General features: G+C 35.4%; 1 protein-coding gene across 1 annotated transcript; it reads right to left on the bottom strand.

The window, feature by feature from the left end:
• Positions 1-38269: 38269 nt before the first annotated feature.
• LOC149547616 (uncharacterized) lies at positions 38270-92677 on the bottom strand. Its single transcript, XM_089791721.1, has 12 exons — positions 90954-92677; positions 86350-86841; positions 85958-86086; positions 74183-74231; positions 58352-58442; positions 58086-58164; positions 51155-51202; positions 50957-51025; positions 50357-50442; positions 48530-48623; positions 39295-39364; positions 38270-39109 (listed from the first exon to the last, which is right to left on the bottom strand). Exons 1-12 carry the CDS (start codon positions 92115-92117, stop codon positions 38463-38465), a joined length of 3018 nt encoding a protein of 1005 aa, XP_089647847.1. The 5' UTR covers positions 92118-92677; the 3' UTR covers positions 38270-38462.
• Positions 92678-144179: the final 51502 nt, after the last annotated feature.

Below are 144179 nucleotides of genomic sequence, written 5' to 3'. Positions count from 1 at the left end.
AGCATGGCTCCTGCAATAAATAAGCTTAAATTAATGGATGTACAGAGTACTAATCAAGGAAATATGATAGTATGAACTCTACAAGGTACCTCAAGTACAAAAATCTCCAAGGCAATGAAACACTTCTCATTCATGAATAAGACAAGACAAGCTAGTTCATTCCATGACTATATAGATATCAAAAAACTCTATGAGGAAGATCTCAGGAAGAGCCATGTCTAAAAATAGAGGATAGATGAAGTGGAAGCCAAAGCTCAAGGGTTAGAGGCAGAATTTGCATCTTTGAAAGAGAAACTACCTAATGCATAACAGAATAGGGTACAAGGCATCCAAGAGCAACAAGCCATGGTCACAATGGAGATGTCCACCTAAATTGCAGAGATGGAGGTAGTGGAAATAGAGCCAAGAAGGATTAGCATTGATGCTTCATCTCCATAGCAAGGTGGTGAGGTAAGGACAAGTCTCCTAAAAAGTATGATAGGTCATAAAGTGGAGACTCTGAAGAAGATTTCTCAATAGGCTCATGCTTTTATATTTCTTTACAAGATGTTGAACATATTTACAATGAAGCACTTGCATGGCTAACACCTACTTTTAATCTTTTGGGGCCATATTTTAAATTTCTAGAGAGGATGATCATGTTAATGGAAAAGAAGCTAGATTTACCAAATAAGATCATAACAGTAAGGAAGGTGTGGAGATAGTGAAAGAATTAATAGGTTTCTTTACTGGTAAGTTACAGACTATACAAGGCAAAATGACAATCATGTCACAAGGGATTGAACCTTGCATGCCACCAATTTTGGATGCTAATAGTAAATTGAAAGACTGGTAGGAGTGGTCAGATTCTTTTGATTCAATGCTAACACAAGAAGGCACAGCATCCATTTTTGAAGATGATAGTGATATCCATTTTAATAATTTGATTGATTCATTGTTCAAAGTTGAAATAGACTTGAATAATTTTTCATTAGAATCAAGGGCCATAATAGATGCCAAGTGGACTAAAGCAACAAAAGACTTGGATGAAGTTAAAGCAACTAAATGGCCCACAAAAAGAGATATATATATCTAGAAGGCAGTTGGAAGGATCAAGGCTCTATCGGTGGGAAGTAGTTGAAGGTTTACGTAATTGAAGAAAGTAGAAGACAAAAGGAATTAATTTGAAGACTCCTACAGTAAGTGTCACCTACCAATTTCATAATTACTTTCCTATTTTTGTTTGAATGCAGAGAATGTTTTAAATTTAACATTTCAGACATATCTAGCCTTTCATTTTTCTAGTAAGATTTTGATGTGTGTCCTCCCATTTGAACCTTATTTCAATCCTTCTATATAAGGATTTCCAAGATGTAGAGTGAGGTCTGAAGTTTGTAGAATTTTTAGTGTTTATGGTATTCACAGTCAATCTAATTTTTTGAGTCAATTATATGGTGTATTCAATCTTTTGCAAATCTAGGAATACATTGAATCTTGAATGATAGATTTTGTCATGTCTTGAGTTATATTTTGAGATTCATACCAATACTGTATTGTTTTCAAAGAAGATTAAAACAAAGGAAAGTTTTTCATATCTTTGTCTCTAATTTTTGTCTCCATTTTCATATATCTAAAATTTTGGGATTGAAATGAACAAAGTTCTTTCATTTTAATGCATCTTGGATGGGTTGTATATATTTTCATTTATTGCTTTTAATTCAAGGAGTTAAGTAAATGCTTTCAAGAATTGATAAGGTTTCTAGGTATATGGGAGGGATATCATAAGAATGAAATTATGGGTTAATTGCTAACAAATTTAATTGCAAGTTAATTAAATAGGTCGAGGGTTACTAATTTGACTCTGTATAGCAATGGATAAGGCATTGATCAATTAATTCAGTTGCAACTTCGTATGTTCGTATGATTGCACAATACATATATCAATCAAAATCAATTTTCCATTTATGTAATGAAGAATCAACTTGTTAGTCATTACTTATTTGTAATAGCTTTCCTCTAAGTTATAGCTAGCTATTGCAATCAAGGATTTTTTTTGCAAGTCCAAGAAGAATATTGACCATTATCTGCTATAAGGGATAGATCTAAAAGAAGAATATTAGTGAGAAAATACTTGAAGAAGAAAATCATAGAAGAAAAACCATCATAAAATAAGTCATATCCAAATCCCTAAGGTGCACCCACCTTGGCCCTAGCAAGCATAAGTGTAGAGAGTCTTTGTACTTTGTTGAATTCGGTCCAGATCTGAGTTAATCTTACTAAATATGAGATGTAGCTAGTCCTTAAGTTTGTTTTTATCCCTTACATCCTAGCATTGGGTTTAGATCAACCTAGTAGTTTTAATACACCAACATTGTTGATGTGAACCAAACCTTATACAGATCCATGATTGAAAAATTACAATATGTTGTTCATAGAAGACTAGATATTGTATTGGCAGTTGGGATAGTTGCTAGATTTTAAGAAAATCCAAAGGAAAATCGCATGATGGAATTGAAATTGATAATGAGATATTTGAAAGGTACATAAGACTATGGATTGTATCACAAAATAAGTGATAGATTTGAACTGAAGGTACTCACTAACTCGGATTGGACAGGAAATATCAATGATAGAAAAAAAAATCTAGTGGAGGTGCATTTTTTTCAAGAAAGAAGTTGGTGTCATGGACAAGCAAGAAACAGAATTATATTTCCCAATCAACAGCTGAAACTAAGTATGTGGTAGCTACAGTGAACTATTCAAACATTATGTGGTTAAAGCAATTACTAAAAGGTGTGAAAGAAGAAATTATAAATACAATAGTTAGTTGTTGTGATAACACAAGTGCCATTAATATCAAAGAATCCAATGATACATACTAAGATAAAGCACATTGCTATCAAGTATAACTACTTGAGGGAACTAGTGCAAGACAAAGAAGTGAAGCTAGAATATGTGCACACCAAAGAACACATTGCTAACATATTCAAAAAAGCCTTACCCAAATATGCTCATGAATATCTTAGTGGTAAATTAGGGGTGATTCCCCTAGGCAAAGCTACTTAAGGAGGAAAGGTGCATTGCACCAAATGTGTTAATCAGAATATCTTACACATTGATGCAATACTGCTCTACTTTGGGAAATGCCTAAGGTAGATAGTCAAGTACAACATAATAGATTAGTCATAGATAGATGACAGAAATCAGCCAGACATGCAAATCTATAGAATTCAGATCTATGAAGCAATTAAAGCTAAGAAATATTAGTATATTTGTCATTGTTATCAAAGAGGGAGAGATATACAGTAAAAGAGGGAGAGAAAGCCATAGAAGAGCGAAGAAAATATAGTAGAAGCAATATACCAAAGAGGGAGACTTAACCAAATAGACTTGACCACATTAAGGAGTGATAGAGAAAGGAGAAACTATTATCTCAGAGGGAGAAAATCTTTTTGGATTGTATGGTAACCAAGTGCGATACATTTGATACATTGAGATATTGTTAATATTGAGATGTAGAGACATTTGCATCAATGACAAACAGGGAGATTGTTCATTGCAACAATTGTTTTTTTGTCATTGATGTCAAATCTATTGATAAGACATATTGCTACCTAATCTAAATGTCATATCAATTTTATTGATGAAGAGGATTTGAGAAATTTCTCACAACGATAGCACCTAGAGGAAAGGTTGAATTATGAGAAGTAAGCTACAATGGGCATTTGATTAGTTAGACTTTGATGAGACAAAGTGATTATTTATATCATGAAAAGATTAAGCCAAGCTGAGTAATAGAGTAAATGGTTAAGGAATTTTGAGTGATGCTAGTGTCAACCGATCCATAGTAAGTGCCGAGAAAATCTAGTATTGATCGAGCATCAGTATTAATCAAGCAAGATAGTTGATGTTGAGCCAGAAAGTTTTACAGTGATCGAATGTTAAGTGATAACCAAGTGTTAGAACTTAGTAATTTCCAAGTAACACTGTCAAAGATGAATTTGAGGAAATCATGATTCTCAACCAACTTAATTGATTTCTTGGGAGATGTAAACCATGTTGAAGATAAGATTGATGAGTTGGATCATTAAATTCAAGCAAAGGATTAGTTAAATACCTAATAGACTAATTCCAAAGAAGTTTCTAGAGAAAGATCAAGAAGATGGATAGATGCAATGAATCATGTTGAACCTAATCGTAAACCCTTAGATATACAGAGATCCTGGAAAATGGTAAAGCAAGAATTTCCTATATAAAGAGGTAAAGAGGGAAATGAGAGAGTACATGTGTAAGTGTGAGTGTGGTGCGTATGAGAGAGAGGCATACAAAGAAAGGTAGATCAAATACACACAAGTGTGAAAGTGAATGTGAAACTAAAGGAGATTTCTTATGCAAATGTTGTTGATATTGATAAGTGAAATCTAAGCAAGAAGGCTTAAATTTTGTTGAAGGGGAAGACCAATTTCTTGAATGATTTTTGAGCAAATCAAGAACAAAGATGACAGTGAAGAGCTTATCAATGAATCGGCACCTGAACCGAATAGAGATCTGAACTTGCCAAGTGAGTTGTAATTATATAGAGTGAAACCCTATTGTTTTCTTTATAATCATTATAAATAGTTTTTATTGAAATAATTTTAAGAGAGGTTGACCTAATAGTTATTTGAAGGACTTAATAGTCTATGTAAATCCTTTCACAAAATGACATTGTAAACGGAATGATCAAAGTCCTTTGACAAGGCCACTCCTAATAGGGTGATTAAATCCTTTAACTAGGTCACATTTAATAGTGTGTATTGTAACCTTTAACAAGGATGGCTCTTAACAGAGGTCACTTTGAAAGAGTGAAAAAGTCGTGATATGTTGCTGGTGGTTTTTCCCAAATTGGGTTTCCATGTAAAATCCTTGTGTCAAACTTGGGTTGCATGTTTTATATATTTTATGTTTTATATTCAACAAAGTATGATATGTTTGAGACAGTAATTTTATCATTACAATAGAGACCAAGTAACATTAGTATAGCAGAACAATAAGAGTTTAATATTTAATTGTTCAAATGGTCCTTAAGGACTTTGAGTAACTAATTCAACCCCCCCCCCCCAACAAAAAAAAAAATATTCTAATCATTTCTAACATAAGTGAGGGTAGCTAGGAGGTGCCTCTTTTGTAAGTCCTTCCTTGTGTCATGTGATATCAGAGAAATTTTCTTTCATGAAAAATTTTGGGATTATGTAAAACTTTGTTGAAGAATGCTTGTTGGGTGGCAGAACTAGTTTCTAACCAATGACTTGTAGAAGGTCATGATTCTTGCAGGAACTATTATCAAAATGATTTGAGGTAAAGGAAGTTTAGACAATACTATTATGGATATATTAAGAAATATTGTAGCTAGACTTGAAGTTGTTGAAATAGCCCGGCAAAGAGAAGTGCATCCTGAAGATGTTAGTGATGAAGAAGAAGAAGCAATAGCATCAAATCTTGAACCTGAGGTAGACCAAGATGAAGTAAGACTTCTGAGAGCTTTGGATAGAGAACATTCTAGACCTATTTTTGAACTTTCTACATATAGTGGAAGACTTTATAATGATGCTTTGTTGGATTGGATCTCTAAGATTGAGAAATATTTTTTTTATGAAATTATTCTTGGGGATAGTAAGGTGATGATAGAAGCTACAAAGTTTAAGGGACATGCATCTCTTTGGTTGGAACACTTGCAGAATGATAGGTAGAGAAAATGAAAGAAAAATATTGAGACTTCGCTAAAGATGGTTGGTAAGCTAAAAAAAAATTCCTCCTTGTTGATTATCAAGTTAAGTTGTATAGAAGAATGCAAAAATTGAGATAGAAAGATATGACTATGAAGGATGATACTGAAGAATTCTATAAGTTAGATATTAGATCCATTGAAGTTCATGAAAGATCAACCCCACATCTCCCAAGAATCACCTGTTACAGAAGAGAGAAGAAAAGGCTATGGAGGCAAAAATTGCCAAATCCATAGATGAGACATTCTTGATGAACAAAAAGATAAATTTCTATTATCAACAATTAATTAGTCTCAATTCTCAATTATGTATGCTTACAATGAGAGATTGTCCTTATAAACGAGATTGAAACCCTAAAAAGGTTAAAACTAGGTTGCATCATAATAATTAATAAAACTAATTAATTATTAGATGCCTAAAGTTTAGCTTAAGTAGACTAGAGTTAATTAAAAAATATCTAATTACTCTAACACCCCTCCTTAAGATAAACTTACGGAGTACCTAAGAACCTAGAAACTACTACTGAAAGTAGATTTGGGTCTTGACAACAAGGCCTGATGAGGTACCCAAGCACAACCAAATCTCTAAAAAGAGGAGAAATAGAGAAAACCACATGGGGAAAACCCTACTCCAAAAAGAGATGGAAAACATGTTGAAAGAAACTAGTGAAGGACTAAAGAACCCTCCAAACTAGGGAATGTTCTAAATTATAGGAACAAAATATGATCATGAAGAACACCACTAAAGCATGTAGAATCTACAAAGCTCTGTCAAAAGTAACTATTGATCTACAAACATACAATGAGGATTTACAAACATACAATGAAATATGCACTATGTTAGGAGATTTATACAAAGATTGCTAAGTCTACCTTGTTAAAGGATTTACAAAAATCATTCACCTGTTAGGATGAAACAGTGGATCTACTTACAACTTGATTGTTGATTAGATCCTTGAAGTACAGATCACCTCTTGTGACTAATGAATCTTTACTGCTCCTTGTAGACCTTGTTGAATACTCTGCTCTGTTGCTGATTCACTTTTTTTACATGTTCATTCCTTAAAAACATCTTTATATCTATTGCAAATGATATAATACATTACATATATACCATTCCAATAATTAGAATTGCAAGGTCGGCCAAAACACAAGTGAACAAAATATTACTGAGTCGGCCAAAGAGTAGAAAACTTGGGTTCTTCAAGCGGACTTGGTAACCTTCTGATACTTAGCATCCACTACATTACTCAGCATCATCATGCACTCGGTAGAAGTAGAAGCTCGGACCATAGTAATCACACAACGTAGCTTGGAACTCGGTAACCATTGGAGACTTGGTAGATATAGTATCACTTGGTAAAAACTAAATCCTTTGTTTACCTTGCTTTCACTTGGTCAACACTATACTTTCATCACTTAGTAAACATTGGCTTCCATCACACAAACTAATGACTCGATAGACACTGTGAAGTTTGGTGAACACTGTAAACTCGATAGATACTGTTGGGCTGCACACTCACTCGGTAGCTTCATGAATGCTCGGTATGAACTGCTAGACAGCACACTCACTCGGTAGATTCAGGAATGCTCGATATGAACTACTTAAGTAATGAACCTACAAGGTAACCACTGAATGCTCGATATACACTGTAGATTGAGTGATGAACTCAATAATCATTCAGAATTGAATAAGTATTTTCACTAATGATAAAGACAATATAATGCCAATAACATGTTAATCATTGTGAATGTTTAAGTTCTATTAAAGATAACATACATTGCATCTACCAAGTTATAGCATTTTTCTATATAGCTACTGAGTGATAGCAGTAACTAGTTTTATAAGGCATCTAAGGGATCTGTGGATTTGTGGTAACTGATTCACAACTCCCCCCCCCCAATCAGTTACTCCATCTATATTTCCAATAGTGGTGAGCATAGATGGGAGTAGGCACAAACACTCAAGGCCTAAAGATAGCACTGGCTAAATAGCCAAAAATATGCACCTGTTCGATTGTCATGTCACATGTTCCATTTTCCTCCTTGTATGTAACCATTTGATCATGCATACATGCATTTCGGTACACTCGTTCGCACACATCTGACATGCTATTAATATGACAGAAACCAAGCTTACTGTTTATAATTTTAGGTTTTACTATTATTTAATTTTCATTTAATATTTAATTTAACCTGGTGAGAAAAATGTTTAAGATAACAATTTTATGTTTTATATTTATAAATATTTAATATGTGTTTTTTTCTTTTTTAAAGAGGGGTAAACGCTTTGACCTGGAGCTATGAACCAATGAGGCCACAAACGGGGGACCTCATCCCCATTAGATTTGAACCTTGATGGCAAGGATAACAACGCAACAACTTAACCATCACAACATGCCACTATTGGCATAAATATTTAATATGTTGATTTTATAATATGTTATACAATTTTTTATAATATATAATTTTATTTTTCATATTTCATTTCTTAATTTTATTTTACACAATTAATCATTCGATATTTTTCATTTTTGAAAATTAATTATTTACATTTTTAATTTTTAGTTTTAGATTATTATTTTATCTTGAAAAACTATAAGAAGAATTATTATTTTTTAAACTTTTCAATGATTTTATTTTGATATATAAAAGAAATACATTGCAGGCTTCATAGATTTTACTAAAGTAACAAGAAAATATACATATGAAAACGTAAGACACTTGTTTATGTAACAAATAAATCATTAAAATGGTTTTAAAAAATAAGTAATATACAATTAAAAATTTGAATTTAAAATATTAAAGAATTTTTTTTTAAAATTATCAATACTTTAAAAAAAAATATTAATCTTGTTATGATTTAAAGTTTCATTATTTTATCTTAAAAATAAATTTTGTATATATCATATTTACTAAAGAAGTGAAAGACTATGATAAAATATTTGTTTAAGAAATCATTGAAATAGTAAAAAAATATTAATATACAAATTTGAATTTATTAATTTTTTTAATTATAAATATTAAAAAAAGATTAATCTTGTTATGAGTTTAAGTTTCATTATTTTATCTTAAATTTTAAATTTGTTTATATCATATTTACTAAGAAACTAAGTAAACAAGAAGTGAAAGTTTAAAATATAAGAATATTAACAAGTTGTTAGTATCAATATCTATATATAAGAACATGATTCTTAATCTTTCCCCTTTCAATTTACAAACATAGATATTATAATGGACTTTCTTTAGAAACTTTTTTAATAAATGTGAAATTTAAATCTCAAAATAAAATAAATCTATTGTAAATGTGTGTTGTAAATGTAAAATTTATCTATAATTTTTTTTTTTAAATACTATTATAAAATAATGAATTTTAAAATAAAATGTTGGTATGAAAATGAGAATAAAAAATAAATGCAAATACTAGATCTTTAAAATTTAAAATGTCAAAAAAAAATTAAAACTTTGATATAAAAATATATATTATTAAAAATTATATAACTATTATAAAATTAAGAAATTAAAAAAAATTATAAATAAACAATAGAAAAATATTAATTAAATATGAAATAAAAACTAAACAATATTTTTATTGATTTATTTTTGTTTTAAAAAACTTTTATAATTTTAACATGATTTAATTTTAGTAAAGTAAAATTTTAAAAATGATATGCATGCGTGAGAGTAATTTTCCTCCTCTCATGTAACCAATTGACCATTGATTTGATTTTCAAGGTTATAATATAAATCATTTTGTTTTAAAATACCGGTATCGGTAATATATTTTATATTTATATTTAGCTTTGATTTGCTATTGATGACATATTCGATTAGACTGTCAGTTCTACAAAACAAGTGGAGCACCAAATAGAAAGGGGCTGCCAAATTATCAGCATGGCAAAAAAAACATGCCTCCATACTCAGAAGATCTTTCCCCATTTCTCACAAAAACCACCGCTCCAAGCGAGAACAATTTCTACCGATGGAAATCTCTTCGTGTTCGCCAACACCCACTCAATCCTTCTCATTTCCACATTCCATTCAATCTCCAAGAACCATGCATCATCCAAGGGAAAAAGGCCTGCATAGTCTAAATGGGTAGCGCATGTTACAAAAAATTGCCTTCACCATTACAACAAAGCCCAAAGCTGACAGAGGGGCCACAGAGATCAAATCCCAGGTACATCTCTGTGAGGCTCGAGGTGGATAGAGTAGTCTGATCCAATAAAGACCCTACTTCTAAAAATTCCATGCATTTTTATGAAAAATAAATAACGCAAAAAATTGTTGCCTTGATTTGCATGTCCTGGTCGAAACAACATGGGTGCAAAAAATTTTGCCTTGGATTTCAACAGTGTTCAAACAAGACATGTTTTATATGGAAATGGAGATTTTTGAGCACTCTAAGCTCAACGGTAATGTCTGTTTGGGCTCACAGTGCTCCAAAAAATAGTGACCCCCCAGATCCAGTAAAAAAAATACTGAAAGATTAAATTTGAAAACCAATGTCAAATCTCTCAAGAACAAAATAGGAGCATGAAGATTGGAGCTTTGATTTCCAAATCCATAGATGAGACATTCTTGATGAGCAAAAAGATAAATGGCTATTATCAACAATGAATTGATCTCAATTCTCAATTATGTTTGCAATAAGAGATTGTCCTTATAAAGGAGATTGAAACCCTAAAAAGGTCTAACATAGGTTGCATCATAATAATTAATATAATTAATTAATTATCAGATGTCTAAAGTTTAGCTTAAGTAGACTAGAGTTAATTAGAAAATATCTAATTACTCTAACAAGATTTAGACATATTGATCATGAGGTTGAGGAAGTTGATAGATACTTGAATGGTTTGAGGACTTATATAAAAGTTGAAATCAATTTTATAAAGATGGAAAGTGTTGTCCAGGAAGCTTATTTTTATGCTTTTAAGGTTGAAGAAAATTGGCAAAGAAACAAGAGAATAGACATAGAAAAATAGGTGAAAGGCTTCAGTGCAGTAGAGGAAGATCTTATGAAGAGAGTTGCAGGTTTTATAACACATCTAGTGACTAGGGAAATCTAAATTGTAGGAATGGTGTTAGTTACTCTAGGAATGAGGTAATAATATTGGTTACTCTAGGGATGATGGTAGTGGAAGGAGAAAAGATAGAGCTTGGTTTAAGGGAACTTCTTTTAAATGTGGTGAAGAAGGGTGATCTATAAACTCCTTGTTATGAATCAATTTCAATCTTAGGATTCACTAGGATACATATTTAATAAAGATTGTAACTAAAATTGCTTGTGAACTGAGCAAATAATACTTAAAAATGCATAAAATAACTAAGTGGGGAAAACATGCATCAGAAAGAACAAGAGACAAAGTATTTGATTTCGGAGTTCACCAAACTTTGGCCATGAATCTGGATCTGCAAACTCACAAGATTGATGTCATTATTATGATGTAAAAACTCTCACATCACCATGGTCTTCCATGGAGTTACAATCTTCTTTCTTCTTCCACATTGCGATGATAGGAACTTGCTAGCAACATGTTCATACCTAGCTCCTTTGCCACTTTTTACAATACTAAGAAATAAATTTGCAACTCTATCCCACACAAGGATCATAGGCATCAAGCCTTTACAACTGACTTGAAAGTCATGAAAAATCTCACAAAGAAGCCACTGAGTTTTTATCTTTCTATTTTTTCTCACAAGAGACCACTTAGCTCATCAACTCTCAATAACTTTCATTCCAAACCCTTTGTTAAGAAACAATAGACTCTCCAAGAGTTTTTACAAAGAATGAGAAACACAAGAATTTTCTCCAAGCTCCTCTTCGAAAAACTACAAAGACTATCCAAAGTCTCCCTTCCAAGCTCATTGTCTTTAAGAGGGAAAATACCCCCTTTTATACAAAATATTTTCCTTATTTAGTTTAAAACCAAATAACCATCATATCCACTAAATTAATCCTTTTCCGAATTAAAACCTTTAAAATATGGTTCTCATTAAACTAAGAACCTTATAATAACCATGAAGATTTTGGAATTATGTAGTTTTAACATTCTATGCCATTGAGGATTCTTAACTTATTTTTCTAACAATCAAATAGAATGTTGCCCGATATCTATTCCAAGAATCTTGGGTGCCTTAGTGGCATGGAGGGAAAAGAGCATGTGGTTGGTTGAAGATTCAAATCACATGGCCTTTTCCTTTTTCTTATCAGCCACAAAAGTATCAAAAACAAAATACAGCCATATTAGCCAACATAATTACGTTTGGTGCAACGGTAGTAGGAATGAATAACAAATGGAAGGTTGAGTGTTTCACACCCAACATCACCAAAATTTTGTCCAACTAACTTCAATTTTGTGCCACATCATGCTGACATCATCACTAATCACTTGGTCATCTTTTGAGCAAAGAACTTCATTTTTCCATAACTTTTGAGATTTGAAACCCATTGTTGACCACTTTCAAGATGGTCAAATTTTTACCCTTTTTCTAAACCCCTATTTCACCTATTTCACCAATCATATCTCAAGCAAACTAACACGCTTCAAGTTGTGTTAGGAATGTTTCATCATGCTCAATGCATTGATACCAATTTTGGGAGATTCTAAGTGGGTTGATTCTTGAGGTCTTAAAGATCCACCTAGATCAAAGGGCATAGAGATTTTGAATGTACATTTTTTTATAAGAAAATCAAAAGTAGTAGCTTAAATGCTTTGATTCAAGAAGATTATATTTTAATATACATAATGAACCTAAGAAAGGAGAAAGTCTAATGATGAGAAGAACCTTTTGGAATGAGTGGTTTGATAATGAACCTATTTTCAAGAAAAGTCTCTTTAAGACCATATGTAGAATTGTGGACAAATGTTGCAAGGTGATCATTGGACATTCTGAGTTGGTTGAATTTTGAGGTCTTCAAGATCCACCTCGATCAAAGGGCATAGAGATTTTGAATGTACATTTATTGATAAGAAAATCAGAAATAGTAGCATTAATGCTTTGATTCAGGAAGATTATATTGATATACACAATGAACCTAAGAAAGGAGAAAGTTTGATGATGAGAAGAACTTTATGGAATGAGCAGTTTGATAATGAACCTATTTTCAGGAAAAGTCTCTTTAAGACCATATGTAGAATTTTGGACAAATGTTGCAAGGTGATCATTAACAGTGACAGTTCTAAGAATTTGGTATCTGAAGAATTGGTGACTACATTGAAATTGTAGAGGTTGGAGCACCCTACCCCTTATCATATTGTTTGGATCAAGGATGGTCATAAATTGTCGGCAAGTGAATAGTGCCTTGTGAAGTTTAAGATTGGGAATCACTTTGATGAATTTTTGTGTGCTATCATGCTAATGGATTATTTTCACATAGTTTTGGGAAGACCTCAAATTTATGAGGAAAGTCAGTGTACTTTTGTGAGAGTTTATTTGGTTAAAGAAAATTAGCTTGTAAAAGATATGAAGAAATGGAATGTTTTCTTTGCTTTCATTCCTAGGAAAACTAAGAAACAAGATGAACTTGAGCATGCACCTGAGGTTAGATCTTTGTTGGTCAAATTTCAAGATATTATTTCTAATAATGTTCCTGATGAATTACCCCCTTATGAGAAGTATAAGTCATTGAATGGATTTGATACCTAGAGCTAGTTTACCTAATTAAACACCATATAGACTAACACCTGCAAAGAATAAAGAATTGAATAGACAAGTACAAGAATTTCTTGACAAATATTTGATTAGAGAAAGTTTGAGTCTATGTGCAAGACCTATTGTATTAGCAACTAAGTGGAATAGAGAATGGAGAATTGTAATGTCCTCACTAATTAGGATAAGAATACCTGCAAAACCAATGTTAGAATCTATAAAATAATAAATTATATTTCACTATTCTACCCTTTATCCTAATCCTAACCTTAAGTCATCTTCATATCAAGATTGATAAGCTTCTTGAGGACCTTTAGGTCCCTGGTTACTTCTCCATCTTCTATAAATTGCTCTCTTTAAGGTTCTTCGTGGAAGAGACATTCTCTATCCAAGGCCCTTGTCACATATGCATATGTTAACATCTATGGAATATTTTGGCCTTATAACCATAATAAGATCACTCTCTTCCTAATGGGACTCTTGATGTTAAGTTATTAAGATCACTTTGTTCCTGAAAGGACTCTTGATCTAAAAAATTAATCATTTTCCTAGTACATCATATTTATACATTTAATTTGCATATAAGTAAAGATTATTCACAGAATAAACATTCATGCATTCCTTAATAAAACAGTCATACCTTCATTAATAAAATATTCACGCCTTCCTTAATAAAAAATTTATATCTTCAATATAATATTCCCCCCTTAACAAGTTATTCATAAACACTCATTCAAACCCTCCTTCGCAACTACTAACATACGTACTTCAAACTTCTTGCTTTACTTGGCTAGTGGGACACGGTCTTTATGACTTGGATACACCAATCAACTTCTATGGTTTAAATCAATTTTTGACTCCCAAAATATAAGATGTCCCTTACTTGCATCTTAGGCTCAATAAATATGTGACTTGGGCACCACAAGCGATGTGACTCGTGGAAAGCCCGACAGTTCGCATAGTTCATGTCTTATATGTCAATTTTGAAATTTTAATTGGTTTGTTTATGCTTCATTTATTATTATTTATATTGGTGTTCGAACTCCTTCCTAAATCTAATAACATGTGGCTATGCATTGCTTGGTAACCACAATTGGGTTGTGGTAAATCGCATTCTCATAGTCAATGATAATAATGGAAGAGTGATATCATCATTCTAAATATTATGAAGTGAGATTATATTAAAATGAGAAAGTATCAACATTTTAATGTTATGGAATGAAGTATTATTTAAGAATATAAATAAAATCTAATTCTTACATAAGACTACATTGATGAATAAATTGTATTAATTTAATAAACGAATAAGGAATGAAAAATTATTTGCATGTCATTGATAATGAGAACATATTGGTCTAGTGTCATTATTTAATACATGACTTAATCAAGGTTCATTACAGTCCTTCTATCTTGAATTTTTTTGAACTCTTCATCCAAGGGGGGTAACTCTTCACATGGAGTTACTTTTTTCCCTAAAATCTTTTTGAGATGGGAAACATGGAATACATTATGTATCTTACTATCTTTGGGAAGTTCAAGTCATATGCCACCTCTCCAACTTTTCAACCCTCCTAAGTACTTTATATGGTCTATAGAATCCTGACTTTAGTTTCTATACACCATTTTGCTTAATTGATGATTGTTAGTATGGTTACAATTGTAAAAATATTAAATTCCCAATTGTGAAAACCCTTTCTGTTCATTTCTTATTTGCATATATTTTTAGTTGATTATGTGCTTGATATAAATTTTCCTTTAAGGTTTCTATGATGGCCATACTTTATTTTACAAAATCTTGTGCACATGGTATTGAACTATCTTGGGTGATTAGATTCCTAAAAGGTCTAGCTTCATATCCATTGAGTTCCTTAAATGGGCTCATTTGTATTGACATGTGGTTAGCAGTATTATAGTAATACTCTCCTAAGTGCAACCACCTAATACATGCATTTTGTTGCCATGTAACGTAGTTCGTTAGATATCCTTCCAATCACTTATTGACTACTTTTGTATGTTCATAAATCTAAGAATGATAATTGTGTTAGAAGTCAAGGTTGTACTTGCTAAGTGGGAGAGTTCTTGCCTTAGAAACTTGTTATCTCTATCACACAATATTTTGAGGTAGCCCATGGACTTAAAAACCTTCTTTAAAGAATAATGTTGCTACTTGGTGTACCTTGTATTCTGTAGAGATGGAAAAAAAGTGTGCATACTTGGTAAGTATATCTATGACCACAAATATGTTATCTTTTCCTTGGATCTTTGAAAGCCTTTTTATGAAATCCATTGATATGCTTTCTCATTTTTTGCTTGGAATCGGTGATGTGTGTAGTAACCTTACAAGGTGTTTCAATTCTACCTTATTTTGTTGACAAGTCATCAAGATATACTTTAAGAAAAATCCCCTTTGGGAAAGGTGCAAAGACTTGGCAAAAGGTTGAAAGCACCTAACAAAAAAAAATTATCAATTTACAAAGAAAGAATAATAATCTCCATTGGCAAATTATTTATAGTCTCTCGAACAATATACAAAATTCGGAAGAATTGTGTTATTTTTAAAAAATCACAAAAATATATGCATTGGTGAATAAAAATTATTTTCTGCTAAAATATTAATTTCTTGATAACTATTTTATGATTACTATCACTAATGAGAACCCAAGGAGTCAGGGCCTCTTACTGGAACGTATGCAAGGATGGGAAATTATTATCTTGCTTTGAGGGGTACAAAAAATCCATGGGATGAATTATTTTCAATGGTTCTAAAATTAAGTGTGATTAAAACAACCAAGAATTTAGAGACACTAACTAAATCACGAAATTTAGAATTTTTCAATAGCTAAAAGTAGAAAAAAATTGCACTTATTGTTGGTAGCGAGGATATTGTAATAGCTTTTATAAATGATCCCTCCCTACTATCTCTTGTGTGGCATGCCCAAAATTAGGACGTTTATATGATTAAATATCATTATCTTATCTTATGAAGATGCCAATCACTAATCAAGGATAGAAAAAAAGAGGTGAAATGAAATTTATATCGGTTGATTCTGAAATCCAAGAGGCAAAATGTGCGGACAACTCCGATGCAAAATGGAAAATTATTGGCAAAATGGGCCGACTAAAGGGAATTAAAATTAAATACATTGGGAAAACTACCCATACACACTCAAATCTAATGGATTAAGCGATGGCATACATGGCGTCAGTTAGAATAACCAAGTCGGCTTCGTGAAAGGTGAATAGTGCTACCAAAGAAGTCAAATATGAATCCATGCTTGGCAATTGAAAGGAGTAATGACCCACTAATCCTAATAATGTTAGGCGATTGGGCCACGATGTAATGGCTCAAAAATTGCCAAAATCAACACTAAGAAATATAAATATTCGCTAAATAATAAATATTCACCACTAAAAAATACCCTACAAGTCATACATTCTCGTACAAATTTTAGTACATCCTTCTTTAACCCCTTCCAAAAGTATTTCTCTCTAATGTACTTGTAGGTTTTGTAGAATCCTTAATGACCTACTAGTGGGTTGTCATGATAATCCTTTAATTTTTTGCCTTTAATTTTTTATTATGGAGTTAAGTATACTCATTCTTTGTAGAGGATTATGTCATCCTAGACTTTAAAATCTTTATTGGATACTTTTCCTTTTAATATTTCTTGTGCTTGGGGATCCTTGGCATATTCTGCTATGATGTCTCATTTCCAATCCTTGGAGATTCTTGTAATATATTAATATGGGGTCTTCTTGAGAGAGCATTAGCAACCTCATTATTAACTCCTTCAGTATATTCTATATCAAAATCGTAGGCTTGGATTTGGCTAACCCACTTTTGTTGTCTATCTTTAAGATCTTTTTTATTTACGAAGAATCTTAAGCTATTATGATTCATCGTCACAATGAGTCTTCCACAAAAGTATTGTTAGAACTTTTCTAAGGCATGCATGATAGATAACATTTCCTTATCATATATTGAGTAATGTTTTTTTGCCTATGTGACCTTACGAATTTCAAAGGCTATTGGGTGTCTATCTTTCATGAGTACTGCTATGACTCGTCCTGATGCATCATATTGTAGTTTAGAAGATTTGGTGAAATCTAGAATAGCTATAATAGGACAAGAACACGTGGTTTCTCTAAGTTTTTCAAAATCTTGTTGGGATATATCATTCCATGAAAAGTTTCCTTTCTTAGTTAAACATGTAAGAGGGGGTGCTATTTTAGAGAACCCTTTTACAAAACATCTTTGGTAGCTATGTAAATTGACAAACCCCCAGAGTTAGGTTAGGTTTTTGGGTCTTGGTCATTCCTTGATAGCTTTAATTTTTTCCTCGTATACACTTACCCCTTTTGCACTGGTTTTGTGTCCTAAGTATATAATCTCCTCTGACCCAAATTCACATTTTGAAATTTTGGCATATAATGATTCTATTTCTAAAATTCTTAAAACCTCTTCAATATCTCACATATGTTCTTCCCATATTTTATTGTAAATAAGTATATCATCAAAGAATTTGAGTATAAATTTCCTTAGTTCTTGAAAGATGTGGTTCATACATTGGAAAGTTGTTGGTGCATTAGTGATGCCAAATGGAAGAACTAGAAATTCAAAATGTCCATAGTAACATCTGAAGGTAGATTTTGGAATATCTTCCTTCCTCATTCTTATGTGGTGCTATCTGGATCACAGATCAATTTTTGAAAAGTAGAATTCTCTATGTCATTCATCCATTAATTCATCAATCCTTGGATAGGATACCTATTTGTATGTCTCCTTATTTAGTTTTTTGTCGTCAATGCACATGCTCATGGTGTCATCTTTCTTTTTTACCAATACTATAGAAGAAGAAAATGGACTACTACTAGGTTGGATATGTCCCATTTCCAATAACTCTTGAATTGTCTTTTCTATTTCTTCTTTGAATTTCCTGGGGTGTCGATATGGAGTAGTTATCATCAGTTTCGCCCCTTCTTCTAACTCTATAGAATGTTCAAAACCTCTTTGGTGGGATCTACCTAGGGGAAATTATCAAAGATCTTTTTGTATCTTTTCAATATTGGTTTGATATCTACATGAATGATTTTTCCTTGAGGGTTAGATTTATCCATTACCATACATTGTGTGACCAATTCACCTTGGTCATGGTTGAGTATTTTGGCCATTTTCTTATAAGAGACTACCTTTGGGGAAGAATCCAGTAAGCCCATAAGTGTAATTTATTTTCCTTAATGTTTGAAGCATATTTCTGAATTAGGACTACCCATTATGAATCGCCCTAAGGAGTTTATCCATGGTATTCCTAGTATAATATCATTTTGGATATTGGTTACACAAAATTTCAGCTTTAATGTGTGACCTCCTACATTGATTTCCAACTAAGGTTAGAGTAGTGTCATGATCTATGGAACCATTCCCAAAGGCCACTTCTCCCTTAAATTCTTCATTTTTTAGCTTCCTTCTTATTACTATGTCTTCCAATGAAGTCATGTGTAGCTCCTAAATTGATGCAAGAGCATCCAGAGGTATAAGGGCAATCCTGTGTCACCCAAAAAAATGTACTTAGACTTAGTTTCTATTTTATGTCTTTACATTTTTGGATACCCATTTGGCTCAAATAAAGGTTCCAACTCTCATAGTTCAACTATCAGTGCATTTGAAAATCCCGAAAAAATAGGAGCATGCAATTTGGCCATCATTTTAGTGACCTAGAAGGTGTGACTTGGCCAGATGAATGTAATCAAGATTTAGAGCATTCTAGAAAAAGAATCAGGTCAAAAGGCCCCACGGTTTGAAAGTTATTGCAATTTTTCGAGTTTTAGAGACCCCCTAAGAATGCTTCAAAGTCAGGTTTGGGGCATTAAATGACCTTGAAAAGGGTCGAAAAATGGGGGACGAGCAAAGCTTGTCCATAGGGCTATAGAGCGCTTCGAGAGCTTTCCGAAAATGTAAACGGTTCGTCAATCGGAGTTACGGTTCAAAAGTTATGCCTCCCAGAAGTTCGGCTACCGTTTCTGGATTCTTCTAGAATTGCACCGACTTCTAATGCAGCTTCCGAAACCTTCTATTTTGTCGGTGGATGCCTGCTAGCACTTTCTAGAATGTACTCCTAGTTCTTAACCCTCCGGGGTCTATTTAAGGAGATTTCTGGCATTGTAAAAGGCAGTTCGGATTGGAGCTTGAGAGGAGGTGCTAAAAGGAGAAATATTCTCCAGATTTGTGCTATTGTAAGCCTGCAGGGCATGTTTTGAAGTTTATTTTCTTTGCACTATTTGTACTGGCATATTTTCTCAGTTAACATAATTCCCCTTTCTACTGTGTCTATTCTGGTTGTTGGGTTGTGTCCCCATCAAGTGGTATTAGAGTGGGTTTTCCTGAGTGTGTAGACAGAGCGCCGACTGTGAGGCAGTTTGCACCAGGACTGTGTGGTTGTGGGTTCGAGTTAGAAGATGCCTCCACGAAGAGAGCGTGGTGGAAGGGCCAGAGCTGTTGATCCTGAGGAGGTTAGAGCCCTCCAGAGACAGGTACAAGCATTGCAAGAGGAGCTTCGTAGAGGAGCAAATATTGCCGCAGATGACAATAGTGAGGATGACAATGAAGAGGAAGTAATGGAAGTTGACGGGGAAGTTCTGAATCCTGTAGAGGAAAGGCTTTTTAGGGCCATTTCTAGGTTTGGGAAAAGACCTACAATTGAAGTGGGTATATTTTCGAGAAATTTGAAACCAGATGAGTTGATCGATTGGATCAATGAACTGGACGAATACTTTGAGTATGAGGATATAAGGGACCCAGATAGGGTTAAGTTTGCAAAGGCCAAACTAAAAGGCCATACCAAAATCTGGTGGCAAGAGGTTCAACTGGAAAGACTTAGAAGAGGAAAGGAGAAGATCACGAGATGGGATCGCATGGTGGACAAATTGAAGAAGCAGTTCATTCCTGTGGACTACGAGCTTGATCTATTTAAGAAGATGCATGGGTTAAAGCAAGCAGGAAGATCAGTCCAAGAATATACAGAGGAGTTTTATCGACTCCTGATTAGAGCGGGGCATGCAGAAGCAAATAAGGAGAAGGTTGTTCGTTATATCAGTGGGTTACGACCTAGCATCCAGGAGGAATTAAGTCTGGTAAGAATGACCAGCGTTGAAGAAGCATGCCAGTTTGCCCTACGAGTTGAAGAGAAGCTGAGTAAAAGGTTTGAAGGAAGACAAAGAGGGCGCGGTCAAGGAGGAAGGGGAAGCGGTAGATCATCTGGAGGCCGCAATGAAACTCAAAAGAAAAATGAAGATGAGGGTACTAGCAGGAACCAGAGGAATGAGGGTTTCAATCGCTCCCGTGATCAAGATTTTGGAAATCAAAGAGGAAGAGGTAGAGGATGTGGGCAAGGAAGAGGAGGCTTCCGTGGTACCTGTTTCCATTGCAATGAAGAAGGTCATCGTGCCTTTGAATGCCCTCAACGACAAGGAAGGACAGATAGGAGAGCTGAGGGCCAAGCTAGGGTTGCTCATGTGGATGAGGATGCACAATCATCACATTCAGAGGATGCAGAAAGAGGAGAGACCTTGGTAAATGAAAGAGTCCTACTAAGTGGTGAAAATGAACCAGGACAACGGAGGATCTTGTTCCGTACCAGATGCAAGTGTGAGGATAAATGTTGTGATGTGATCATTGATGGTGGTAGCACTGATAACTTGGTATCCGAAGAGATGGTCTCTAAGCTGAAGCTCAAGAGGGAGAAACATCCCCAGCCCTATCGGATTTCTTGGGTAAAAGATGATCATAAGGTCCTGGTAAGTGAACAATGTTTAGTAAAATTCAAAATTGGGAGTTACCATGATGAAGTTCTTTGTGATGTTATTTCGATGGATGTTTGCCATCTATTGTTGGGTAGACCATGGCAGTTTGATAGACATGCAATACATGATGGACATGCAAACACATACTCTCTGACAAAGGATGGAGTTCGCCACAAATTGAAGCCCATGAAAAAGGAAGGTGAAAAGGTATGTAGCGGTGCTAGGATTTGTCTTGTTGATGGAAGGAAGTTTTTAGATGGCATGAAACATCAGCGTATGTGCTATGCTTTGATTCCTAGGAAAGATAAAGAAGGTAGTAGTGAAATACCATGTGAAGTTTCAGATTTACTAGGGGAATTTGGAGATATTATCTCTGATAATGTTCCAGATGGATTGCCACCAGTAAGGAAAATCAGCCATCAAATAGATCTGATTCTAGGAGCTAGTTTTCCTAACAAGGCTGCTCACAGGATGACCCCTACTGAAACAGAGGAGCTAAATAGACAGGTTCAGGAGCTGTTGAGGAAGGGCTTGATTCGAGAGAGCCTGAGTCCATGTGCAGTACCTACAGTACTTGCACCAAAGAAGGATGGAGAGTGGAGGATGTGTACAGATTCTCGAGCTATAAATAGGATAACCATCAAGTACCGGTTTCCTTTGCCAAGGATGGATGATCTTATGGACTGCTTGAGTGGAGCTCAGTACTTCACAAAGATAGATCTGAAGAGTGGCTATCATCAGATACGGATTCGAGAAGGAGATGAGTGGAAAACAGCCTTCAAGACCAAGGAGGGTCTTTATGAGTGGTTAGTCATGCCCTTTGGATTGACGAACGCCCCAAGCACCTTCATGCGGCTCATGAATGAGGTACTTAAGAAGTTCTTGGGAAAATTTGTTATTGTCTATTTGGATGATATTTTAATTTTCAGCAAGACTTTGGAAGAACATTTACTGCATATTCGTAGTGTCCTTGAAAGGCTAAGGGAAGAGAAATTGTTAATTAATCTAAAGAAGTGTGTCTTTGCAAAAAGGGAGTTAGTCTATTTGGGATTTTTTATATCACCTGAAGGTCTCAAAATGGATCCAGAGAAGGTAAAAGCCATCTTGGAATGGCCTACTCCAAGGTCTGCTACTGAGGTAAGATCATTTCATGGTCTGGTTAGTTTTTACAGGAAGTTTATTAAGAATTTCAGTGGCATATGTGCACCCCTAACTGATACAATAAGAGGGGATAGAAAAGAGTTCAAATGGACTACAGCAGCTGCGAGAAGTTTTGAATTGCTGAAGAAGAAGGTGACTGAACAGCCTGTGTTGGCACTTCCAGATTTCAGAAAAGTATTCCAGGTGGACTGTGATGCTAGTGGTAGCGCTATTGGGGCTGTATTAAGCCAAGAAGGTAAGCCTATTGCATATTTTAGTGAAAAATTGAATGATGCAAAGAAGAAGTATTCTGTTTATGATCAAGAGTTCTATGCGATAGTTCAGGCCTTAAAGAAATGGAGGCATTATTTGTTGCCAAAGGAATTTGTTTTGTATACTGATCATCAGGCATTACAGTACCTAAATAGCCAAGGTAAATTGAATCAGAGGCATATGAAGTGGGTAGAATTCTTGCAGAGTTATACATTTGTGTTAAAGCATAGAAGTGGAAAATCTAACAAGGTTGCAGATGCATTAAGTAGGAGATAGTTGTTGCTTACAACAATGCAGGTTGAAGTAGTTGGGTTTGATGAACTCAAGAATTTGTACCCCGAGGATCCTGATTTTGCTGAAGCATGGAGATCTTGTAAAGAACCTGTTGCTGTAGATAGAACCAAGTGGTTAGACTATTTGATTCAGGATGGCATGTTGTTCAAAGGTAGTCAATTATGCATTCCAAGGAGTTCCATGAGGGAAAATCTGATTAAGGAGAAACACAGTGGAGGGATGGCAGGACATTTTGGTCGGGATAAGACCATTGCCATTCTTAGAGAACATTATTTTTGGCCTCAAATTACACAGGATGTGAAGAAGTTTGTACAGAGTTGCCAGGTTTGTCAAGTTGCCAAGGGGTTTAGTCAAAATACTGGCCTATATCAGCCATTGCCTGTTCCATCAAGGCCATGGGAGGACATAAGTATGGATTTTGTTCTTGGATTGCCAAGGACACAAAGGGGTAATGACTCAGTATTCGTGGTGGTTGATAGGTTCTCTAAAATGGCACATTTCATTCCATGCCATAAAACTCATGATGCTGTCCATATTGCAGACTTGTTTTTCAAAGAGGTGGTAAGACTACATGGTCTTCCAAGGAGTATAGTTTCTGACCGAGATACTAAATTTGTGGGGTATTTCTGGAGGACATTATGGAAGAAGTTGAGAACAGACTTGAAATTTAGTTCCACGCATCACCCACAGACTGATGGCCAAATAGAAGTGGTAAATAGAAGTCTGGGCAATTTGCTGAGATGTTTAGTTGGAGATAAGCCCAAAGGATGGGATTTGATTATACCACAGGCAGAGTTTGCTTATAATAACTCTGTAAATAGGAGTACTGGAAAATCACCATTTCAAATTGTATATGGGAATAGCCCAAGGACTGCACCAGAATTGAGGAAGATAGAACAAGGGGAGAGAACAAGTGCTGAAGCTGAGGAATTTGCTGAACACATCAAGCGTCTACATGAGGAGGTTCAAGCACACATTATCAAGATGAATCAAGAGTATAAAGCTAGGGCTGATGCAAGGAGAAGACATAAGGAATTCCAAGTAGGGGATCTAGTCATGGTGCACTTACGAAAAGAAAGATTTCCAGTTGGTACTTACAACAAGCTGAAAATGAAGAAATTTGGTCCCTGCAAAATTTTGAAGAAACATAACTCAGGAAATGCATATGAGGTTGAGCTGCCAGATGGTATTCACATTTCTCCCATTTTCAACATTGCAGATTTGACAGAGTATCATGATGATGGTACTGATGAGGAGCTGGTTTTAGAGCCATGTCCAATTCCTGCTTCTAAGAAGGAGGAGATAGAAGACATTCTAGATCATCGTGTGGGTAGGAGTACCAGAAACAGGCAGTATGAAGAGTATTTGGTAAAATGGAAAGGACGGCCGATCGAGGACTCAACTTGGATTTCAGCAGCTGAGGTTTCCCATTTGGGATTTCCTCTACCATCTATTAAGTGACAGGGTCACTTTTCAATCTACCCTGGGTGTCTGATGCAGGAGCATCCAGAGGTATAAGGGCAATCCTGTGTCACCCAAAAAAATGTACTTAGACTTAGTTTCTGTTTTATGTCTTTACATTTTTGGATACCCATTTGGCTCAAATAAAGGTTCCAACTCTCATAGTTCAACTATCAGTGCATTTGAAAATCTCGAAAAAATAGGAGCATGCAATTTGGCCATCATTTTAGTGACCTAGAAGGTGTGACTTGGCCAGATGAATGTAATCGAGATTTAGAGCATTCCAGAAAAAGAATCAGGTCAAAAGGCCCCACGGTTTGAAAGTTATTGCAGTTTTTCAAGTTTTAGAGACCCCCTAAGAATGCTTCAAAGTCAGGTTTGGGGCATTAAATGACCTCGAAAAGGGTCAAAAAATGGGGGACGAGCGAAGCTTGTCCATAGGGCTATAGAGCGCTTCGAGAGCTTTCCGAAAATGTAAACGGTTCATCAATCGGAGTTACGGTTCAAAAGTTATGCCTCCTGAAAGTTCGGCTATCGTTTCTGGATTCTTCTAGAATTGCACCGACTTCTAATGCAGCTTTCGGAACCTTCTATTTTGTCGGTGGATGCTTACTAGCACTTTCTAGAATGTACTCCTAGTTCTTAACCCTCCGGGGTCTATTTAACGAGATTTCTGGCATTGTAAAAGGCAGTTCGGATTGGAGCTTGAGAGGAGGTGCTAAAAGGAGAAATATTCTCCAGATTTGTGCTATTGTAAGCCTACAGGGCATGTTTTGAAGTTTATTTTCTTTGCACTATTTGTACTGGCATATTTTCTCAGTTAACATAATTCCCCTTTCTACTGTGTCTATTCTGGTTGTTGGGTTGTGTCCCCATCATAAATCCACTAAGGCTATTTTTTTTTTTCCTCTAAGTGTCCCCTTTATCTGAAAAGTTCTATTCTCATTCTCTTGTGTAATAACATCTATTACCCCATGCTCTCGCTCCTTAGTATTTGATTTCTTTCTGGATATATTTTCTTATATATTATTCATTTGCCCTCTTTTGTATTGATGGTACGGCTCCATGTTGTCTTATATGCATAGGTTCTTTTAGTACAACTCTTATCTTTTCAGACAATGATGTTCTTTGCTCCATGGTTCTTTACATATAGCAAGGTCTTCCCTGATCCCCTCGAGGTCTTTCATTTTGGTGAGATGTTTTATATATAAGATATTTTGACAAATGTTTAGGTGTATTAATCTCAACTTTTTAGGTTTTCCAATGGCTTCTTCTAAGTTATGGGGTTCAAGAGGTTTTTCTTATCTCTTAATAGGATCCTTAATTCCTTCCATAAACATATGGGTGAGCCTTTTTTGAGGAAGATCAAGAATCAGAATAGATAATTTTAGGAATTTACATGAATATTCTCCTACGGTTTCTATTATTTTAGGTGGGTTAATTCTTGGAAATGTCATTCAAAATCTTCATCATCAAATCTATTAATAAGCCTTTGTGTGAATTCATTATAAGTGGCAATATTTTTATATGGCCTAGTCTTTTCCGACCACAATGTCACCAATCATGAGTTGGTCCTCTTAAATAAAGTATAGAAAATTTGATGGAACCTTCTTTTGTCATGGGGCTAAAAGATAGATGTGTATCCAATTTGTGAACCGATGATTGAGCAGTTCCTTCCCTTGATTCATCAAAGCATGATAGTAATATCATTTTAATCTCTATTTCAAGATCTTTACTTACAAAGATCTCATTTTTACTTTCTAATAGTTTGCTTTCATAGTATTCCTTAAATGGAATAATGTTCCCAACTTGTTGGTCCAATCTTGCATATATTTGTGTGATTTCTTCCACATTATTCGACGTTGATTCCTCTTCTTCTATAATTGGTTCCCCTCTAGTAAGGAACGAGGGAAGAGTTCCTCGAAAAGATGAATCTTCTATTGAAGCTACATTGTCTGGTGATTAGAATGGGTCTCCCTTCCCAAAATGGGATTGGTTCTTATAGTTTGATTATTATTGCCCAATTTTTGTATAGCTTCGAGGATCATTTTGTTTGTGCTCTTGAATCTTTGGTTAGTTTTCTCCATGAAATTTTTCAATTCTTGTGTTAGTTGTTTGACCATTTTTCTAATCTATTGACGATTTTGTATGGAATAGAAATTACAGGATGGTAGGATTATGCTATGATACCACTATGATGTCCCCACTAATTACTATAAGAAAACCTGCAAAACCAATGTTATAATTTTTAAAATCATAAATTATATTTCACTATTCTACCCTCTATCCTAACCCTAACCTTAAATACATCTCCATATCGAGATTAATAACCCTCTTGAGGACCCTCACGTCCGTGGTTACTTCTACGTCTTCTATGAAGTGATCCCTTTAAGGTCCTTCTTGGAAGAGACATACTATATCCAAGGCCCTTGTCACATATGCATATGTTAACATCCACAAAATATTTCAGCCTTACAATTTAATAAGGTCACTCTCTTCCTAAGGGACTCTCTTGGTCATAAGTTGTTAAGATCACTCTCTTCCTAAAAGGACTCTCTTGATCTTAACAATTAATCATTTTCCTAGTACATCATATTTATACATTTACTTTGCATATAAGTAAATGTTATTCACAAAATAAAAATTCATGCGTTAATAAAACATGCATACCTTCCTTAATAAAACATTCATATCTTAAATATAATACCCCCCCTTAATAATTTATTCATAAATACTCATTCAAACCTTCTTTGGCAACTACTAACATATATACCTCAAACTACTCGTAGTACTTGACTGATGGGACATAGCTTTTATGACTTGGACGCATCAATCAACTTATGCAGTATAAATCATTGTTTGAGTCCCAAAACATATGATGCCCCTTACATCTTAGGTGCAATAAATATATGGCTTGAAAAGCGAGGTGACTCATGGAAAGCCTGACAATTTGCACAGTTCATGTTTTATCTGTCAGTTTGCAATTTCAATTGGTTCATTCATGATTCATTTATTATTTATATTGGTGTTTGAACTCCTTCCTAAATCTAATGACATGTGAGTATGCCTTGCTTAGTAACCGCACTTGGGTTGTGGTAAATCACATTCTCACGATCAAAGATAATAAAGGAGTGACATCATCATTCTAACATTATGAAGTTAGATTATATTTAAAGGAGAAAGTAGCAACATTTTAATGTTATGGAATGAAATATTATTTAAGAATACAATTTAAATCTAATTCTTTCATAGGACTGAATTGGTGAATAAATTATATTAATTTAATTATGAATTAGGAATGAGAAATTATTTACATATGATTGATATGAGAACATATTGGTCTAGTGCCATTATTTAATACATAACTTAATAGATGACTCAATCAAGGTTTATTGCAAGCATGTGCACAAATTCTAGAGCTATAATCAAGATATCTGTAAAGTATAAATTTCCTTTGCTTGGGATGGACGACATCATTTATAGTGGAGCAAAGTATTTTACAAAGATTGATTTGAAAAGTGTCTATCATCAAATTAGAATCAGAGAAGGTGATGAATGGAAGACTACTTTTAAGACTAATGAAGTTAGATAGAAGGAAAATGCAAGGATTTGGCTATGTAAGCTTGAGCTCTTAAGCTTGCTAATTTTAATTTTAATTTATATGGTTGCAACTAGGTAGGTCTTATGCTTGGCTATGTAAGCTCGATCTAGACAAATAGTGATGCGAGGAGGGACAGAATAAACTAGGGCCAAAGGCACACCCAGTTACCCAGACCACCCTACAAGAGACAACACAACAGAAACACAAAACAAAGAACAACCAATGGATGGAGAAGTGAAACTCTTTTATTGATTCTTCAAATATTCAACATACATGCTCAGCTATGAGGCCTTCTAGGTTACAGCTAGATACAAAAATCAATTACAATACTCAATGATCCCACTTTGTATTTTACATTCCCACTACCCTCGGTCTCTCTAAAACTTAGTCGAAGACCTCCTTAAATACTTGTGTGAGCACAAGTCGACCTATCACAAAACTAAACTTTACATTAATTTATACATCGCCATAAGTCAATTTACAACCAATATTAACTACCTATACCAAATTTAAATGCAAGAAAAGTCATCCCAAACTGGAACCAGACATAGACTACTCAGCGAATGAAGACTCTACAAAATATTGGCACTCGAGATCCACATGAACTCGGCATCCAAAGGAATCACTCGGCATCTACTACGAACTCGGCATCCTCCAACACTTGGCAACCAAACAAAATGACTCGGCACCCAAAGGAACTCAGCAAACAAAAGAAATGACTCAGTATCCAAAGGAACTTGGCAACCAAAGAAATCACTTAGCAACCAAAGGAATAACTCAGCATCCACTAAGAACTCGACATCAACTGAAAACTAGTGCTCGGCAATATCTAAAAGAATGAACAAAAGCTGCAAGATTACAAGGCCACCCAGGATGCTCTTGCATCAAACAACCAGGGTTGGAAAAAATGATTCTCCTAAATCATTCAAGTGTCAAAGCCTAAGTTGAATTCAACTTAGATTGAGAAATCCATATAGCATCTTCAATTGGTCTATTCTTCCATTTCACCAAATACTCATAGTAATCTTTTCCTCTTGTGCTCTTACCAACTCTTTGATTCAATATATGTTCAACCTCTTCAATCTGCTTCTTAGGATAATCATCAGGTACAGCAACTTCATCATCTGACTCATGATACTTATATAAATCAGCAACATTGAATATAGGAGATATATCCATGTCATCAAGTCTCAACTTCATAAGCATTACCACTATCAAACTTCTTCAAGATTTTACAAGTTTCAAACTTTTTCATCTTCAGCTTACTATATGTTCCAACAAGAAATCTTCATTTCTTCAAATGAACCATCACCTCATCACCAACCTCAAAAACATGATGTCTTCTAGATTTATCAACATTCTCTTTATACTTCTGATTACTTTGTTCCAACCTCAACTTCACTCCCTTATGCAAAGACTCCATAAAATTAGCAAATGCTTCCCCTGCAGCACTTCTCTTTTCTTCACCAACAATATCTCTCAAGTCTGATATACCTATAGGTTGCATTCCAATAACAATCTCAAAAGGTGTCTTCCCTGTACTCCTATTCACAGAATTATTATATGCAAACTCAGCTTGTGCCAATACCATTTTCCAATTACTTGGCTTGTCTCCAACTTGACATCTTAGCAAATTACCCACATTTCTATTCACAACCTCTGTTTGTTCATCTATCTTTGGATGGAATGTAGAACTAAACTTCAACTTAGTACCCATCTTCTTCCACAAAGTCTTCCAAAAATAACCAACAAACTTCAACTCAGTACCCATCTTCTTCCAAAAATAACCAACAAACTTACTATGTTAGAAATAATACTTCTTGGTAGTCCATGCGCTCACAATTTCTTTAAAAAAAAGTTCGGCAACATGCTAAGCATCTAATATCTTCTTACATGGTATGAAATAAGCCATTTTAGAAAATCTATCCACCACAACAAATATAGAATCATACCCCTTCACTGTTTTAGGCAATCCAAGAACAAAATTCACATTGATGTCATTCCAAGGTTTCTTAGGAACAATAATAGGCGTATACAAACCAGTATTCTAACTCACCCCTTTTGCAACTTGACAAACTCCACAACTATTTACAAATTTTTAAGCATCCTTGTACATTTCTGGTCAATAATACTTATCCTTCAACAAGCTCAATGTCTTATCAATTCCAAAATGTCCAACCAACCCACCACTATGTTTTTCCTTAATCAAATTCAACCTCATAGAATCTCTACTAATACACAACTGAATACCTTTGAACAACATACCTTTTTGAATGAAATACGAGTTCATCATACTTACTTATGTGATCTGTTAAATTTGGTGCTCTGCACTCTCTCCATACCTCAGAAAAATCAAGATCAACATCGTACAACTCTCCCATTTCATCAAAAAACCAAGAACTTCAACCTTCATTTCAGTCAACAAGGAACGTCTTTTGCTCAATGCATCAGCAACTCTATTAGTAACTCCACTTTTGTGCTTAATGACAATGTAAAATTATGCAAATGCTCAACCCACTTCATATGTTTTTTATTCAATTTATGTTGACTTCCCAAGTATTGTAAAACTTTATGATCAGTATATAACACAAACTCCTTAGTAATCAAATAATATCTCCACTTCTTCAATGCTTAAACAATAGCATAAAACTCTGGATCATACACAGAATACTTCCTTTTAGCATCATTCAACTTTTCACTAAAGAAAGCAACAGGTTTACCCTCTTGACTTATATGGCTCCTATTGCACTACCACTTGCATCACACTCAACTTGAAATACCTTATTGAAATCAAGTAAAGCCAATACAGGTAACTCAACAACCTTCTGTTTTAAAGTCTCAAAACTCTTATCAGCTCCCTGTGTCCACTTGAATTCCTTTTTATCTCCTCTCATTATCTCAATCATAGCATTACAAATAGAATTGAAATTGCTTATGATTTTTTTGTAAAAACTAGCCAATTCATGAAATGATCTTACCTCACCCACATTCTCAGGTGCAGACCATTCCAATATTGCTTTAACCTTCTCAAGATCCATCTTCAAACCATCAGCTGAAATCACAAATCCTAAATGCACAATCTCCTCTTGCATAAAAGAACACTTCTCCAAATTAATCAGCAACTTTTCATCTTTCAACCTCTGCAATACTTGTCTAATATGCTCAAGATGTTCTTCCTTAGTCTTAGTGAATATCAAAATGTCATCCAAATAAACAATCACAAACCCAAAAATATTTTCAGAACTTCATTTATTAACCTCATGAAAGTACTAGGTGCATTAGTGAAACCAAAAGGCATAACCAACCATTCATACAAACCATCTTTTGTCTTGAAAGCAGTCTTCCATTCATCACCTTCTCTGATTCTGATCTGATGATAGCCACTCTTCAAATCAATCTTGGTAAAGTATTTTGCTCCACTAAATCAATCCATTATGTCATCCATTCTCAACATAGGAAACCTATATTTCATTGTGATCTTGTTAATAGCTCTAGAATCAGTACACATTCTTCATTATCCATTCTTCTTCAGTGTTAACATAGCAGTTACAGCACATGAACTCAAACTTTCTCTGATCAAACCTTTCTGCAACAACTCATGCACTTGTCTGTTAAGTTCTTCATTCTCTATGGGTGTCAATCTATATGGTACTTTGTTTGGAAAACTAGCTCCAGGAATTAGATCCATGCAATGACTTATACTTCTCACTAGCGGTAAACCATTAGGAATATCTTCAGCAACAATATCATTATACTCATTTAATAATTATATAATTTCTTTTCATACGCTACTACCACTATTTGTTGTCACTCAGTCATTACTAGCTTATGTTGCTCAATCATTACTACCAACACTTGGTCCTCTAGGAATTATTGCAAAACAAACTTGATTCTTCTTCACTTCTTTTTCAAATTGTTTTTCATTAATCATGCAAACTTTTATTGCAGTATAATTAACCTCATATGGACTTTCAATCAAAGGCAACAATATTTGTTTCTTCCCACTCACCCAAAGTGTATATTGATTCAATCTTTCATCATGTATAGCATATCTATCATATTTTCAAGGTCTACCCAACAAAATATGACAACAATCCATAGGCATAACATCACACAATACTTCATCAAACTAATGTTCAATCTTGAACTTCACAAAGCATTGTTCACTTACCAGTATCTTATGATCATCTTTGATCCATGAAACATGATAGGGTTTGGGATGCTTCAGCCTCTGCAACTGCAACTTTGTAACCAACTCTTCTGATGCCAAATTTGTAGAATTTCCACTGTCAATGATCACCTTGTAGCATTTTCTAGCCATCGTACATCTAGTCTTGAAAAGACTTCTTCTAAGGACAGGTTCCTCGTCACTTCCCTTGTTACATAGGGTTCTTCTTACCATCAGATTTTCTCCAACCTTAGGTCCACTTCATGAACCCTCATCATCTCTTTGCATCACAACATTTTTGTTACCTTGCCCACTTTTAGAGGATCTACATTCAATGGATTTATGCCCTTCTTTACCACACTTAAAACAATTACCATGAAAACCACCTCTAGAATAAGAATTACCTCTTCCTCGGTAAGAATTAGTACCTCCTCTATAAGAATTACCACCTTTCCATTCAATTTTGTTTATGTCATCATTCTTCCATTCATATTTGCCCTTATCTTGCACAAAATTGTCAAATATGCTACCTTCTCCATAAGATTTACCCCTGCCTCTCTAGAATGTACTACATATGCCTCTTTGTCTTTCTTCATGTTTCTTAGTCAAGATTTCCTCAACTTTCAAGGCATATTGGTATGCTTCTTCCACACTTTCCAATTTCACAAAACTTATTTCATCTTGAATTCCATATCTCAATCCATTTATGTACCTTGCAATTTTCTCAACATCATCATCCACATGTCCAGATCTGATGTCCAATCTATAGAATTCCTCAGTATACTCCTTTACAGTCATGACTCTTTGTCTCAAATTTTGCATTTTTCTTAACAAACTAACTTGGTAATCAGCAAGGAATTTGTTCTTTACCTTGTTCACCATCTTCACCCAAGTTTTGATCTTTTCCTTTCCTCTCCTTTGTCTATCAATTTGCAAATGTTCCCACCATAGTGAGGTATGTTCTTTCAACCTAGTAACTGCAATTTTCACCTTCCTATTATCAGGAGTGTTTTTATACTCAAAGAATTTCTCCATATCATAGATCCAATCCAATGCAGCATTGGTATCCAATTTTCAATCATAAGGAACTACTTCTACAGCAGGCTTTGAATTTTCCCTAGACAACACTCAACAACCTTGCTTCATCTTGATCTTCTTCAGGTTCTAGATTAGGGTTTGGTGCTACTTACATCATCAAGATGGGCTCCTCTCCTTTGGGTTGTCTCCACAGCATCTAATCTGGCTACAATTTGTCTCAATGTATCTAATATTGCATTATCAGTATTTCCTCTACCTCGAACCATCTTTACAAATCAGGTTCCTACGAGATCGTATCCCTCTACAAGTTATAGGTCAAATCCACATATCTGCAACCCTACAACCAAATTTGAATCAGGGTTCTACATGATCCAATCTCCACAAAGACGAACCTCAAGCTCTGATACCACCTGACACAAGGAGGGACGGAATAAACTAAGGCCAAAGGCACACTCGGTCAACCAGACCACCTTGCAAGAGACAACATAGCGGAAACACAAAACAGAGAATAACCAATGGAGGGAGAAGCAAAACACTTTTATTGATTCTTCAAATATTCAACATACATGCCCAACTGTAAGGCCTTCTGGGTTACGGTCAGATACAAAAAACAATTACAATACTCTATGATACCACTTCGCATTCTGCTTCCTACTACACTCAATCTCTCTAAAATTTAGTCCAAGACTTCCTTAAATACTTGTGCAGCCACAAGTCGGCCTATCACAAAACTAAACTTTACATTAATTCATGCATCGCCATAAGTTGGCTTGCGACCAATATTAACTACCTATACCAAATTTAAATGTGAGCAAAGTCGGCCCAAACTGGAACCAGACACAGACTACTCAACGAATGGAACTACAAAATATTGGTAGTCGGCATTGGCATGAACTCAGGAATCACTCAGCAACTACTACGAACTCGGCATACTCCAACACTTCGGCAACCAAAGGAAATGACTCGGTGCCCAAAGGAACTTGGCATCCAAAGGAACTCGACAACCAAAGGAACTCGGCATCCACTAAGAACTCGACAGCAACTGAAAATTGGTGCTCAACAATATCTAACAGAATGAACAAAAGGTGCAAGATTACAAGGTCACCCAGGATTTGGCTATGTAAGCCCAATCTAGACAGACAAACACGCAAGCAGGCAGACTGAGTGAGTGACTAACAGACAGATAGGTAAATAGGCAAGCAAACAAGGTGACTGACTAACAGACTAACAGAGAGACTAGACAGACAGACAGACAGACAGACAGATTTTCGAATATATTCATCAATTTCACATTCATCATACCAATGTAGTATAAAATTATCAATTTTATTCATCAAATATTGATTCATCAATGATAATAAAGCATAGCAATTAGCATCTAATTGAAAATAGCATCATTTTCAATCATCATCTAAGTATACCAATAATAAGTCAACAAATGAGAGAGTGAAAAATATCATAAATCATATCACGAGGCTGCAATTCTCATCTTCCAACAAAATGAAACCATTGAAATGTTAAAGACTTTAAACTTTTAATGTATCAACTATGGTCTTTCAATGATCATATAATCATTTCATCAATGTATCAAGATTTAAAAATCAATGATCATATAATCTCGAGACAAAACACTTAAGCAACATCATAGTCAAAATGAAAACAAAGATACTATGACAACCACCCCTAATCATCCATATCAAAGTCACTATCATTGTCATCCTAAGCCTTAAGGGATGCATCGTCCAGTGGAATGTCAAGCAATCCCTTCAAGCAGCATTCACCTACAACCTATGGTCAATATCCAATGTCCACTGCATTCAATTATAGGTTGTGGTCAATGCGCCCAAAGTTGCTTTCAAAACCAGCATTCATGTGTGCGTAGATAAGATAAGATACTGTTAATGTCCAACAAGAGATCACAACACGAGTTTATGGGACTCGAAGCTTGCAACCAATAAGATAGCACCAAATGGTGCCAATAAAAGAGTAGGCACAAACCTAAAATAGAAGATGAAGAAGAGAACAAGAGTCACCCCAAACAGGATTAGAGTTTAGGGATCCTTCCTCAAAGAGAAGAAGGACAACAATGACTGAGATGGACGGGAGCAACCAGGGGCTTTGTTCTATTGCCGAAGGGGTAGAGAAATGAAAAAGAAAACAATGAACATTAAAAGAAAATTATAACTTCAAAGAATGTAACTTTCATTTTATACTTTATTTTATAATGTTCATGACTTCAAGTATGGGCCGGTAGATGGCTAAAAAATCAAAATTTAAATGTTTTTATGAGTTTAATAATTTTTCGAATAGAAAAGTTTTTTCTTGTCCCCGAGATGCTTAGGAAACGCCAATGTAGTCCCTAGGACAATCAAGGAGTTGATCGTTTCCAAAGTTTTGGGAACGTGTTTCCTATTTTCCTCTCTGCAAAGGGACAGTTGGGAAACATCCCCTGTCATCCCAGAAACCATCCCCTTTTTGAAACTTGGGGCTTAGCTCCAAAAACGCATCTCCAACTAACATAGATCACATCCTCTATTGATTGGTTGGACAATTACCAAAGTAGTATAGAAGTCTACCCAAACAACAATTTGTCGAACTATGAATAGAGATGCACAAAATGCAGAAAATTGTGATGTTGAATTGGTGGGAGAACTACTTTGCACATACCATGCATTATTTGTGGTTTTAGACACTCATGAATTATTACATGAACAAAGATATGTGGAGTACTGTGAATTTGACTTGTGCCAACATCTAAAAAATAAATATCTAGCAACCTTGGGAGAGATTTGGCGAACAAGTAAATACATCAAGTGAGAAGAATATATTTGACAACTCGATGCATCTACTGGCCACCAATGACTTGGTTAAAGTCCACAACTGAAGAATGCTAAAAATGTTGAACAGACCAATTGCATTAAATATTGCAACAAGCATTAAAAGGGAAATTGACAATGCAAGCCTTGATGAACAGATTGAAAAACATGGGCTTCTATGTAGAGTTCTGTTTATCATGCTCACAACCAACATCTGGACACAAGTAGGACTTATTAATGGAGCACTTGGGGAACTAGTTGAAAAAGTTTACAGCCCTAGTACAAAACCACTTGAAATACCATGTATGTTGTTGCATGGTTCAAAGATTACAGTGGCCCCACATGGAATGAAAAAGGCCCAAAAGTATACCAATAGTTCCTGCAACTTTGGAAAGGAATGCAGATACCCCTCACAATGGCATGGACTATAACCATAATACAGATCCCAAGGCCTCACAATGCATAAAGCAACCATTGATATTGGCAAGGTGTAAAAGCAAGATTTAACATTCACAACAATGTCTAGAGTGAAGCTTTTAAATGATGTTTGCATTCAGCTGACTTTGGCTTTCAAAATATACTCCAAAATGCAAAACAATACATATGCAATTGAGGAACAAAGAATAAAGCTCATTTATCACATCTCTCTCTAACAACACAAAGGTAAACATCCCTCTCTCTCTTAATGATTCACTGCTCATCCTGTGCACAATACTTCAACAAATGTCCCCTTTAAACTTGTAAAATTGGTTGGATTTCTATCCTTGCTACTACCTATATAACTAACAAACTTTTTAGATAACTTCTTTTGCAGGCATCCGGTACGATGTGGACTGGCATACACTGAAACAGAACATGTCATTGATTATGATACAAAGAACCTCTCACACACCACTTCTCTGCATGTGCATTATAGTAGACTACTCACAGCTCTACCCCCTATAACAAGTGCCATTTATCTATTACAAAAAAAAAAATTGGAATACACCTTTCAAGTATATCTTCCGTTTGCCATTACCATAGCACCTCATTAGGGTTGCAATTGTTAGTTTATTATAGCATCTAGGGACGCTCGATATACTAAGGATTAAGGGGTCGTAACATGAAGCGTTAGGATGGCTTAGGTCCAAAACATTAAACCTAAAGAAAATAATTTACCGATTAACAGAGCAGAACCTAACACAAGGGGCCGATAATTGGAATCAATGAAAGGTGTTTGGGTATGACTTAGGACAAGGGCAACCTAGGCTTCCCCATCACTGACAAATTATAACGCGTGAGTCGACATGAGAAGCTTAATACAATATGGCTCAACGCTACACAAATTTGTTGCCCTAAGGACTTTTACAGATCATCACAAAGCAAATGTGAGCTCAGAATCATTAAAAAAATTACCTTCCTAACATGCCCTATCATCGTTGTTCATGGTCCACGGTGCTTCATTGGAAATTAACAAGCAGCCTTGCACTTATTGGAATCTAAAAGCATTCACTTGCCGTAGCATGCCACTACATATTTCAGTAATGTATACAACATTCAAAAGGAAGGAGAAAGTCTATAGTACTGTAGCATTTCTTTCCACTGGCAATGTTGCTCTTCACAAAAAAAAATGCCAACCAAAGCAGCTTTCACCATAGGTCATAAAGATCGTAACAGTACGTGCTACAAGTTGAGTGCTTCGAAAATATCAATTGGGCATCTCTTAATGCTAACATAGACAGACAGAAATCCAATGTGATTTTGTCATATTGAAAGTAGATAAGATTTCCATAAAACTGTGCCATATCTCTGAGCAGCAGCCTCACTATTTATCACTGGAGAAAACTCTAGATTTTAATTTTCAGTTAGACTGAAAGGCTGAAAGGCTGCATCTGTTCAGAATTCCGATGAGAGTGATATTTATAGCATTGCATGAATGTCAAAGCCCCAAAGTGATACACATGCTACTCCAATTACATAGGAAGCTTGGAGACAGACTGTTAACAATATATTTGGTGCCATAGCATACTAAATCCATTTAGAGGAAATCAGGTGTTTTGGTGAGGAAATTTTGTAATTGAATATAAAAAGGAGTACACTTAATTTATTAGTAAAAGACATTCCAGAGCAATGTATGTTACAGAAGAAATTTTTAAATATCAACCCTTTTACCCTGAGAAGGATGAAATCCATTTCTTTCCCAAATAACACAAATATACGTAGCATCACTTATTTTATAGTTATAGAACAAATCATTGGAACCTTTTCTTCATAGCATCACCTTTGTGGACTAGATCATGTCATAGTCCAAAACAAACCGCTGGTCCCATATATTAGAATTATAGGATTGAGAAAAACAGGTCAAATCATGAAGCACTTACAGCAAAAGCTACCAACTAATTGTTAATGCTTGCACCCTTAAACAATAAATTAAGTCCTCACAGTTAAGTATAATATACAGGGACCCACAAACAAGTGGGAATTAGCTATATTCCTTTATGCATTTGACCTCATCTCACTTTGAGGAGTGCCTGGCAAACTTTGTTGCCCTGTGCAGTTCAAGGATCTCGATTGAGATATTACTTGATTTGGAGGCTGAAAATTAATCTGTTTTGTAATTCCTTGATCATACATTTGCTGGCTCATGTGGTTTAGATTTGGAGATTGGCAACCTAATATTTGGGATTGAATTTGACCAGGGCCTGATGACTGTAAATGACTCAAATGCTGTGCTTGCAAAGACGGGTGTGCCTGTGCCGTGTATTGAGACAGAACTTGGTTGTTTGTGTGCGGCTGCCCCTGACTACCAGTATCTACATGTGAACCAGATGGAGGTTGCATTTGATTAGCTGCGTGTGTTTGTAGCAGGCTTGTATTTCGTGCCTCAAACTGATTTCTTATTTGTGCATGCATTTGATTCATGACTGAAGGTGGCTTTGACAATGAAGGGTCATTCCCTTGGAGAATAGACGATGATGCTTGGTTTAAAGAGATCCCTTGCCCTGCTGGCAAAGACAATCTTGGTGACAATGCATATGGAGAATTTGGATTGCCTTGACCTTGAGTTAACTGATTCATTACTTGCTGTTGAAGAAAACCTTCTGATTGCAGCTTCCTCCTTGTTGGAAATTTGTTCAAGCTTTCTGCATAAGTTCATTTCAAATCAAAATAAGTATCAAGGTACAAAATATGTGGTATGGGAATCAAACATGCAGTATAGTTGATAGGTTGCTAAATTACTATTACCGTTAGCTATATTCATCAGGTCAAAAATAAATCTATAAAGTGACAATAGCTTCTTGAACCTATGGTTTCTCTTATTGCTTACCAATTGGCCCATAGTGAGTCTTGTTCTCAAAAGAGATCAAGTCTTTCATACTATTCACCACTTCTGCTATCTGTCACCATCAGCAACAACTAATATTTAATATAATGCAATTATGACACTAAAAACTAGAGTATAATGTGAATAAAAAATCTTTTCTATAAAGAATGATGTGAAACTTAGTCCTAATAAAGCATTTAACAAGACGTGTCCTGCAGCCACTATAGTAGATAGAAAATGTAATTTGTCCTAATAATCCAAAAGAGTGGAAACGGGAAATAACTATCATGATTTTTTCTAAAAATTAAGCAAATTATCAGCTCCTAAAAACCACCAACAAAGAGAAGAAATAAAGAGAGAAATAAAATTCATATTCAACAATGAAGAAGAAATATCAGACTGCAAGTTAAAAATTCAAAAAGCATTATGACAGTCATTGAGACCAACAATCCCAATTGCCCAACCATAGCATTACATTTAATAGAACCATGAGCGCCATTCTCAGCTCCCAAATAAGAAACTAAGTCCTACTATAAACCAGGACAATGAGATTCTGTCACTTATGAGTGAGCAAATACTCATCCTCTATCATGATGCGAAGTCCCACAAAATGATAACAAAATCCTTCAAGTGAAACTCCAAAGGGGCAAACAAATCTTTCAGCAACAGACAAATCAAAACAGCTAAATGAAAATCTCACACAACATACTAGCCCACTACAACAAAGATTTAAGAAAAATTATTTCATACTCAATGGAGAGTGGATAATATTAATAATTATGCAAATTATTTGGCTGTGCCTATAAAATAAGTGCTGATTTTGGATGATCTTATGTTGGCAACAGATTTTGTTTCCTTTTCTGTAATGGTGAAGGCAAATTGATTTTAAAGAAAGACATTTGTCAATTGGAAAGAGAGCCCAATCACCGGACAAGAATTTGATACTTCGTAATTTAACCTAGTTACCGGATTCGCAGCTCCTGGCCTCAAACTGGACTTGGGTTCATATCCATTTCAGATCCACGAATCAGTCCGCGTTTGACCTATGGATCCGAGCAGATTTGTGGTCCACAAATCCGCACGGACCCGCAGGGAAAACTCTTATGCCCATAAAAACATTTAGAAAATGGTTTTCTTAGGGGTTTTTGGCAACCTAACCCTAAAACGCCCCTATTTACTTGATATATAATTCATTTTAGGCTCGTTTGATGTCACAATTAGCTCTCTCATTCTTACAAGTTTGAAAGGAAAAGATTGAATACTGAGGAGATTGATTGTGGAGTGCTAAATTCTTGCTTGAAGGTTGATTTGAGTGTTGAAGGTATGTATTTGAACCATTTGCTTTAGTTTTTTCTTCATTGTTTCAAGTTTTTCTAAATTTTCAAATTTATTCCATGTTCTCTACAAGTTTTGAAAAAGAAAAAAAAAAAATTGTTATAGATTGCAAGTGCAAGAATGAGTAGCCAAAGCTCAACGGGTGGGAAGGGTTCTCAACAAGTTAAAATTGATAAAGGGTCTCCTAAATGGAGACACTACAAGAATTGCACATTGTAGTGGAGGTGGACGTTTCATTTGGAAATGTAATTTTTGCCCTATACAATATAGAAGCTCCTACTCTAGAGTTAAACTTCATTTCTTGAGCCCTGGGGTTAAAGGTATTAATGTGTGTAGGGCCTGATAAGAAAGGGTTGACAGCTGGGCAAATAGCATCATTTTTAAAAGAACAAGAAAATGCTGATAAGATAGTTTCAAAAGGGAAAATGTTCTTTTAGTGGGAACAAAACACTACTCTAGAGTTAAACTTCATTTCTTGAGCCCTGGGGGTAAAGGTATTAATGTGTGTAGGGCCTGATAAGAAAGGGTTGACAGCTGGGCAAATAGCAGCATTTTTAAAAGAACAAGAAAATGCTGATAAGATAGTTTCAAAAGGGAAAATGTTCTTTTAGTGGGAACAAAACACTAACACCACACACTCGCCAAGCCTCTACACATCCTTACTTGCCTATACATACGGAGGATGATGAAGATGTACAGGAAGCACAAATCCACACCCACAAGAGAGGCACATTAGATAAGGCTTTTCAAAAACGTTGCCTCTTTGCAAATAGTGTTCCATTTAACTTAATTAGATCACCTTATTGAAGGGAGATGGTGGAGGGAATAAATATTGTACTATGAGGAAAAATTGTAGACTCAACTCAAACCCATAAGAGATTTATTAGGTTCAAACAGGTGTGTCTATTATCTCAGATGGATGGAAAGATTGTAAAAACTGCCCTTTGATTGTTGTGTCTACCAAAGGGGCAATGTTTTTGAAGGTAGTTGATTGTGAGGGAGAAGTGAAAGATACTGATTTTATTTCTCGCATTCTCATTGATTCCATAGTCACAGTGGGTAATGATAATGATGTCCAAGTTGTTATGGACAATGCAAAAGTTTGTAGGGTTGTGCATTGGTAGAGACTAGATATGATCACATTTTTTGGACATCGTGTACTGTCCATTCTCTCAATTTGGTGGTACAAGCAATTGGCACCCAAATAGAATGGGTGAAGCAAACATATGAAGAGAGTGAGGAGATTCAAATGTTTGTGACAAACCACCATATGTCACAAGCAATTTTCATAAGTTGAATTGAAGTTATTGAAGGTAAATTTTAAAATTTGATTTGACTAGTTTACTTTATGAAATATCAATTTATGAATGTGTTCCTAACTTTCTATTAACATGTTTTTAGGTGGTTGAAACCCACTTTGCATCACACATGATCATCTTTAGACAACTTGTGAGGGTGAGGGAAAGATTGTCACAAATGGTAATTACCAACCAATGGGGTATTTGGAAATAATCCAATACAAGGGCCCAAAATGTTGATGTTTGGTAGCTTCAGTCAGATAAAACTATGGTTATATATAATTATATATTAGATATAATTACATATGAGATATAAGTTGATTAATGAGAAAAATTAATATAATAATGAAAAAAAATATATATATATATATATATAATCAAATTAACTAACAAATATGTCTCATGAAGGGACATGGAAGGGACATGTCTCTTCTTATCCTTTTCTCATTATAAATAAGAGGTCGCTGCCATTTGAAAAACACATACCAAATATTATGGCAGTGCTTAGTACAGTTGCAGCAATCCTCGGCAAATCAACATGGTATCATAGCCATGGTTTCAAATTTCTTCTTTGATGAAGTGTTACCAGAATTTTTCCAATTCTCACGATATATCATGCAGCAGTGGCATGTAATTGTTATTCACGTCTAAGGAAACTGAGTGATTATCTTGTGATTGCCCAAAGTAGATAAAATATAAAATTGATCGACTACATTTGAGGACAATGATTTATCTACTGTGCCCAATTAGACAGCAGTCCAAAGACTAAAATTATAGTTGGAGAAGTCTGGTAACAAACATCTTGGTGAGAGATTCGGAAGCACATTCCTTATTGGCCAGTTTGGGTAACATCCTTGGAACAATCCCAGAAAAGAGGACAGTCAAATATTGTAAGAAAGTGTGTGGAATTCAATGTCGACTGTTGACATGGCGATCATAGGTTAAAACAAGAAATGCATACCAAGCTGAGTAATTGTCGAGCATTAAAACCACAAAAATTGGCGTGGAGATAGATTCACCGTTTTAGATATCGAATAATCATCTAACTTGAGAAGAGGGCATCAAACCATCATTCAGATTACACAGTCGGCAATTTTAGCCATGTTCAAAGAGCACTTTGATTATTATTCTCGGATCCATATCTATAGCATACGTGTTCATACAGATCAAAAGGTTGAAACTGCAGATAACCCATCACGGAGGAAAAAAGAAAACAATGCAAACAGGGAATAAGAAAGAACAGATATTCCTTGGAAGACAGAATTGCTGATTGCCTGAAATGATCAACATGCAGGAAATCCTCTACAGTGCAGAAATATAGAGCACAACCAGAGATTACAAAGGATATATGGACAAGACATCTAGACATTATAGATGTCGTGAACTAGACAAATATAATTCAGTGTAGCTAGAAAACGAAGGTCATTTTTTTTTAAACATTGATTTATCCTGCGCCAAGACAATCAACAACGAAGTTAAAGGGACTGCCACATGATCAAGTCAACAGACATTGCAAGGGGGAAATATTGTTTTGGCCTCGAATATACTTTGAAGGATATATTAGATTATAAATACATTGGTCTATCTTCCCAATCTTCGCGAAGACATTAGTGTCGATATTGAACAACCAAACATGTGATTGGGATAAGGGACAAGAAATAGCATCATACAAAGTCATTCCCTTGTTAGTCCCCAAATAAAGGTATTGGGATTTCCTAGAATATACTTTGAAGGATATATTAGATTATAAATACATTGGTCTACCTTCCCAATCTTCGTGAAGACATTAGTGTCGATATTGAACAACCAAACATGTGATTGGGATGAGGGACAAGAAATAGCATTGTACAAAGTCATTCCCTTGTTAGTGCCCAAATAAAGGTATTGGGATTTCCTAGCTAGAAGATGGATAGACCACGTCGATGGGAAAATTCCAATGGTTGTGTTGACGTGCTAAAAGTGCATCATATGTTTACCTTAAGTGAAGGTATACTAAGAGTGATTAAATATTTTTGGCACTAACCTCCATACATTATTTAAAGTAAATGAATAAATATATTTAGCTCCTTCTATGATATAATGTGGTCAATTATAATAATTCACGAATGGTACTTAGAAATTTATATTCAATATGTTTCTTACTTGAGTTCCTAGAGTGTCAGTATAAAGATGATACTCAACTCTATAAGGAATTGAGGGTATCTTTGTATAAATGGCTATATGAGTAATAAGTAGAACCTATTGTGCTAGTGCAAGAGATGAGTAACCCTCATATAAGTGGCTAGTAGTGCCAATTCGAGAGGTCAATAGAATCTACATAAAAATGGCTAGATAAGAATATAAAAGATAAAGATGAAGTATAGTTATATTTTGACTTCTATTCTTATTTGTATATCTACATGCACTACAAGAATTTTGTGCCTTAAACTTTTCCTCTGAGAATGTTATTACATGGAGATGGAGATTGAGATTCAGAGGGACCCTAACATTTCATTATAGCAACCTTGAAAGAGAGGGAGGAGACAAAGGATATGGTTTAGTCAACCTTTGATAATCTTGACCATATTGAATCAGACGGAGTATTGACTTCATGTAAACTTTTGGTATCGTGAATGGGACTACATGATTTAGTGGGCCTACCACCCATGTACATCATGAGGAAGTGACGACTTCCAAATATGATGTCACTTGTATTTGCATAAGTTATTAAAAGATGACGATCTTACAATAACTTAATTTTCTATTATGATGGATATCTTACGATGTCTATGCAAATCATGATAGATTATACATTGCATGGTAGATGTTTATATGGTAAGCATTATGAGAATGTGTGTGCACATACCTTATAAACTTTTTTTTTGAGTACATGGTGAATGTTATGCAAATTGATGTTCTAGAGGCCATTACACAAAGTATATGGTGAATATCGTACAACTTGATGTTCTAGAGGCCATTGCTCACAGTACTTGGTGAATATCTTGCATCTCATTCTAGAGGCCATTACTCAAAGTATTTGGTGAATATAATATGTTCATATTCTAAAGGTCAATACTCATGATATCAAATATGATATCAAAATAGTGGAAATCTTCTGATCAAAGATTTCCTTAATGTGTCATATTCCTATAGATTGCCAATGGTGTAATATTTGTCTTGCATTTATCCTCCCTAGCTAAGAGGGAGTGTTGATGTTTGGTAGCTTCAGTTTGGTAAAACTATGGTTATATATAGTTATATATAAGATATAATCACATATGACTTATAAGTTTATTATATGAGAGAAATTAATATAGTAATGATATATATATATATATATATATTTTTTTTTTTTTTTTTTTTTTTTTTTTAATTATATTCATTACAGAATGGATGGTATTACATGGATTGTACCTCCATGGGCAAGAATATATGTACCTGCAGCCTCTTGCAATAAAGATCCTATCACAAGTAACTTTTTCAATTTTAATATCCAAGTATTGTTCATTTGTTTTGGCCACTTGCAATGTATTATTTTAACACTTCATTTTGTTTATTTTCTATCTAGGTTGCTAGCTGTTCTGTCGCTGAGACGAATTGGAGTACATACTCCTTTATCCACTTGGTGAAGTGTAACTGATTGGGCTCCAAAAAAAAGCCTTGGTGTTTGTGCACAAGAACTTGCGTCTTCTATCACGTAAGGATCCAAAAGACAAGAAGGGTGCAGAAAGTTTTGGGATGTGGCACCCGAGACTGCTGACTTGGATATGACGATTGATGATCTTGCTAGAGCCACACTACTTGATGCGGCACCCTCTACTGCTGGTGGAACTGCTTATGATTCCAATGAAGAGGATGATGAAATACTTGCAGCCACTGAAGACCCTAATGATCCACATTTTTTAGATAATCCATTTGAAAACACTTTAGTCTTTCATGATTATTGAATCATGTTTCAAAATTATTGAACTATAACTATGTCTAAGTTTTGTGAATTCAATATGATGATTTTCTTGACAATTCATAATGTTTATCTTTGACATTTGACATTGATGTATGGTCAAGTGTCACAGATTCATGGTATGAAATGATCTAGTTTTAGAATTAATTATATTTCTCTTCTTTTTTGAATGTATAATGCATCTATGTATATGTGTATACACACACACACACACACACACACACACTCACGAATCATAATGGGGAAAAAATCCCGAATCCACGAACTGGATTCTTGAACCCGAATCTGTCATCTGTCCCTGAACCCGAACCGACAACTAAGTAATTTAAGCATTCTTGTAATGATTTTAAGCTTCTTCACTAAACATTGATCACAAATAAAGTGTATGGGTTTGTCCATTATTTTATTTCATTCCTCGATAATAGATAACTACCATATCCTCAAGAACTTTTGACAACACAGCAGCTATGATGATGGTGATTGAAAGCTTGAAGCTTTAGCAAGTAATGAGGCATTACCAGTACCCTTTCAACTGCAAAGGATGTCATCCCTATGGAAATGCCTTTAGAAGAATCACATTCTGACAATGGTCTTGAATTCCTCCTACCATGTTGTGTTTCTTCTCCAACATTCATGTCACTTCAGGACAAATATTGCATTGACATTAGCATTACATAGTAACCATCCAAATTAGCCTAACTCACTATCAGTCCCTTTTAATAAAGGGAATATTAAACAACTGTTATGTACTTGATATAATTTTTTATGTCAATCATCATCTACTAATATTACTATATATAAGATGTGATAGTTATATGCCAACTATGGTTATATGCATCTGCAGATGCAGCGTTGAACAGGGTGCAGGTGTATATGCACAAGGATGGCCTGGATCAAGATATCCAGGTACATGCCCCCAAAATTTGGGAAAATTATTACATTTGAATGTTCTAAGATAACTTGATAAATAAAATGTTCACGAGGCTTACCAGAACTTAAACCCAGTTCGTTTCTCTTAATTTTTACATTTTTCTCTTCTAAGATCTATTTTTTATATATCTATTGCAGTTAACTAAGACTTGCACTCTAACCCCTGGTATCAATCTCCTGGGTTGTACTCCAACCCCTGCCATCAATCTCCTAGCTCAGAGACGCATACAAGGACATCTTCAGGCAATAGGGGACTTGAGCTGACATTTCTAAACCTCTCTGAGAATGTCTTTTCAAATCCATGAAATCTCCTATGGGGCTCTGTTGCAAGTAATGGTTTTGTTGAGCATTCAAAAAAGAATGTGTGGTATTCTTAACTCTGCACTTTTCAACTTTCTGGCATCATTTCATCTTCTGTACAGAATTCTAGACGCATAAACAGACATTGCCTATACAAATTAGCATCTAAGAGAAGCATCCAATTGATTTGTTGTTATATTTACTATCCTTTATTGAACAATTATGACCAAGTAAAACTATGACAGAACAAAGAAGAAAATGTGAGACCTTGTGATTTATCATTGGGGAAGAATACAGTACCTTCTTTACTTATTATATGCACAAGAGCCCCAATATTGTAATTGGAATGGAGATAGTCGATGATAAGGTCATTTTTCCTCTTGCAGGAATTCTCTTCCGTAATTTGGATTTTCCATTCGCGTGTTGCTGATTCTTGTTCCTTCTTGTTCAAGTGTTTAGCCATATGCTGCAATTCTTCAATTCTTTTTATTTAATCTGTAATTTGGAACTGTAATGGAATCTCCATCCTAGATAACAGATTACATCAAGTGATTATCTTGACATGTTTACTGGAGAGAGTTTGAATCGAATGGCTTTTGCATCCGCATCCACATCCACATAGCAAGTGAAGCTGTGTTTTGGGTGGGCCCCAATTTCGATCGAACTACAGTTGTAATAAGTGAAGCCTCCAAAATATTTGTACGGCGTGTACATTACAGAGAACATTAATGAAGACTTCTTTTCTTTTATCATATTGTGATGAATTTGTTTCTTTATGTCTTTCATGTCTATACCTGTTTGTAGAAATTTTTCATGTGCTTAAGCAATTAATAACAATTTTTCATGTGCTTAAGTAATTAATAAGTGGTTTTCCATTCATTCATGCAATGAATGTCTAGATTCAAGAAATAGCGAAGTCCAATGGACCGGACAAAGTGTAAATCTGAAGATGTATGAACAAGTTTCAAAGTGTAAATCTGAAGATGTATGAACAAGTTTCAAAGTGTAAATCTAATAGATAATTAGGTGCATTTATTTCATGCTCGGAAGTGAAGCTTGTGTGCCCTTCTACCATCATTTACCCATCAAAGAAAAGTGATGATGAGAAATAGGACAATTTTCCCCAATGACTTCATTATTCATACAATACACAAACAATGGAACTTAATTGTAATAATGTAGCGAAGGGGTACTTTGAATCCAAGTCAAGCCCAAAAAATTTCTACACGACTTGGCTTCATATATTTTGAGTAAATAAAGGATTGTCATGGTTACAGATTTGAAAGTGCAACAAATCAACTTTATAAGGAAAGTAGGATTCGCAAAATATTGCCAATATTAAAAAACTATATTGTATGTTTTACATGGACGTCCAACTATTTGCATTACATGTCTCAGAGACCCATGAAACTCAATGGAGGCATATTTAACGAACCTGCAAGCATCTGACATAACGTTTTGAGAAACCAAGATCATTCACATTAGGGGCCTCCAACTTCGCTTTCAATTGTTTAGCACAAAGAGTGAACCTGTCAAAATAATGAACACAATCATTTACAAGCTAAAATATTATTTTAAAAAAACAATTGGAACTTAATGAATCATGCAAATGTGCTCCACTCACTAAAACGAATTAAGCAGGACAACTGAATAGTTTTGGCAGTTAACATAAAGCATCAAAGCAATCAGAATGTTATCTTGCAAGATAAAATATTAAATTTGAAATTTAATACCTGAAACTCAACTGCTAGTTAGGCCAAAAAGTTGAAAAAGGAAAAACACAACTAGGAAGCAATACTTCTGGATAAGTTTGTAAAGTAAAAGGAATAAGCAACAAACTCATTCCAAATTAATCTTCCCATTGCTGCAGAGGAACAAGGACATTATACAACTCGTTCTAAACTTGTAAGCAAAGTTTGCAAACTATGTGAGCACTCTCGAATATTTTTGCTATGCAAGTTTTCACAAGTTTAACTTGTATTTGTTTCTTGTGTTTGTATATATGTAAAAAAAACTTGAGTAATAAAAATGTCTACACAGGTAAAACACAAATGCATTTGTCACATATTTTAAATTTTTTGCTATAAAACTATGCATTTCTCTTTCGAGATGCCAATTTTCAAATTAATAAATTTTGTAATTGCATTTTACCAAAAACAATGGTTTCTTTAAGAGAGTTTAATTTTTAGTACATTCTAAGTTGCCGAGTTTTTCCCAAGTTTTTGTCTATTTTTACCCCAGTTTCTACCAGGTTGAAATTGTTGGGCTTGCCTAGAACTCTACAAGTCTGAGACTGAACTATACTTGTAACTACCAAATCTTTTAAGTAATAGAATAATAAATATCATGATGTAGTTTGTAAAATATATACATATACACACACTTTAGCTTAAATGGGGTCGAATAGCTTGAATTAATTATGTGCTTGGTCAAGAGGTCAAACTTGAACAATATAATAATATTTAACAATATTTTTAAAAAGCAATCCTATAGAGAAGGTAGGAGTTGGGAGGCAAAACCAGTGTTCCAAGGAAGTGCATCCCTAAAGGCCCCTGCGACATTCTGGACAATCTCCCTGTTTGAGTTTCATCTCAAAGTTTCAAACGCACTTTAAAACAGCCAAAACAAAAACTTTAAAACAATTGAAAAATATTTCAAAACAAATAAATATCTTAAAAAGACCTACAACCACCCTGTGAACCAAATTTGCAATCATCAAAAAAAAAAAAAAAATAGGAGAAGACAAAGGCAAATAGTTTCAGAAATATCAATTGGATAAGTGAATTCTGACCTTGTTGCTCAATATACCTAATATTTCTTCTTTTGACATCTATGCTTAATGATCTATAACAACATCATGGAATCAATGAGTTTTTATTCAATTGGTCTTTAGAATTGCAAACTTTTTATATTATTTTCTCGTATTTCTGATTTCTTTGTATTTTTCAGAATCAGCCTTTAATTTTACATATTAGTTCAGTAGTTGTCCTCTAGCCACCCACAAAATCCATCCTTCATCTATTTACTTGGAAGAGACTCAAAAATACATAAGTGGAATAAATTTATACTCTGTTCTAATAGCGTTATGTTGCATATAATCGTGCAGTGTGCAAAGGCCCATGGTGGTCAGCCAATGCAATTTAAATAGAACAAAAAGAAGATATCAAGCTTAATTTATCCATTTACTTTAGTCAAAGACCATAAAGTTAATAAACAGTTTCTTTTAGTAAGGAAAAGAACATAGCAATCCTTTTCTACTTACGCATTGCACTGGGCTTTCAAATTTTCTGGATCACTGTCAAAACCCTCATGTTCAGTCTCCAATACTAGCTTTGTTAATTGTTGTGCCTGAAGAATAGAAACAAAAGCAACAACTGATATGTATATGCATACATAAGAAAGTATATTGAATGTAAGTAAAGAAAAAAGATAGCATGTTATGATGATTAGAAGCTGCTTAATGTTTAGCATTATAATAATCAGTTTACACTTGAAACAAAAATATATGTCCATTGCAAATACAGTTTAATTGCTAGGTTGGTGCACAGATCTTAATGCTTAAAAGTTTTTTAAAGCTTCAAGTGATCAATCTCCCCCTCTTCTTCCATTATAGCATGTAAAGTTTATTAATTTTCACTGAAAGCGTACCCAATTTGTTTTCTTCTACCCTCACTTGTATATACCACAACTTTTAAAGAAATTGCAAAAATATGTTCGCATTACAGAGAACTTATCATCATATGAGTGCATTCTTGTTTATAAATTGAACTGTAAAGAATTGCCATAATATTTTGTGGCATTACTTAAATACCAGAAGATTTCGTCAGAAAAAGGAATCATGAAATGGCAATGCAAAAAATACCTGCTGAAGGAGATTTTTTCGGGGAACAACTTCATCATGTACTTTAGTACAGAATTCCCAGGACAATATCTAGAAAACACATCCACATTATTGACAAGATATAACAATTAAGTTGGAAAAATTAAAGAAGATTCAAGAAAGTATTAATCCAAATTAAATATAGATGAAACACTTTGTCACAATTTATATAATTACTACCTTCTGGCAATTATTAAATGTGACTCTCAGCTTCCCATAGCGCACCACCTATACATTTTCACAAGGATCAGGGTCTTATTATGGATCAGAAATAAACCAGAATCAAAATGTGCACCTTTTATATGTACATATCTTCAATGTGACTAAGAACATGGTATTGACATGCAAAAGAACTGTGCATGGCTCAAAACAGAATTAATTCACTCTCAGAATAAATAACGCAAGATGTTCAAGACAGTTTAGAAAATTCTCATCCCTTGCAATTTAAAAGAATAAATAACGCAAGATGTTCAAGACAGTTTAGAAAATTCTCATCCCTTGCAATTTAAAAGAAATGATTATATTTCAAAATAAGAAAAAATTTGGCACAATTATTCTTAAATGGATTTTGTTCTTTCCCATTGCTTTGAGGTAAATAAGGTCAAAGAACTTTTCAAATAGCATCTCAATAGCTGGAGGCTTTGGACAAAATGGTAGCAAACGGAAACTAATTGAATTGAAGCTGCTACAAGCAGTAATGAAGCTAGACACAACAAAAGCACAAGGAAAATGTCTGCAACTTTATGATATATATATAATCTGTTGCCAGTGCCAAGCACAGTAGTGTCCTAGACTCCACCCCCATGATCCTAGTACTACCATATCCACTCCCTGGGTCAATGATGCATCTACACTACTCTCCTAGGTTTTTCCAAGTTTACTCATCCTAACAAAACCCCATTAATAACCTCAATTCTATAAAGCTTTTGAATCTAAGTTCACAATTAAATTAGTAGACCATTAACCCTCAGATAGTAGTCCTGATAAAGAACAGAAGCTTTTGAATTCAATATTTAGGCGATCAATCAAAATGCTGTGTCCATCACTTCTCTTGTGTTTAAGGTGTGACGAATCTAATATCCATCTGTTATAGAGAACTTTATAATACTATTTGTTGAGCACTATTATTGTGGCTTTTATCCATATTGTCATTTCTATTGTTATCGCCACTATATAGTAATACAACCACATTGCTGGAGTCGGTCAAATTTCTTGAATCTGACAAAAACTCCTACGCCTCAAACAACTCCCAAAGGAAGAATAAATACACTGGCAAGACCTCTCCCCTTGGGGCTTTACTAGTTCTCTACCAACTGCATCTAAAAATAAGTGTGACAACCTAAGCCTTTGCAACATAATTCTTTATCTTGTAGCATCAAATCCCATTTTGACTTCATCAAATACCAACTGCATCATACTTCATCAAAGAAATGTCTTTATTCTCATTTCATGTGGTTATAAACTAATAAGTTACACACAGCTCGCCTTATTCCTAAGTCTCCTTTCAATTGGTTCCATGCCCTCACATAACTGCCGTTGGTCCACATAGTCACATAGTTATTTTCCATTTTGGAAATGATCATCCATCTCCCAAGCAAGACTGATATGATCCTTCACAACAATTGCAGGGCTCTTTACTCACAAGCCCTCCATCTTAAAATATGAGCTCTTGCAATAGAGGAAGTTATTTGTCCTCATGCTCCTGAATTAGTAATAATGCATTACACTCACCATACAATGCAAACAAATTTGCAATGATTGAATTTGACAAATTATATCAAATGCTTCACATTTGATAGGTAGAAGATACCTTATCTATATTTATTTCCAACTTTGATTAAAAATTATTTGTAAAATGAATTAGCTGATCTACTCCATAACTATTTTTTTGTGCCAATGTACAATTTATAAAATATGGGTGTGCCAATCTATTTGAGCATCATAACGCTTCCATGTTCAGAAAAACAGAATACCCTTCTAGGTTAAAATAAGCAATGCTGGTCTTAGATTTAGTTGTGAAGCCACCCAAGATCAAAATGACTAAAATAAAGCATCACTAGAAAACTTCTTTGGATCAAGACTTGTCAAGTCAATATCAATCTAATAGCCTTTAAATTAATTTTCTGTACTGCAGAATGTTTTCAATTTATCTCAAGCTTCATGCAAACTTGTACATTCTTCAATTTGAAGCATAAAATTGAGAGAAGCAAAACTACAAAGATGTCCAGGAGATTTTGTTTGTTCAAACATCCATTTTATCTTTTCCTCATCATCTGTAGGTTCAGCTACTTTTTCTTCAACATATGGAGTAGACCCAAGTTGCATTGGTTCCATGCACGTCGATGTCAAGTTGCATAATTAGATGGTGTCAAGAAAGTAACCCTATAATGATCCAATTATCTAGGAAAACAAAGGCACGAGAAAACAGATCAAAAAACACACACCAAAAGCAACCCCCTTTTCACTCAATCAAGAATCCCCACACTCATCAAAAAAATGATTTGGCACTTTATAAATCAGTGAGTTTACAAAGCTGGAATTGGTTTCCAGAGTTTTTACAATGCCCAAAATGGACTCAAATGCTGAATGCACGTAAGAATCTCAAAATGAGGACCTCAAAACAATGCCACTATGTATATTGCTCCGAAAAATATCAATTTTTAAAACAAGAATCACCTCGATCTAAGGTCACATGTGAAAGTTACATCCCTTTAAACTTCAAAAATGGTGATTGTCCTTGATGGGAAATGAGTTTATGGAAAAATGAGATCACCTGAGCAAAAACCGATCGAACTCATAAAAGGAAACAAAATTTTACCACAAATCAAAAAAAATGCACTGGAAAATACCTCCATATAACTCAGATATGCCTGTCTGAAGATTAGGGGCAAAATGCAAAACTGCAATTGAGAGGGATCCAAAATTTTGAAATATCAGCTCCACCAAATTCGACCAACTGCCACTAAATCTAGGATATCCGATAAATTTGAAACTACCAACTAAATTTGGCCGATAACCATTGTTGGAAAAACTGCCAAAAATTGCTGCTAAATGGAGATGCCATATACAAGAACAGAGGCTGAGGTGGTCAGCAACAGCAGATGTCTAGTTTTTATATTTAAAATATATATATATTAAGGCCACAAGGGCCAAGTAGCAACACGATATCCACCAAATTTGAAACTATCAACTAAATTTGGCCGATAGCCAATGTTGGAAAAACTGCTAAATGGAGATGCCATATACAAGAACAGAGGCTGAGGTGGGCAGCAACAGCAGATGTCTAAGTTTTTATATTAAAAATATATATATATTTTAAGGCCACAAGGGCCAAGTGGCAACGCGGACACATGTGGAGAATATTTTAAATTTTCATAACCTTTTAGAAAGATTGAGAGGGGGTCAAAGTCCTATGTTAAAAAGAGGCTGAGGTGGGCAGGAATAGCAGATGTCTAAATTTTTATATTTAAAAAATATATATAACGGCCATAAGTAGCAGAGCAGAAGCATGTAGAGAATATTTTAAATTTTTCATAACTTTTTAAAAATATTAAGGGGGGATCGATACACTATGTTAAAAGGGCACGGCTATCCTCCAGACAAAATGCACCTTTGACCAGAGTTCAAAAAATTGAAAACACAAACAATTTTATTGATATTTTCAGCATTTGTTCTTCATAATCTGCATGTTTTGTAATCGAAAACAGCAAAAAAGTTGAAAAAAATCACTGTATTTTTGGAGATCTTTAGAAAAAAAGGTTTGACTGTTGGTGGATTCTGTCTGGAGGATAGTTGGTGCTGTGTTAAAAACGGCAGCTTAAAAATAGGCGTGCACTCTTATTAAAAAAATTGCAGCTATCATAATAGAGATAGTACCAAGTCTGTACAAGCTTCCATAGGATGCCTACACAATGTATTTTTGCTTTTATCTCTTTATGTTTTTTAAAAATACAACTTTTGAAATATGTAAAAGCGGTGTTACGAAGTAAATTTTTTATAAAAAAATTAAATATATAATACAGAAAAATTGAATTCACATTTTTTTGGAAAAATATTTCTTTCGCAAAAATTCTGACATGCCTTGTGGAGGTGGACCACACATCTTGTCTACAGGAAAAATTTTGCCTCATATTTGACAATCAAAAATCAACGAATTGCTAATCAATTTCAATGTTTTGGGGCCTTCCAAAAATGGCACAGTCCATTTGACCTGAAAATGGCCCAAAAGAACAGACATTTTAGATCTGGCTCTGAAATCTCCACTTCAAACCTTCACCAATTTCAACTCTGGAGTACAGTACATTTTAGATGAAGCAAAAGGCAATTCAGACTTTCTCAACTACTCCGATCTCAATGGTGAAATCAGATTTCCTCCAAGGAGCTTTTAAAATACCTGCACTGATAGGCAAAAGACGGGGGACCCCCAAAAACTTGACTTCTTTCAAGTGTTTCTAATTCTCAAGCCTATCACTTTCTAACTGATCTATCAAATTATCATCACTTTTTACAATTCCTAGTCATGCTTGCCCACTCAAGGTGTCAACTGATCTGTGAAGCATGTTACCATGAAATATATAATAATGCCGAATGTGCTGCTTACTACATTCTATGTTGCTAATGCACCAAGAGTGAAAACAGTGATATGCCACCTATAACTTGTAACTCTAACTACAAATGCTGACACAGATCAATCTGCATAGAACATTACAACAAAGTCCATTGTAAATGCCTACATGTTGATTATCACATTGTTTGTTCCAAATAATGACAAGGGTGAAGTGTCATACTCATAAGCTCCCCACAGCATGAATTGAGGTGATCACACAATGTCTCAATCCAACTTGCCAAACTCAAAAATCGCGTGCGGAGGAAATGCTTATCACTCTAGATCATCAAGGGTAATCATTTAGGTTCAGGGAGTAGAATAATGTCACCTAATACCTCATGCAATTTTTCGTAGTAACATGTGGACGCATCCCCCCTTTTTGCCCAAGCACAGGGACAAGGACACACCGGGAACTTGTGAACTCTGTTCCCCCATCCTCAGCAGTGCCACCAGATTCCACCACCTCCGCCAAGGATGGGGCAATGTCCCGGTGTTAACTATTTTCTGATTTGACTGTTTATGCTCAATGTTCGATGTTCAAATTCAATGCAATGTTCAATTATTTGCTATTTTACATCTTTATCTTAAATTGCAATATATCTTCTCATAACTAGCATTTTAAGTACCATATGTATAGTATATACAACCCCCCGGTACCCCATCGCCGTCCCCAAATTAAGGCTCCTCTGTCCCCCTGTCCCGGAATCTTGTTTCCCCGAACTGTCATTCCCATGTCCTAGAATCTTGTGCAACTATGCAATTTTTGAATACTTTGCATAATGGCAGTCATTCTAACAAGCGACAATGTCTACAAAACATTCTTCCCTATGATCCATGAGTTACCACTAGTCAAAGTCAAGCAGACCTTGGCTGATGAAGTGCTATTAGCCTCATTTCTTCACCCAGTTAATCTCTAGTGCTGTGTTTGTCTCCTTCCTGGTGATTGCTAATGTTTCTTCAACTTGGACCAGGTTTATGTTTCTACTTTGTAATTTGTAGCACAAAATTTTGGATAGTCCTTTTCATTGTGATCATCTTCCCAACAACATCCAGATGACAAATCTAAAATGTTAACTTGATAATTGAAGTACCATTTTTAAAGACATGACACAGGGTACAATTAAACAAAATGATAATGGCATTATGTCTATGGCGATCCTGCTAATCTTGTTGGCTTTGATGTTTGTGTTGAACTAATTTCTCCTGCTAATGATGTCTTCACATGACAGATCAATGAAAAGGAAATTGATGTCTATCTTTAAACCATTGCCCTCAAAATGAATATCCTACTCTCTACTTTTCAGACTAACATACAAATACAATAGAAAATATTTTTTCCTTTGCACACTAAGAAGATTATGTTCTCCATATTGCTACAGGATTGCATACCTGAGCAGACAGCATTTGTATTTAAAGCCCAATCAAATTGGACAGGCTAGGCCTCAAAGCTAAGGCATCCCAAATACAAGTCCAGGTGCTCAACCAAGTTATCTGTTATTTGATACACTCAAATTTCAAGTTAAACCTCCCATACGGTTCACTTCAAGTTTGTAAGGTTTACAAATCTAGGTGCTAAAGGCTGTTGGGACAAGTAACATTCTCTGACATTAAGAGAAAACCAAGAAAATATATCAATGATGGAAGCAATTAAATGGACGTAGTAAATGAGAATGCAGGGTTCATGAAAGTCATGTATTAGTCGTCAGAATGAAAATTACATGTATATTGTAACTGTCTATAACAAGTAGACACAAAATATAATGTTAATATCTTTCTTCTAAATAATGACAGCTTGCATCTTATTCTTCGTTTGAGTACCCCATGTTAAATGCTTGCATGCAAAATATGGAAAAAACAAAATTCAAGAAATAAACAGCTCTAATTCCAATCTCATATATTAGACTTCCAGGATTCCATAGGTGAAACAGTCTTGGTTTTGATTTTCATATACAATATCATTTCCTTTTTCTTTTGTGCATTTCAAGTAAACCCTGTTGAGAGAGAAAAAAGAAATGACAAGAATGTCCATAGAATCAAAACCAAATCCTCATTCATTGTTTATCAGTATAACACATCAACTAGCTATCACTTGCCACCTAGAAAATGACAAGAATGTCCATAAAATCAAAACCAAATCCTCATTCATTCGTTATCAGTATAACACATCAACTAGCTATTACTTACCACCTAGAAAATCTACCAAACCTTTAACTAGAGCCTCAGAAGACAGTTTACTCTGTCTATTCAGACTCGGTAATCAATCCACCTCTAATGTAGGATCTAAAAAAGGGCTCATAATGACAAGTGAAAACAAATACATCCAAAGTGGCTGAAGCTTCCCAAACAGATTTCACACCTAGTTTTCTGTAGTTGAACTCTTTCAGCTTTACTTAACCCAAGACACTAATCAGAAGAAAATAGATAGTAACAATCTTGCAGCGACAACACATACAAGGAAAAGGCCTGAAACTAAAAGAGTATCAAATATAATCAACAGGTTCGTACCCGTAGCTCTGGAAATACAGATTCATGAACTGCGCGTGGAAACACCAGTACCTGTTTCCCTGGGGAAACCATGTAGCTCCTGTTATCATCACAAATTACGAAGTCCATTATGCAGCTAAGTCAAGTCATGATTTAAAACAACTGCTTCACAAAAACAAAAAAAAACTAAACACTAAACTTGCCTACTAATTACAAGAGATAGGATAGAACTAATTACACAGTTCTAAATGACAACTATATTGTTACTGAAAGACATTATGACATACTCTTCAGCTGTGTCAAGACATAAGTGCTCATCCAGCAGTCCACTATCATACTTGATCTTGAAAAGTCTTGGTAGCACATCGGTACTATACTCTGGTACAAGAAAATTCCAAAAAAGCTTAAACAACTTGAAACTACAGCTAGAAAATGGTCAGCCTCAAAAAAGAATTCAAATTTAATCACAAGTACCCGCTACAATACAAGCATAGCTGAGTACAAAAATACTTTGAAAAAATGATAATCATAAGCTACAAAGTTGCTCAGAATGTCTCCATACAGCAGAACAAACACAAATAGACATTCCAATAATACATTTGCTCACAGAAAGTCCACAAGAGAACATTGAGAATGCTACTGCTTCCACTTTTATGAATCAAAAACTACATGAAATGACCCAGACTTAACAAAAAGTGGGCCTGGATTAGGATCTAAAAGTTATGGGTCACAGCAACACTTGCCAAAGAATGAATCAGCTAAACTGAAACACGTGCAAATTGAAATTTTCAAGAAAACTAAAATAAAGTTTCCTCATGTAGTGAAAATAATGTCATTGTTAAAACTTTTTGGTAATGAAGTTAAAAATGGATACCGTATAATTGCTCTAATGTCAATTGTATTTATGTTTTTTGGGTATCAAGTTTGTGAGTATTTGGTTAGGAATGAGCATCACCTAGGTCCAATAAGTGATATTTGGACAATTCATGGTTATGAAAGACACTTGGATAATTCATGGTCCAATTATGATATTTGGACAAAATATGGGTCAATGAGTGCATCAGATACTAAGTAGTTGAACCCTGACAAATAAGCATAAATTGGGACGCTGCTGAAAAATACAACCTAATTCTCAGTGGATGAGCTAAAGGGGCTCTCTAATGAATGGCTCATAAGGCACAACACTTGCTAAAGATTTTGCAAATGGGTAGCCAGCCAAGCGGACATTGTCAAAAACAATTGTTGTAGCAGCTCACATGAAACCAGCTCCCATAAGCATGAACAATCACAAGTGCAAAACACTGGGATTCAACAAAAGGTCATCATCCCAAAACCACTCAGTAAAAATGAATCAATCAGTTTAACTCAAAAACTGCATGAATGAGTCCTAATATAACATCACAGCTTGGCACACAAACACAAAATTACCTCCTATTTCGAAAAGGATGAGTTATAGTTTACAAGGTGCAACACTAGATAAAGGTTTTGCAAATGGGATAGAAAGCTAAGTTAGCTTGAGCTTGGGAGGAACTCCATGGTAAAGTGCACTTGAGTCAAAGCAGTGCTAGGACAAGTGTCCTCCAAGGAAGTCCTAATGCTTCATCTATGAGAGCATCAAATAGACACAATGACTGCTAGACACCATTCAAGCTCTTACACAATGATTTTGTGTAAACCATTGCTCATGAGATATGTGTCGACTGATCTGACTCACAAAATACATAATTGAATCCTTATTAAACATCACAATTTGGCACATTGCAAAAAACTAATACCTACTTGTCACTAGATGAGCAAAAAAAGCCCTGCAATGGAAGGTCATAAAGCACAACAATAAACCTTAAGATTTGGCAAATCAGGTAGCAACCTATGTGGAATTTATCTTCCAAGATATAGACTGAAGTAGAACTTGTTACGACCTTTTCACACATCACCCCATTGCAAATGGGAAACATCTGTTTTTTATTTTGTTCACTTGCCTCTTTTTGGGTTTCGTTCTTACCTTAATTACATTGCCTTGACCAACCGGATAACTAGAAGGGGAGACGGAGATGCCTAAATTTGGCAACAGTGGGGGGGGAAGGGGGTGTACAATATGTTATACATGTGGTCCTTAAAACGCTAGTTATGAAAATATGTATAACATAATGATTTGAATACTTAAATATTGCATTGCATATGAAAAAGTATAACACTAAACAATAAATATTAAAATTTTAAATACTTGAATGAGAAAATGGAAGAGTACTAACTTCTATTATATAAATGTTAAATAATAATAGTCATAGATATCAAAAGTGTAGGTATCTCATCATTTTTGGGGGTTGGATAGGGGACGTCCAACCGTCCCCAAGTGGGGTCAGGGGACTTGTTCTCATCTCCTATCCCCTTAGGGGACTTTGAGACGTCCTACCATCTCCACAGAGGAAATTGAGATGTCCCCCCATCTCCGCCAAAATGGCAGCAAACTAGTGGTGCTGCCAGAGTTGTCAGAACAGCATCCCCTATCCTCGTCACAGAGACATTGGGATTTTTTTTTTTTTTTTTTTTTTTGGGGGGTGTGGGGGGGATGCATCCCCGTGTTACACTAGTTCTTAGTAGTTCCGAAATCGGTCTCCTAAAGTTCCCCATGTTCCAAATAAGAAAGCGAGAATTGTGAGTTCAAATGAGAATTGAGTTGAAACCCCTTCCAAAAATAAGCGACTGACATTTTATGTTTTATAGAGTTTCCTATTTTGTAAGAATTTATTGCTTTCTAGGGATGTCTATGTTTAGTAAGTCCCAAAATTGCCCTAATTTCACATGTGAACAACTAGCTACTAATAATAAGTCTTTTTTAGCAAATCATTTCAAGCAACTAATGCACACTAGTTGAAGAGGGTGAAATTAGGTACGCAAAAATGTGATCAAAAAGCATTCCTAAAATAGGCAACCTCCAAAAAAGCCCCGAAAAAGCAGACCAAAAAAAACATTCCTAATAAGACATCCTCCAAAAAAGCATTCATAAAAAAGGCAGCCTTTCAAAAATACACACTTGAAAAAGCATTCTTGACGAAAGGTGGTCTCAGAACAAGCATTCCTAAAAAAGTAGCCTCTAGAAAAGCACTCCCATAAAAAGAAAACCAAAAAGCACCCTAAAAGTAGTCTGAAAAGCATCAAAGCACAAAAAAGCAGCTAAGTGAAAAAGCACAAAAATGGAATTGTTGTGAAATACTGCTCATTTTAACCAAGGTTTGAGCACATTCAAATAACCTATATAGGGGGACATGTTCAATTGCTAGGTGAGCTTCAACGTCGAATGGCAATGCAAGTAAGCCAAGTGGGAAAGCAATGCAAGCAAGTTGAGTTGGGAAAGCAATGCAAATGAGTCTAGTTGGGAAAGCATAAGAAATGGGCAAAAAATTCACTTTAGATGAAGATGCATAGATAACAAACAAAATCCACAAAGCCCAAAGAAAGAAGAAAAGTCTGCATAAATTTATCAAAGTGTTGGGAATCCTCTTTTAGTGGTCCTTCTGTAGTACAGTGCTCAGAGTGCAGATCCAAGGTAGAAAAAGCAAAAAATTGTCCAAGTGCTGGAAATCCTCCTGCAATGTAATGCTCAAATGCACCTTGGGTGTAAATCCAAGGCAGACAAGCAGAAATGTGTCCAAGTGTAGGAAATCTTCCTAAAGTGCAATGCTCAAATGCACCTTGGGTGCAAATCCAAGGTAGACAGAAAAAAAAAGTCTACATGTTGGAAATCCTCCAGTATAAATCATCCTGTCGTGCAGTACTCAAATGCACCTTCGGTGCAAATCCAAGGTAGACAAGACAAAATTTGAAATTTGTCTAAGTGCTGAAAACTTCCTGCGGTGCTGAAATTTGTCTGAGTGTTGAAAATCTTCTGCAGTACCAAAAAACTCCCTGCAGAATTGAAATTTGTAGAAGTGATAAAAACTTCCTGCATTGCTAGAAATTTCCCTGAGCTCTAACATTCTCCTAGATTGCTGAAATTTGTTCAAGTGCTGAAAACCTCTTCCAGTGCTCAAATGTGCCTTGGGCCCAAATCCAAGGTAGCAAAGCCCAATTTTGTCTAAGTGCTAGAAATCCTCTGCAGAGAAGTGCTCAAATATGCCTTGGGTGCAAACCGAAGGTAAGCAAACAGAAACGTGTATCTGTGAAAAGAAATTCCACCCTCTTCGACTATGCACCTAGATTGGAATTTTTGGAGAGAGAAAGAAGGTATGAGAATTTTTAGGAGAGTTTTTTGAAAAGAAAGCGACTTTTTAGAGAGAGAAGGCACGAGAATTTTGATGAGAGAGAGAGTATCTGGAGAAAAGCTTTAGCTTTTAAGAAGGAAAAGGTCCATTTGCAGAGAGAAAAATCTGAGAGATATTCCAAAGAGAAGAGGAAGAACTCAAGTTCAAGGCATTCAATGTTCAAGTATAAATAAAGGAAGAGGCAGCAACTTGAACTTCCTCCCCATTCAAGAAAGATAGAATAAGAATTTTAACTCTAGACATTCAAGAAAAGCATTCAAGTTCCTGAGATCCAATTACAGTATGAAAGACTTCGGCAAGGAAAATTTGGTCAAGAAAGATTCTCTACGTTGAGGAATAGGAATAGATGACATGCTATTTTGGGAAGACAAAAGACACCATTTAATGCATAGTGCGCATTTGCTACCCCACATTACTGGACACGTGTATATCTATTTGTCCACGTGAACCCACTCATTAATTATAGATTCTCTCCTTTCCCTAACCCTAATAAAGGATGAGATGGCAAAATTTGTGTCATTTATCTTGTTTCAATCCCAGCCACCCATTGTAATCTGATACCTATATAAAGGGCTCACCTCATTTGTAAGGGATGGAATTTAACTATTGTTGCTACAAGCTACTGAGATAATAAAGTTGTAATCAAAGTTTGGTGATTTGTTGATGCATGGTCTCTTTGTATTTCCATCCAGATAAAATTGCGCTCAGCATTCTAAGTATTTCCACCTAAAATTGGGGATTATGCCTACCTTGCTTGACATTTCCACCTAAAACTATAAAAGGCACCCTCCTTTGAGGAGCATTTCCACCTAAAAATCATAGTTACACCGCCCTACGAGACAAGGGGAGGGCGGGACAAGGGTACAAGTTTCCGAGGCGAGGGGACAAAGGGGCCTTTATTTGGGGATGATGGGGGGATAGCAGGGGAGGCGTGGGGGGGTGGCAAGGGGAGCAAGGGTGTATAAACTATACATATGGTAATTAAAATGCTAGTTATGAAAAGATAAACTACAATTATACAATATAAGATATAAAGATGTAAAAAACTTAAACATTGAACATTGCATTGAAGTTTTGAACTGGAACATCATGATTCATGATCAAATGACAAAGAATGAACATTGAACATTAGCAAATGAAAGAGTGTCAATTTATATAATTTTAAATTTATAATATATATCAGTCTCAGATATAGAAATGCAAATGTGAATAAAAACGAATAGGAGGCTTTTGAACAAAGGAGGAGGAAGGAATGGGCCCCACATCCCATTATAACAAAAATAGAACCAAAAAAAATTAAAATAATGCCTTTTTTTTTTTTTTATTAAAGCCCCCCATCTTGTTGCCACCTCGTACCCCCGCACCCATAGGGGACACGAAGACGTCTTGTTGTCTTCGGCAGAGGTGGCACTCTGAGTGGCACCGCCCGAGATGACGTCCCCCCATCTCGGGTGCAGTGTGATTTTGGTGGGGGGACGCGTCCCCGTGTTATACTGCTAAAAATTGTAAGCCTACCAGTCCTACATCATGTATTTCCACCTAAAACATGGAAACCCGCCAACCTTTGGAGATCTTTTCCACCTAAGCGTGCAAATCCCATCTCAGGGGAAAAAGGAAGAATTAAAAAAGAAAAAAAATACACCAATACTGGCCAGCCATCATAGAGTTGATTGGGTTGCACGCCTTGGAAGGTAAGCACCTATATAAGAGGAGTTCAAAATATCAGTTAAAACATCACTCATGTGCATTTCAATGGGAAACAAGGGCAGAGATAGAAGCGAAAATCAGTAGTGAGGAGCAGAAGGGTGAATTAGAGCAAAGACAAATCTGATCCAAGCAAATTAAAATCAGAATCAAATGCAAGCAGACCTTGAGGGTGAAATCAAAAATCAGATCAAGTGCAAAAGTGCAATTTCTTAGCAGCAGGTGTAAAATCAGATTAAAAGAGAGAAATTCAGTTCAGACTTGAGACAAATCCCAAGCAAAAGAAGGTGAGTCTATTCAAATGAAGGCAAATTTCCAGAATTATAAGCAGATTCAAGAAGAAACAGGTGAATTTACCTGGCCTAAGGTTTGAAATCAGATCAAAGTGAATTGAGATTACATTAACTATAAATTTCCAGAGTTACTATCATGGAGGCAAAATTCAATTAAAATATAAGGCGATTGAAATCAAGATTGGCACAAATTTTGCAGTCATCTTCATCAAGAAAGTTAGATTCAACCAAAATTAATCAGAGGATCAAATCACTCATACTCTTGCATCATCATTGCAAGAGGGTTTCTAAATCAATTTTCCAGATTGCAAAAATTATAACCCAAATCAAAGGGTCTAAATTCAAAATCTTAAAATAAAAAACCAATTCAACATTCAGAATTCAATCCAACAATAAACAAGATCACTTTGAAGAAGCGTTTTTCATGCAAACCATTTAAAGTTCTTCAAAATCCAACGTGCATTTCATTTTCAATTCATGGCTTTGGTCCAAGATATTGTCTTTTTCTTTTCAAATTTGATGCAAAGATTAAGAATTGAATGAGGGTGATCAAGGCGATGGACAAAAGAACTAGCTCAAAGTATTCAAGTCTTGTAAGGAAATGAACAAAGGATCCAAGGATCCACGAAGGAAGGACATTATAACTTCAGTGATACTATTTCAACATGAAAGATACAACTACAATGTTTAGGAGCTATCAAGGATTGCTTTACTTGAGGGAGATCAAGTCCTCAAGGAAGTGGGCAAAGCAGAGCTCAATTCAAGCTCGAGTAAGGGATATTCTTCACAAGTTAAAGAATGCTATCGTAATCTTTGATTTCCTCCAAGATCAGCATAAGGAAGCATCAATTACTAGATGATGGACGCAACAAACCAAAAGGGAAAGAATATGGAATTCAAATTTGCAAACGATGTTTCAAGACTACAGGAAGATATCAAGACAAGGAAATATTCAAAGAGAACTTCCAAGAACATAGTAGAAGTTTAGGGTATAAGGAAAAGTTTCTACATTAAAAAGATTATGTTGAGTATCAAGAGATATCTCTTCTTTGTGAGACAAGATATGAAAGTTGAGCTGGCATCCGCTCATTTTCAACCAATCTAAGAATTCCATGTCAGCAAGACCAAGGTCATCCAACCATCAGCAAGTGTACATGTGGAAGGCATTTAATCATAGTTACACCGCCCTAGGGGATGAGGGAACAAGTTTTCAAGAAGGGGGAACTGAGGGGCCTTAATTTGGGGATGACAGGGGGATAGCGGGGGGGATAGCAACGGGGACCGGGGGGTTGTATATAGTATACATATGGTACTTAAAATGCTAGTTATGGAAAGATGTATTGCAATATAAGTTGTAAATATGTAAAAGAGTAAATACTTGAAAATTGCATTGAATTGGAACATTGAACATCGAACATAAATAATCAAATCCGCAAATAATTAACACCAAGACGTCTCCCCATCCTTGGTTGAGGTAGTGGAATCTAGTGGCGCTACTGGGAATGGGGGAACAGAGTTCCCAGGTCCCTGGTGTGTGGGACAAGGGGTGGTGGGGCACGCATCCCCATTTACTATGAATTTAATGTAATGGTGCAACATACTTTCTCATTGGTTCATCCTTGAAACAATATTTTAAAAATTTGTAATTTCCTCATCGATGAAATTAATCGTTTGTAAGTGTTAGTTGTAACAACCCTAATTGGTTAACATGTTTGTTGATTCCAAATTGATATGGGCCCTTCATTTGTAAATGGGAGGTCTATAAAAGGCTAGGCTTTCTAATCTGTAAAGTCATTAGAAGTTTAGTCATAGAAGTAGAAGCAAAAGATTTATTTAAAGTTTGAGAATTAATTGAGTATTTGAGTTCCAGCTACATTGAGATAGAATACTTAAGTCTAGAGTTGATTAAGTCCAAGGTTGATTAAATCCAAAGTTGATTAAGTCCCTTGTGTGTATTACAAGCAAAGATCACATCATATTCAAGTTGTATCTAACAAAAAGTTGCTAGTTCACAGCGAAAAAGTGAAAACCTTGGGGTCGCCTTATTTGATCACACATTGTTTAGCATTTGAGGTTTCCTTACTCAGGGGAGAATAGAATACTTGGCATTTTATTTTGTGTTGAGAAGTGCCACAAAAAACTCATCACTAGTTGGCAAATTAGACATTTGGCATGGCGTGGTCTACCTAGTGGGATGCTTGTCCGAGCCCTCCTCATTCATGTCCACTGATGATTAAGACTTCTCCAACAATCAACCATCATAGAGGTTGGAAAGGAATTCACAATAGGATGTCCAAATATCTTTCCATCCAAGCCCAAGAGTAGATTTTCTACCCCCTTGGCCCCAAGTGGCAAGCTCACTGGACATCTATCATCAGGTGGTCTACTGAGATGGTGATCTCATATCTGCTCCCCTCTCTTGCATTTCCTTACTAACCTTGCCGTGATTGATTGGTAGCAATAGACAATATTAAGGTCTGCAATATGGAGTAAGCTCTAAATTGATAGATCTATATATTTAATAGCTGGATACTGTTTGCTCTCTTATGAGTATCATTGTTGCTTTTAAAATGATTGCTTAGTTTTGATTTGTAAGCTGATCTCCCTTTTATAGGTACCAATCTGTTCTATTGTTTTATTTCTTGATTGATTGATATATTATTATATTATGACTCATCTACTCTATATGAGAGCCGATGCTACTTGAATTGTTCTCCTTCATTTTTTTCCTCCATCGTGATATTCTTGCCTTTATGTTCATGTCACTTAAACAAAGACAACTTTTGGATGTTCTCTCCTTAACAGATGGTCACAACCCTTCTTAACCATGCCTCTTCGTAACCAAAAACAGTCACTTCCTTGCTTATTTAGATATCGCTGCTTCAGGTGCCTTAAGTGTTGTTTATTCATTAATCATTGTTTAGCATTATTTCTTTTCCATTATACCAATCATCACTCCTAATCGAATCACAGCTTATACTATTTTGGTAAGTTTTAATCGTTCTCTTGGGTAAACATCATTGTTCATTATTATCCTTAGTTGATCGGTGCATGATTGCTGTCTTATCTGTCTTATAATCTTTGGCTTCCTATAGAAATTGTTAAACCCAATAAATAAGACGATCTTCTTAGTCATCGATATCTTCTCCATCGCAGAACATGACACTGAATATTGATAAAACATTACCATTCAATTTGTATTGATCTATTTGGTTGTTGGGGTGAACAGCTTTCTACAGCAGTTCTATAGCTTTTCAGTGCACAATCTGAGTTAGAATTCTGTTTAAATGTTAATCCCCAGAGTCCAACGAAATAATAACATTTTGGCTTTTGTGCTCATAATAAAAGAAAGGATATTCTTGGTTTGTGAATTATCAATCATCATCCCTCAATGAAATATCAACAATAGTTGCTTTTCTTTAGACATTAGCTCGTCTAAATACTCCTGCCCCAGAGTTCTTGAGCAACACACAAAAAAAAAGTAAGATAAGAGAAATGAAACATGAGATACTATCCGTCATTTATAGAAGGTGAGTCCATTAATAATTCTGACTCTATGAATCTAAACCGCCTCACCGAGTCTGTCAGGTCACTGTGGACAAGTCCAGTCACATGGGTCCCTCCTAGAACCTGTTGATGCGAGTTTTGTGTCACTACATAACATATTAGTAATTGGATGCTTGATACAGAATATCAAATGCACAATTCCTCTCTTGAAAAGTTATCTCTCATGGGACATGAGTATAACTCCAATGTTCCTTACACCGTTGGATACTCGCTCAGTTGTATCAATGTGATTTGCTGGTAATCACGTAGGCGGCCTTATGTTTTCTTGTTTGAGAAAAATTTGGATCTTGGTGAGAAAATGGAGATGGTGGTTCGGTGTGAATGCTAGATGATGTTGATGGCGCGATGATGGCAATGTAGGGTGAATGGCGATGGAAGGTGAGAATGCCGATGTTTTGGTTTACTTCTCTAACTAACCTCTTCTAAGCATGAATTTTGGCTACTCAACTACTCCTACTCCTAAGAATGGAAGGTTAGCAGATGGACGGGGATCGAATCTAATGAAGGCTAACCAACGGCCCTACCTCCATAGATGCAACGCTTCAAAGGAAAGTAAACTAGATCACCACACAAAGCCTCCCAACCAGCCGCTAGGATGCTAGTGGCCTAGTGTTGACCCCTATCAAACATCTACCAAAGCTACCATGCAACTATCCATTTTATTTTACTCTTACTCTAACAACTTGAAATGAAATTGCTTCAACTTGAAAAGAAAATTTAACTATGTGGAAGTAGAAAACATGCAATAACACCCAATGTTCTTAGTCAACATGCAATGAAAAAGAGAGCACTTTGGTATTATTTTCGCAACAATTTCTCCAACCCCCTCTTTACAAATGAGAGCCAATGGCCTTATATAGAGGTCCAAAATACAATGGACGGTAGAGATCAAAACAAGATCGACGATCCAGATTGGATCCAAAACCCTAATTAGGGTTGCCACCCCATCGGCCAATGAGAAGATGCCACCTCATCAATGGACCAATGAAAAAAGTGCAAAAGTGGCAACCAATGAGAAGGCACCAAAATGGTGGCCAATCAGAAACAAACACTTGTCCTATTCTAGAAGAAAGAGAAAGTTGCCACTTGGGCTTACATAAGATGATCTTCTAATATAATTCTTCCTTTTTCTTTTGTTCTTTTAGCTAAGGCAATGAACTTAGCTAGCCTTTCGTTAACTTCTTCCATAGGAGGACAAGGTGTGTGCTTCGCTCGGAGTTCTGCTGACTTTGCCACGCTGTTTGCTGCTTGTAGTATCCTTTCGTGATCCTTCTCATATTCCTTTGCAAACCCAATAAAAGCATTGAGTGAGGAAAGGGTGTTCAGATGTTTCCTTTTGACGGCAGCCTTTCCTAACTCATCCAATCTCGATCCAAATCCTGTCTCACTGACATCCTCCTCTCTAATACCCTCAAAATCAAGCGCCACCCCAATGTCGCTCATCATGGTCGAAATGGAAGTGTCGACGCTTGGGCCGTGTTGTGCAATCTCATCATGAATTTCTTCAAGTGTTCTGAATCTGGTAGTCAATGCGACATACCAAGATTCAACTATGCTCAATCCTCTCTCATCAACCAACCGGGCTCTTTCCAAATATGCCTCCGGTAGCCTAATGAACGCCTGCAGCCTAGGAATAACCAAATCCTTGATGGGAAGAAAATTCTTCCATTCCTCTTCAAATAATCTAAATTTGTTTCTAACAGTCACCAATGACTGGAATGTTGAGATGAAGGAGGGCAAGAAATTTCGCCCATCTTGGATTGTATCATAGATCCAACCCCTTACTTCATGTAACTGAGCTGATACCCCTTCTGAATTGCTCCCACTGTCTTGAGGAAGGGCTGCCTGATGCAGCTGTTGGATTGGCTGGCAATCTCTCCAATATTTGTTTTCGGCCTCCAACTTTACTATCTTTTTGTTTGCCTTCCTCAATCTTTCTCTGATTGATGCTATGCCTTCCTGAACCTCCTCACATTCCATATCATCTGTATTTCTTCCCAAATTATGTTCTACTATTTCGTACTCCTGGGCTGCAATCTCATCCGCTGCCTTATTGATTGTTGGTATAGCAATCTGAACCCTTCGGTGACCATCACTGTCACTTCTGATTACCCTTGCCACCGTATTTGCCATCTGTTTTTGGTTCTCGCTATCATCCTTTTCTATTAGTCCTTGGATATCATCAACTGCGTGAGCCATTACCACCTCGCCTCTCGGCATAAGCATTTGCCTTAACCATAGTGGTGCAGTGCATCTCCCCAAATCCGGATTCGGTTCGACCAACAAAGCATCACCAACGGCCTTAGACGCCTGACTTATCTCTTCAATATCAATCGGCCCCTCTTCTTCTCTACTAGTTTCTGCCATATTTCCTTGCTGGTTCTCCGAGAGAGGGGAGTACTCCGTACTTTCACTGTAGCCACTTGATTCCGAATCAGAGCTCACCTCCACTGCGGCCCCTTTATCACTCGAATTGACCTCTTGGCTTCTAGCCTTAGTTATACTCTCCCTTGACGGCGTTGCCCGCTGTCTCTTGGCTGGAGGTTCCGAACGTTCTTGGCTTTTCTCTACCTCCAAAGCCCTCTTCTTGCTATTTCTCACTGTCTCTGATTGCCGGCCACTTCCTTCACCCTTCTGTCCGATTGATTCTACTAGACCTTCCTTCGGTTTCATCATCTCATAAGTAAGGAGAACCTTTTGTCTTTGTAGCTTTCTCAACTTGGCATTATACCACGACTCGGTATGCAAATCTACTGTCCTTGTGACTGCCTCCAAGGAAGGATCCTGATGATCGTCCCAATCCACTGGATTCAACTCTGTTCCAACTACTGTCTCATAGTCTTCTCTCAACACACTACGATCATCCTCCAATTGATCGGGAATATCAAGGCCTCTCCATCTGATATCTCTCATCATGTTCACCGACAATCTCGAGAAAGCTAGCTTTCTCACGTGAAAATCATCCTTTGCATTGGCCCAAAAGTCCTCTATAGTGGGAACATGCTTAAATTCGCTTCCATGAGATGCCTTGATAAGACCAACAGGGTCGAATCCTTGCCTTGCTCTGTACCATCCTAGATGATACCACTCCAATTCCTTTTCCGCAGCCTCAAAGGTGGCCCGATTTGGGCAACTATCATTGCCAATTATAATTGAGAAGGAAACGCCTGTTTTCCCCTCATTCCTCATTACTCTATCATAGTGCTCAAGCTGCCTAGCCAATTCCATCAAAACTACCTTGTCGGGCGGGTATCTTGGAAGCCTCTTGGGACAAACTGTACTTCCTGCCACTCTAATGTATGTGAATTGCGGGAATTGGATGAACCAACTCCCAAACTTCTTAATCCTTGCTTCTGCTTCTGATGAAAGTCTCTTAGCAGGCGCCCCTTGTAATACCCTTACTGTCTTCATGGCGAATGCATCGCAAAACATCTTGTAATCCTTGTTATTGTGCAAATGAAGCTGCGGATAGCATTCATGCACCAAATATTGCCCCGGCCCATTACCAATCTCTCCTAAGGCCCTAAGTCCCGGACTCTCATACAATCTAGCAATTAAGTAAAACAGATAGGATCCCATGTAGAATTGCCTTTGGTTTTGAACTGTTCTAAGTTGCAACTCTAAATTTTCACTTATGATCCTAGCCCAATAAAATTTTCCTTTTCCCTTTTCAATTTCATCAATGAAGAAGTACATCCAGTTTTCGAATTGCATAGCTTGAGCTAGGCCCATGATCCGGCTGAGAAGAACAATGAGATCGCCATATTCCGGCTTGAAATCTGCCACTGTAAGCCTTGTTGATTTGTTAACTCCTTTCCTTCCTTCGTGTATCCAATTCCGCTTTAGATGTGAGAAGTAGGCCTCTTGGTTACCTTGAAATGATTTGGCCGCCTGATCCACCATTACAACTGTCATGCCCTTGCTCTGGGGAATATTAAATGTCTCTTCAATTGCTTGTTCGCCAATGTTGGCCAACACTCTCTTCCATTCGCCAAAAATGATGGATTTACTGTCTAGATCAAATCTGGATGCACACTCCATAATCAATTCCGGACAAGGCAAAGTAGGAGGAAAAGCTGCTGCATTTACAATTCCGCTCTTGTATATCCTCTTTGCCAAGGGGGATTGTCCTTCCTTTAGTCTGTCCCTCATCCGTATCATGTCCATTGTAGCGATATTAGTATCGGTTATTTTCTTCATTTTCGAGAAGAAGGAAGTTTTGGGCGTCATATCCTCTTTGTCTTTCTTAGCGTTTGCCCGCTTGGGATTCTTACTTGCACTATCATCCTCCATGCTCGTCGCCCTATTACGGGATGGTAGAGTGGTGGACCAAAAGGCAAGAAGAACCAAGTAGTGCAATTCTTAGAAAAGAGCGAAAGAATGGATGTCAGCTTAAGCACTCCTTGCAACTCTAGATGATGACTTTCACCTTAACTAATAATCTTACAGCAACTTTTCGGAACCCGGGATATGACATCAAAGAATTACAAATCCCTTTGCAAATTAGAAAACAAAGCCTCTAAGCTTATCCAACACTTGCCTTCTATGCAAAAATCAAACTTTCATATGTATCTCTTCTCCCAACAAAATTGCCCAAATCTGATATAAAAATTGCAGCGCCTCTAGAAAATCAGAATTTTGTCTTCCACAAATTTCGGCCCTCACAAAATTCGGCTCCCACAAAATTCGGCTAAGCATGAAAAAAAATCTGCCCTTCCACAAAATTCGCCCAAGCAAAGGAGCAAAATCTGTAAAATCTGCCACCTAGGGCACAAATCGCAGCCCACAAAGTGGAGCAAAAATCCCCAAAAACGCAAAAAATCTGGCCCTTAGACAAATCGCCCAACAATGGCAATGGAGAAATTGCCCAAAAATCGCCAAAAAACTGCCTTCCACCAATTTCGCCCAAGTCTGGAAATCTGCCCTTGCTTCAAATTCGCCCAAGCATGAGGAGCAAATGAATTGATGAAAATGAAATGGGAGGGGACTCCCTTTATAGCAGCTTTCACCTTCCTCCCAGGCTGGCCGACTTGGTCCTATAGAGGGAAAAAAAAAAAAAAAAAAAAAAACCAAAATTAAAGCTAAGTTAGTGGCCCACTTTAAATACTTTGCCAAAATTTTAATTTTCTAAAATGAAAACTGCACTTTTAATTTACTAATTAACCACAAATTGCAAAACGAAATTGAATGGTGCCTTGGGGATGCTAAAAATTTCTATTTAATGAGGGTTTGCTAATTAATACATCCTTGAAGTTGAATTTTGGCTAACCAAAAGCCATTTCTTAATATTAATTTACCAATTTCATTAAATACCAAAAGCTTTCAAGGCAAATTTAATCTATTAAAGCCAATTTTTGCAATTTTCCTCTAAATCGATTTTGCTAAATAATTAAAATTTTATGACAAAAAATAAAATTGCCTCTAGAGTAAAAATCGATTTTGCAATTTAACTTCATCTTACAAAATTAAATTCTATTTCACCAAAAAAAAATAAGATTTTCCAAGAACCTAAGTCTAACGAAAAATTTCCTTATTTGAAAATCATTCAAATTTACAATTAAATCCAAATTTTCAAAAGAAATCGTCTAAGTACAAAATTCACAATCTTATCCTGCCAAGTTGAAATCAATTTTGAACTTATTCGGCCTAAGGATAGAACTGATAGCTCTGGAAAATCAAGTTGAAAACGGGTGAAAAATACATCTAACCTTCTCCACTGGCCCTAAAGGCGATTAAAAAGGGGGTCCCCAAGATTTTGGGGCGATGTGTGAAAACCTCACAACAGAACCTGGAACACGCATTCCATTACTACTAATGTCACAAATTGAAATGTCACCATGCCTTACCCAGTCTGCCAGGTCATTGTTGACAAGATCAGTCACATGGGTCCCTCCTAGAACCTTGAACAGACATTCCACTACCACTATTATCACAAAGTAACTGTCACACATTCCCTCATAAACAGAAAAGTGTATTCCTTGATAGAATTTAGATGCATAATACATCCCAAATGCTATCATGTAGAAAAAAAAATTATCATTTAAAATTCAGAAGACCTTGATAGCTGTTCAGATTAAGGAGCAGTTATAGAACCAGATTCTAGCATCTTAGGTCAACCTCAATTAAAGAGAAGTTACTAGAAAACCCTTAGTATAAGTTAAGATAAGAATATTACTCAAGGACAATACAACAAGAAGAAAATACACCATGAAATATTAAGAAACATATTTTGCGAACCATAGAGAATAAGAGAAAGACCCTCTCAGGTGATAAGAGATAATTAGATATATACCAAATCCTCGCCCAGGTTGCACTCCACAGATGTTGCAGAACCAATATTCCTGACATGAAAATATATACAAAAATGTAAGCATATCCCAGTAGACTAATTTGGCATTGCAAGTAATCAAAAGCACATCTTTGTAGATGTATTCCATCATAATACAACATGCAGAAACAATACAAGAAACTTCTAATAATAAATAGCAAGTTACAAATATGTGACAAATGAAGAAATAACTTACAAGTCAACTGCAAAAAAAATTACAAACAGATACAAATAGCTTAAATGAAGTGCACTACTTCTGCGATGATTTGACATGAACAATTATGGAACAGTGGCTTAAAAAAGATGCAAAGCATAAAACATGAGAAAGACAAGCCTGTATGGAAAATATTTACTCATAAAAGTAAGCCTTCAGTTTAAGAGCACTGTAAACTGCATCATTATCAAAAACACTTCAGCTTACCCTTAAACTGGTGTAAATTGCATATAAGAATAGCCTTTGATATTTAAGTAACCACAAATAGGCTGACTGAGTATGCTATCAACTCTCCCATCTATTAGATTGCACCTTAAACCTTTGCAGGGAGGACCACATCTTCTTTTGGGATTCAGTGCACTATTGATTTTCTCAACAATAAACAGGAGGAAGATATATTTGTGAGCTTTGATGTGGTGAGGTCTTTAACTAAGGTGATAATTGGACAAGTTATCAGCGCAATCAGATATTCTACTGGTGAAGAGAAGCTACCTTAGTGGAAGTGGAACATTGCTTGAAGTATATTTTCTTCTCATTCAGTGAGATTATTTATTATCAGAAAAAGGTGTGGTAATGGGTCCTCCACTATCCCCAACAATTGCTAAACCGCTTATGTAAAAAACTTAAGAGAGAATGCCCTTAATTCCTTTGCATTGACACCAAGATGGTGAAAGAGATATGTCAATAATCAAAGCTCGAGTCGGCAACAAGGCCAGATAAATTAGAGAAATTTCATGCTAGTGCCAACACCTATATTGACAGATAAATACTTAGCCAAAAAACCAATTGCTGTTTTTTCTTAAATGTCCCTCTCACAAGTAATGAAGATGTTTCCCTTGCTCATCAAGCTAGCAGCAAAGGGCCATAAAAATCTATATATGCATACCACATTATGTCATCTCCCTGCACACAAAGCAATTCTCAAGCCTTTGTACATGGGCTTTCAGGATTTGCTACAATGTGCATTTGGAACAAGAAGTCTTAAATTTGGTGACTAAGAAGAATGATTAAATGGATCACCATATAGCTAGATGTTGGGGTCTTCCAAAAACAAATAAAAAGTCTCTAGTTGAATTCCTTAGTGATGCTGAGTACATCCCCAGCAAGATTTCAGTGATTGTGGAATTCTATGGCACCAAAAATATTTCTGTAACTAAACAAAATTAGGTATACAAAATGGTACTCTAAGGATTGGTTGTAATTGAAACAGAAAAGTGGGGTCTATCAGTTGAATGCTCTTGTAGTGTATCTTGCATTCAGAAACAATTTACAAACAGGTCCATTTGCACAATGGTTATAGAACATGTTGCCAGCATTCTTGAGAATTTCAACAGAATACCACATTTGCATAGGATGCCAAGGTAATTGCAATGGAGGGCCACTATTTTAAATTATTATGTAATGGCAGCAGTAGAGATTAAAAAGCAGAAATTCAATTTGAATAGGGATGACAAAATCCATTCATCAAAAATATAATTGCCAAATAAATGAACCATCTTTATAATTCACAGTTGGGAAGCCTTCCTGAAACAACTATACTAGATGAAGATAGGCTTACTGCGAATATGATAAAGCTTTCACCTTTTGTTGCTTGAGAGGTTAACTGTTGCCTCCACGGCTTTCCAAGCCCTTCCTTGGCTATGAAACCTATAACCTTTATAACACTCCTATATGTTAGGCATATACAAGTTTTGATTGCTTCTACTCTAAAAATAGAGTAGCTATGTCTTGACATTAATAATTGTAGGAAAATGTTCAATCTCCTTAAAATTGCAATTTGCCTCATTATTTATCTTGGCATTTAATCTTGTCACTATTTTCATTTTCTTCCTCCCATTTTAATTGCTTGAATTCCTCAAATATCTGTCACTACTTTTTGTTAGATAGTAAGTACAGACCCACAAATGTCAAAATCACACCAACTCTTAAGTTTTTATTTGCAATTGAGGCAGGCCTATCTAAAATGTATCCAAGATATGCTTAGCCTTCACATAAACACTTATCAATAGCTAATTGAGGAAAAGAAGCTTAATTAGAGTATTTTAAATTGTAAGTACAAGGCTTGCAGATTCAAGAATAGAATATTCACATTCTCAAATGTGTATACAGCCATATGAATCCCCTACTATTTTCCATTAAGGATTTTTCTATCCTTCTTAACTCCACCTACCATCAATTTTCCACATGTGCTCAAGCCAAGTGAGAGATTAATGCACCAACAAGTATCCCTTTGCCTCATCCCTTTCATCCATGCCAATTTCATTATTTATGTGAATTAAATGCATTTTCTCAATTTATTGCTTGACATTATTGCTCTGCAAAATGCCCATTCACATATCCACTCAACATGTTGCTTACTTTCCTTTGAGTGGAATGGCTTCATACATTTTAGTGAACATGACATGTATCTTACCCTCCTCAGTGGGGTCATCTTCCCATCATTTTTTCAAATATACATCATATCAAGCCTCACCAGCTAAATCATAATTTTTTTAAATCCTATCACATTATGTCAATCAAAACACGGATTACAGTGAATCAGATATGAATCTTGCCCTCCCATTTGTTCATTCAATGTCTCAGTCATAATTTCCAACCATATCTCCTCTCAAAGCTTTCTAAACAAATAGTTTTGCTCTTAAATTCCCCCCAGTGATATTCTTCTCTTCTCACAATACATTTAATTTAAATTCCCAAGCCAATCTTATTCAAACCTTATATCCTCTACCCCTTTGTCCTAAACTTCATAATTCCTATTAATGATTTCGTTGACATGGGAAAGTCATTAAAACTATTGCCGAACCTTTCAAAGTTTTTACAACTAAAATATCTCTAACAAATAATTTCAAACAAAGCCAATGCCAAGAAAACAATTCACCCTATACCTACAAGTAATTTAAACAATGACCCACCTCTATCGTCTTTCCACAAAGTTGCAAAAGATATATGCCACAAGTGAAATTGGCTTACATCCAACTATCCCATTTCACTTATCATTGAAGCGTTGTGAAACAGAGGCCATTCATTTCAATAAATTAATTCCTCTTTTAAAGTCTCAACAAAATTGATAATCAGTAGAACATGCCAAATTAAACTTCACCTACCATGGATGGTAATATCTAAATTGTATCATACATGGATGGTGACATCCAAATTCCACATAACCAAAAAAGAAACACTCACAACCAAATCATTCATCAACCACTATTATAAAAGTGACAACAACAATAAGAACAAACACTTTTAGTATTTACTTATCAACTTAATCAATCTTGTTTTTTTCTAGATAATGATGACAATTTCTCTTTATTTTGGGTAATTATTCTAATTACGCCCCAATGAGAACCTAGCATGGTTCTAAGAGACCACGCTTCTCAGGCAAAGAATGTTGATTACGACCCAATTTTAATACACAACATCACTCCTACCAATACCATGGTTCCACAACACACTTCATAGCCAAGTGTCCAACATATGGTATTATCACTAGGATGCTATACCAACAATGAAATCACCAACCAGTATCCACTAATCATTCTAAGATTTTCAACGTGTGTTATTGTTCATCTTCAAGAAGCATTCATTTGCATAACCTTAATACCATCAAAATGATCCCCTAAGAGACACTAGCTTTTATGTTGGTGGCATGGTTTTTATATGTGGATGATCACCAAGAGAGTCCACATGCAAATGATTCGAAAAATATAAGAACATCCTCATATGATAGTCTACTTCCTAGTTTGACCATCCATTAATAAGTAGTAGCAAGAATTGCTAAGACAATTGAGACATTGGTGCCAATACACTACCATCTATAAGAAAAGACCTTAAAAATTATAGATGAAGTATGTCATTGTGTGTTGATATTCTAAATCAATTTTTAACTATGATCTCACATTTTCACCCCTTTTGTATGTTGGTTTCTTGTGCAATTCTCTCAATCATGCACTTAGTCTACATCTCAGTTGCTTCTAACATGGGTATGCATTCTTTAATCCTCATTTTCCTCTTTTTGTGAACCTATAGTTACTTGGTCCTTTTCAAAGATTATGTCTTCTCTTATATGCATCCATCTTCCTTTCTTAGGTTCCACCTACTCACTTATGCACCTATTTCAATTTGGCAGAAAATTTCTTGTGTAGCCGCATCCATCAAGAATTGCCTAAAGCTTAATGCTAGCTCTAGAATTATCATATTCACTCTTCTATTTTAGATTCTTTTGTATCTACCATTCAATCCACTTGGGATTACCATTCCATTTTTCTATATATTCCACTTGCATCGATGGCATAGTATCCATTAATGTACGGTGTTGTACAATTCTTTTGTCACTTCTAAAGTAAATCAATTTACCTCACTCATGGTCATTACTAATTTCTCCACCATTACATAACTTCAAAATACCCATACACGAATTTACAATTTTTCTCATCTCACCATCTCCCATTTCCCTCCAATCACACTTTAGGCACTAACAAGACAATGTTCTTTAATAAGGTGCAATTTTTTGCGTAGCTAAGTGTCTATATTTAGATTCTCCTAAATCAATTAAGTGCAAACATTCTCAAGTTATCCATGTCATTTGGTTCTTAGGCTTAAAAATCTGCAAGGACGCTTGAAAAAATGAAATCCCAAAAGCCATAAGTACAAATTCAAAATAAAACAACAGAACAACAAAGAGTCAAAGTCATACCTGTATCATATGAAACCTCCACTATATATCTCTACAATGACTTTTAACTTTGATGGGTCACAAGAAATAGTTGAAAGTCCTAAGGAAAAATAGTACCTCTAAATATTATGAGTTATGTTTTCCATCATGGGACATGGTAACCAACACTGCTTGTTGTTAGGATTAGTGAGACAGAAATAACAATTACATGGAAATATAACCAATATCAAAAAATAATAAATTGCACAAAAGAGAACACAATACACAAATATTTTACGTGGTTCACGCAATCCCTGGGATACGTCCACCAAACAAGGAGTCCAATATCCTTATTATCCAATAATTACAACCTTATTATAATCCATTACCCCTTACAACTCAATACTACCGCAAGAAGCTACAATCTCATCATACATCTTAAAATCTCTAACCCTAAGCTATTTTATACAAGATTTATGCCGCTTCCAAAATTAGGGCTAGAATAAGTCGTCCAATAGAAAAATAGCAGCTGACACCTTTTACAATAATAAATTCGGTCAAGCTTTTGGGGGCAATGCACCCTGTTCTACGACAGTGAGTGAACTTGGGGCTCTGCCCAAAGACCCAAAGACCCTACAAGGGACACTGCACCTTGCTCGCATCTTGGGGGTGCTGCCCCAAAACCCCCATAGTAAAACCTCAGGGGAAACCGCACTAAATAAAGTGGGGAAAAACTAACCTCCTGGTCTGATTAGACTCCACATCACAACACTTGTTCACCCAAATCTAATATTACAAAAAGGCTTAAGAATTTATTACGATGTCCTTCATCTTATGACAATATCTTTCGCTTTGTGGTGCCTCACATTTCTGTCCTTTATTCTTAACATAAATTGCTATCATATGAGCAGCTCTCAATCATCTTTATTTTCCTCACTCGTACATCAATTTTAAAACCTTCATCTATGACTACTTGTCTATCTCATATCTCATTCGATGCATGTTGTCACTGCATTGATTATTTTGCACTATTAATCAGCAGTACATTTTTAAGCGTTCATTGAGGCAATTTGCCACAATTTTATATTCTACTTTACTAATGTCCCCTTATCACTCATTCACAAATATATTGAACTACATGTCATTATTAATCTATTGATATTTGCATTGGTTGCTGGGGCATTACTTTGTTCTTTTAAATTGTCTTGAATGACACATTTGCCAAATTCAAACAGGATTCATGCCCCTTTGCACAATTTCTCTAAACGAACAATAGATTATTCTTAAGCCTCAACATTAGTAAAAAATTGCTCATATCTTTTTATCCTCTGGCCAACTGCAAGGAGATAACCACATATGAGCCTCAAACAACTTAGTTCCTTGCAATTTTGAGTTACTGCAATAATGGTGTGGTCTCCTTCAATCTATTTTGTGTTATTACAATTCATCCTGCCAGTCATGTGGCATAATGCACCAAAACTAATGTAGCTTCTTGGTATTCTGAAAAGTATTTACCTCTTAATTCTTCTTGGTATTCTGAAAATTATTTACTTTTTCGTTCTTCTTAAAAATGTTTTCTTGCAAAAAGAAAAAAATATATATCTAATTATTTATAACATTGATAATACTAATTTTTAAAGCAACTAAAACTCCCCCTTGTCATTCACCTTATGTGATGCATAAAATGTCTTAGGATTCTTCATTTTTCCATTTCATAATTGAAAATTGCAAGTTGCAAGCACTTCCAGGCACATAGTCAGTTCCAGGTTGTTCAGCCATTTCCATAGGAAATCAATATTTTTTATATTCCAGATTTTTATAACTGTTTGTACAGATTTTTACAGGATTTCAGGGCCTCTTGTATCATTCTGTTTCTATGCCCACATCAATTTCCATTTCCTCGAAAACATAGTTGGTCTTTAACACGCATTCAAATCCAAGAAGAATCCATTCCATCTCAATAGAATTAAAGGTCACTAGCTTTATAGCAACTGTTACGCTTGTAATGAAATTCTCATAAGGCTTCGAAAAACTATTCAATATAGCAGGGATTAATTCTTAATCTGAAGTTATTCCACAAGAGAACCTTACTGCTTATCAGACAAATCTAGTCTTATGCTATGTTCCCTAGGATAATTCTTTGACTTGGGCCTGACTCAAAGTGATCCATATAAAAAGGTCTGAATAAACAGACCGAAAGTCACTTTTAACCATTTTAAACAGCAGGTCTTGCTTTCACTGTAAAATTCATTTAAACTAGGAATGTCGGAGATTGCCATGAACTGTACTAAACTTTGGCAATCTCTATGGTGTCAAAGAATACCCTTTTCATCCTACTAACAAGAACCAGAAATGATATCTTTGCCAGCTACATAACCTACATCTTATCTTGTTTTCATAGAGAACCTACAAGCCAAGAATAAGATTGCGTGCCCAAAGCCCATGACATTGTTCCCAAAGCATTGCATATGATGTATGTAAAGTCGTCAACAGATGCCTACAAGTAGCCTTGAAAAGCTCAAAAATTTCCTAATCCACTTATCAAATCTTAACATTGAGATGTATGGATTTGATTTTGATGGCACAATCTGGTGAGGAAAAGAGCTTGCATTGGTTTAGCTGGCATGTCAGAGTAAATCAAATATTGAAATGAGAATTCTACACAGATTATTTCATGAATTTTACCAAGGATATTTTAAAGAAAACCCTATAAGAATGTTAATTGACATTCTTGGAAAAGGAATGTTTGGAGCAGAACTCCAAAAGTATTGGCAAAAAGCTCAAAGGTAGACCCATCATTAGTAATTTGTTATACATATTCAAGTACCATATATGAAAAAAAGTCACAATTGTTAAAGATAGACCGAGGTCATAGAAATGAGTGATCCATATTAAGATGCACTAGAAAGAAAAGGAAATCAAAATTGCAAAATTCAAATAAGACAAATGATGTCTCTATTACGGAAGTAATTGGTAAATACTTGCTTGTTATTAATAGAGACCGAGAGCTCTATATATACAAAATAATAAAACAATTTTTCCATAAGGAAACTATCAAAAAGAATAAAAATATTCTATTCTAACACTTAAATCTAAAAAAGTGAAAGCTAACTAGATATTTACAATAGATTACCAGCCCAAAACTGCTTCGAAACATGTCTGTGTTCGAGCATGGATCGAGCCATCTCGGTGATTGTCCTATTCTGACGATCAACTACATTGTTCTGTTGTGGCGTGTGGGGTGTGGTTTACTGGCATTTGATGCCATGTGTATCCAAGAAGTTGGAGAAAACATTAGAACAAAATTCCCCCACATTGTTTGATCTAAGAGCAATAATAGGTTTCCCAAACTCTTTTTCAACTGAAGGTTTAAACTTTTCAAATACAGGAAATGCATCTGATTTCTTGTTTAGGAAATACACCGACATTTTTCTATTAAAATCATCAACAAACAACAAAAAATACCTGGACCCAAGAACAAAAGGAGTGGCCATAGGGCCACAGATATTAGCATGTACAAGCTGAAGTACCTGAGAAGCTCGCCATGAGTCGCTACTGGTGAAAGGTGTGAGATTGCTTCCCAGCCTAGCATGCGTCACAAACTCCAAGTTGTTGAGTCTGAATCTCTGGCAATCTAAGAATAACCTCATCCCGAGCAAGCTGTGAGAGATAATGCACATTTAAGTGCCCATATCGTTGATGCCAAAGTGTGCTGACATAAGACCGCCGAGCAGCCATAGCTAAGTCCTGAGAATCACCAGAATCGGTAAGTCTGAAAAGACCATAATCCTCAAGACCCACTGCAACAGTAGACTTAGTCGCCCGATCAGTAATGGTGCACTGATGTGAACTAAAGGTGACTGCCAAGTGTGGAGAATGCCGTAGCAACTGATTGACTGAGAGTATATTTAGTGCTATCCCTAGAACGTAGTACACATCAAGGAATATGAGATTCCTCCCAGCAAACTGAATCTGAATGTTGCCTTTACTGACAACCAAGTACTCTTCTTCGCCACCAAAAATAACAGACTCTGAAATAGGCTGGTAGTCAGTAAACCAGTCCCTGCGATAAGTGAAATGACAAGAGGCACCTAAATCAATGTACCAGGCAAACAACTTTATATGATCTATAGGTCTTTTAGCCATGAAGGCGTAAAAGGTAGATTTCGCCTACTCAGTGTGCATTGCACTGTTCGCTTTGGGCTGCGAACCCAATTGCTTAGACTATGCAGCTAAGCGTTTTGAAGATTCAACCTTCATGTGTCAAAACTTGTGGCAGTAGTTGCATTGAATGTTCTTCTTTCGAGAACCATCTAATGCTGGAGTAGAAGACTTTTGCTGAGATGGCTGTTGAAACTTGCCTTTATCCTTCTTAAAGGACTTCACAGCAAAGGCTTGCTCTATGGAGGTGGAACTGGAGCTGCTACCGAACTGTTGTTTCTACCGATTTTTTTGAAGTAGCAAGGTGCAGAGATTAGTGAACTTCAAATCAACACCAGAAGATGTGACGTTGAGAGTCGATAAAATGCTCATAGGATTTTGGTAAACTCCAAAGAATGATAACCACTTCCTCCATCTTGTGACCGATGGCAAGTAACTGATCACAGATTGCCTGAATCTACTTCAGTTGTGTCTGGAGCGAGGTGCGCTCATCCATGACAATAGAAAACAAAGTGTTTTTCAGAAAGAAAGCTTTGCTTTTGTCAGAAGTCTCATGAAGACCTTTCAGATGTGTCCAGATCCCGGCAGCTATCTTGCCAGATGGAATCTGAGAAAGCTGATCATCAGCCACAAATAATTTGAGAAGCATCACTGCCTCTCGATTATTCAAATCCCATGTATCTTGATCAAGATCAGGAGAAGTCGGACACTTTGTAACACCCAGAACAAGTTGATCAGTGTTCCGATATTAAAAAATTGCGAAGATCCACTGCTTCCAAGTGCCATAATTTCGACCATTGAATTTGGAGTTGTGCTCGAGAAGAATGTTTGTCAAAGATGCCATGGCATGTTTTTCAATGAAAAAATGTTAAAATTTGTGAAGGCGCATTCTTCAAGGCAAAAAAATGGAAGACCCCAAAAATTCGAAGAGAAATTCGAAGAGTGACCAAGAAGAGAGCTTGAAAAACCCAAAGGAATATGTTGTCGTGAGAGCTTGAAACACCCAAAGGAGTATGTTGTCGTGCTGGCACTAAAAATGAGGCACCCAGAAAAATCAGACAACCTAGTTGAGCTCTCGAAAAACCCACCAAGAATCTGTGATCAAAATTTTTTCAAGCCCAATAATTACAGTTTTGAAGAAAACCCTAGCTGCCGGCCATTAATGGTCAAAATTGCAAAAAAAAGATGTTTTGTAGGCAGAAAAATGGCTGATTTTATTCAGAACAGAGGTGTTTTGGCTGAGACAGCAGAGAGGATGAGGAAACAGCACCAGAAACGCCCCATGAAATCACTGATTTGCAGATTTTCCATTTTTAGAAAAAACAAACAAGAAAAAAATGCCTCTTTTTAAAACAAATTCACAGATTTTTGTCTTTGAAACCCTGGCCGTGACTAGGTATCATGGAGAACATAAAAGACTTCAGAAAGAATTTTGGAATTTTTTGGAGCAGATAATTTCGAAAGAAATTATAAAAAATTTAAAAAATTTGAAGTCTAGGCTCTAATACCATATTACAGAAGTAATTGGTAAATACTTGCTTGTTATATTAACAGAGACCGAGACAAAAGAAATTATAAAAAATTCGAAAAAATTTGAAGCCTAGGCTCTGATACCATATTACGGAAGTAATTGGTAAATACTTGCTTGTTATTAATAGAGACCGAGAGGTCTATATATACAAAAGAATAAAGTGATGTTTCCTTAAGAAACTATCAAGAAGAATAAAAATATTCTATTCTCACAGATAAAGCTAAAAAAGCGAAAGCTAACTAAAGCTAACTAGATATTTACAATAAATTACCATTAACTAATAATAGACAATCATCTATTATTGTAATAGTCTCTACATAGTTAATGGAATGAAAAAAGGAAAAGTTTATCATTCAATTTTATGTTGCAGGTCTTATTCATGTAACAATTTTATCATAAGCAGCAGGCTATAATATTTTTCCCACAACACTGAAATGCAATCTTGCCAAGCAGAGAATTAATCTGCCAAAGGCCAACAGAGAAAGGCAATGATCTAAATGTTTCAAGAAGGAAAAAAACAGCTATCCACTTGCACAAATTGAAAATGTGAAATCATTCCAAAGACTGGCATTATCTTGGCACTTGATGATTTCACCTTTAGAAGCTTTCCGTAAGCTTTTGTGTTGGAAGTCATTTTATTTTAACACTGGAATCAATGTGAGCAATACAACAGTATCCCTGTATTTTAATAGAAAAAAGCTGAGAACACAGAAGTTCCAGAGGTTGCCTATTTTGTTTATTCACAAAACTATTACAGCACCAAGAGCTAAACCTCCTTAAACTATTTCTGACACGAAAAAAACTCGCTCAAGTCACTCTTGGGAGAAGTTCAAAGAAGCACATTAAGTTGTAAAAGAAAACCAAAATAGATCCTCAAAATCCAACAAAACAAGTTACCATCATACTATCCATAAAAGTGTAATTGCAATACAATTCTGTCACGTTCAGGTTATGAACAAAACAGTTCAAAAATTACAAATTGCACACTTATAATACAGAACCAAGAAGTTCAAACTTCAAAGTATGCAATCTAACATACCAACAGCATGCCTTGGCCATATCATTCAAAAAGTCTAAACTATCTGAAAAAATCACACCTATTTAACAAGCATACATCTTTATAGAATCACAAAAAAATATATATTGAAAGTTTACTTTTTAAAATTATGAATGTAAACTGACCATTGGGAACAAGCCTTGTGCATTCCTGCTTATTTGGGCAGGACTGTAGCTAGATAGACACCAACGTTCTGTTGCTCCAGGTGCAAAGTAATCATGAACAACCTTCCTCCAGGATCCTATGTCATTTTTCTGTTTTGAGCATAATAAGGCATTTCTTTAATTTGCTTATTTTCATAGTATTGGTATTGTTCCTTTTCTAGTTTAATTTCAACACATCCACCATTGTAGACTATGTTTGCAAAATAATTGAAAAGGAAAAAGAAAGGATAAACAACTAGGAACCATAGAGATATCCTTTCCTTCCAAAAACATTTCACATCCTTCACAAAATATATTCATGCTTTTCTTTAAAAACAAAAAATGGGAAAAATGGCTGTGGATGAAAATGTTACCTCTTTTGTTTTCTTCTGTTCTTGAATATATTCAGTGAGAACACGGAGACATTCTGAAGCAACTTCTGACATTTGTCTACGCCCAGTATCAGTGTTACTGTTGATATAAGTTAGGGCTGCATTGGGTGATCCCTGTAGTAATTGCCTCCCACCGACCTTAAGACCTTGGAATACTGGATTCTGTGCTCTTGCTTGGAACTGAGTAAGATTTTGGATACCTGCTAAATGTGATCCAGAATTACCACCATGCTGGTGCAAGTGGTTTGCCTGAGGTTGGCCAAGATGAAAAGCACCCTGTTGATTTGAATGAAATGGGGATTGATGTGACCCATGCTGCAAGTGTCTATTTGGATATGCTGCCTGTTGATTGACCAAAGCTTGTTGATTTGCTGCTTGACCTTGGATATGAGGCTGTGATAATGTTTGCATCTGAGCCTGACCTTGGGTATGACCTCGATTTTGAAAAAGAACTGATAACGGATGGCCGTTTCCCTGCTTTTGTACAGATATGTTCAGCATCAATTAGCACATACATAACAAACAGGGGAAAAAAAATGAAACACCCAAACCTTGAATATAACTCTAATTCATCTGATGAAACAAGAAACTAATACTAGCGCATTTAACAAAAGTTACAATAAAAAAATAAGTGTTCTGAATTTAAAACGTTTATAGCATTATAAACCAGATTAAGGATAACCACAATATAGTTTTGTGTGAGTTATAATGAGGCCCCAGTTGTGTATAGGTGGTAGATAGAGCCCAGAATACAGATTGTTTTCCTGCATAAGTTGTACTATCAAGGACCTTTGGGGTGCATATAACTTCATATATCGTGTAGAAGCCAACTTATCCTTCTGCTTACCATAAAATATTCAAAGAATAGGTATAATGTCCAGAATGTTTGAAATGTATGAAATCCAAAACTAATCATGAAAAATCAAAAAACAGACAAGCTGTTGCAGAAAAACTATTATACAAGCACAAAATGGTACAATTTAGCAGCAAAAATCTCAAAAGTCAAGAGTGGTACACTGATCGGAAAATTGTTTAATTTGCTAGAAAAGCATTGGACAACTTGCAAATGGGCACAAAGAAAACAGGATTAGGCTGTGACAAATGAAGCAATTTTCCAGTAGTTGTTATGATTACAGGCATCCATGATCAAATCCATATTTCAGTAGTTTTTACAGGCGGTGCAATGCTTGAGTTGTTATGATTACAGGCATCCATGATCAAATCCATATTTCAGTAGTTTTTACAGGCGGTGCAATGCTTGTATATATGATTGATAATTCTGTTGCCAAGCCCTTGATTTTAACATATTTTATGTGAAGATTGTAATGTCTCTCATACCTGCCCTAAAAAGCACAAAAAGTTAGAATGCAAATAGGTGCTTGCCAGAGACAAGTAAGGATTGAAGCATTTCAAGGCTTAAAAGGAAGGAGCAGCTATTAAGTTAAAATCTCAACAGAAAATGTTTGAAAATCACAAGAAAGTTAGAAACTAACTAAAAATTAAAAATGCTTTCAATGTATTGCATAAAGTTAGACAGAACAAAATTTACTTCAAATGCCTGCAGCAGCAGCACAATCAGTACAAAACAGAAAGAATCTGTGTGCTGTAAGATTCTAATGTCAATCTCTCAACGGACAAACTTCCAATTTGAGGAAAGAAGCCACTTTCAAAATATTTTCACATCCGTTGGTAATGATTCCTTAAACAGCATCCATGGAAATACCCAAGCATCTGGTTACTAAAAGGGTGGAAACTGCAATGCCGTGAGAAATTTTCTCTATAGAGTGATAGTGCTCAAGGAGTTTGAGACAGCTATAATGAAATGACCAGTCTCCATGCAATGATGCTTTCACTAGAGTAACATAAGAAGATTCAGCCTATTGTCAGGATGTCTTAATTATAAATGTTCCAACTGGTTAGATGCAGATGAGTAAGCTAATGCAAAACTGATCAGAATTGTTTCAAATGGCTTTATAAGAGTGTGCATATGTGGTTGGCAGCCTACAGGTTCTTAAGTGTTTCCTATAAGGTTTTATAGTGGAACAATCCTCCACATAAGTGTACCATGCAATGAAGTCCGAATACATGTTTATGTGGCATCGAAAAGAGTGTGATGAGATGTGATGAGACAGGGAACTCTCATTTGACTGACTCCAATACATCTTTGAACACAATTAGAGAGTTTTAAGGGGGGCCCAAAAAATGGGTAACACATATATCATTACACCCCTTCAAAAACAATATAAAAATCTCTAAAATGCCATTATCATGTGAGATCTGCGGCAACAAGGGTTTGGGGCTTTAATGAAGACCTTTCAGAAATCCACAAATAAGCAAATGGCTGGAATTCTCCAGCCTGTTAAATTTGTGCTGTTACAAAAGCATTTTCTCATAAAGTTCACAACCATGTACACAATCAAGATTCTCAACAATTTCATAACATAAATATGTAATCAGGGCAAAAATGCATTTTCTGAGGAACATTGCCAGATGCCCTTTCATTACCAATCACTGTGCAATTGCATAGCTTCCAAATAGCTCTCTCAATTCCTCTTGAGAAAAGAAGAGACGTGAAGCTGGAGGGAAGAAGACTTGGACAATGTGAGGATCCAGTAAATTATAGAAAGAAGGGACATGTGAGATCTCATACAAAATGATTTAGCCTCACTCTTCAATACCAAGCAACTATTTAAGTGTTATAGCACTAAACGTATGCAAAATCTGACAGAAATACCCTCTGCACATTATTTCTATGCATGCTAATCATATGAAATTTAAAAAACCTTCCATCCCTGTTTATTCTACAGATAGCATCATAATGATGATATCTAGCATGTTTGGAACCTTGTTCTATAGCAGAGAATCCTGCAAGTTCAAACCAGTGGTTGAAATTGACAATTGCCTGGACCACCTCTTTTATCATTATCGCAAAAGAACAAAAAATCTTGCAGATCTTTTCCATCTTTGGTAGCTCTAAATGAAGTTATAGTTAAGAACACTTTCTAACGACTTGTTGGCATTCAGCCACAGAGCTGCAAATTTGGGTTGGATTGTTATACAAGCTATCAAATGTAAGCAAGAAAAGCATAAAGATATCAGACTATAAGGGTGTGCAAGGTGTGAAGTTTATTTTGCAAGGATGTATCTAATAAAAAGCAATGATTGTCGAAATACAAATAAGAGAAATGTGAACATGGTGGAAGCCATGTAAGAAAAAAAAAAAAAAAAAGGATGTACTCAAAAAGAGAGAAGGTGTAGAAGAAATCGGAAAATGTGTTTGAAAGCACTTTTACTAGTTCAGTTACATGGCTTAACGCCAAAATGCTATAATAACAATGGTAGTGACTTTGCTGTGTTTGACAAATGTACATTAGATGGAATAAATATGCAATTATATTGATAATCTGTGGTAGATGAATGTTATTGATAAGAAATCTCCTTGCTATATATTACTGAATGGTTATGTGAAAAAGGTGAGAACTTAAAAACTTTTAATTAAAATTATCATGTGCATACACAACATTCATATCACTAATTATTAAATTAATGTACAAAGTCAAACACATGCCATACAAAAAGCATGTATACAACAGATCCATGTTATGTTACGATGCAGTAGCTCTGTTAGTTTAATTTCACTCTCCAAGAGAAAACATATATAATTAAAATTTTGGGCAAGAATAAAGTAAAATTCTGGATGATGATATAGAGGAACTTCCACCAAATATGCCTTGAACAAAATAGTCAGAGATGTCTGAGGCTCCTAATACATGCCTGACCTAGATTAAGACTAAATGTAATTCTAGAAAGTTTGGGAGCAGATGTGTTTTGTATTTTATATAATTTTCTTGTCCAAAATACTTCATGGTTTGCACTTATGAACTAATGTTTTTCTATAGGGCAGAGATAATAAACTTTTGTTTTCTGTATGTATCTTTAAACATTTCATATGGTGAGAAGGATGAAGCAAAATATATGTCATCTTGGAAGTGGATTGAATAAGAAATCTGCATCAGGCTTTTCCCAAGCCCTTCAGCAAAAAGTTCTGAGGTGAAGTTACAATTTAAGGCCACATGTGTCTTATCAATGCTTTCACTAACAATATGATTCCAACTATGATCTTTAATCATTGTATTATTCTCTATTTGTCCTCTATAACATCCCTTGCACTGCTGCTGCTTCTATTTATTTTTTTTAGGTAAATGAGAAACTTTTATTTTTTTAAATTGAATCTAGCCTAAATACTAAGCTTCTTATTGAGGCCAAAGAATCATTGCATCCTAGTGATATCAACAGATGCATCATCAGCCAACACTGTCATTTTCGTGAAAAAATGCAGTTTTACTGTTGCATTGAACAATATTAGGGGCACAGTTGCATTTTTCCTAACATAAAGAACATTTAAAAAAATCCCACGTCTTGAACTATGTAGATGTTTGCTAAGCTAATTAAGGTTTATCAGCATTTAAACAGGTAAACAATTGAAAAAGAAGAGATGTGCACTTGAAAATTGTATCTAGATTTGTGGCTTTGACGTGAATGACATGGGTTAAATAGAAAGCAGAGGTTTTCAGAATAAGTTCAACCTGTGTACTTAAATTCATATATTGCGCCTGCAGCTGGGGGTGAAAGGCATTCTGAGGATTAACTCCTTGCATTTGAAATCCTAGGCTTCGCATGGTCTGCATCACGGGATCACCTTGAAGTTCACCTTGCTGCATCCCATGGCTATCAATAATATTTTGCTGATTAAGGGTGGAGCCTCTTTGGAACATTGCCTGTTGATTAGTCGACTGCACCCCCGGAAAACTTTGTAAGTGATTATCTATTTCCATCCTCTGATAAACTCCAGGCTGCGACAAACTATGAGTATGGCTATTCATGTGGGCATTAATTTTTGAAGACCCATCAAAGCCCGGGACCTGCCTTGGCTGGTTCTGCTCTATGTCCATCGATTGGGCAACGCCCTTCACTTCCTGGGAAGCTGGTTCTTGTGAATTACCCGTCTGACGAAATCTTTGCTGTTGCAGGAAAGCAGCCTGTATATCTGTTGCCTGTGCCTGGTTTTGAAACTGAGAAACACTGGCAGCCGGAAGCATATTGCTGGATTGCTTTGTGGAGAAGTTTGACTTCGCCGATCCTGTTTGATACCCATTTTGCTGATGATGCTGCTCCTGTCCCCCACCGCCCACTTCTTGATTACCCTGCGATGGCTGTGGTAACCCATATAGCTCAGTGCCATTCTGTGAACTGCCCCATGAACGCTTGTCAAAGCTATATTGCTGCTGCATTTTCTTTGTATCCGAGTTCCCTACCTGTGGTACCTGTACCTGTCCTTGCCCTTGGCTAAGGGAACTCTGACACTGACTAGGCGACGAGTTCTGAAGCCCTTGCTGCTGCTTCTGCTGCTGTGGCTGTTGCCCAGACGTATTTGTAGTACCAGACCACTCATCTGCAGGCATCAAAATGTCATTCTGCCCGACCCCTGTCTGAGATCCAATTCCAATATTGAACGAATTCTGCGAAGTGGACTCCAGTAGAGATGAAAACTCCGAGGTTATGTTCGAAGACAGCGATGGGTTTAGCCCACCTAGGTCCATGGAAGACGAGGGACTAGGGTTCGAATCAAGCATCAAAAAATTCTCATTGCTCAGAGTCATCTGAGGGCTGAATTGAAGCGCCTGGTTGTTATTCTGATTGGAGGAAAGGGCACCCCGCATATCCAACGCCGTGCCCGGAAACCTCGCCATCCTTCAACGATTTATCAAATCCCCGTTACACGGCTCCTTCAATAGCTCCTCCGATGCCTCATTAAACCCTGAAAACGAAGAAGCCCTACAGAAACCACCTCATAAATCCCGAGCAAACTGAAGACAACCAAACCCTAGAAAAGCAACCTGATCCTTCAAAACCGATCAACGAAAAAATTCCCTCGGACATCAAATTCAGCAAATCCTTCCTTTCAAAAACACCCAACGAAAGCAAATTAACCCTAACACGACCGCAAATCCAGGACCATGGACATGGACCTGTTAAAACAACACACACAATCTTATAGGGCCACGGACGTCAAGACTTCGAATCTCTGAGGGCGCTATTTTTAGAGATCCGATTCTACGAGATCTGAACATGCAAACGTGCCAAAAAGAAGAATTTTTTCCCGTGTGAAATGGTGTACCTGGAAGCACTCAACCAAGTACCCTACAATTGAAGGACTATGCTACAGAAATTAGTCCATTTCATACATACCTGAATTTTACAGCTCAATCTGCTCCGGCTGCTCTTCCTTGTGGGAGAAAAAAACAAAGTTCCCTTTTTTTACCTTGCGACCACGGACAAAATACTCGTTAAATTTAATGGGAAGGGACACGTGTCGATCACTGGGGGGCTGCTTTTGAGTCCGTAGTGACGTCATTTATCGGCGGCCGCTGACCTGTGATTTTACCTTTTACGCTTTTTCTTCTCAATCTACAAACGTCGACCCCTCGCTGAAGGGCATTTCTGTCCGGGTGGGGTTCCTACTTTTACCAACCTTTTCTAACTGTTTTGGTGGTGTCTACTCTTCATGTCAAGGGAATTTTGCTATCCAGGTCGTTTTTCAAGGAGACCTAGTCTGGCCATAACAACCGGGAAAATAGTGGTCTTTGGGTGTTTTTAAGACCTTTGGGTAGTTGCAAATTTTTGGCATTTCTAGGGCATACATAACCTGTTTTCATTAGTTGAAGGACCCACTTTCACATATGTTGAGTGGCACTAGCACGCCAATAATCAAGATGTAGGGTGACCCTACTCATTTGAATATGGGTTTTATTTATTTATACAACAAAACTATTATATCAAGGTTACTTGGCCACCCACTTAAGGTCAATTGGGAAAAAAACAATACAAATATTACATGAAAAGATGATTGATTAGTTTAAAATTGTATACATTTTTATAATATAGAAATTCTAGTTTAATGTTTATATATAATAAAAAGTTGAAGTTCAATCATATCTAAAATAGATCGATAGAATCAATTCTTTCTTAGAAAATAATTTAAGATTTGTAATAGTAAAAATCACATACTTTATCTTTATGAAAGCACTTTAATTAGAGTGTCATTTGTGTAATAAAAAAAAAATCATAATTAGCATAAATTTGTGTGAAGCTGGAATTTGATGGCCGTATTTGTCATTTTTTCAGTTTTGAGCCATATATGACAGGCTGAAAAATTGTTGGACCATATTGATTAACATGTTAATTTTTTATAAAATCATCAATATGATACTTAATTTATCAATAAACTATCAAAATTTATTAGAGGCAATATTTTTAAAACATAATATATAAACTTGTTATACCAATTTAAAAGATTAGTATGCAAAATATAAACTTAGAAACTTTCTTAAGTTGACATATATTGCTAATTTATAATTAGTTTCTACAACTTTATATTATTTTGTCAAATTTATGAATTTAGAAATTTCAAAGATGATATATTTGTAATTATTACTAATTTGTGCATATATTATATTGATGTTTGACAATCAATATTTATCTTGAAATGTAAAATGAAAGGTGTTAACATGACCAAACCATCATAAAAAATACATATGATAGGCAAGGGTGACCGTCAAATTTCAGGCCTGGTGTGAAGTTGAACTAAAGACATTATCTTAGGTTGACCCAGAAGCATTCATCTCAAAACTAAATCTAATCCATAAATCTCTCACTCATCACCGTGAATTGTATCTATAGATTCAAAATTCAACTAGTTTTTTTTCCATATGTGTGGATATGAACACTTTGACATTGAAAAATCAAATTTAAACCATGTTAACATTTTCATTAATTATTTTGAATTGACTTACAAGTATTTGAATGAATTTATGGTATTATGTCATTGTATTTTAAGAAATTCATCACTCGATTTGAAATTGTTAAGGATTGTGGAAAAATTTGTAAATGGATTATTTATGGTACATCCATAACAACATTATTGACTTAAGTATACATCATATTAGGTGTCACTAAAGCTCACTTCTTCTTTTTATAAAGCAATTTTAAAATTTTCTCTCTTATAAAAGATTTATTTATAATAAAAAATTCCCTTAAAAAAAAATTTTTTTTGTATTCATCAAAGTTAAAATATTACAAAGAATAAAATGATAGTCCAAAAAGAATTGTAAGGAAAGAAAATAAATGATATACAAAAACATGTTGGCATAATTGATGTAGATTGTATTGAGTAGTGTTGTGAAATAGGTTGATGCTAAAGAGATCAGTTATTGTGTTGTCAGTGATGTCAACTTGGCTTATGTTGGGTGATAGTTTACTAGGAGAGTTGATTAAGTGTAAAAGTAATTAAATAGTGTTGTGATAGGAGTTGGAGTTAAATTGGAGTGTGTGACTCAAATAGGAGATTCAAAGATGTCTCGAGATGTGTGTTGGATTGTGTTTGCTAGAACAAGTTTAGAGAAAGTTATGATCGATTGAATGTTGACAAAGGATCTCGAAGAACAACTAGTGATATATAGTGAATGATATGATTGGTTGATCAAATTTATGTGGAATGATGTGGTGTTGTTCAGTTTACATTATCTAGTCTAAGTTACGTGGTTGTTGTTTTGATCGCATAATGATTGGTGTACCGAAAGATATGGTTTCGATGAATTGAAGATCATTTTATGAAGAGATGACAAAGTATATTAGAACATATGATGTTAAATTTTAACTAGCAAGGATTCGGTTGGTACCAATGAATCTTTTCGTGATTCAAGTATTATGGTGATGTGGCAAAATGATGTGTAATGGTGAGATGGCCTCACATTAATTGATGTGTAATGAAGCATGTTGGAAAAAGTGAAAACGTTTGGGTGTTCTTGATCAAATCGATATGTGGTTGCATTTGGAGGCTAACAAAGATTAGAGAATGATTGATTGGTATTTGGTAATATATTTTGGTGATTATGATGAAGTGATAAGTGAAATTCAAATGTAATATATTGCGTTAAGGGTAGTGGTTGTCCTAGCCAGTAAAGAATGTATCTATAATTAGTTTAGTGGATTAATAAAGTTGTAGATCATGAATGTTGGGTGTGATCGAACAATGTGTGGATTTGATGCAGTACAAGGCAGGTGTATCCCTAAAGGAGATGACCTAGCCCCTAGCCAATAACCATACAATAGAAGATAAACTTTAACACTGAGATTTAGATCGATTGCAACACATATTCTCATAATATAATCATAAGATTAACATCCAACGTGCCCGACTGTAAGGCCTTTCATGTTATAATCAATACAAATAAGAATACAACACAATCCTCATATGCAAAGATCCACCTCCTAGCTATCATCCCTCAAGATGCTCTTAGCTACTTCATCCTTCACTTTGTAATCAATCCATCTAGACATCACCAAATCCTCTACTTATACTAAACCAAGCACAAGTTGACCTAGCGAGTTAGATCAAATTAACACTCACATTAAATAAACACTCAAGCCACAAGTTGGCCCAACAGATTAAATAACACTTAGGACAACCCACAAGTTTAAAATCCTGACTAGCTCATAAGATAACATAACATTATGTAGCCTTAGCCATAGGCCCACACACTATCCAAGGATCTAAATCTATGATCGTACAAGCCAACTCCCACAAATTGAAGCTTGTAGAAACAATCTCCAAAGTCCACCTAGGAAATATGGAACATGCTACCAATAGCCACCAAAAGAGATCTAACTCCAACAAGATCCATCCAATCATTATGCACTCATAAGACAAGGTCCACTAATATTCCTTAAACATAACCCTATCTACGTGAAACATAAGACACACAAAATCTAAGCTCGCTTATCTTGTATCAGGATTGTTTGCAAGAGAAATAGGGATTATGCTTAATTGGATTTGTACAAGAAAAGAAGGAGTGTTATTTTAATATCACTTTTACTTGGAGAATCCTAATGGATTATCCAAGTGTAGACGCTCAAAAATGGTTTGCATCTACGACTTCATCACTTCTTCATACTAATTTGTCCCATTTTCTCATTCTACTAACTTTGATCTTTTGGCCAGATTGACCATATTTCGTCATTTGTATCCCCTTTCACATCAATTTCATATCAACTTGGAATCATATCAAATCAACTCGGAATCACCCCAAATCAACTCGGAATCACCCCAGATCAACTCGAAATCACTCGAAATCAGTCCTAATCAACCCGAAGCATATCAAACATCCCAAATCAATCATCATTTATCCGCTCCTAGGCATTGTTGTGGCTTTCAGTGTCTTGGAAACCTATCAACCTATCAATCTTATCAATCTGACCTTAGTACTGTCATGGCTCTCAGTGCTAGGTCAAACTATCATTCATGTCATTCAATCTTTGACATTGTTGAGGCTTTCAATATCAGATCATGGCATCATCAACCATTTTAATAACATTGACAATGTTCGTCGATGTTATTATGATCAAACCTTATCAATCAATTTCAATCCTGTAGCATTTGCAATGTCGGTTAAATGTTACATATCAACCAATTCATGTGTCCTTGGCATGTTATCAACTTCAATCAATCAATCTGATCATGGCTTTGATCTATTGGTCATCATCTTATTCGATCTATATCATCATCACACTTTCATCAAAGGGTACGGTCGCATTCATTTAATCAATTTGGCCAATCATCTGCTAATTTTCTCTATAGGATTAAATAACCCATAATTTAATCCTATTCTTTCTAATTATTCTTCCTAATTATAATCCTCAATTAATTAATTTTATTAATTAATTGATTCATTATTTGTAAACCATGGAAATTTATAATTTCCTAAGTTCCATTTTCCATCGTTAATGCCATTTTCTACTAATTCTTATTTTGTGGAATAAAAGGATTTTTAATTCAAATATTCCATAAAATATTGCATCCTCATGACACTTGGATGTGACACCTTGTGGATTCTCCTTTGACACTTGGTTGAGATTTGTCATAATCAAATATTATTACCTCTTACGCATGTCCCTATTTGGCTTATTCGTCATAGATTCTTGGCTTTAAGTGGGTTGAGGTATCTTATGACGCGTCATAGATTCTCTTCCACATTTAGCCAAGTTTGACTCTCATGTGTCATAGAATCTTACAATTGGCATATTCTATCATATGTGTCATAAGAATCTCTTGCCACATCACATATCTGTGGGTGAAAAATCCAATGCTCTCACCCTCCATGAAAATTATAAAATGGATACTCTTCCTCTCATTTCGGATCCGAATGCTTAAGTTTTGAAAGTCCAAATCTTTGAATTTTTGAGTCTCTACTTCTTTTGTCATGCCCAAATTTTACCAAGGCAAAATACAATAATTTTATTGTGTTTATTTATTTATTTATTATTATTTTTATTTTTAAAAAGAAACCATTATCATGAGACCTGATATTAATTCATTTTACAAAAGAACGAACTCACATAACATTATTCAATTCCAAAATTGACTCTGTATCATATTGATACTTAATGAATTATCTATATATATAATCTAGCTTGCCATAATGTAAAAGATATTCCATAAGAAAATTAATTCTATTGGTTCCAACTTATTACTTCTAATTTCATAAACTTATTTTCTTCCTCTTATTTTATCCTGACCACTAATACCTGACAAAATAATAATCTAATTTTCAACAATTAACAAAGGCTCATTTAATATCCTAATTCACTATATTTCATGTTAATTACTCTCAAATACAATTTAAAATTTATTAAATTTAAAATCTATTCATTTACCTTAATTCCCATTACATATGCTATTATTTCCTTATCATTTAATTGCTTTACTTTATTTTCCTAACCCTCCTTTTCCAAATTTCGAGCTACCAAGCATAGGCTTACGTGCACATACAAATTTTTGATGTTGTTGACTTGATTACGTTTTCTGATTTTGGACAGGTCTGCCACATATTTTTGGAAGTTTAAATATCCCCCTAGGAACGCTTTCCAAGCTACCAACCCTCCTCTCCAAATGCATGCACTCCTACCAAGACACTTTTTATTGGGGAGAATGTAACTTACAAAATCTGCATACAATAGGCTTTGTTTGACATGAAGAAAGTTGATGGGAAAACTCATAGTTGTGTCAGGAAGCCATAATGTCTTGTCCCCCCCTTTTTACTATGACTAGACACTCGCCTAGTGGGTTCGATGTTATGTTTATTGTTGAGTTGTTTTATTATTATGATTTATTTTTGTTTATCACATGGCCGCCACGGTGCATGGCCATAATTAGTCCCTTAGCATATAGATAATGTATGTATATATTTTTTTTAATAAAACAAGGTGAATTTAGATCGATTGCAACACATATTCTCATAATATAATCATAAGATTAACATCCAACGTGCCCGACTGTAAGGCCTTTCATGTTACAATCAATACAAATAAGAATACAACACAATCCTCATATGCAAAGATCCACCTCCTAGCTATCATCCCTCAAGATGCTCTTAGCTACTTCATCCTTCACTTTGTAATCAATCCATCTAGACATCACCAAATCCTCTACTTATACTAAACCAAGCACAAGTTGACCTAGCGAGTTAGATCAAATTAACACTCACATTAAATAAACACTCAAGCCACAAGTTGGCCCAACAGATTAAATAACACTTAGGACAACCCACAAGTTTAAAATCCTGACTAGCTCATAAGATAACATAACATTATGTAGCCTTAGCCATAGGCCCACACACTATCCAAGGATCTAAATCTATGATCGTACAAGCCAACTCCCACAAATTGAAGCTTGTAGAAACAATCTCCAAAGTCCACCTAGGAAATATGGAACATGCTACCAATAGCCACCAAAAGAGATCTAACTCCAACAAGATCCATCCAATCATTATGCACTCATAAGACAAGGTCCACTAATATTCCTTAAACATAACCCTATCTACGTGAAACATAAGACACACAAAATCTAAGCTCGCTTATCCTGTATCAGGATTGTTTGCAAGAGAAATAGGGATTATGCTTAATTGGATTTGTACAAGAAAAGAAGGAGTGTTATTTTAATATCACTTTTACTTGGAGAATCCTAATGGATTATCCAAGTGTAGACGCTCAAAAATGGTTTGCATCTACGACTTCATCACTTCTTCATACTAATTTGTCCCATTTTCTCATTCTACTAACTTTGATCTTTTGGCCAGATTGACCATATTTCGTCATTTGTATCCCCTTTCACATCAATTTCATATCAACTTGGAATCATATCAAATCAACTCGGAATCACCCCAAATCAACTCGGAATCACCCCAGATCAACTCGAAATCACTCGAAATCAGTCCTAATCAACCCGAAGCATATCAAACATCCCAAATCAATCATCATTTATCCGCTCCTAGGCATTGTTGTGGCTTTCAGTGTCTTGGAAACCTATCAACCTATCAATCTTATCAATCTGACCTTAGTACTGTCATGGCTCTCAGTGCTAGGTCAAACTATCATTCATGTCATTCAATCTTTGACATTGTTGAGGCTTTCAATATCAGATCATGGCATCATCAACCATTTTAATAACATTGACAATGTTCGTCGATGTTATTATGATCAAACCTTATCAATCAATTTCAATCCTGTAGCATTTGCAATGTCGGTTAAATGTTACATATCAACCAATTCATGTGTCCTTGGCATGTTATCAACTTCAATCAATCAATCTGATCATGGCTTTGATCTATTGGTCATCATCTTATTCGATCTATATCATCATCACACTTTCATCAAAGGGTACGGTCGCATTCATTTAATCAATTTGGCCAATCATCTGCTAATTTTCTCTATAGGATTAAATAACCCATAATTTAATCCTATTCTTTCTAATTATTCTTCCTAATTATAATCCTCAATTAATTAATTTTATTAATTAATTGATTCATTATTTGTAAACCATGGAAATTTATAATTTCCTAAGTTCCATTTTCCATCGTTAATGCCATTTTCTACTAATTCTTATTTTGTGGAATAAAAGGATTTTTAATTCAAATATTCCATAAAATATTGCATCCTCATGACACTTGGATGTGACACCTTGTGGATTCTCCTTTGACACTTGGTTGAGATTTGTCATAATCAAATATTATTACCTCTTACGCATGTCCCTATTTGGCTTATTCGTCATAGATTCTTGGCTTTAAGTGGGTTGAGGTATCTTATGACGCGTCATAGATTCTCTTCCACATTTAGCCAAGTTTGACTCTCATGTGTCATAGAATCTTACAATTGGCATATTCTATCATATGTGTCATAAGAATCTCTTGCCACATCACATATCTGTGGGTGAAAAATCCAATGCTCTCACCCTCCATGAAAATTATAAAATGGATACTCTTCCTCTCATTTCGGATCCGAATGCTTAAGTTTTGAAAGTCCAAATCTTTGAATTTTTGAGTCTCTACTTCTTTTGTCATGCCCAAATTTTACCAAGGCAAAATACAATAATTTTATTGTGTTTATTTATTTATTTATTATTATTTTTATTTTTAAAAAGAAACCATTATCATGAGACCTGATATTAATTCATTTTACAAAAGAACGAACTCACATAACATTATTCAATTCCAAAATTGACTCTGTATCATATTGATACTTAATGAATTATCTATATATATAATCTAGCTTGCCATAATGTAAAAGATATTCCATAAGAAAATTAATTCTATTGGTTCCAACTTATTACTTCTAATTTCATAAACTTATTTTCTTCCTCTTATTTTATCCTGACCACTAATACCTGACAAAATAATAATCTAATTTTCAACAATTAACAAAGGCTCATTTAATATCCTAATTCACTATATTTCATGTTAATTACTCTCAAATACAATTTAAAATTTATTAAATTTAAAATCTATTCATTTACCTTAATTCCCATTACATATGCTATTATTTCCTTATCATTTAATTGCTTTACTTTATTTTCCTAACCCTCCTTTTCCAAATTTCGAGCTACCAAGCATAGGCTTACGTGCACATACAAATTTTTGATGTTGTTGACTTGATTACGTTTTCTGATTTTGGACAGGTCTACCACATATTTTTGGAAGTTTAAATATCCCCCTAGGAACGCTTTCCAAGCTACCAACCCTCCTCTCCAAATGCATGCACTCCTACCAAGACACTTTTTATTGGGGAGAATGTAACTTACAAAATCTGCATACAATAGGCTTTGTTTGACATGAAGAAAGTTGATGGGAAAACTCATAGTTGTGTCAGGAAGCCATAATGTCTTGTCCCCCCCTTTTTACTATGACTAGACACTCGCCTAGTGGGTTCGATGTTATGTTTATTGTTGAGTTGTTTTATTATTATGATTTATTTTTGTTTATCACATGGCCGCCACGGTGCATGGCCATAATTAGTCCCTTAGCATATAGATAATGTATGTATATATTTTTTTTAATAAAACAAGGTGAATTTAGATCGATTGCAACACATATTCTCATAATATAATCATAAGATTAACATCCAACGTGCCCGACTGTAAGGCCTTTCATGCTACAATCAATACAAATAAGAATACAACACAATCCTCATATGCAAAGATCCACCTCCTAGCTATCATCCCTCAAGATGCTCTTAGCTACTTCATCCTTCACTTTGTAATCAATCCATCTAGACATCACCAAATCCTCTACTTATACTAAACCAAGCACAAGTTGACCTAGCGAGTTAGATCAAATTAACACTCACATTAAATAAACACTCAAGCCACAAGTTGGCCCAACAGATTAAATAACACTTAGGACAACCCACAAGTTTAAAATCCTGACTAGCTCATAAGATAACATAACATTATGTAGCCTTAGCCATAGGCCCACACACTATCCAAGGATCTAAATCTATGATCGTACAAGCCAACTCCCACAAATTGAAGCTTGTAGAAACAATCTCCAAAGTCCACCTAGGAAATATGGAACATGCTACCAATAGCCACCAAAAGAGATCTAACTCCAACAAGATCCATCCAATCATTATGCACTCATAAGACAAGGTCCACTAATATTCCTTAAACATAACCCTATCTACGTGAAACATAAGACACACAAAATCTAAGCTCGCTTATCCTGTATCAGGATTGTTTGCAAGAGAAATAGGGATTATGCTTAATTGGATTTGTACAAGAAAAGAAGGAGTGTTATTTTAATATCACTTTTACTTGGAGAATCCTAATGGATTATCCAAGTGTAGACGCTCAAAAATGGTTTGCATCTACGACTTCATCACTTCTTCATACTAATTTGTCCCATTTTCTCATTCTACTAACTTTGATCTTTTGGCCAGATTGACCATATTTCGTCATTTGTATCCCCTTTCACATCAATTTCATATCAACTTGGAATCATATCAAATCAACTCGGAATCACCCCAAATCAACTCGGAATCACCCCAGATCAACTCGAAATCACTCGAAATCAGTCCTAATCAACCCGAAGCATATCAAACATCCCAAATCAATCATCATTTATCCGCTCCTAGGCATTGTTGTGGCTTTCAGTGTCTTGGAAACCTATCAACCTATCAATCTTATCAATCTGACCTTAGTACTGTCATGGCTCTCAGTGCTAGGTCAAACTATCATTCATGTCATTCAATCTTTGACATTGTTGAGGCTTTCAATATCAGATCATGGCATCATCAACCATTTTAATAACATTGACAATGTTCGTCGATGTTATTATGATCAAACCTTATCAATCAATTTCAATCCTGTAGCATTTGCAATGTCGGTTAAATGTTACATATCAACCAATTCATGTGTCCTTGGCATGTTATCAACTTCAATCAATCAATCTGATCATGGCTTTGATCTATTGGTCATCATCTTATTCGATCTATATCATCATCACACTTTCATCAAAGGGTACGGTCGCATTCATTTAATCAATTTGGCCAATCATCTGCTAATTTTCTCTATAGGATTAAATAACCCATAATTTAATCCTATTCTTTCTAATTATTCTTCCTAATTATAATCCTCAATTAATTAATTTTATTAATTAATTGATTCATTATTTGTAAACCATGGAAATTTATAATTTCCTAAGTTCCATTTTCCATCGTTAATGCCATTTTCTACTAATTCTTATTTTGTGGAATAAAAGGATTTTTAATTCAAATATTCCATAAAATATTGCATCCTCATGACACTTGGATGTGACACCTTGTGGATTCTCCTTTGACACTTGGTTGAGATTTGTCATAATCAAATATTATTACCTCTTACGCATGTCCCTATTTGGCTTATTCGTCATAGATTCTTGGCTTTAAGTGGGTTGAGGTATCTTATGACGCGTCATAGATTCTCTTCCACATTTAGCCAAGTTTGACTCTCATGTGTCATAGAATCTTACAATTGGCATATTCTATCATATGCGTCATAAGAATCTCTTGCCACATCACATATCTGTGGGTGAAAAATCCAATGCTCTCACCCTCCATGAAAATTATAAAATGGATACTCTTCCTCTCATTTCGGGTCCGAATGCTTAAGTTTTGAAAGTCCAAATCTTTGAATTTTTGAGTCTCTACTTCTTTTGTCATGCCCAAATTTTACCAAGGCAAAATACAATAATTTTATTGTGTTTATTTATTTATTTATTATTATTTTTATTTTTAAAAAGAAACCATTATCATGAGACCTGATATTAATTCATTTTACAAAAGAACGAACTCACATAACATTATTCAATTCCAAAATTGACTCTGTATCATATTGATACTTAATGAATTATCTATATATATAATCTAGCTTGCCATAATGTAAAAGATATTCCATAAGAAAATTAATTCTATTGGTTCCAACTTATTACTTCTAATTTCATAAACTTATTTTCTTCCTCTTATTTTATCCTGACCACTAATACCTGACAAAATAATAATCTAATTTTCAACAATTAACAAAGGCTCATTTAATATCCTAATTCACTATATTTCATGTTAATTACTCTCAAATACAATTTAAAATTTATTAAATTTAAAATCTATTCATTTACCTTAATTCCCATTACATATGCTATTATTTCCTTATCATTTAATTGCTTTACTTTATTTTCCTAACCCTCCTTTTCCAAATTTCGAGCTACCAAGCATAGGCTTACGTGCACATACAAATTTTTGATGTTGTTGACTTGATTACGTTTTCTGATTTTGGACAGGTCTGCCACATATTTTTGGAAGTTTAAATATCCCCCTAGGAACGCTTTCCAAGCTACCAACCCTCCTCTCCAAATGCATGCACTCCTACCAAGACACTTTTTATTGGGGAGAATGTAACTTACAAAATCTGCATACAATAGGCTTTGTTTGACATGAAGAAAGTTGATGGGAAAACTCATAATTGTGTCAGGAAGCCATAATGTCTTGTCCCCCCCTTTTTACTATGACTAGACACTCGCCTAGTGGGTTCGATGTTATGTTTATTGTTGAGTTGTTTTATTATTATGATTTATTTTTGTTTATCACATGGCCGCCACGGTGCATGGCCATAATTAGTCCCTTAGCATATAGATAATGTATGTATATTTTTTTTTTAATAAAACAAGGTGAATTTAGATCGATTGCAACACATATTCTCATAATATAATCATAAGATTAACATCCAACGTGCCCGACTGTAAGGCCTTTCATGTTACAATCAATACAAATAAGAATACAACACAATCCTCATATGCAAAGATCCACCTCCTAGCTATCATCCCTCAAGATGCTCTTAGCTACTTCATCCTTCACTTTGTAATCAATCCATCTAGACATCACCAAATCCTCTACTTATACTAAACCAAGCACAAGTTGACCTAGCGAGTTAGATCAAATTAACACTCACATTAAATAAACACTCAAGCCACAAGTTGGCCCAACAGATTAAATAACACTTAGGACAACCCACAAGTTTAAAATCCTGACTAGCTCATAAGATAACATAACATTATGTAGCCTTAGCCATAGGCCCACACACTATCCAAGGATCTAAATCTATGATCGTACAAGCCAACTCCCACAAATTGAAGCTTGTAGAAACAATCTCCAAAGTCCACCTAGGAAATATGGAACATGCTACCAATAGCCACCAAAAGAGATCTAACTCCAACAAGATCCATCCAATCATTATGCACTCATAAGACAAGGTCCACTAATATTCCTTAAACATAACCCTATCTACGTGAAACATAAGACACACAAAATCTAAGCTCGCTTATCCTGTATCAGGATTGTTTGCAAGAGAAATAGGGATTATGCTTAATTGGATTTGTACAAGAAAAGAAGGAGTGTTATTTTAATATCACTTTTACTTGGAGAATCCTAATGGATTATCCAAGTGTAGATGCTCAAAAATGGTTTGCATCTACGACTTCATCACTTCTTCATACTAATTTGTCCCATTTTCTCATTCTACTAACTTTGATCTTTTGGCCAGATTGACCATATTTCGTCATTTGTATCCCCTTTCACATCAATTTCATATCAACTTGGAATCATATCAAATCAACTCGTAATCACCCCAAATCAACTCGGAATCACCCCAGATCAACTCGAAATCACTCGAAATCAGTCCTAATCAACCCGAAGCATATCAAACATCCCAAATCAATCATCATTTATCCGCTCCTAGGCATTGTTGTGGCTTTCAGTGTCTTGGAAACCTATCAACCTATCAATCTTATCAATTTGACCTTAGTACTGTCATGGCTCTCAGTGCTAGGTCAAACTATCATTCATGTCATTCAATCTTTGACATTGTTGAGGCTTTCAATATCAGATCATGGCATCATCAACCATTTTAATAACATTGACAATGTTCGTCGATGTTATTATGATCAAACCTTATCAATCAATTTCAATCCTGTAGCATTTGCAATGTCGGTTAAATGTTACATATCAACCAATTCATGTGTCCTTGGCATGTTATCAACTTCAATCAATCAATCTGATCATGGCTTTGATCTATTGGTCATCATCTTATTCGATCTATATCATCATCACACTTTCATCAAAGGGTACGGTCGCATTCATTTAATCAATTTGGCCAATCATCTGCTAATTTTCTCTATAGGATTAAATAACCCATAATTTAATCCTATTCTTTCTAATTATTCTTCCTAATTATAATCCTCAATTAATTAATTTTATTAATTAATTGATTCATTATTTGTAAACCATGGAAATTTATAATTTCCTAAGTTCCATTTTCCATCGTTAATGCCATTTTCTACTAATTCTTATTTTGTGGAATAAAAGGATTTTTAATTCAAATATTCCATAAAATATTGCATCCTCATGACACTTGGATGTGACACCTTGTGGATTCTCCTTTGACACTTGGTTGAGATTTGTCATAATCAAATATTATTACCTCTTACGCATGTCCCTATTTGGCTTATTCGTCATAGATTCTTGGCTTTAAGTGGGTTGAGGTATCTTATGACGCGTCATAGATTCTCTTCCACATTTAGCCAAGTTTGACTCTCATGTGTCATAGAATCTTACAATTGGCATATTCTATCATATGCGTCATAAGAATCTCTTGCCACATCACATATCCGTGGGTGACAAATCCAATGCTCTCACCCTCCATGAAAATTATAAAATGGATACTCTTCCTCTCATTTCGGGTCCGAATGCTTAAGTTTTGAAAGTCCAAATCTTTGAATTTTTGAGTCTCTACTTCTTTTGTCATGCCCAAATTTTACCAAGGCAAAATACAATAATTTTATTGTGTTTATTTATTTATTTATTATTATTTTTATTTTTAAAAAGAAACCATTATCATGAGACCTGATATTAATTCATTTTACAAAAGAACGAACTCACATAACATTATTCAATTCCAAAATTGACTCTGTATCATATTGATACTTAATGAATTATCTATATATATAATCTAGCTTGCCATAATGTAAAAGATATTCCATAAGAAAATTAATTCTATTGGTTCCAACTTATTACTTCTAATTTCATAAACTTATTTTCTTCCTCTTATTTTATCCTGACCACTAATACCTGACAAAATAATAATCTAATTTTCAACAATTAACAAAGGCTCATTTAATATCCTAATTCACTATATTTCATGTTAATTACTCTCAAATACAATTTAAAATTTATTAAATTTAAAATCTATTCATTTACCTTAATTCCCATTACATATGCTATTATTTCCTTATCATTTAATTGCTTTACTTTATTTTCCTAACCCTCCTTTTCCAAATTTCGAGCTACCAAGCATAGGCTTATGTGCACATACAAATTTTTGATGTTGTTGACTTGATTACGTTTTCTGATTTTGGACAGGTCTGCCACATATTTTTGGAAGTTTAAATATCCCCCTAGGAACGCTTTCCAAGCTACCAACCCTCCTCTCCAAATGCATGCACTCCTACCAAGACAATTTTTATTGGGGAGAATGTAACTTACAAAATCTGCATACAATAGGCTTTGTTTGACATGAAGAAAGTTGATGGGAAAACTCATAGTTGTGTCAGGAAGCCATAATGTCTTGTCCCCCCCTTTTTACTATGACTAGACACTCGCCTAGTGGGTTCGATGTTATGTTTATTGTTGAGTTGTTTTATTATTATGATTTTTTTTTTTTTATCACATGGCCGCCACGGTGCATGGCCATAATTAGTCCCTTAGCATATAGATAATGTATGTATATATTTTTTTTAATAAAACAAGGTGAATTTAGATCGATTGCAACACATATTCTCATAATATAATCATAAGATTAACATCCAACGTGCCCGACTGTAAGGCCTTTCATGTTACAATCAATACAAATAAGAATACAACACAATCCTCATATGCAAAGATCCACCTCCTAGCTATCATCCCTCAAGATGCTCTTAGCTACTTCATCCTTCACTTTGTAATCAATCCATCTAGACATCACCAAATCCTCTACTTATACTAAACCAAGCACAAGTTGACCTAGCGAGTTAGATCAAATTAACACTCACATTAAATAAACACTCAAGCCACAAGTTGGCCCAACAGATTAAATAACACTTAGGACAACCCACAAGTTTAAAATCCTGACTAGCTCATAAGATAACATAACATTATGTAGCCTTAGCCATAGGCCCACACACTATCCAAGGATCTAAATCTATGATCGTACAAGCCAACTCCCACAAATTGAAGCTTGTAGAAACAATCTCCAAAGTCCACCTAGGAAATATGGAACATGCTACCAATAGCCACCAAAAGAGATCTAACTCCAACAAGATCCATCCAATCATTATGCACTCATAAGACAAGGTCCACTAATATTCCTTAAACATAACCCTATCTACGTGAAACATAAGACACACAAAATCTAAGCTCGCTTATCCTGTATCAGGATTGTTTGCAAGAGAAATAGGGATTATGCTTAATTGGATTTGTACAAGAAAAGAAGGAGTGTTATTTTAATATCACTTTTACTTGGAGAATCCTAATGGATTATCCAAGTGTAGATGCTCAAAAATGGTTTGCATCTACGACTTCATCACTTCTTCATACTAATTTGTCCCATTTTCTCATTCTACTAACTTTGATCTTTTGGCCAGATTGACCATATTTCGTCATTTGTATCCCCTTTCACATCAATTTCATATCAACTTGGAATCATATCAAATCAACTCGTAATCACCCCAAATCAACTCGGAATCACCCCAGATCAACTCGAAATCACTCGAAATCAGTCCTAATCAACCCGAAGCATATCAAACATCCCAAATCAATCATCATTTATCCGCTCCTAGGCATTGTTGTGGCTTTCAGTGTCTTGGAAACCTATCAACCTATCAATCTTATCAATTTGACCTTAGTACTGTCATGGCTCTCAGTGCTAGGTCAAACTATCATTCATGTCATTCAATCTTTGACATTGTTGAGGCTTTCAATATCAGATCATGGCATCATCAACCATTTTAATAACATTGACAATGTTCGTCGATGTTATTATGATCAAACCTTATCAATCAATTTCAATCCTGTAGCATTTGCAATGTCGGTTAAATGTTACATATCAACCAATTCATGTGTCCTTGGCATGTTATCAACTTCAATCAATCAATCTGATCATGGCTTTGATCTATTGGTCATCATCTTATTCGATCTATATCATCATCACACTTTCATCAAAGGGTACGGTCGCATTCATTTAATCAATTTGGCCAATCATCTGCTAATTTTCTCTATAGGATTAAATAACCCATAATTTAATCCTATTCTTTCTAATTATTCTTCCTAATTATAATCCTCAATTAATTAATTTTATTAATTAATTGATTCATTATTTGTAAACCATGGAAATTTATAATTTCCTAAGTTCCATTTTCCATCGTTAATGCCATTTTCTACTAATTCTTATTTTGTGGAATAAAAGGATTTTTAATTCAAATATTCCATAAAATATTGCATCCTCATGACACTTGGATGTGACACCTTGTGGATTCTCCTTTGACACTTGGTTGAGATTTGTCATAATCAAATATTATTACCTCTTACGCATGTCCCTATTTGGCTTATTCGTCATAGATTCTTGGCTTTAAGTGGGTTGAGGTATCTTATGACGCGTCATAGATTCTCTTCCACATTTAGCCAAGTTTGACTCTCATGTGTCATAGAATCTTACAATTGGCATATTCTATCATATGCGTCATAAGAATCTCTTGCCACATCACATATCCGTGGGTGACAAATCCAATGCTCTCACCCTCCATGAAAATTATAAAATGGATACTCTTCCTCTCATTTCGGGTCCGAATGCTTAAGTTTTGAAAGTCCAAATCTTTGAATTTTTGAGTCTCTACTTCTTTTGTCATGCCCAAATTTTACCAAGGCAAAATACAATAATTTTATTGTGTTTATTTATTTATTTATTATTATTTTTATTTTTAAAAAGAAACCATTATCATGAGACCTGATATTAATTCATTTTACAAAAGAACGAACTCACATAACATTATTCAATTCCAAAATTGACTCTGTATCATATTGATACTTAATGAATTATCTATATATATAATCTAGCTTGCCATAATGTAAAAGATATTCCATAAGAAAATTAATTCTATTGGTTCCAACTTATTACTTCTAATTTCATAAACTTATTTTCTTCCTCTTATTTTATCCTGACCACTAATACCTGACAAAATAATAATCTAATTTTCAACAATTAACAAAGGCTCATTTAATATCCTAATTCACTATATTTCATGTTAATTACTCTCAAATACAATTTAAAATTTATTAAATTTAAAATCTATTCATTTACCTTAATTCCCATTACATATGCTATTATTTCCTTATCATTTAATTGCTTTACTTTATTTTCCTAACCCTCCTTTTCCAAATTTCGAGCTACCAAGCATAGGCTTACGTGCACATACAAATTTTTGATGTTGTTGACTTGATTACGTTTTCTGATTTTGGACAGGTCTGCCACATATTTTTGGAAGTTTAAATATCCCCCTAGGAACGCTTTCCAAGCTACCAACCCTCCTCTCCAAATGCATGCACTCCTACCAAGACAATTTTTATTGGGGAGAATGTAACTTACAAAATCTGCATACAATAGGCTTTGTTTGACATGAAGAAAGTTGATGGGAAAACTCATAGTTGTGTCAGGAAGCCATAATGTCTTGTCCCCCCCTTTTTACTATGACTAGACACTCGCCTAGTGGGTTCGATGTTATGTTTATTGTTGAGTTGTTTTATTATTATGATTTATTTTTGTTTATCACATGGCCACCACGGTGCATGGCCATAATTAGTCCCTTAGCATATAGATAATGTATGTATATTTTTTTTTTAATAAAACAAGGTGAATTTAGATCGATTGCAACACATATTCTCATAATATAATCATAAGATTAACATCCAACGTGCCCGACTGTAAGGCCTTTCATGTTACAATCAATACAAATAAGAATACAACACAATCCTCATATGCAAAGATCCACCTCCTAGCTATCATCCCTCAAGATGCTCTTAGCTACTTCATCCTTCACTTTGTAATCAATCCATCTAGACATCACCAAATCCTCTACTTATACTAAACCAAGCACAAGTTGACCTAGCGAGTTAGATCAAATTAACACTCACATTAAATAAACACTCAAGCCACAAGTTGGCCCAACAGATTAAATAACACTTAGGACAACCCACAAGTTTAAAATCCTGACTAGCTCATAAGATAACATAACATTATGTAGCCTTAGCCATAGGCCCACACACTATCCAAGGATCTAAATCTATGATCGTACAAGCCAACTCCCACAAATTGAAGCTTGTAGAAACAATCTCCAAAGTCCACCTAGGAAATATGGAACATGCTACCAATAGCCACCAAAAGAGATCTAACTCCAACAAGATCCATCCAATCATTATGCACTCATAAGACAAGGTCCACTAATATTCCTTAAACATAACCCTATCTACGTGAAACATAAGACACACAAAATCTAAGCTCGCTTATCCTGTATCAGGATTGTTTGCAAGAGAAATAGGGATTATGCTTAATTGGATTTGTACAAGAAAAGAAGGAGTGTTATTTTAATATCACTTTTACTTGGAGAATCCTAATGGATTATCCAAGTGTAGACGCTCAAAAATGGTTTGCATCTACGACTTCATCACTTCTTCATACTAATTTGTCCCATTTTCTCATTCTACTAACTTTGATCTTTTGGCCAGATTGACCATATTTCGTCATTTGTATCCCCTTTCACATCAATTTCATGTCAACTTGGAATCATATCAAATATACTCGAAATCACCCCAAATCAACTCGGAATCACCCCAGATCAACTCGAAATCACTCGAAATCAGTCCTAATCAACCCGAAGCATATCAAACATCCCAAATCAATCATCATTTATCCGCTCCTAGGCATTGTTGTGGCTTTCAGTGTCTTGGAAACCTATCAACCTATCAATCTTATCAATCTGACCTTAGTACTGTCATGGCTCTCAGTGCTAGGTCAAACTATCATTCATGTCATTCAATCTTTGACATTGTTGAGGCTTTCAATATCAAATCATGGCATCATCAACCATTTTAATAACATTGACAATGTTCGTCGATGTTATTATGATCAAACCTTATCAATCAATTTCAATCCTGTAGCATTTGCAATGTCGGTTAAATGTTACATATCAACCAATTCATGTGTCCTTGGCATGTTATCAACTTCAATCAATCAATCTGATCATGGCTTTGATCTATTGGTCATCATCTTATTCGATCTATATCATCATCACACTTTCATCAAAGGGTACGGTCGCATTCATTTAATCAATTTGGCCAATCATCTGCTAATTTTCTCTATAGGATTAAATAACCCATAATTTAATCCTATTCTTTCTAATTATTCTTCCTAATTATAATCCTCAATTAATTAATTTTATTAATTAATTGATTCATTATTTGTAAACCATGGAAATTTATAATTTCCTAAGTTCCATTTTCCATCATTAATGCCATTTTCTACTAATTCTTATTTTGTGGAATAAAAGGATTTTTAATTCAAATATTCCATAAAATATTGCATCCTCATGACACTTGGATGTGACACCTTGTGGATTCTCCTTTGACACTTGGTTGAGATTTGTCATAATCAAATATTATTACCTCTTACGCATGTCCCTATTTGGCTTATTCGTCATAGATTCTTGGCTTTAAGTGGGTTGAGGTATCTTATGACGCGTCATAGATTCTCTTCCACATTTAGCCAAGTTTGACTCTCATGTGTCATAGAATCTTACAATTGGCATATTCTATCATATGCGTCATAAGAATCTCTTGCCACATCACATATCTGTGGGTGACAAATCCAATGCTCTCACCCTCCATGAAAATTATAAAATGGATACTCTTCCTCTCATTTCGGATCCGAATGCTTAAGTTTTGAAAGTCCAAATCTTTGAATTTTTGAGTCTCTACTTCTTTTGTCATGCCCAAATTTTACCAAGGCAAAATACAATAATTTTATTGTGTTTATTTATTTATTTATTATTATTTTTATTTTTAAAAAGAAACCATTATCATGAGACCTGATATTAATTCATTTTATAAAAGAACGAACTCACATAACATTATTCAATTCCAAAATTGACTCTGTATCATATTGATACTTAATGAATTATCTATATATATAATCTAGCTTGCCATAATGTAAAAGATATTCCATAAGAAAATTAATTCTATTGGTTCCAACTTATTACTTCTAATTTCATAAACTTATTTTCTTCCTCTTATTTTATCCTGACCACTAATACCTGACAAAATAATAATCTAATTTTCAACAATTAACAAAGGCTCATTTAATATCCTAATTCACTATATTTCATGTTAATTACTCTCAAATACAATTTAAAATTTATTAAATTTAAAATCTATTCATTTACCTTAATTCCCATTACATATGCTATTATTTCCTTATCATTTAATTGCTTTACTTTATTTTCCTAACCCTCCTTTTCCAAATTTCGAGCTACCAAGCATAGGCTTACGTGCACATACAAATTTTTGATGTTGTTGACTTGATTACGTTTTCTGATTTTGGACAGGTCTGCCACATATTTTTGGAAGTTTAAATATCCCCCTAGGAACGCTTTCCAAGCTACCAACCCTCCTCTCCAAATGCATGCACTCCTACCAAGACAATTTTTATTGGGGAGAATGTAACTTACAAAATCTGCATACAATAGGCTTTGTTTGACATGAAGAAAGTTGATGGGAAAACTCATAGTTGTGTCAGGAAGCCATAATGTCTTGTCTCCCCCTTTTTACTATGACTAGACACTCGCCTAGTGGGTTCGATGTTATGTTTATTGTTGAGTTGTTTTATTATTATGATTTATTTTTGTTTATCACATGGCCGCCACGGTGCATGGCCATAATTAGTCCCTTAGCATATAGATAATGTATGTATATATTTTTTTTAATAAAACAAGGTGAAGTAGAGTATAGGGGATATGCTAGGTTAGTGTTAAATATCTAGACTATTATTCTAATGATTTAACATGTCCTTGATCTCTACTTGTAAGTGGATTTTGTGCAGACTTAGGGTCACGGGATTCAAGTTGTGTTTCCCTACATGAATTTTGATGATTGTCACTCTATAATACTTAGTTCCACTAGATGTACACACACACACACACACACACACACACACACACATATATATATATTTCAACTAATCTTTCAAGTTCATGATTGTAGGAATCTTCTCTAGATTAAATTATTGCTCTGTATTCTAGGAGAGGATTTTATTTCCCTCCCCGTACATTTTCCAGAGAGAAAAATGTGGACTTTCAGCAAGGTTGAAATATGCACTCTCTTTACTCATGTAAAATCCTCCTTTCATTCCTTCATAATTCAATGAACACTTGTGCTAGTAAGATGGTTAAGCCTTCTTAGCAAACCTAATTGAACTTGGGGACCAAGTACATAATGTTTTATACATGTATAGTGAGCCTTCAAACATGAAGATTTTATTTCAAATTTTGAAATACACAACATACAATCTTTCAATGCATCTCATATATTTTGAATCTTACTAACTCTACTCATAACATTCAACTACATGTCCTTTTATGAAATCCATATCTATCAATACATCAAGGAGAAGAATCTCATTTAATCTTTCTTCATAACATATCAAATTTAACATAGAAGATTTCATTACAAGATAAATATAAGCATACAATTCTTCAACCTTCCACAATCTTCAAATGGAACAATGATGCCAAAGTATTCTACATCTCCTACTATCTCTTCCTTAACTCATGAAGCTTCAAATGATCATTTCTTAACAAGGAACATGCATATACAACATTTTCAATTTTATTTCCTCTACATATGCATTAGGTAACAATGGTACAATCTCCTTTCATCACAATGGGACAACACAAGAGACCTTCCAAAATCATAAGGAACATGAACATTGAAAGACATGAACAATGAGTTGCATGAACACTGATCACCATGAACATTGAAAACATGAACAATGAGAACTTGAACATTGAGACTCCTAGTACACATTTGGATTTTCTCCATTTTGACTAGAGTGAAACCCTAACACTCCATGGTATGCATCTTCACATAACTTGCAAAACAACACAAAACTTGGAACCATGGAGGCTCACCTCCCATCCTAGGCTTCTATGAAGCCACCCACCGAGCAGGGGAAATAAGAACCAAACAGGTTACACACATACTTCACCAAACTTTGCATGAAATACAACACAAAATACAATCAACACCCTCCCATGGCTAGCACAATGTTCTCCATTGGAATCATAAAACGTTGGGTGAAGGTGGGCTCTTCAAGGAGGAGAAATTCTAACAATATATATATCATATTTCCAATGCATTTTTCCTCTCAAGGCCATCAAAACATAACAACATATTGCCACTGCATTGCCTCTCAAGGCCTTCAAAACAACCATCTTCTCCTCATCCACCCAACCTCCTTATTCCTCCCAAACAACAAGATTCATGGCCATGATGGAGCCCGTGCTTCATGATAATAACAAACCTCATCATGAGGTAAAAGAAAAAGATTTCTTTTCTCTCCTGCAATGTCAAGCCCAACTTGTGCCCTTCACCCAAGGCTTCTCTGCCCTCCCAAGGGTGAGTGAAGCCTTCACACCCATAATTCACAATAAACACTCACATTCAAACAAGAAACAACAACAAAACAAAAGGAGAACAACAAAACAAAACCAAGAAAGGATCTCTGAAAGCACAAAACACATTCACTTCTTCCCAACACAATGACAAGCTCATAACACAAGATTGACAATGCAATGCATACTCCATTGATAACTTTTCACAATTGTAGATTTTCTTATCCATACTAAAGAAAAGAATAAAAGAACATGTTTGAGCCACCAACCTTGGTCCAAGCTAGGGTAAGGATAGTTGTAGTAGAGCCCCCTTAATCTTCCTCCAAAACTTAGCTGTCTCTAAAATTAGAGAGTGGGTGAACAACCCACTAACTTGTCACTCCCCCCATTAAAAGACTCTCCACTAACCCTTTTTTTAGTAAGAAACATCAAGCCTCCCTATCTTACATTGTTGCTCCTCCAAAATTAGAAGGTTGACCAAGTGGGGTCGAGAGGGTTTTATCATAGAAAAACTCAAATTTCGAATTGGTTCAAGTTGGCTTTGTTTAAGGGGTTCCCAAAGCTAGGAAAATATTAAAATACTTAAATTTAGGCCCCTAACCTACTATACTACCATTAGGGTAGCTTTTTAGCAATAAAATAACACATTAGGATCCCATTTAGACCCTCTAAACTCCCTATCAAGTTTGACTTCGAATTGCAACATGATGTGACCCATCCAACACTCTCTCCCAAATGGGTGTACTCAAGCATTAATTTGAAAAGAAGGAAGAGGACCAAGATTGAGTAACCTTGAGACCAACACTATAGGTGACACATAGACTATACAAGTGTTAAGTGACACACATAAAAATACATTACATTTTTCCTTGGCATGCCTTTAATGCATCTAATATATGATTAAACATATCCACAAGCAAGCAACCTTACAATTATGAAGAATTTTTTTTAAAAAAAAATACTTTCACAACGAGGCTTTTGAATCTTCCAAAGATTCGCCTTGGTTAAATTGTGTTCACAAGGTTTGGAACTTGTTTCCCCAAGAATTTCCATGGTTCCACTTTCCTGCACACTTAGCTCAATGTCAGTAGTCCAATGAAATAATATAAAAATACATGTAGATAAGTGCAGAATAATCCAATATCACTTAATCCACACTAACTTATTCAGTTCAACTTCCATCTAATTATTTCCATAAACTATTCAAAACATTTCAATATCAAAATATGTGTATCAACATTTATCTTTCTTATCATAATGAAATTACCATTCTATACACTATCACAATACTTATCTATCATAACCATGAACACTAAGGTCATATCTATTAAATTATTTAAGCAAATAAATGGATCCTAGTATATGTATTTAAATGGAAATCACTAATATGCGGACTTGTTAACTAGTATCTTTTCAATCAGGTTAAGGATGATGACATTCCTAGCAATATCCCTTCATCACATAATGAGGGGTTTGTGTGTGAGTTTCTAGGGTTAATTCCTCAAACTGTTAGAATGTTTCCATAATTATGTCATCACAATATAAAACCAATTTTAAAATGTAACCATATGTCTTGTTGTCCTCATTATCAAATTACATTTATCTACATATCACAATCCTTCATCTTATAAAGCATCATAATTGAATTAACGTTTAACTAAAAATCATAAATCATCATAATATAATTAATGTTTCGCATCGCATCGAAATCTAATAGTATCAAGTCATAAAATTTTATCCATATGTGTTCAATCATTTCATACAAAATAATAGGTTCTTATGTAACATGATCAAATTAACATTCTGAACAACCTCATAACCTATTCTCTATCATGGTAATAAGATATTAAATTCATGACTATTAACTTACAGGGTATGTGAGTTGGGTTCATTTGCATATCTAAATCTATCCTTTGGTGCTAATTTTCATTTGAACATTACAATTTGACATTCAAGTATTTATGTAATTCAGTTTCCATTAAAGCAAATTGAAATAGCTTATAACATGAAATAAAATAATTAAATATAACAATTAGGTTCTAATAAGTGTGAATCATCAAAATGTTGATATTCAAATGACATAACCCTATAGTCTCAAAATTATATCAAAACATCAAATTAAAAGTACCATGATGCAATTATGTCATCTATACTATGGTGGATTGGGTGAGGCCTCACATCTTTGCATGTTGCATTCTCTCTCTCACATAAAATCACACTTCAAGTATTCTCATGGCATTATCTACATCATAGGCTTTGGCTTCAACCTTGTGTGCACTATAGGCGAATTGGAGCTACAATCATTTGGAGAAGAAAGAAGAACATGGGAGCTACAAACGAAAAAGGGGGTTTCTATTGCTTTCTTAATTAGTTTGGCTTTCATGGTAGACTAGTGGGTGCTAATGTATGTTGATTGAGTTTTGTGATTTGCTCATAGTATGTTATGTTGCTAACCCATTTTTCTGGTCCTACACCAAGCTAAATCCCTTAATTTGGTCATTCCTAATAGGGTGAGCTAACAAATCTTAAGTCAAAATCCCTTAACCAGGTGGCTCTTTAATTAGAGTTTTAAATCCTCTAACAAGGTTATTTATAATAGGGATAGAGGTAAATCCTTGATGCAGCATGAATCCGAATGTAAAACCCAAAATGAGGTGATCCAGAAACCAGCAAACAAAAACACAGTGGAAAATGAACAAGAGGAACAAGATTCAGATCCAGAGACAATATTCCATATATTTGAATCAAGGAGTTTACATCCAACATGCTCGGTTGTACAACCTTTTAGGTTACGACCATTACAAAGGAGAATGCATCTTTCGAAAGAAGAATAGATCTTCAAACTCAAATGTGGACTTCTATCTCCAAGCTACTCCATGCTAAGACTCCCTAAACAAAAATGACTTCTCCATGCTTCAATAATAATTCCTAAGACTCTACCCAAGTCCCCTTTAAATACTTGCATAGCCACAAGTTGGCCTATTACAAATTACCAACTAAATAAACCCTTACATTAAATGCATAACCAAGCCACAAGTCGGCTCTCAACAAGTATTAGATACCCATCATAAAATTAAATACACGCAAGGTTGGCCCAAACTAGAACTAGACACAGATAGCTCAGTCAAAAAAGGACCAAGACAAATACTGGCACCTAGCACATACAGGAACACTCAGCACCAATAGGAACACTTGGTCAATACTGAATAACTTGGCCAACACTACAACCAACCAACTTAGCACTTGAAATATCACTCAGTCGATACTAGCAGAATAAAAGGGATAACACCCTGACCAGTATGTTAACACGACATCAGAAAACTTCAACTCGGTTAATACTGAATAATTACTAGCACTTGACAATATATGTAACTTGACAACAACCAATAGAATCAGCAAGATAACACGACAAATAGGATGCTCCTGCATCAAACTATTCAAGTAAATAGAAAAGAGTTTAGATGCTCCTGCATCAATCCCTTAATCGAGTGACTCCCAAAAGAGTTTTCTGTTAACAAACATTTTGTAAAGCTCCTAAAGGGCAAGGTCTTTAACTGGGCATACTTCATAAGAGTGCAAATACTTATGGGTGTTGATTCCCACTGTGGCTTTTTCCTCTAACTAAGGGTTTCCATGATAAAAATATTGGTGTTCTTGTGTTACTTGTGTGGATGGTTTTATTTGTTTAATTGTATATTGCTTCACAAATTACAAGTTAATGATTGAGGTTGAATGGTTATTGAAGAGATTTTATTTGTACTGCATGGCTAATAAAAGTTTTGATTTAGTAGATTATTGATTCAACCCCCCCTTTCGGTTATCTTGGACCTTATGATACTAACAAAACAAACTAAAAATTTACATATACTCATAAACTTATTTCACTTTACTAGTAATTCACTTACTTATTACTCTCTTTTTTTAGATGATTGTTATCAAAAGGGGGTAGCTCCCTTTACATCCAATATTAAATTACATGCTTACATAAAATTCTTTTCTAACATACTAAAACCAAGGACCAAATCACACTTATTCACATAGTGGTCCATAAATTCTTACTAGTGCCCATCCAAGCTCCACACATTTATTTTCACCTACAGATGAGAGTCATTTTCATTCTGAATTGAATAATATGTAGAAGGGGGGTAGGTTATTATTTATGATGCCAATATAGTATACTTAATAAGCATAGTCAATAAAAACATTATTTTCCATCCTTCCATTCATGGCAGGCTTGAGAGTCTTCATTGTGAACATCTAACACATAGTTATCATTGTTGAAATAGATCTTCAATATACTAATGATCCCCTCTAAGTCCATATCTAAAATTTCATTAACAATAGCTTCTCCATCCACATCTCTTTTGAAATTGTTTACTTTTTAATACATTTCTCCTTCGAGGCCATGATATCAACCACTAGACACAAAATCATTTTATAGATGAACTCGTCACACCAATGCCTATCTCCACCAAGGTGTCATTAACCACCATAAAAATAGCCTTGTCTTCATTTTTACTACGCACTATAAAGAGACTTCTACATTGCGCTTGAACTTTTTTGTTCCTGCACATGTAGTTGAGGTCAAATGACACACCATTTTTCTTGGAATGTCAATCCTCATAGAAAGATTTTTTTTATAATCCTCCCAATCGTGTTACAAAATTCCACAACTTTTGAACTCACAAGCAATTTTTTAGTTTGTGGTGACTGATCAAGGAAGTACTATACACTAGCCATAATTCCTTGATGGGGTTCACTTTTAAAAATTAGGGCTATTTTATTGGTTATTTTGACAGGAGTCGACATGTTGTAATTATTATAGCCCTAATTTTGTAAGCAAAAAAAATCTTGTATAAAATTATGTAGGGTTAGGGATTTCATGAGGTGTGATGAGATAGTAGCTTCTTGCGGTGATATTGAGTTGTAAGGGATTACATATTATAATCAGTGGATAATAAAATATTGGACTCATTGTTTGGTGGATGTATCCCATGAATTGGGTGAACCACGCTAAATCTTTGTGTCTTGTGTTCTCTTATGTGTGCTTTATTATTTTTCTGATATTGGATATATTTGCATGTAATTTTTATTTATGTATCATTAATCCTAACATAATCCCCTAGTTATTTCATTGTTCAATCATGTCAAAATCCTAAGAAAACTCTTTTTTTTTGAATATTCAAATGTATGATTCAAGAGTTAATGAGAAATATTCACCTATATACCAAGCATCTCCATTCCTTTGTGCTAAACTCTACCACATGTACCATTCAAGGAAGACTTGCTATTCTTATTGATAATTTAAATAGAGTATCATGTCCCAAGAATGTTCTTTACAACCCAAACTTTGACCAAAAAAGTTCAAAGGTAATTTAGGCCAAATTATGAACATCTTATTCTATTATGAGATGTCATCTAATGCCAATCTTGATATCTTCATCTATCCTAGGGGAGTTGTCCTTCAATATTCTCCATAGATCCTAAAGGATATTAGTGAAATCTATGATGTTTTCTTTCACCTTTGTAGCTACCCCTGAGTTTGTCAGGTAATATGCAACTCAATTAGATCCATAGTAAACTAAGATATACTATAGTTAGGAATATTTCCAAGGGGCACAAAAAACATTCCCCATCATCTAGTTAATCCTCCAATTTGAAGAACTCCCCTTTTTATTGCATTTATGATCATATGTGAATCTCTTTTGACGTCAATTACTCCATTCTACCTATCTACACATAACTTTAAACCTCTTTTGAAGTCATCATTTCATGTGCATTATTAGTATCAACACTAATGAAACCATGTATATCAAATATTACATTCCCATGACCTTAAAATCCAAGCATATTTAGCTTCCTTAAGGTTTCCCTTAGTAACACCATCCACATTAAGCTTCATCCTTCCATTTATCGGTGCATTCTATCTATCATTTTTGTGGCATGTATCCTTTAAGGGGATGTTGATGTTAGGAGGAATAAGGCTTTCCCATCTAATACGAATCCTTTGTTCTAATCATTGATGAATCATATATTCCTAATGTGCGCTTTCCTATTAGCAATTTCAACTAGTACGTTGATTGATTATTTCATTTACCTTTCCCACATTGAGTTAGTTTCCTTGAAATATCATTTGGTTCCTTCGTTTCTAGAATGACCATAATACCACTGATGGAGAAATGATCCATAAATTGATAACCATAGTGATATTCTATTTAATATTGGTCAACCCTTGAGAAAATTCACCAAACTTTGATACAATGCCATGGATCACTCCAGTTCTTGACTTAATGAGATCTAACATGGATTTGCAAAGGGGTACTCATATAGTAGATAATTTGTGGTTTCTTCAACATTTATACAAAGGACACGCATGCTTGGCCCAAGCATGCCATATGTTTTTAGTCTTTCACTAGTAAAAATTATTTTGTGTAACCTAATTCATAGGAAAGAACCCACTCTTGGGGTCACAAGTTTATCCCAACAAAAAATTATGGGTCAATTAGTCACCTTTCTCTTTGTGGTATATAATTGATGTACCAGTCTAACATTATGCTCACTAGGCCAAGAAGTACACCAAATGATTTTATCCCTTTATTTTATCTTACCAGTAAGGTTTGATTTTATCCCTTTATTTTATCTTGCCATTAAGGTTTGACATCAATGATAACATGACAACTGCTCGAATTGTAGTTCCAACAATCTCCCTCTTTGGATTTGATGGCAACACCTTTAGTTACCATGCAATGACAAAAGTGTTATTTGGATTTGCATTTTTAGCTCCCTATATGATATGTATTATATCTTCATTAATATCCTTAGTTTCATTATTATTCTCATCCATGCAATTGTTGATACTCTCCCTCTTCGCACTTCTTTTACACTTCTCTTCTTTAGACATTGGATGGTAACTTGTTACACACCTCCCTCTTTGACAATAATGGAAAAGACATCATGTACACATATCCCTCTTTCATCTTTGATTATCTTTGCCCTTAACTATATCACTATGTGTCTTCTTGTAGCTTCATCAACTCATACTAAAATCCTTCTTTTCATAGCTTTAGGCAGCTCCTAAAGTGTGACCTCATGCATCAATCTGCAAGATATTCTTATCATAACAATTGATGCATTTTTGCATCCCTTCTTAGTTTTCTTCAGATAGGGGAATGACCCCTAACTTACCTCTTAGATACTCAAATGAATCCTTGGGTAATGCCTTAGTGAATATATCAGCTAGTTGTTCCTTTGCAATTATGTATTCCAGTCTTACTTCTTTGTCTTGCACCAATTCCCTTAAGTAATGATACTTTATTGTAATGTACTTTGTTTTTGTGTGCATTATAGGATTCTTGGATATGTTTATAGCACTTGTGTTATCACAATATATCACCACAAGTTTAGTAATCTTTTCCTTTGTACCTTCCAACAATTGTTTTATCCACGCTATGTTTGAGCAATTAACTACTGTTGCAACATATTAAGCTTTTGTTGTGGATTGTGAAATACATATTTTCTTCTTACTTGTCCATGAAATCAATCTCCTGCTTAGGAAGAAAGCTCCTCCACTTCTGCTCTTTCTATCATTAATGTTTCCAACCCAATCAACATCTGTGTAAACTTTCAACTCAGAATTGTCATTCTTGTTATACCATAAACCATAGTCTTATGTTCCTTTAAAATATCTCAATATCTTGTTCACATCCATCAGGTGGTTCTCCTTAAGATTAGCAAAAAATAGTGCAATAATTTCAATAGCTAATGCAATGTTGGGTCTCTTATGAACAACATACTGCAATTTGTCAATCATTGACCTACACAATGTTTGTTTTACTTAAGCAGAATCATCATTCTTTGAAAGTTTATGTCAAGTAGTCAGAGGTGTTCCAACTAGTTTTGAATCTTCCAATCTAAAGGTCTTCTATAACTTGCAAACCAACAAATAGTTTTGTCTCTCCAAACATTAACATCTCAAATTCTCTCTTCATCTCATTAGCAAATGTTTTGCACAACAAATCATGTCCTCTAGATATGATATCATCAACAAATATTTCAGCTGACAATATCTTATCCTCAAATTCACTTTTCAAATACAAATTACTATTATCATCGGTTCTTGGAAAACTAAATTCTCATCAAATATGTATGTAACCTTTCATAGCATGCTCTAGGAAATGTTTCAAACATAAAAATTCTTTGTGCAACTTACATACATGTTCTTCTTTTTAGGTTCAACAAATCCATTAGGTTGTTCAATGTAGACTTCTTCCAATATTCTATTCAAAAATGTAGATTTGACATACATTTGGTATGCAACCTTTCATAGCATGCTCTAGGAGCTTATTTCAAACATAAAAATTCTTTGTGCAACTTACATACATGTTCTTCTTTTTAGGTTCAACAAACCCATTAGGTTGTTCAATGTAGACTTCTTCCAATATTCTATTCAAAAATGTAGATTTGAGATCAATTTGGTATACTTTGAATCCTTTGTAAGTAGCACATGCAAGTAATGTTCTTACTCCTTCTAACCTTGCAACTGGGGAAAATGCCTCTCCATAGTCAATTCCTTCCTCTTGTGCATATCCATTGCAAACCAATCTTGCTTTGTTCCTTGTGATTTCACCTTTATCATTCAACTTGTTTCTAAATACCCACTTGGTTGCAATCACATTCTTATCCTTTGGCCTTGGTACCAATGTCCATGTTTTGTTCTTCTCTCTTTGATTAATCTTCTCATTCATTGCTCTAATCCAATATTCATTCTCCAATGCATCTTTAATTGTTCTTGGCTCAAACTTACATAGTAGACATGTATCATTCTTCAACTTGTTTCTTGACATGACTCTCAAATATTTGTCTCCAATAATTTAATCAGGTGTGTGGTTTCTTCTTACACATTTTTCTAAAACAGGTTTAGATCTTCTTTCTCCTTGTAGTGCAATTGGTCCATCTCACTTATTTTCTCTAGGTATCTCCTGGTGTAACTTAGTAGTGCATGTATGTTGATACTCTACGGTCTCTTCCTCTTGTTCAAGTAAAGTACTTGGATATCCTTCATAGATATATACAATTTTTAAAAAATCTTTAGGTCCCTTCTTGTATTCTTCTTCATTCTTTTCTACAAATTCATCAACTCTAACATTTGCACGTTCCACAATTTTGTTAGTGTTTTTATTCAAACACTTGTATGCATTTCTTTTAGTGGAATATCCTAAGAATATACCTTCATCACTCTTTGCATCAAGTTTTCCATTGCTTAAATCTTTCAATAGATAACACTTGCTTCCAAGTACTTTAAAATATTTTACGTTAGCTGCATAGCCATACCATAATTCAAAATGGATTTTGTTTGTACCTTTCTTGACTTCAACTTGATTAAGTGTATAAAAAACAATACTTACATCTTCTCTCTAATACTTTTGTGGAACATTCTTTTCCATCATCAACGTTCTTGCATAGTCCATGATTGATATGTTTCTTCTTTCAACTATCCTATTTTGTGTTGGAGTCCTTGGTGTAGACATTTTTCTTTTGATTCCTTTGTCATTGCAAAATGTATTGAACTCCTTTGGAATTTTCCTCCTCTACCTGATCTCAAGCATTTTAGACTTTTACATGTTTCCTTTTCAACTCTAGCCAAATACCAGTTAAATATTTGAAAAGCATCCAATTTTCCTTTTAGAAACATCACAATCATCATTCTAGAGAAATCATCAACAAATAGGATAAAGTAATTGTCACCATAATAACTTTGCACTCTAGTAGGACCACATAAATCAGTATGAACCAATTCCAAAATATCATTAGAAGAATAGGTATTTCTCTTGAAACTAGACTTTGTCATTTTTCCTATTTGACATTGTTTGCACATTACTTTATTAGGTTTTCTCAATCTTGGTAATCCTCTTACTCTTTCCATCTTACTAATGCTTGCAAAATTATCAAAGTTCACATGACACAACCTCTTCTGCAATAACCAAACATCTTCAAATTGTGCAAATAAACATGTAATTTCATATGGATCTAGATAAAACAAGTTACCTCTTGTTTGCTCTCCACTTCCAATCAATTCACTAGTAGCATCATAGATTTTTGTCCTCTTGTTTTCAAACTCAACTTGGTAGTGTAGTGCCCACCCCTAGTTTACTTTCAGTTACTATTGCCAAACTCTTTTAGGCCAATTTATGTTTATGTTTAATGATTAGTAGCATTATTTTCCAGATTGTTGGATATTATTTTCATACTTAGTTGATTATATGATGGGACCACCTTGGTACTAGTTACTTCAGGTATGCATGATTATACTTTGATGATGATTATTTACAATGACTCCAATTATTTAATGATGTTAGTTAGATGGATTATTTATACATGTTTTCTATGGATACTTACCCCATATTGCATGTGTATGGTGTGCATGCATGTTTTCTTTATGTGTGACGTTTCTAGTGTGGTTAAGGAAGGGAGTTATAGTCACTTGCTAGTCGGGATCTACACGATACACCACTTCCTACCATTGCCTATTTAGTTTAGAATATATGTGTTTGTACCTGCATGCATTTTATGTAGATTGCAAGTACCAAGTATCAACTTCCTTGAATTGCTAGGATGAGTGTACCCTATTGCAATATCTCAATGGTAAGAGAGGGGAGATAAATTTTTGAGTCCAAATCCTAACCTTAAAACCAATTGTCCTAGAAATTAGGACAAGTATCTCAGATGATTACCCTTCCAAATTCATCATATGACATAAATTCATGATTATAACCCTTGAGTTTGATCTTGTATGTGGTATTTTATGATGGGTTTTCATATTTCGTCTTGTAGGTCTTTGGTATTTTTTTGTTAATTAAGTCAAATTGAAAGAATATTTAATGATTTAATTTAATGGAAAATTATTAAGATAATTTCAATATTTAATTATTTTTAATTAATTGAGAAATTAATTAAATAAAAGGATTAAATTTAAAGAGAAATTTATAGTTTTAATTTTAGAGCGTATACTGCATATGTATGGTGTGTGTGTATGTTTTCTTTATGTGTGACATTTTTTATGTGGTTAAGGAAGAGAGTTGTAGTCATCTGCTAGTCAGGATCTACATGATGCACCACTTCCTGTCATTGTCTGTTTAGTTTAGAACATATGTGTTTGTACATGTATGGATTTTATGCAGATTTCAGGTACTAGGTATTGACTTCCCTGAATTGCCAGGATGAGTGTACCCTGTCACAATATCTCAATGGTAAGAGAGGGGAGATAAATTTTTGAGTCCAAATCCTAACTTTAAAACCAATTGTCCTAGAAATTAAGACAAGTATCTGAGATGATTACCCTTCCAAATTCGTCATATGATGTAAATTCGTTATTATAACCCTTGAGTTTGATCTTGTATGTGGTATTTTATGATGGGTTTTCATATTTCGTCTTGTAGGTCTTTGATGATTTTTTTGTTAATTAAGTCAAATTAAAAGAATATTTAATGATTTAATCTAATGGAAAATTATTAAGATAATTTCAATATTTAATTATTTTTAATTAATTGAGAAATTAATTAAATAAAAGGATTAAATTTAAAGAGAAATTTATAGGTCTAATTTTAGAGCATAATAATATTAATTTAATTTAATAATAATATATTTAGGAGATCATTTTTAAATAAATGCTTTAAAAAAAAAAAAAATGGTAAATGACCAAAGCCTTTGATTATATTGAAAAAAATAACAAGAGAGTAAACTTTGTTCAAACGGGCACTGGTAAGAAAGAATGGAGAAGAAAACCTTCAGTCTAGCTTGGGACCATAGTCCTTTATTATTACATTTTAAAAGGGGCATAGTTATTATGCTTTAAAATATTTAATTAATTATAAGAAAACTGAAACAAAACTTGGAAAGATAATCTGAAAACCAAAACCAAGTGGATGAAGACCTTATCACAAGGATCATTCCAACTGGAATTCCAATCTTTATAGGTACCCTTTAATTGTCAATTTCCTTACAATTCTGCTAAACATAAGAAATAACTTAAATCAAACATTAGTAATATTAGTAATAAACATTTCAACATGGACCTAGCTAGATCTAGATATTCCAAAACCAAAAGAAGCAGCTAGACCTGCCCCAACTCAAGGCCAGAGAGCACATGTCTCATTTGATATCTTCAAAAGAGACTGAAACATAAGTTTAATGCTCACATAGAAATAAGGGCATAAAATTTTCCAAGAAATAAGAACCTATCTCAAAGCATATTTTAATTAGTGAACACACTAAAAATATTAGATTATTCTTCTGAGGAACTCTATTTAGGGATCTTAGTTAAAATGTCAACTATAGTATAAGTTAAACATTTTGCCAATGCTGCATGAAACCAAACTCGAAAGTGATAACATTAGGATAGCAATATAGCTTATGTTAAACAAAGACCGGTCTACAATCAAATGGAAAGGAGAAAGCCGTTCTCATCTCCATTATCCAAATTTCAAACATTATGAGTGTTTGTGGATCTCCAAGACAGGAAAAGATCAACAAACCAGAAAATTTAAGGGCAAAGCAAACCATATAATGAACCTAGTTTAATTTGAGTCTGACATGCTTATAAATTCCTCTAAACTAGAAACAATAGAGATAAATCAATATAAATGAAAATTAACCAAATAACAGAGCATCTCTCACATACAATAATCGTTGATTCACAATTCATTATAAAATTTATATATATCTATTTATAGTTAGGAGATATGCATGTGGAGACTGAAACTGAGATATACATTACTACAAAAAGCCTCCAAACTAATCTGTGACCCAAGCATTATGAAGGCCTAAGGCCAATGATATACCCTAACTTTATAACAAACTAAAATCTAAATATAAAGATTGGGAAGCTAACAAGACCAAAAACACTACCAAAGCTAGAGAATATGACCAACCTATTCGATGAGAGCCAGAATAGGGAGAAACCAAAATATAGGGCATCTTTAGAAGGGAAAAAATTTGTAACATATGATATAAAAAAAATCAAAATCTGCAAGACCGACATCTACTTCCAAAATACCATGATAATCTCCAAAATATCCTTGGGGCTCTCCAATTGAAAATTTTGTGGGAACTCGAATGTGGTCTTAACTCGACTTGATTTTTCCATATTTGGAGTACAGAATTCCAAATCCTCTATGTTGTCAAGATCCACACTTGGATGAATGTATGCCTTGAAAAGGCCTAGATAATTTTTAAGCCAGGTTTTGATATCTTCTTTAATGATACCTCTCCAATGAAGGAGAAACTAAATACTAGCCTCCATTTTGGGCCACTCCTTGATGAAAGCCACATTTTCCCAAATGACCAAGGTGGGGTGTTTGATAACCACTTCCAGATCAAAGCTGCCCAAAGGATGCGCCATGTACATTTTTTGTAATGAGATCCTCAACTTGTCGTCGATGCTTTTAACAACTTCCTCTAACCCCACATGCCAGATTAGATCGAACATGTTGCAGTAGAGATGAATCATGGCCCACTTATCTATCCTAGCTCTAGCCAAGCACCCAATGAAAGCCCCTATTATGTCATTGTTGGTGTGCCAAGTAAACCTATAATCAAATATACCCTCTCCAATGGCACGACACACAACAATTTTGGTCATGTTGTCTACAAGCTTCAAGATCTGACTCCATCTTTTTGATTTAACAATTCCTCGAAATGCCATAGTCCTAACTTTAGAGGCACAAAAGAGACAGATACTAGTATCCATTTTGGGGAGAAAGGCGAAAACTAATAGCAATGGAAGATCCAAAACAAAAGGATGTTAAAACTAGCCTATGAAGGATCTAGAAAGGTTGAGAGAGTGACATCATCCTTAACTGACGCTAGCTCATGATGTAGACACCTAGTGTAATCAAATGATGAATAAGGGGAGGCAAACGGTTGGCATTCCCTATAATGATGATCACGTTGTGGTCATAGCCAAGAGAGAATTATGAGATAATGAAGCAAAAACCTGAATCTTACCAACTAAGTAGGAAAATAATAAAAACCTAGGGAGGGAAGCCTAAAGACTATAACCATAAAAATATTTAATATAGGAATCCAAAGAGGCTCCTTACTATAAGAACTAGCTCCCTTAAGAGATTAATAAGCCTAAATCTATAAGGGAGAAATAAGAAGACTCTGACCTGACACAGGGGAGCAAATAAAAAGAAAAACTAAATGGAACCTGAGTTGATCTGCTGGACTACCTATGTGGATAGAACATTTAAAATTGGACTTGATATAAATAAAAGAAAGGGAGAAAGAAAAAGAAAGAAAATCCTAAAATATCCTATTAGCCACTTAGGTTTGTATGTTATTAAATATTAGAAAATCTTCTCCATTAGTGCCTTTATTAGCCAATTGATCTACATTTTTGTTACCTTCCCTAAAAATATGCCAAATTTGTATATCTGAGAAGAGGTCCATAGTATTAAGAAGTTCTTCTAATTTGGAGTTGAGGACCCAATTTGGTGTAGAGCATTCCCTAATAGTATTAAGAACAATTTGGGAATCACCTTCAATGATGATATTCGTATATCCTAAATCTAGACATATTTGCAAACCTACTTGCAAAGCTTCTAATTCTACGAGATTGTTAGTAGTAGGGTCTAAAGGTATAGCCCTTTTAGTGAACCACATACCAGATGCATTATTGACAATACATCTAATACCGACAATACCGAGATTGTGAGGCCTCGCCCCGACCCATCCTAGCACCGATGATACATTGTTATTTTGATACTCATGCTTTGTTATGTCAGAACATTATTGGATACACTGAACATTTTTATGCTATTTTACAATGTGTGATGCTTTACTTCAGTTACTTGATTTTGTTATTTAATGCTTATAAATATGTATAATGATGAAGAAAACGTATGCAACACTAACACTTCTGGTTATGCAAGTCAAAGGGTTAGAAATATGAGTAGAATTAAATAACAACTATTTATTAGGAAATGGATGCTTTAATTTATATAATCCCTCTAATATGTAATTCACATTATGCATGTGGTTTTTGGACCTACTGATGTGTGCAATGAGTGTGTAGGAAAATCAGCCGAGATAACTCAATGGAAAAATGGAGCTAAATTACTTGTTAATTTTGTGCTAACCTTGTATTGTAATTCTTAAAGGTTGTAATTTGATCTTACTATTCTCCTAACTTTTAATTATTCCTAATAAGTCTTTAAAGGCTTAGAAACATTAAATTTAAGTACCCCTATGGGTAAGGGTATGGGTGGGGGTACTTTCCAACCCTTTAGCCTCCTAGGTTGACTCTTAGGGTCACTCAAAAAACCCTATTTTAGGTTGACTTCGAAAATGGGTTGCTTTTTACTTGGGTTAGTGAAACCAAACCTCCATCTTGAGTTACTTGAAGCCTAGTGGAGTTAAAGACCATACTTAGAGGCATTTGGGGGGGGAGTTTTGGTTTTTGTCACCCAATCCTCTAGTTTTGGAGGAAGTCTTGAAGATTGAAGGAAGAAAGGGAAGCTCTTCTCAAACCACCATTGCCATAACTCTTTTATGAAGGTAGGAGTTCTTCACTCCATGAATGGTTCTTTATGTGTGTTCATGTTTTGAATCTTGCTTGAATCATGTTGGAGACATTGTGTAGATATGCATTTCTTGTTTGTGTGTTTGGGGTGGATTTGGGAGAGATTTTATCTTGTCTTATTTTGATGTTATTCATATGCCTTCTTAATGTTTGATTATTTTTTGAGAGGTTTTCATGGGGATGTTTTTGGCAAAACTCACCCTTGGATAGGGAAGAAGTGGCCATGCTTGGGGAAAGGGCCTTAGTTGGACCTCAATAGTGTAGAGTATCCTCTCATGGAGAGAGGAGGGAGAAACGGTAGGGTTTATGGGCCCCTACTTGTCATCCCATACCTTGTTGTTATTAAGAATTCTTGAATGTGGAAAAGAATGAAAATTCTTGTGGATATAGCCTCGAAAGGGCCTTGTGAAAGAATGGAAGTTCTTGAAGTTTTAGCCCCGAAAGGGCTATGTGATGGTATGGCGATTGACTTCTCCTATTGAGAAAATCCACCTTGCCCCTATATTGGCTCATTGTTGGACCTATTGTGCAACCGAGTGGGAATGCATGTCTAATTTTCTTATCTCCTTGTGTTGTTTATCTCCATGTTGGTTCTTGTCTCTTCCATGTTTACCCTTGATGCAATGAAGACATTTGATAAAATTTCTCTTGTGGAATCCTTGAAGAAAACTCAATGAATTGTAATATTATGTAAGTTGTAATTGAATTTGATGTAGTGGCAAAGACATCGGGTTTTCTTACTAGTTCTTTCTCGATGGAGCCTTGAACCAGGATGAATAATAGAGGAAAGAAAAGATTATGAAATTCACCTTGCAATGCTCTCATGTGGTTCCAAATTTTGGCATATGTATGTGAGAAATTAGAATGATAGTTAATGTCTTGAATTGGGAAATTCTGAGTTTCAATTATGATAATGAAAGGCAAATGGATGTGCTGAAGTTTCATTTCAATGTTTTGAACCTTAACATGTTATAATAATCCTACATTGTGATCACCAAGCTAGCGCATTCATTGTTAAGCTCCATTAGTAATACAATTGAATTTGATAAGAATTACTCATCACCTTTTTGAATTTTGAATTTAGGTTCATAATTCCTTGATAAGATTCACAAAGAACAAGAACAATTTGATTAAGAGGTTTTGAATTTCTTGAATTTAAATAAAGATGAAAGAACACATACCTTGTTATGATGACTATATGTAAAACTTAAAACCTTTCCTTTAGATGATTGAATTAACATGAACTATAGTAGAAAGAGAATTTTAATCCCTAGCACCCTTTTGCATTAGTGGGCTTGCTCATAGGAACTCCATTAACTCTAGAAATATCTAAACTCATCTTGCATAACAATGAACTTAGCAAGAAAACATGCTAGAACTTGGCAAAAGAAATTGGTTTTCAAATTGTGCATCTTCAGGTCTAAAAACTCTCTCTCGAAAATGTATGGAAATTTTTTTTAATTCCCTTAGTCATAGAGAATATTCTTTGAACTATTCCCTTTGAACTTCCCACAAAATCATTGTTAAATCCTTTAAGGGGATTATAAGTTAAATAAATTTAAAATTAAAACAATTAAATATGCATCTTGTTGTATCCCTCAACAACAAACTTTATGCTTTAAAAGCTTGCCTTAACAACAAACTTATACAATTCGCACCACCCGAGAGTCTGAGTTAGCACATGGGCTTGAATCAAGTTGGCAAGCCAAAAATTTAAGTTTGACAAGAAATTCAAATCATTCCTTAGCCACCTTGCATCTTGTGCTCCTATGACATGTCAGTTGAGAAAGAATGAAATTAAAACTTGGTAGGTTTTTTTTTTTTTTTTAAAGTTCCTCCCCACCCATCTCATACTTTTTATCTCCTTCCAAGACTAGGCGTGGACTTCTTCCCAACTACCTGCCAACAAGAGTGCACGTAACACTTATGACATGTCATGTCATCAAGTGGTTGTTGGGGGGGGGGGGGGGGGGGAGGGGGGCAAAGAAAGTTCTTTCATTAAATTTTTACCTTGCAAACTGTCCACTCCATTCTCCTTACCAAGCGCTTACCTCCTTACTGAAAGGTCGCGCAATGAGGAGAGGGGCGGGAACCAAGTCTGCACTGCGCAAACATTGGACAACGCGATGCCTTGGGAAGTGGCCCACGCATGGGGTGAGCCACTTGGCTTAGGTTTGTGGAGGGTGGTCTTAGGATGTTGGGTAGTATAGTTAGGATGTTAGTTTGGTTGGTTAGTAAATTTTATTGTTAGGTTAGTGTTATATATATATTTCTTTTAGTGTAGTGTTAGTTGGTATATATATGTATAGCCTAAGTTAGTATAGGATTAATGGGTTAGTGTTAGGTTTAGTAATATTATAAATTAAGTTTAACATTAAGACTTTAAGTTAGATTTGTAGATGTGACTTTTTGGTTAGAAAGTAGAATAATGTTTTTAAGTTAGAATAGAAATTGTTAATATTTTAAATGTGATTCTTTTTGCATAGTGTTAGTATTTTAGGAACTTTATTATAAGCTAATTTAATTGTTATAGTATCTTAATTATTGCTTGTTCCTTATTATTTTAGATAATTTTATTAATAGTTTTGAATAAGATTAGCCTTAAATAGTTATTAGATTAGTAGTCTTTGACAATACTAGGAAGTAATACAATATTCTTTTTTATGTTTGCAACGATGTTAATATTAATAGTGTTTTAGAGGTTAGAGTATTAAATAAATTTTTATTTAAAAAAGGGGGGGTTGACTTGAACTTAGAATATTTTAATTAAAACAAATTTTAATGTTCTATTAATTAGTTTTATACTATTGTGAGCGTTGTCAGTTTGATTTTAATATGGACTTTATTAATGTGGAATTTAAATTTTTGATAGTTTTAAATGAAGCTTAGATTAAATTATAGTTTATTGAATTCATTCTAGACATCTATTTCAATTGTAAATGATAAGTTAGCAAGTGGATTAGATTTTGGATTCAAGTTTTAAACGTGGTTAGTATGCGTTAAATAGTTAAATTTAATTGACCTTCTAAACTTTCAAATCTTCTTAATGTTAAATGAATTATTTGGTAATATCGATCAAGTTATCAAGTTAATATTAGGTCTAGCCAATTAGATCATCTTTAGGGTTAGTGGTATATTACTCGTAATTAAATTGTATCATTAACACAAATTGATAGTTTATGACTTTATAAAATGGAATGGTCGTTTAATTTTATTAATGTATTTTCTAGAGACTTTCTGTTCACCCTAATAATCTCTTTTATGAAATGATCAGACCGAGTCGTAACCCTATTAATTATCAATGGTGATCTTGCATCTAGCTTCATAGTACCTACAAATATCTGAACCTTAAACCCCTTGGACTAGTAACTCTATTGTAGTTCAACATCTAAACCATCATCGACCATATTAACTTATTGAATCATAGTTTCTTATATTTAAAAAAAAAAAAAATTGTGGTCGTTTTGCCGTTATATTTTGGGCATGACATTTTGGTATCAGAGCCCGTGTTTCAACACTAGGAACCTAAAACCATTATGCTTCTAAACTTAACTAAAAATTTTAATTGTGTAGGATGCCTCCTGTTACATGGAGCAACTGACGAGGTAGAGGTCGTAGGGCGAGAGGTGGTAGAGCAGGACAAGAGGATGGACCTCCACCTCCACCACCGCCTCCACCTCCACCACCACCGAACCCAAACCAGGACATTATAGATGCACTTCAGACTTTGATCAGTGTAGTTCAGCAGAGAGTAGTACCTATAGTTCAGCCAGGTCAGCAAATTCCAGTTGTGGAAGCAGAGGGACCCAGAGGAGGCGGACCCAAAGTTTGAGAGAGGACTAGGAGTCCCCCGTTGAGACAGTTAGAGGGACAAGGTGAGCACGAGGAAGAGTCAATACACCAGAGAGGACCCCCACTTGACAGACCTCCTAGACATATAGGAGACGATATTAGGGAATTGATTCGACTCGGGCCACCTTTATTTACCAGTTCCACTGAGGGGACAGTAGCAGAGGCATGGTTACAGAGCCTACAATGGTGCTTTGGATTATGTCCATATGGGAGTAATCTAAAGGCACGACTAGCAATTCATTAGTTGAGAGGAGATGCTGTTGAGATAATGGGTGTTGCACACATTGCATAATATTGTTATTTTATTATTTTATTTTATTATGTATTGTTGTGCCTAGATGGACGTGCAACATGTAAAGATTTCCATGGAATATTCTTGATGAGTTGTATTGTAACATTGTGATAATATTTTATGTAATTATTTAATATTGGGGAAAAGAATTAAATGCGCAATATTAAATGTGGGGTCAGTGGGTTAGGTAGCACATGGTTTTAGCACATGGTTTATGTAATACCACTTAGTGGTTTTGTGGGACTTGCTACTATATAAGCAGCCACAAGGGTAGTTGTTGTATAGAGAGAAAGTGAGAGTGACAAGGAGAAGAAAAAAGGCAAGAGTTGAGCGGGACAAGGCTTGACAGGTTAGCCAAGGGAGCATTTGTGAAGGTTGAAAGCATGGCATGGGATGTGTGGATTCATGCTTGTTCACATAGTTTGCTCGGTTGTGGCTATGGCCATGAAGGCTTCCATTGTTGTATGGAAATGGTATTTTTTGCTGAATAATACATGGTGATGGATGCTTTTAGAGGCTGGGTTTTTCCCTCAATGAGGGTTTCCCAGGGTATATCTTATGTCACAATTTTGTGGGTATGTTTTCTATTCTCTTGCATGTGGATTTTAATTCCGTGTTTATTTTAGATCTATTATGGGTTATGTGGAAACAGTTATATTCTTTATTGCCAAGTTTCCTTACAAGTGGTATCATAGCTATGGTTTTATTATTGTAACCCTAGATTGAATCCATGAAAATGCATGAGAGGATAAAAGAAAAGGGCAAGATATATGAATGATTTATTGCAGATCTAAGGGTTTTGGGTTTTCTGTTATGATGGGATGTTAAAAGATTTGGGCATGTGAAATTGTTGGACAAAAAGATTTTTTCGGATGTTTCATTTAAATGAGGGTTTTGGGGGGTAGCTTGCAGAAATGACCTCCTGGGTAAAAACAGACTTCACCATTGGATCCGGGTCGACATTTCCATAAAATTTGATATATAATATGCCCTAGTTTGGCCATGTTAAGAGGAAATGAAAGAGTTTTTTGGTTTCAGCCCATGATGGCCGTCAAATTTAATCCCGTCGGAATTTTTCGTCATTGAAAAAAAAATTAAAAATGAAAAATCATACTGAAAATGGTAAAAAGACTATCTTAGTAAAATGGCCATAACTTTCTCTCAAAATATCAGATTTCAGAGTTCTTACAGGCGTTGGAAAGCTAATTCAGAGCACTACAAGATGATGTAGGTTTGGTTTTTAATTTTGAGATTTTGTCAGGTTTTAAGAGCCCTAAAGTTAGATGTTATTTATTTTGAGCATGGATTAGGGCATAACTTGGGCATACAGAGTCAAATTTTGGACTTTGAGTAGTCAACGAAAAGCTCTTGGAGAGCTCTACACATTGGTTCAGATTTGGTGCAGGTTTGGCATGATTTATTTGTTGATATATTGATCTGAACAGTTTATAGGTATATTTTGACTATGGTAACATTGTGAGTTTATGGCATTAGAGATTTAAGTTTTGATGTCATTGTATACTCAAGTTTGGTCTCATGATGATATGGTTATCAGTGTTTGGTTTGGATATGTATGATGACTTGTTGGGTCTACAAGTTGTGCAGTGTTGTAAGCGGTCTATACTTACAGGTTGCATTTATGGCTTGGTTATGGGTTGTCTTTGCCCATTGATCTTTCATTATTGATGCATATTCAGATTGGTGGCTTGGATTTGGGTTGTCTATGCCCTAAGTCACATGATTTTATCTTCATGTAGAAGGGATGAGATGTTGTTACTAGGTACAGTCATGGTGGAGGATTGTGGTTGACTATGCTGATAGGTTGGACACTTTGAGAGCCTGATGCTCAGCTCATGGATGTGATCATGGTGCCATGGATTTTGGCATGACATGATTGGTTATACAGGTACATCCTTGATGTTCATTAGCTTGGATTTTCTGATTTGGTTATGGTGGTATATCTTCTTGGTTGAGGATCATGGTTATTTGGTTTTTTTTTTGAGGAGCTCATGATGTGCACTTTGAGTTCTTTGATAGTTTGATGCCTTGGTTGATTCTCATGGTTAGAGGATGGGTTTTCATCATGATGTCATGGATAGCTTGGATACACAGTTTAGTGGGAGCTTGTGACAGTGATGGGGTGACAGTGTAGGATTAGTTCCTGGTTTGGTTTATATCTTCTTGGTTTGGAGAGGATGGATTTTATGATGCCATAGGTGACTTGGTACCATAGTTGAGTGGGAGTTTTTTGGCATTGATATATTTATTGAGTGTTTGCAAATGTTGGAGGTTTGTCTTAGATCCTGTTGCTGTAGAAGCGTCTTTGACATTTGCATGGTGCACTTGTTATCTTCATGGTGTGTGGAGATGGTTTTCTTCATGGTGTGTGGAGATGGTTGCATCTTGAGGACTCACAGGGTTCTTGGCAAAGGTGTGGTTTATGCTTTTATTTGGCATGTTATCTCTTTAGTTGAGATGGTAAGATCATGTTGTCATGTTTATGTTCCTGAGGCCATGGTTGGAACTTTGACATTGATCTTGGTTTAGTTTCTTGGTATTGAGTACACTGATCATAAGCTGGATACTTCATGATATTGCTATGTTTCATTTGGAGTTGGCATGGATTGATTGGTTACAGGTGCTCATGGATACTTAGAGACAGTGGTGACGCTGATTTCTCTTGGATTAGAGAAGTATTTGTTGGGATGGTTGATGGTTTCAGCAGGAAGTCCGAGGGGCAGTCACCTGATATGGACTTGAGAGGAGATTTTTCTTAGATGAGTCTTGGTTGGAGACTTGGGTATCTTGATGAGCATTCTCATTCCCCACTCTTGGTCTACTCGACGGTTTGCTACTTGAGAGGTATAGCCCATTATTTCTCTCAGTTGCATTATATTTATGCTTATCTTTCATGGATATGGATCTTGAGCTATGGTACATGAGTTAGTTCTAGAGGGTTCATGATGGTTTAGCATTGGTTATCTCCATGTGCATATGTTGTTATGCTGGTTGAGTTTGGGAGATGGTTTTATATTGGGCATTTTCCTTGGATTAGGAATGGTTATTCCTTGGTTTAGAAATGGTTTTATTGAGTTTGATCTTCTTGTGAGAGGCTTACATCCATGATTAGTTATATGGTATGGTTTGGATGTTGTTGAGGCTTCTTGTTGGGGTTTTATGGAGGAGATCATACTTGCACAGTTTACATCTAGAGGTGTGTGTAGAAGGACATGATACAGGTTATGATTTGCATGGTTTTTATAGTCTTGGTTATCTTCTTGGATGTTCAGTTTTGCCTACATTGGATTTGAGATTGGTTGGAGATTGTGATCACTGGTTTGTGCTTATGTATGTCATGTGAGAGATGACATGGTTATTCCTTTATCTCTTTCCTCTGTTGGTTGTTGTGAATTTGGGAGACTATTGGAGACTTGTTATGAGAGTTTTTTCTTGCAGGATATTGGTTTATGTATTGTGGATGTCTTTGATACTACATGGATTCACTTCTTTGAGATGTTGTGAGTGGATTGGTTATAGATTTGACATTATCTTTTGCAGTGGGAGCTTCTTGGTATATATGTGGCAGGTATTGCTCTTGAGGCTTATGATTGCAGGTTATAGATTGGATATGTCAGTGATATGAGATTCACTTGTTATACCTTTGAGGTATGGATAGTTGGATGGGTTTGGCACTTTGTTGTGGGTGCTATTTCAGCTATGGATATTTTGACAACTACGGATACATGTGATTACCTTTGGATCAGGTTATTTGTGCTTGGAATTTCAGTTGGTACAGGATTTTATGATCTTCTAATGCGACAGGTTGGGTGGTTTTCTCTTTGGATGGCTTCTATGTATGTCCAGTGGGAGTGGCATAATAGGAGGTGAGATCATTCATGTTCGAGATGCTGGATACTTTGATTTTGTTGCGAGTACCAGGATGGAGCACTTGGTGTATTTTGATCCATGATGGTGGATGTGCTAGGAGGGATTGTTCCCTTGTTCATTTATGTGGCTACGGATTGACCCTATGCAATGTATACAACAAGTGGGAGATTGTTGAGATAATGGGTGTTGCACACATTGCATAATATTATTATTTTATTATGTATTGTTGTGCCTAGATGGACGTGCAACATGTAAAGATTCTCATGGAATATTCTTGATGAGTTGTATTGTAACATTGTGATAATATTTTATGTAATTATTTAATATTGGGGAAAAGAATTAAATGCCCAATATTAAATGTGGGGTCAGTGGGTTAGGTAGCACATGGTTTTAGCACATGGTTTATGTAATACCACTTAGTGGTTTTGTGGGACTTGCTACTATATAAGTAGCCACAAGGGTAGTTGTTGTATAGAGAGAAAGTGAGAGTGACAAGGAGAAGAAAAAAGGCAAGAGTCGAGCGGGACAAGGCTTGACAGGTTAGCCAAGGGAGCATTTGTGAAGGTTGAAAGCATGGCATGGGATGTGTGGATTCATGCTTGTTCACATAGTTTGCTCGATTGTGGCTATGGCCATGAAGGCTTCCATTGTTGTATGGAAATGGTATTTTTTGCTGAATAATACATGGTGATGGATGCTTTTGGAGGTTGGGTTTTTCCCTCAATGAGGGTTTCCCAGGGTATATCTCGTGTCACAATTTTGTGGGTATGTTTTCTATTCTCTTGCATGTGGATTTTAATTCCGTGTTTATTTTAGATCTATTATGGGTTATGTGGAAACGGTTATATTCTTTATTGCCAAGTTTCCTTACAGATGCCTCCAATTGGTGGCATCAAGAGGAGACCATTGGAGGAGTGAGCATGGATACCCTCACCTAGGAGTCATTCCTAGAGAGGTTCAGGGAGAGGTATCTATCTGAGCACTTCAGGCAAAAGCAGATAGAGGAATTTCATTCACTTCATCAGAGGGGTCTCACCGTGGCTCAGTATGAGAGCAGGTTTCTCGAGCTCCTTCCTTATGTCGAGTACATGAGGGACGAGAAACTGCGAGTGCATCGATTTATCATGGGCCTAAATTTCTCACTTCAGGGTCCAGTTCATATGGCCTTTCCTACCACCTTCAGATAGGTTGTTGAGATGGCACTAGTGGCAGAGGACACTTGAGGTAGACAGGAGTCACAGGATCGGTCTCAGAACCGAAACTCTACCCAGCAGAAACCCCCTTGGGAAGGGAATCAAAACTACACAGCAGGGCCCTCTAAGGGCCAATAGTCTTAGCAGTAGCAACAAAAACCCTCACAGGGTTATCAGGGCTCCAAGCCCAAGCAATGGCATTCACAAGGTCCGAGGCAAGATCAAAACGTACAGGCCCCACAGTCACAGCCAGCGAAGACTCAACAGTCTTCTAGGGTGGATTCAGTAGATCTAGCAGGTCAGGAGGCCCACAACAGTCTGGATCACAGGGTGTCTGATCCTATACATGAGGACCATGTTACACTTGTGGTGGCATGGGGCATATTGCTAGAGAGTGTTCTCAGGGACAGTCCTCTAGTGGTTAGAGAGGGGCATTTTTAGAGCTAACAGTTGGCGATGTAGGCAGATCCCACAAAGTTTTTGCAGTGGTTGACAACCGCCAGGCCGAGCATCAAGCCATGATTATTGAGGCTACAGGTAGTATATGAGGTAGCATGGTTACTATTTTATTTGATTCTGGAGCTACTGATTCATTTATATCTCCTTTTGTCGTGGAGCGTTGCGGGCTAGTGGCAGTTAGTCAGGATGTCAGCTGGGAGGTAGAGTTAGCCTCAGGAGCCAGAGTGTCAGTTAGTTCCATGGTGCATAGTTGCCCGATTCAGATTGGAGAATTGTCCACAATGTCTGATCTACGTATTACCCCTCTAGGTTCTTATGATGTTGTTCTTGGCATGGATTAGCTGTATGCCCACAGCGCCAAGATGGATTGTCGACAAAAGAGGGTGGAATGTGTAGATGAGTATGGTATCTCTAGAGTGATCCTTGGGGTTAAGAGACCCATATCCCTTCGTATGATTTTCGCTATGCAGCTTAGACGATGCATGCGAAAAGGATGTCAGTTGTTCGCTATCACCATCAGTGATAGGGAGGAAGATCCAGAGGGGGAGCCATCCCTTGATATTTTCCTATTTTGCAGGAGTTTGCAGATGTTTTTCCTTCAGAGCTCCCTAGTAGGCCTCCACCTAGAGCAGTGGATTTCCATATTGATTTGGTGCCAGGAGCAGAGCCAGTGTTGAGAGCACCGTATATGATGACTACCCACGAGCTTAGTGAACTTAAGATTCAGTTGGAGGAACTCTTAGAGAAGGGGCATATTCGACCTAGTGTGTCACCTTAGGGTGCACTAGTGATCTTCGTTAAGAAGAAGGACACATCACTTAGGTTGTGTATTGATTATCGGCAATTGAACAAAGTAACCATCAAGAACCGATACCCTCTTCCTAGGATTGACGACTTTTTTGACCAGTTACAGGGCACTCGAGTATTTTCGAAGAATGATCTTAAGTCAGGTTATCATTAGTTGAGGATTGTGGATAGTGATATTCCTAAGACTGCATTTCGTACTAGGTATGGCCACTACGAGTTCACCGTGGTACCGTTTGGCCTCACGAATGCTCCAGCTGTATTCATGAGCCTCATAAGCCTCATGAATGGAGTATTTTGCACCTTTTTGGATAAGTTTGTGGTTGTTTTCTTGGATGACATCTTGATATATTCTTGTGATGAGAAGGAGCACGAAGAGCACTTGAGACAAGTTTTGCAGAAATTGAGGGAGAGCCAATTGTTTGGTAGCTTGTCAAAGTGTGCATTCTTTAGACCTGAGATATGTTATTTGGGTCATGTCATATTAGGCGATGGTGTCTCAGTGGACCCATCAAAGATTAGGGCCATCATGGATTGGCCGGCACCCACAAGTGTCACTAAGGTGAGGAGCTTTATGGGTCTAGCAGGGTATTATCAACGCTTCATTGCAGGATTCTCTAGATTGGCACATCCCATCACATCTCTTTAGAGGAAGGGAAAGAGGTATGAGTGGACAAAGAAGTGTGATAGAGCTTTTCAAGAGCTTAAGAGGGCCCTCACGAGTGCACCGATTCTTGCAGTACCAGATCCATCCGTGGACTTCGTGGTGTGCACAGATGCATCTTTGGATGGTATAGGGGCAGTCCTTATGCAGGATGGCTGACCCATTTCCTTTGAGTCTAGGAAGTTGAAGACTCATGAGCTCAACTACCCTACCCATGACCTAGAGCTTGTGGTAGTAGTTCATGCCTTAGTGAGGTGGCTACACTTCCTACTGGGTCATAGATTTAAGCTTCATTCCAACCACCAGAGCTTACAGTACATATTCACACAGTCGAACCTTAATGCTAGGTAGAGAAGGTGGATGGAGTTCCTTTGTGAGTATGATTTTGATGTTCATTACATCAAGGGGAAGGAGAATGTAGTTGCAGATGCCTAAAGTAGAAGGCTCCATGAGTTATCATCTATGACTACTTGTACTAATTTGAGGGAACGGATTCTTCAGCACTTGCTAGCGGATGAGCTTTATTCAGAGGTTAGTCAGGTGGTGCGTTCTTAGAGACCCTTAGAAGGGAAGTATTCAGAGTATTCCTTGGAGTCCGATGGACTCTTGCGCCATAGAGGACGTATGTATGTACCCCTCATTAGGGGATTGTGTGAGTTCATTATACTTGAGGCTCACAAAGCACCTTATGCAGCGCACCCTGGTGTTAAGAAGTTACATGCAGATTTGAGACAATTATATCACTGGCTAGGCATGAGAGTGTAGATTTCTAACATAGTTGCAAGATGCCTCGAGTGCCAGAGGGTGAAGGCAGAGCATTTGACATCCCGGTGGGCTCCTTCAGCCTCACGAGATCGCAGAGTGGAAGTGGGATGTTATATCTATCGACTTTATTGTTGGTCTCCCCTTGTCATCTCATCACCATGATGCCATTTTGGTGACAGTAAACACGTTGACCAAGGTTTCTCACTTCTCTCCCGTGCGTACTACATATACAACACGGAGCATAGCGCAGGTCTTTCTACGGGATATTGTCAGACTTCATGGCGTTCCCCGTAAGATCATCTCCGATAGGGACTCATTGTTCACCTCTTCTTTTTGGAGAGAGTTGCAGTTGGCATTGGGCACTAGGCTCAATTTTAGTACAGTGTATCATCCTCAAACTGATGGGCAGACCGAGTGAGTGAATCAGGTTTTGGAGGACATGTTGCGTATGTAGGTGATGGACCATCAGGTCAACTGGGAGGAATACCTACATCTTGTTGAGTTTGCCTATAACAATGGACACCATTCTTCCATAGGTATGCCGCCTTATGAGGCCTTGTATGGAAGACCTTGTAGGATGCCGTTGAGTTGGGACAGGATCGAGTATCCATTGGCCCTCAGTTGGTTAAGGAGATGGAGTAGCAAGTGACTT

The sequence above is a fragment of the Cupressus sempervirens genome, chromosome 7 (genome assembly GCF_028749045.1).
Source record: "Cupressus sempervirens isolate cs-2001-9-10 chromosome 7, ASM2874904v1, whole genome shotgun sequence".
Classification (NCBI taxonomy): Eukaryota; Viridiplantae; Streptophyta; class Pinopsida; order Cupressales; family Cupressaceae; genus Cupressus; species Cupressus sempervirens.
This window is presented reverse-complemented; position numbering and strand designations above follow the sequence as displayed.

Excerpts from the sequence above, each read along its gene's own strand:
- LOC149547616 (XM_089791721.1), bottom strand. The coding sequence starts at position 92,117 with ATGGCGAGGTTTCCGGGCACGGCGTTGGATATGCGGGGTGCCCTTTCC. Across the intron at positions 86,842-90,953 it reads ATATGAATTTAAGTACACAG|GGAAACGGCCATCCGTTATC; the intron begins GTTGAACTTATT and ends GTACAAAAGCAG. Across the intron at positions 86,087-86,349 it reads AACAGAAGAAAACAAAAGAG|AAAAATGACATAGGATCCTG; the intron begins GTAACATTTTCA and ends TGCTCAAAACAG.